Raw genomic sequence first — 144,179 nt, forward strand, 5'->3', positions numbered from 1 at the left:
GAGACCATATCTCAGCTTAGTTTACACCATGATGGTGATTTCTCAACTCTTAACTTAAAACAAATACATCATGGCAGAGCATCATCGGAGCCTTCCTGTGCCACATTGTCATGTCAGTTTGAATCAATCAAAAAAAGACATCTTAAAATCCTCACACTGGAAACTGTACCTGCTCTCAACCACTACTTTCAAGAACTTCTGGTCTGCCCTGCAAGTGGTTAAGGACCAGATGTGGCTCAGAATTGGGCTGTATCCATCCAGAGAGTGTGTAACGTTTCTATTCACTTTACTAGAGTTTAGGGGGTGGGGTGAATTTGATGTCATCATGGTGGGTTTGACTGGAGTTGTGGGATAGAGCTGATTTTTACTACTCTTAAATCACTGAGGTGCTTACTGCTGCATGAAAAACCACAGCAAACCAGCTTCCTAAAACTCAGATCAAAGCCACTATTCTGACCTACTGCCAGTAAATGCTGCCATCTGCCACTTACAAATTACAATGCTTGTTACTACTCAAGCCCTTTCTTATGAACTAAATAGAAAACCAAATGCATCATGGGAGCATGCCTTGGCCATAAAAGAATCACATCACTGTGGGGTCTGTTCTGTTGCATTGATGCTCAAATGTTAATTATATATATAGACCATATATATATAATTACCACCCAGCTTGCACTCAGGTAGCTTTACTGGCTTCCCCACGACACATGGTGCTTTCCCCGCAAATGGCACTTGGTCAAGTCAGCTCTTCTCTTGGTCAACTAGTGGTTAGCTTTAAGCTTTATTAGCCTCTTTTCCATATTTTCCCAAATTAGCTGTTAAGTAAGACTTTTGCTAATGGGTGGGATCGACATACATTTTCAGTACAAAAATATAATGAGACTGTTACAGAAGAGTTTAAGGTTTTAGTTTTGGTTACATTTACAGAATGTGAACTCTCATTCAGGTAAATACAGTTTATCCTTGTAGGACCCCACCAAAATCAAGTGTGCTGCTGGTGATGGACTGAACAAATCGATGGTACGAGATGTTGAGGAGAAATATGCAACCACTTTGTTCATCAAACTAGCTTACAAAGAATGATCCAAATTATTGTAACTTTTTTACTGTATTTATATTTACTCACATCTATTGCAATGATATATTTATTGCATCATCTATTGCAATGATATATATATATATTCTCCCAGCAAACATCACACACATTAGTCATTAGCTAGTCAGTGAATGAGTACCAGATTATAGACCTGATTAACTGTATAGTCCATTTCCACATGTGTAACATATGCAACAATTGTAAAATGTCTATTTTGAGACCATATCTCAGCTTAGTTTACACCATGATGGTGATTTCTCAACTCTTAACTTAAAACAAATACATCATGGCAGAGCATCATCGGAGCCTTCCTGTGCCACATTGTCATGTCAGTTTGAATCAATCAAAAAAAGACATCTTAAAATCCTCACACTGGAAACTGTACCTGCTCTCAACCACTACTTTCAAGAACTTCTGGTCTGCCCTGCAAGTGGTTAAGGACCAGATGTGGCTCAGAATTGGGCTGTATCCATCCAGAGAGTGTGTAACGTTTCTATTCACTTTACTAGAGTTTAGGGGGTGGGGTGAATTTGATGTCATCATGGTGGGTTTGACTGGAGTTGTGGGATAGAGCTGATTTTTACTACTCTTAAATCACTGAGGTGCTTACTGCTGCATGAAAAACCACAGCAAACCAGCTTCCTAAAACTCAGATCAAAGCCACTATTCTGACCTACTGCCAGTAAATGCTGCCATCTGCCACTTACAAATTACAATGCTTGTTACTACTCAAGCCCTTTCTTATGAACTAAATAGAAAACCAAATGCATCATGGGAGCATGCCTTGGCCATAAAAGAATCACATCACTGTGGGGTCTGTTCTGTTGCATTGATGCTCAAATGTTAATTATATATATAGACCATATATATATAATTACCACCCAGCTTGCACTCAGGTAGCTTTACTGGCTTCCCCACGACACATGGTGCTTTCCCCGCAAATGGCACTTGGTCAAGTCAGCTCTTCTCTTGGTCAACTAGTGGTTAGCTTTAAGCTTTATTAGCCTCTTTTCCATATTTTCCCAAATTAGCTGTTAAGTAAGACTTTTGCTAATGGGTGGGATCGACATACATTTTCAGTACAAAAATATAATGAGACTTTTACAGAAGAGTTTAAGGTTTTAGTTTTGGTTGCATTTACAGAATGTGAACTCTCATTCAGGTAAATACAGTTTATCCTTGTAGGACCCCACCAAAATCAAGTGTGCTGCTGGTGATGGACTGAACAAATCGATGGTACGAGATGTTGAGGAGAAATATGCAACCACTTTGTTCATCAAACTAGCTTACAAAGAATGATACTTTATAATACTTTACTTTATGATAACTTTTTTACTGTATTTATATTTACTCACAGCTATTGCGATGATATATTTATTGCATCATCTATTGCAATGATATATATATATATTCTCCCAGCAAACATCACACACATTAACAGGATAAATGACCTAAAACATTTGCACAGCACTCTAAATAAATAAATAAATAAAATACTGCTTTTTTATTGCTTTTTTAATTCTTATTTATATTGTGTATATAGTGTAAATTATTATATCTACATTTTTGTAACTGAGTGTCTTGCTATCCCTTTCTGCTGTGACACTGAGAATTTCCCCACTGCGGGACTAATAAAGGACTATCTTATCTTATCTTATAAATAAAATAAAATATATTTTAATAAAATGTATTTTGCACTGTAATAACATGTTTATTAACACTAATAATAGTACACGCCACTAATTTGCAATATATAGGTTGGGAAAATAATCAGACATTATTAGGCATACAGTGCCTATAAGAAATATTTACGCCCCTGTATGTTTCCCCCTTTTATTGCTTTTAAAAATGAGTCATGGTCAAAATAACTACATTCCTGACAAGAATTTACATAAAAGCTCTTTAAAGTAAATGAATTAATTAAATAATTAAACAGTGAAAACTGATCTTGTGGGCTTGTACTCCCAAGCACAGCCTGAAGTTCAGTACAGAGCTCGGCCTGGGCGACTCGGCCTGTGTTGCCGTAGTTACCGCATAACTAGGCAGTTCCAGCGTGGCCGTTATTGACGGCGCCGCCCGCAGGCCGCCTGCAGCAGCGCGCTGCTCTGTGGATCAGGGGCGGGGCGAGGCGCGCTGTGGGCGGGGCGACACCAAGCACTGCACCGCAGCAGCATCTGCTAAGCCGCGGAGCCTAGCCGTGCGGTTTTGACAGGAACGTGGTACGCAGGCTATTTCGGGAACCTTGGCTGAAAACCCCCTCTCGTAATACAGTAAGTCGGGAGAAAATTACGCAGTTTGTCTCTGTCGCTCGTTTCGTGACCGTAATTTGTGGCTTTCCGCGCTCGGGCCTCTGTCAGTGTTTACTGTCTAAGCCGTAGCCGTAGCTATCTGCGGTCCAGTCAGTCAGCGAGACGGCTAGCAACGGTGACAGGGCTGTCGGCGAGGCCTGCCACAGTGATGATCCGCTATTAGTGGGCCAGCATGGCTACGCGACCTCTTCTACAGACTGTTATTGAGAGCAGGGCTTTTAAATATGGACGTTATAAAGTGTCCCAGACAACAATGAGGGGGAAAGCACGGTGTGCTGGAGGCCCGGAGCGACTGTGGAGGCTCGCCGCTTTAACGTTACTAGAATAAACCCAAGGGGCTGTCCTCTCCTCTCAGTGGTGTAATTACTGGCTGAGCCGCTCATAAATAAAATATGGCACATTCTTCTGTAGCCTGTTGTGGCTATTCGGGTTTCGACACTTGCATGGAGACGGAGTTTTCTCAGTCTTGCTGTTCATGCGCGCAAGAAGCGTAGGCCACCCGGCATGCAGGAGGGCTGGTCGTGTAACGCCGCAGTTTCTTAAAACTTGGGTAAACATAAACTCAGTATTCTGCTCACACGTGTACCAGAATACCTGTGGAAATATTATATTCAGACTATTCAGAGAGATTGATTTATGAGAGACTGCTACGCTCTGCTACCTGGATGTTGACAAGGTGTCAAAGCCAGGCATTAGATCATTTACAATAAATGCAACAGAGGCACAACCAGGGAGTTACTTAGCTATGAGGCAGATGATGATATTATATTTGTCAGAATCACGTAGAGAAAGGTGTCTTTATGGCCAAAGTGGCTGAGGGAAAGTCACCCACCCTGAAGCTACACAAGTTTGGATCACACTGTAAAGAAATGCTAAATAAATGATGGTAAAAATTCAGGGAGAACAAACTTTTGAGTAGAAATTATTAGCTCAATAAAATATATTTCTGGGGATAAAAAAAAAATCACTTTCTGATTATTAATTTTTTTTTTTTTATCTCAAAAGCAAACAAAGCTGTAGAATTGACCAAGAGCTGAATGTAGCCGACAGGCCGGATGGACCAGATGTGTGTGCTCGATAGCTTCTTTGAGGCACAGAATAAACTCAGTCTAATCTGGAAGGATTAACTTCTGAGGACTGAAAGTTAAAGAAATGTGATTGCTTTCTCTGCCTCGTCCCCCTCTGTGGTGACACCCTGGACACTGCTTTAGTTGCCTGTATAACCAGGTTTTCAGAGTCGAAGCCGTGATGCTCTGCAGCACTGCACCATTTCATGCCTTAGATTCAGTTTGACAGTTAATGTTAATCAATTGAGTCATTTGTCAGGGAAACACTCATCTGTGCAGTGCTGCAGCACCACCTTCTTTACTTCACTGGTTAAAACACTGTGTAAAATGCTCAGGTGTGATCATTTTGGTTTTACTACACTGTTCTCTCTATATATCCTGTGTCCCATGTAGGGAATGGCAGTGAATGTATACTCCACGTCTGTAACCAACGAGAACCTGAGCCGACATGATATGCTGGCATGGGTTAATGACTCTCTACAGCTCTGCTACACCAAAATAGAACAGTTATGTTCAGGTGGGTCCGTCTTAATCTCCAAAACGTCTTACTCTATTCAAATTCACTTTTCTAGTCTATGAACACCATGAACTCCAGGAGAAGGTGTGTTGTTCAAGAGCCTGGAATGCCAGTAATGCCTTAGAACCAATGAGAAATAACCTTGATTCATGTTTCTGAATGTTTCACAGGCAGCCTTGTATTAACTCACATTCCTATGTTTGTTTGCATATAGGGGCAGCATATTGTCAGTTCATGGACATGCTATTCCCGGGATGTATTTTTCTAAAGAAGGTGAAGTTCCAGGCAAAGCTGGAACATGAGTATATACACAACTTCAAAGTTCTCCAGGCAGCATTCAAGAGGATGAGCGTTGATAAAGTTAGTTTTTTTTAAACAGTTTTTAATATCTTCATTGTCAAAAAAGCATCTGCATTTCTGTTTTTATTTTTAAACATCACTTGAACACAGCAGCCACTATTTAAATTGTCTGAATGTTTTATTCTGAACCAGTAGAAACACTCCTAAAGTGCTTGGAATAAAATCTCTTAATAATAACTTGCATTAAAAGGTAAAAAATGCTGCCATCTTCAGTGCTATTCAGTTATAATTTGGAGATACTTGTTTTTGGACAGTGAGAATCTAGTGTTTGGGAGTGTCCTGATTCACAAAATACTGAATTCCATTCAATATTCAACATGATTTGTTGTTCAATATGATACATTAAATAAAATATGTTTGTTAGAGCATAAATATTATAAAAGTATGATATATCACACAAGTTCTCTACAAGCTAATGTGTCAGCTCTGATCTATCACACATACCACTTATTCTTGTGTGTCAGGTCTATGAGCTGTCCAGAGTCTATGCCCTTTTTTCAGTAGCATGCTTCTAAAGATATTAAATTCCACAATCAAATTCAGTTATTTACATCAACCTCTCAATAAAAGTATGCAAGTGCTGTATATATGGGGCAACTTGTCAGCAGTGGTGAGTGATGATATGATTGATAAACAGTAGGGCTGCACAATGTATCGTTTCAGCATCACCATTGCAATGCGGGCATGCACAATAGTCCCATCACAGGGCGTGAAAGTTCACATCACAGAAGGTTCAGTGTCATGTAAGGCCAATTAAATTAAATGTTACAACTTTCTTGCTGGTTGATGCAAAAAAAAATCAATAAAAGGTTTTCATTTTCCATGACATACCCATCAGAGTCAGATAATATCTGGCCAGTTTCATTTATTTTACTCCAATCTTGGACACACAGAGTGCATTATTAATACATGCCATGTTGGATAATTGACTTGGTGATGTTTTTTTTAATACAGCAGTATATATTGCATAAAAGAAAACTATGGCAATGTCAAGTTTTTCCAATATAGTGTAGCCCTAATAAACAAAGTGCATGTTATGCTGGTTGGTCACTGAAAAACTGAGAATTTCCTATGTTTTGTTGATGGTTAAAGGTCTGTTGCGTTCATTTGCTTGTGTAATCGTATTAAACTATCCGTTTATAATAATCAGGGTAATGCTGTTGATCCTTTCAGTGTGAATCATTTCTCTCCGTTTCTCCTCTCGCCAATCAGATAATCCCAGTGGAAAAGCTTGTGAAGGGGAAGTTCCAGGACAACTTTGAATTCGTCCAGTGGTTTAAGAAGTTCTTTGATGCCAACTACGATGGCAAAGAGTATGATCCCCTTCAAGCTAGACAGGGCCAAGACATGGCTCCTCCCCCGAATCCAGGTGAACACTTTTCCCACAAACCCAAGAGAACTGGTCCAGGTAACCCCCATCATTCTACTGCACTTCTGCTGCATCCATTGCTGAGCTTCTACTGGTCAATTGCTCTGCAAGCAGCTGGTTTGTGCACGGTCTTCTGAATGATCGCTCCATGCTCAAGCTTCCATAACAGTGGACAATGAGTTTTCACGTGGATTTGCATTGTGTGGTGAAACATTCAGCTCAGTGTCATTAAGAAAAAACCAAGAAACAGAGATCTGACTGTTTCCCATGCTAACAAGAGAGCACAATGGTGATGTTTTGGACAAATTGGGAAAAAAACATTCCATACGGGCTGAACTCCATGTACTCTCATGCACTGCAAGAATTTTTGTAGGCTTACTCTCAAATGGTCTTCCCATAACTCTAAATTTGACATTGTTTTGATACTGGGAAGCTATTCTGGGGAGGTCATGGAATGAAAATAATGCAGATAATAATGATTACTCATGTTAAAAATGTTAACCTGCAAATTAACAACCGCTGATGAATGAGACTTACTGGGATGTCATTGGGCTGGATTGAGAATGTACCTACAATTCAGTCTCATATAACATCTTTTCATGTTGACGTGACTTTGGTTAAGTCCTGAAAAGATTAACATCATTGTTTTTAATGAGCTTCTGTTGTCCTGAGCATAACCAAAGTTACGGCAGTGACAGAGTGCCCATGCAACAGCTTTAGCCTAAAATGCTGATAGCTTAGCTTAGGTATCATGTTGTGTTTTTACATATTTTAAGTATGTACGTGTGTTTTCCGATAGCGCTACATCAGCTTACTGCATGAAATATTTTTTTTTCCTCATGATACTAAAAGCTTAGCTTGTACTATGGCTAAACTTTGAAGTCCTTCCAATTTCAGGGCCCCAGAGGACGTCGCCGACAGTACCCAAAAACATGCCCACTCCACAGAGGGTGACTACTACCATCAGGAAGAACCCCAGTTTGACACGGAATGGGGGAGGGGACGCAGAGATCATGGAGCTTAATCAACAGGTAGAGTCCCTGGGAGGGTAAGGAAGTCTTACTCTACCTTGAAATTATTTACAGGGGTGGTGTGCAGTGCTTTTATTTTGTTTTTGAAATTCTCATTTACAGTATGAATCTGATTTAATTTTGCTTGTTTTTGTTTAGTTGCATCTCTCAGCAAGTTCTGCTGTCTATTTGCTGTGCTTGAAAAGACAAACGAACTTCCAGATAATCGTTATGATGTCCTCATTAAAGATCTAGAACAATTTAAGAGGAAAAAAAGCTATTACAATGCATTGACCTACTTTTATTGACCTATATTCCACTGAAGAGATCTGCACAAGTGGTAACATACGCTGTTCTTTTTCTTTTTTCTCTTCTATGAAGTTAATGGAACTGAAGTTGACTGTAGACGGACTGGAGAAGGAAAGAGATTTCTACTTCAGCAAACTTCGAGACATTGAGTTGATCTGCCAGGAACACGAGAGTGAGAACAACCCCATCCTCACCAGGATAATTGACATTCTTTATGCCACAGAGGTACACATGGCTATTCCTCATCTCAGTGTATATTAGATCATGCAGATAAGTTGGTTCTGATCGACATTGGCTGTATGAGCATGTGTTAAGTCCATGGACTTCTACATGTGCATTATGGAAAGACCTGAAATGAAAAACTACTGTGCAAAAGGTTTAGACCATCTAAACAAAATAGATTTGAAGTGTGTTTATGCAAAGTTGATGTTTAATTTGCATTAAGATTAAATCACATTAAAAGAAAGAAGTTATTATATTTTGTTGTTATGATAAATTACATCACAGTACTCTCTTTTGAGCATATTGCGGATATTGTCAGCACCTAAAGAACCGTGAACAGTTGCATATTCTATTAAGTGCAGTGGAAATGTTAAGTAAAATAACTTTACTTTTTGTTATTTTACATGGTTTTAATATTATGACCTTAAACAGAAGTAGTGTTGATATGTATCATGAACATTTCTTCATGTATCATGATATTGCAATTTTGCTATGTTGACCACCCCTAATTTTAGTGCTTAATCATTTCTAAACCTTTCCTTAAGCTCAATATAACCTAATACAATTTACAAAAAATAATGTTTACATATAAATATATGTTTATAATAAATAATATTTAATTTCAAATTAATTTACATTAAAGTAAAATTAAAAACAGATTTCCTGTTGCTCACATATGCTTACACTGCATATCCAAATGTTTGTGGCTCTCAGAGTAAAACACTTTTACTGCTGTTTGAAACTTTTGATTTTGGAGGAAGCAATGAACGAGCAGGTGTCCTAATACTTCCCCACTACAGGTGTCTAAATAGTGTATGTGGAGGGATGCACAATGGCTGCTAATTAGGACCAATAATTTTGTGTTTTATTTTTACCTTGCACCAGCATGCATATGATCAGAAGTGCTGAGAAATTCCTTTCTGCACTGTGAATGCCCTTCGGTGAAATAAACATTTTGGAAGTTTGTTTAGATGCTTTTTAGAAATCAGATCTTCAACTGTGCGGCCTTTAGCTCAGTGGTCTCCAACCCTGCTCCTGGAAAGCTGCCTTCTTGTAGACTTTGAATCCAACCCTAATCCACACCACCTAATCCAAGTAATTACTGCCCTATTATTGTGGCCACAATAAGGTTAACAGTTATCGTATTGGCCCAAAGATTTCTATGTCACTGTGATTCTGATCAAAGTAGTTTCGAACTCATTTTATTAATGTTTATGAATTGACATCAGAAAATACGGATATCAGCATTGTTCTAGAATTCCCATACTGGTGCATCCAAGCTTATTTGTATGTATTTAAATGTCAAACAGTGTTTTTACAAGCTAAAACACACTGCTCAGTTAAACAGCTTTAAGGCGATTCTTGGCTGGCCTATAAAAAATCCTTGGCTGGATTTTTGCACAGTACTGTATTAAAAACCAAAAATGATCTGATTTGAAAAGGGATGAATTTGCTATAATGAACACTTTTTCTCTTCACATTACGCAGGAGGGATTTGCAGCACCAGAAGATGACGACATAGACGAGCAGGCCCACTTGGACCAGGATGAATACTGAGCGCTACACCCACTCTCCCTTCCCTCCCATGCCCTGTTCTCCTATCCCTTTCCCTCTCTCCTTTTCTCCACTTTGAACTACTCCTCCCATTGCACGCTGTTGATATCTCCTCCATTACCTCTGTATCTATGGATGCCCCATATGTACTATGTATCTGTTTGTCTTCTCCTACTACAGTTCATACACTACATCTCAAAGGCTCATTACCAGCTCCCTGCCCCCCCACCCTCCCGAGAATAGCGATAACAGTAATATAGCCTATCCGCCTCAGCATGTTTCACATTACGACATGGAGAATGAACACAAACAAGGCATCGGAGACTAAGGGTAGCACAATGGACTTAAAGTAGTACGCATTATGGCGAGACAGCAGTTTTGAAGGTGAAAAGAAAGGTTTTTGCATGGAATGCAGTTATTTGCCTTAGATCTCCTGCGTAGATTGTCTTGGCTAAGTACTGGCGCCATTCAGCTTTTAGAGTAGCATATTGGTTTCACATTCTTCCATGTGGTCTCCTTTCTTTCGCCTCAGAATGTCTCGCTTACTCGTTTCAGGTGCAGTGACTGAGGAATAGTCAGTGACTGCAAACAGAAAAGTCCAAAAAATTAATAACGGTTCTTCCAGACATGTTTTAGTAGTCCTCAAACTTTTATATCTACAAGAAGGCCATTCAGCAAAAAGTTACCGACAGGTCAGCACAACTACTGTGTATTTCATCAATACAGATATTCTACATTTGGATTTGATACAGAGATACAGAGGGTACTTTGGGCCTTTTTTCAGAAAAAAAGCAATGAAAGGAATTATTGAAGAAAGGCGTAAGGGGCATTTAAAAGTGAGAAGGAAATACTGAAGATAACCAGTCTAATAGTTCCTGGTTAGTTCCTGCATATCTATTGGGAGCATGTGAATGTTATACATTGATAGTGAATGAGTGCTATATTTGCATTTTATTTAATAGAGGTCCGTTTCAGCTCGATTGATTGTAGCTCATGATTTTCATTGCCGCTCACATAGTTTCAATTGAAATCTACTGGTGGGATGAAGAAGTGGTATTTGATACTAATCAATCAGACTGGTGACACTACTACTGATCGAATGCTATTTAATTGAGGTTTTGCTGCTAATTTTACCACTTTTCTGTTTCACTTTAATATTTAATTTATTCTGCTATTAAATAGCATGGGCTATGTTTTGTCGTGGTAATTATACATGAAGTGAGGGCATGTTAGAAAAAAAAAAAAAAAGAGGCCGAGATGTGATGGAAAAGGAACGGTGGCTCTCCGAAGCATTGTGCTGCCTTTACAGTCTTTTACACCCATCTGCATAGAGACTCTCTCACTCTCATACTTGTTTTGTCTCAATTAAAAAAAAAACATGGCCATAATAGTGTTTGCATAAATTGTTTTGCGTTTTATTGAGTAAATAAACAGTTGTAAAAAATGCTCCCATGTCTGTGGTTCTGTTACAGATACAAGAAACATGAGACCTGTATTATACCTGTTAAAGGAGACACATCCTACATTTTTGGATTTATTGGGTTAACGTACCAAACTAGTCCTGATTCATTTTGCATGGTTACTTTCTTACCACTCTTTACCCTTTAAACTGCTTTTTATAACTGTGCCTTTTATCTTATAGGACAGATACATGGAAGTGATCTGTGTTCTGATTGGCTGCCTAGTTCTGCACACCTCATGACTCCTCATAACTAACATGAATGAGTGTAGAGTGTAGGAACTACTGCAGGGTGAATAAGTCATTTTGGAGCATTTCTATTGGTCCATTTATGGAATTGTGATACAGTGTTCAGGACAACTGACATTTATATGATATTTATACAAAATGTGAAAACACAAGGGATTTGCATGACAATGGCGATACACATATGTTGTTGTGAAATCACAAAAACAAAGATTTCCAAAACAGGACATCTGTGCAGCTCAGTTTCTTTAAAAGACCATGGACAGTGCAGTGATCTTCACATCGTCTAACCTCTGCACTGTTTACACTGAACCTTTATTTTAAACTGGTGTGGAAAATATGGTTTTTAGTGACACTGGTCTTTTTACAATCTTGAGCAGAAGGTCAGGCTGGCAGTGAGACTGAGGCTGCCATTGTCGTACTGTGATGCAGAATCTGAAGTATTCCTTGCATGTTCTGTATCTCCTCATAAGACAAAGCACCTCTGCTAGTTCAAGGTTTTATGCTACAGATTCTGGAAAAATAATAGCTGGTCTGTCTATAGAATATTTATAAAGACTGTTTTAAATAAAATATGTATTCATTCAAGCAATTCAATTGTTCCACTAATAGGAATGATCACCTTCTTCAGTCTGTCAAAATCCAGGGCATTAAAGCTGCACAGGAGCTGAAGCTGCAGAGCTGCAGTGCACCCCAGTCTGCCGATAGGTGGTGCTGTAGGATCACGCACTGGAAATCCCAGTTTGAGGTCGCTCCACTGAGCACAGGTGAACCAGTTTAAGGGATCACACAGGCTGATGTTATAATCCTGCTGCGTTGTAGTGGACTAGATGTTTTAACGTGTTTTTGTCTCGTGTTAAAACAACACTGGGAGCTGATTTCGATTTAAATTGAGGCAGAGAAATTCAGTAAGCTTACCCAGTACATCAAAAAATATTTGTTTTATCTTTCAGCAGTTTGGGCTGGCTCTAAAAGAGAAAATAAAAATAATAAATATGGGAAATAAGATTACTTAAATTATAAGCCTTGGTTTTAAGAGTGGTCGCAACGTGTAAGTTAATTGATTGTATTTGGCGCATGCGCTCTACTAAACATCGCCGATTGACGTGAGCGACAGTCCGATAAGAGCCTCCCTGCGGCGCTTTCTGTAGTTTAGACTAGCTAAGATGGCATAAAGTTAAAGCAAATAGTGTGTAATAAGGCTGGTTCTGTATGTTGTTCCAGTATTAAAGTCTACAGTAGGTAGCTATCAGTGTTTGTGGAGCTTTTAACGCTAATTGCCAGGATATTAGCTAGCCAGCACTAGCTAGCTAACGAACCTAGCTAGCTAGCTGAGTTAGCGCTAGTTATCTAGCTAGCGTCGCTGAACTGCCTTTGTTGACAGATTTTCTGCAAATATGAGCACTATTACTTCTTGTGGGGCTACAAGCTTTTCAGTGAAATGTTTCTTATAGTTTTCCTCGTTAATCAACAAGTTAGTTGCTTAAATACCTGTGAGTTAAACTAGCTGGGATAGCTAAATGTTCAGCTTGGGCTGACCGTTGGTGCAAAACGGCCTGAAATCCAGACCTTCTAAACTAGCTATCTAATTCTTAACGCTCATATTTCTGTGAAATAATACATTTTCTGGGGGTGTCTGAGATAACTGTTTAGATGTTTATCTAGTTAGCTTGACGTTTAGGATGTTTTTTTTCAGTTCCCACAGAGATCTTTCTCAAACCATGACCCACTGTCGCCAGCACCGTAACCGTGTAGCACTAGCTGTTGACCGTTTTGCTCCGCCATCACCACCAGGTGTTGTTCTACAGAGGCGCCACTTCCACCATGCTCTTGGGTCTGTAGAAGTCTAAGCTTTGTCTCTGAATTCAATCAGGAGCCTATGATTTCACTCTGGTCTGCATTTTGTAGAAGAGACAGCACTGAAGTGGCACAACATGCAGTGTCCGATGAGATCGTTCAAATTGCTGAAGATGGTGAGAGTCCATGTTTGTGTAATGACCACTGCTTAAAATAAAGACCTCTAAAAATGAGGTGTCGTTAGAAATATTATTTAGAAAAGAAGGCTGGAAATGCAATCCACAAGTACGACCCTGTGGTTAAAATGATTCAGTAGTGAATTGACTTGTCAAAACGACAAAATTTACCACTGTAAACTCGAACACTGCAACACGGCAGATTTGCTGTAGTTCTCTATTTAAGTAAAGACATGCAATTACTAATAAAGCTTTAATGTACCTCTAACATAAATGTGTTTTTATGATAAACATTCTTACAGGCCCAGTTGTTAACCATGGGAGCACAAACTCAGAAGAACAGATATACCACACTGATGAACCGTACCTGGTCAAACGGCCTCGAAAGTGTCGCATGAGAGATCAGGTACTACCGAACATAGATCGAACTCGCATTTCAGGATGTACTGGCTAGGTGTTGCTCTTAGTCTGATCTAGAATGAGTAGCCAAGATCTCATTCATGATTGATTATTATATATTTTATTTATTTATTTTAAATCAGTTTGGAGACGTTGTCCCAATCAAACGCAAGACAAAGTCCCAACCAACTATCACAAGGTTCCTGCCTTTGAAGTGGGATGTTGTGGAAGGATATAACACAATTACCCTCAACATCAGAAGTTTCAAACTTGGAACACTGAACATGAATTTTAGAGGAACGGCCACTGTGAGTGAGTCTTGTTACTGCTATTTTGATTATACTTTAAGTGTTTGTTTAACTGATAAGATTAATGTAGATATGCATTAATGACCAATTGTTTGTGTGTGTGTTTTTCTGTTCCAGTTTTCAGTGGATTACATTGAAATTCCTGACAAAGGTAAGACCCGCATTATGGGTAAATGGCACAGAGCCATTCTCCCAACCCTCAAGTCTTGTCGTTCGCATCACTTCCGATGAAACAATTCAGACATTTTAAGCATAAAAAAAAGCCAGTTGAAGATGTACAAATTAGTGTTTTTAGCAACTACTTTTCAGTGCATGCTTGCAACATGCAGGGCATGCTGTATATAACAGAAGGATTCGTACATTTATTAGTTCTTGGTAGAGACCTTTTGACGGCCATCTTTCAGCTGTACACGGCTGTAGCCCTAACAGCTCATTTATTTAGTGCTGCAGTCACTGTCCCAACCACCAAACCACTGCTAACAATGAGGTTGTAGTGCCAAATGCACATATGTTCCTTCTACATCACTTAAGTGATTAAATAGTTTATTCTGTTTCCATTTTTTCTTTGTCCAGTATTTTAGTACGCATTACCATTTTTCTTTTTATTAAGTGAAAGATTCTTATTGTAATTGGTATACTTGTTGATCATAATTTGTGTAATCTCTTTAAATATGTATCTGCCTATTTAATATTACTTACAATTGCCTTGTGTAGCTCTCTAACCATTTCTAATTCCTTATTTCAAAAGCTCGAATTGTGGCATCTGAAATCATCAGCTGTGAATGGTGTACAGAGCATGAACTGCCAGCTCTGTTTCTAGAGACTACTGCTGCAGAATGGCTTTGTCTAGGAGACCTTAACCTTGGTATGTCCACAAATGCAGGTGTTTAGTGCAACTGCAAGAGTCAAATGTGTTTATTTATTTTTGATTATTTTGCCAATTCTCACACACTAGTTAGGACTCCCCATATTGCACAATGATATTGGGAGGATGAAGAATAGTCTGTGCTTCCTGTATAATGCTTTTTTGGAGCTGCCTCTAAGCCATTGTAATTGAATAGATGCTTGATTAATGGGTTGAAAGGGATATTTGCCCTACCCACTCTGAAAGAGTGAGGTCAGTTATGCAGAGTTTACACTACACAATTTGTGCCCTGATTTTCTGCTCTGCGACAGGTTTTGGGAGCTCGATGTTTGCGTGGGGCTCAAATTTGCTCTAGATCGCTATGTGTGAATTGGCAACTGGCTAGCTGAGCTAAAAAAAATAAAATATATATAGATATATATAGCATGCTGAATATCTGGTCCTGTTAGTCAAAGTCCTGTAGTGTGAAAAGTGTAATGACTGGCAGTAAGTGTGGTGTCGTGTGTGCGTGCGATGCATAATACCTATGTTTTCATTGCGAAAATGTGTATTTATTTACTTCCAGCTCCCTTTTCTTTTCCCTGCTGGCCTCACATCCCAACCCGTTTTTTCAGCGCACAAACGAATTTAACCGCTTGCCTTTTGCAGATATCCACATCCGTGTTATCACATCACACGGTATAACATCGTCCTTCTCGCGTGTGTTTTCGTGACAATGTACTTTTCTGATTTTTCCAGGAATGGTTGAGTAATGTGTGACCTGCTGTTGTTGAACAGTCACGTAGTGTGCAAACCACAACACCTTAAACATTCACTTTTACGAGAGATCAAGTTGTGCAGTTTGAACAGTACAGCAATCTGACGACAAGTTGTGTATTGTGGCTGCAAATGTGTAGAAAGCCCTTCCTATGATTGAACTCTGTCAGAACGCACTCCAAAGTCAGATGCACAGCCATGCAACCTCAATAGGTGAGCGTTGGCAGTGTCACAGGTTGTCTGCCCAGCTAGAGCCGCACTGGTCAACTTTATGTACTGTTAAGGGCCTATGAACAACAGCCCAGTTATGAATTGGTGGTTTCATAACTGAACTTGGTGCTGTCAGGAGTGAATTGGCCCAAGTGGCTGAATGGAAGAAAGCTATGCTCCAAAGTCGATGAAAGCTCTCAGAGAAGAATGGAGGTTAACAGCAAAGAGAGGACCAACTCCATATTTATACCTATAGTTTTCAAATAAGCTGTTTACCGAGCACATATATGGATGTGTTAGTGTTGACACACTTTATGTATTGTATGTTTTAAGATTATAGCTGTGAATACCAATGTAGTAGCTTCCACATTGCCGTAGGACTTTTAGGGCTATTATCCACAAATCCATGAGAAACAATGTGATCCTTTCTCATTTTAGGTCAAAAAGAAAAATACATCGTCATCATCTTTGAGAGCGAACCAACAATGCTGGAAAAGGCAGTCCTAGAAGAGATCTTCGCAGAGATTGGCAGACGTAATAACATAAGCAACTTTTCAGCCATTTTAACATTTAGTGAAGCCAGTGACCGATTAATGGCATGTAAGCAGTCTCACAAAAATGAGGTGGGTTGCAATGGTAGTATAAATCTTTGAGTTTTTGCTTTTTATTTATTTTTTTATTTTTTTATTCATTAATGTCGCTTATTGAGTGTTAACCTGTCCTTACTTTCCAGGAAGTTCTTTTACTGGATGAGGTGGATGAGAATCCTTCGAGACAGTTTATTTCTGAAGTTACCATCACAAATAGAAAAGAGGAGAAAGAAGTAAGAAGTAAATTAGTAAAAAAAGGATATTATATTAAAACAGATTAAAGCCATATAAATGTATATTTTTGGATTTCAGCAGATCAGCAGATTCTTTTCCACCAGTACACAAAGTGACACAACAACACTCAGTCTTTCGGACAGTGACGACCATAATAACGAAGATCACTTGGACTGCTCTTCTTTAAATACTGTGAAGTCAGTGGGTTTTAGCTGATAGTAACTTTTCATGTTGCTGGCAACACCTGTAAAGAGAAACTATTGTTTTCCAGACTGGTTGTTTATCCACCTCCTCCAGCTAAAGGGGGCTTTTCCATTACTCAGGAAGACCTCAGTTGCCTTGATGAGGGAGAATTCCTTAATGATGTGATAGTGGATTTCTATTTGAAGTAAGTGCCATCTGTAGTCTTGGGCTTCTTGTGCCTACTTGCACATCTCAAGATGTTTTTGTTGTGTTGCAATGTGTTTGCATTTCAGATACTTAGTCTGTGAGAAGTTGGAGAAGAAGGATTCAAGTAGATGCCATGTGTTTAGCTCCTTCTTCTATAAGAGTCTCAGTCAGGAAGGTATTTTGGACACCACAGGTTCATCGTAAGTATGTGGAGCCTTAACTTGACAAGAATTCCTTATGACTTGTTACTCCCTACCTGAACCTTTTTTCCATGCTCTCAGTAGCCTTCAGGAGAGGAGGCATAACCGAGTGAAAACATGGACCAGGCATTTGGATCTTTTTGAGAAGGACTTCATTTTTGTTCCAATTAACCAGTCGTGAGTTCTATTTTTCTTTCATGTTTTCTTTATTCTTTCTTCCATACACATTGCCTTCCATATTCTCTATTTTAAGTGACCCACTAACACTCCAGCCATGGTCTCCTCCAAGCAACTGTCTAAAGATCTGAAAATTAATCAGTGCTCACAAGTCAGAAAGGATGGCTGTATATGACTGCCAAGAACCAGCATGAAAGTTAAGCAAAGTCAAGAGGGTGGTGCACTGTTCAACATACACACAGAGCAACTGTACATTATGATTTGCTGAAAATATTTTTACGTTTGGTCAACTACAGAGACTGTGTTTATTATTTATAATATTCTCTGTTCAAATCATAATGACAGTAATTTGGCCAAGGGTGCCCATTTTTTCGCCCAAGACTGTGGGTTTGGAGGTTTAGGCTGAAGACCTCATAACTTCATTCTGCTTGCAAATACCCTCTCAAAACATGGATTATATGGATCAGGCATGGTTGTTGGGAAGAAGCCCTGCACAAATTCAAATTGTTCCTGCCTCAACACATCTCATCCAACCCATAAGGTAATTATGCTGTTGGATAAGGTGTGAAACATGTAATGCCTGAAGCTGCAAAGAAGTGGGTTCCCAGGACTGGAGTTTAGAACCCCTGTTGTAGGAGGCAGATTTGCAACTGCTGGGCTAATTGTTGCTGTCAGCATAAACGCTCGTTTTTCCTCCCAGGGCTCACTGGTACTTGGCTGTCATCTGCTTCCCAGGCCACGTTTCGCTGTGCTCCACCATGGATCCTTTTGAAAACGAGGAGCGCATCTCCAGCCCGTCTCATCCTAATCCCATGTCACTCTTCTATAGACGGACAGAATCTGAGCAGCTCTCCAGATGGAGTGTATCCATAGGTAAATTTGGCAAAAATGGTTTTATAATTTGATACAGATTTTGAAGATAAAAATAAATAAATATACCCTGACTTTCCGGAGAATAAGAAAGCAGGAGGACTGTGTTCAAATAGAAGCTTGTTTGTGACCATAGTTTTTACAAGGTATTGCTGCTTAGATGGGTCTAGACACCGTTGCTCCCTGCTGTCCAGTCTTTACATGAGAGACTATGTTTTACAGGTGAGCTGGATAAAGGTTTTTGCTTTGTTTCAAATGATGACTCGGATGATGAAATTCAGGCAAGTTTATTTATTTTTTATTTTTTTGGAAACAGATTGTCTGGAAGAGATTAATAAGAACATTTTAAATAATTTTTTTTAGTGTGATTGCAGCATCAGCAGAAATGCCTTCAATATTTCTTCAGAACAGTAAGTATGTTAAGCATTTTAGAAGTGTTTTCTCTTTAATACGTTTATGGGGACGTGAAAGTGATGACGGAACCCAATCCTTACCTGTGTACCATTTTATATATAAAAGGATATATGTCCTGAACTGGCTTAAATCTGCTATTTTGTCATGTTGTAGACCTTTATAGCATATTATTTAATTTCCTTATGTGCAGTCATGATAAAGATCATTGATCACCATGAACAGTGTTTTGTGTTTATAGGCCTTGCATTCTCATTATGGACTCACTCGGCTGCTATTCCAAACCAACGGTGGTGAAAATACTTCAAGAGTAAGTCTTTTTTTTGCAAGTGTAGCGGGTAACTTTAACTGGCATATTGAAATCATTTGCTGTCTGTGTCTCTGCTACTCTTGTCTGTATATATTATGAATTCAAGGTACTTGGAGATGGAATGGTGGGTAAAAAAGGGCACCTGGCAGAGTTTTGGGAAAGGAGCTATGAATGGCTACACTCTGCAGGTCCCACAGCAGGATAATCACACTGATTGTGGGGTCTACCTTCTACAGTATGTTGAGAGCCTCATCATGGTAAGTCTGAAATGTGTTTTAATCCAGTTAGTCCTCAGTGAGAACCCTGCTAGTGATCTATGGTGTAAAAATGTTTGGTTTGTTTGTTTAAATCATGACACAGAATAATGCTCTAGTTTCAATCAAAGTAATTCGATTGAATGTGTCATTTATGCTTGAATTTTAGTTGATGGGAGAATTTGTGCTGATATTTCCAGAACCCACCACAACTTATACATCCTGCAGTGGATCTGAGTGAGTGGTTTCCTCAAAAGCTGGTGAAGAAGAAGCGGGAGAAAATCAAAAAGCTCATTTCCCAACTCCACCGTCAGCAACAGCTTGATTTAGGAGACAGATTGCCTCCTACAGGTCGTTGACTGTTAATGCAGTGTTCAGCCTTTTTCATTTTTTAAAATGAAAATCAAATAAGCATTATGACCAAATCGTGTTTTGCTTATTCATTTTTGATGAGAAATTACTGTTTTGTGAGATGATCTAAATGATCAAAGTATTTAATTTAATTTAATTTAATTAAAATGTTCACGCTCCTCTGTTTCCCCTTCCATGTTTAATCCATTGTTGTTGTTTTTTCTTATCGTGCTTTGCAAGAGAATGCTTTGGAGATAATAAGACCAAGTGGACCATGCACTTACTGAGTCTGTCTTTAATCAATTATTTGTCCAGGTCCCTGTAGCATTGCCCATCTGCTCTGTAAGTAGATCAACATATGGAATGTGCTGTAACTTAAGCCTAATGCTTTGGTCAGGAATAGCAGTCTCTAGCAGGCCAAATTTTGGTAATGCAGTGATGCAGGTTTTTGAAGAGTGTAGTTTGAAATGTTTAAAATGTTTTGGTGGTTGTGGTTAATAGAGGTTCTCAACCTCTGGGACGTGTCTCAAGCCAGCCATTTGACATCTGCTGTGAGGTGATGAATTATAAATGCTCCTGTGTTGGAATATGTAGAACCATTCAGGCAGAAATTTTGGTGGATTTCACAAGAAAATAGACTCACAAGAAAAAACTTAAAGGCTGTTTCAACTATGTATTACTTGACATATCAACCTTAACTTTTCAGTTCAAAGTATTTTGGGATAGTTCTGTTGGTCCATTCATTATAAATTGACATACTGTATAATGTAAAATAATAATGAAAATGTGATGTACTTACAAATACACGGTTATCACAGCTCTAAAACGGTGTTAAGTCATTAGCGGTCACGTAATTGGGGCCGGGGTCATTTGTAAATGGAGTGGGTTTTATTATTATGTATATTTATATATTTTTGATAGGTAATGCAGTGCATAAATACATGTGTGGTAAACCTGTTGTCCTCAGGGCCACACCTATTATTGATCAACTATATTTAAGAGTGAAATGAGAGTTGTGAGGTGGGCCAAGTTTGTGCTTCATAACAACACAGCCTGACACAAATACACAGAAGTGTTTTGGCACGGCCGATCATGAAACCAAGCTACAATGTAAACATTTTGTTGACCATTTTGGTCATCCCACCTTTGCGCAGAAACCTAATACACCTGAAAATGCCAGCCTATATCAGGTGTCCTAATTAGATTTACAAACGGAGTTGGCTTTCAATAGGGTGTAAGGTTTCTTCTTCAGGAATACTTTTAAAAGTTTTAAATTGCAAGCCTTTTAAAAATGAATGAGACTCAAATTTGCATTTGCGGCACACAAATGTACAAACACGGTACTGATTCCAGCTTTATCCTTTTTTCTTTTCAGTCAGTGGATCAATGCATTACTAAAGATGTTAATTAAAGCTGATAGTCTTGCATCATAGATTACAGCCTTTAGATGATAGTGGATTGATGTGTGTTTCTAGAAATTTATATTTTTCTTCGATTTGAGACTGGGGACTGCTGTCCAGTGGTGGTCTACTCGTCCACAGCTACAGTGAGTAGAAGTGTTCATGCAGTTCACTGTAGACACTGTAGTCTGTAGTTCAGTCGACAGCTGCTGGAGCAGCTCTATTATCGCTGACGTCACCGGCACTTCTCTGTACTCCAGTCCAAAGCCGGAGCAGCGAGAGGAAGAGAGCCTGCGGAGAGCCTGCGGAGAGCCGCACACCGCCTAGAACCGCACACCCGCACCAGTCTGCTGAAGGACGGACTCGCACGGTGAGTAGGTCCCGTGTACGCGTGGTTGTCTCGTCTGTTCTTGTAGCCCAACTTGAGAGTCTACAGGCTAGCTAACGCTGCAGTGGCTTAAGCTCTCGGCTGTGTGAGCCCGGACTAACAGTGTAACTGTTGCCTGTGTGCTGGATTCATACCGGGGGTTTACAGTTGTACAGCTGGCCTTTCTACAGCGCGCTTTTTACGCGGCCTGTTGGACCTGGTCGAGTTGTGAAAGCCTTTGGAAACTTTAGCGGGTTCGTGTTTTAATAGGAGAAGCAGTGGAAGAGGGGCGAGCTGGAGCTGGAGCTGGGTCCTGGAGCAGGCGCCTACCTAAAAACACGAGCGCTCCGCGGAGCAGTGCAGGAGGGCTGCAGCGGGATGTAGCTGCGGAAACTGGCCCCGTGGTCGCTGTGCTGAACCGTGGGAGTCAGTAGTGCTCCGACATTAGACTGGTCCTGGCTCCAGACTAGTGGAAACTCGCTGGTCGCTAAAGGAATAAATGCAGTCAGCAAGACGCCGGACTCTAACGTCTGACAGACGTTAAATTATAGTTGAAAATACAACTCTGGTTAACGTCGAAACCCAACGTTTTGCAGACGTTGACTTTTAGAGGACAGTGAAAATCTGGTTGACGTCAAAACCCAACATTGTATAGACGTTAAATATTAGTAGAAAATGAAAAACTGGGTATACTTCAAAACCCAACTGTGTATAGATGTTAAATATATTAATAGAAAATGAAAATTGGCTTTACTTTAAAACCCAACATTGTATAGACGTTGAATATTAGTAGAAAATGAAAAACTGGGTTTACTTCAAACCCCAACTTTGTATCGACGTTAAAGTTTAGTAGACAAAGAAAATTGGCTTTACTTTAAAACCCAACATTGTATAGACGTTGAATATTAGTAGAAAATTAAAATTGGGTTTACTTCAAAGCCCAACTTTGTATAGACGGTGAATTTTAGGTCACAGTGAAAGTCTGATTCATGTCAAAAACCAACATTTGGCTGGTGTTTAGTTTAGCCTGGAAATCAACCACCCAAAACCACCATTGGGTTGACGTCAAGCTGCAACATTAGCCAGATGTTGAATTTTGGTTACTTAAAGTAGTTAAAGGAATAAATGCAGTCAGCAAGACGCTGGACTCTAACATCTGACAGACATTAAATTATAGTTAAAAATGAAATTCTGGTTAACATCGAAACCCAACGTTGTGCAGATGTTGTACTTTAGTTGACAGTGAAAATCTGGTTGACTTCAAAACCCAACATTTTAGAGACGTTTATTTGTTTTTTAAATAAAAAATAGTGTTGACATCAAAAAACATTTTGGAGATGTTGAATATTAGTAGAAAACGATAATTGGGTTTACTTCAAACCCAACATTGTATAGACGTTGAATATTAGGTTACAGTGAAAATCTGGTTCATGTCAAAATCCAACATTTTGCAGGTGTTTAGTTTTGCCTGGAAAAATCACATATCCACCCAAAACCAGCACTGGATTGACGTCAAGCTGCAACGTTAGACAGACGTTGAATTTGGGTCCCTTAAAATGACCATGTACATATCAATGTTTAACAACGTTAGAATTGCACACTGCGCATATGAACTTTGTGATGTTTAGCAGAAATTGAGTTTCTGGTCACAATTCCTCCGAGTTAAGTGCTGGCATTGTGGAAATATCAACGTCAGCCATCATCACTATTCTACGTCATTTCCATGTTGGCACTAGACGTTGTCCTGATGTTGCAACCTACATTCAACCAGATAACAATGTTGGTGGCCTGCTGGGTGCTAATGTTGACTGCAGTCCGAAAACAAAAGTATTGTGTCTGTAAGTGGCACTCCAGGACGAGCGGCCATGCTCGCTAAACTGACTGCATTTACATTGTGCAAGTGCTGGTAGTGTGTGTAGTGTAGTTCTTATAGACTACACACAGTTCTGTATAGCTGCTTTCACATATCACATCTGAGTCTAGCAAACTGTGGCTAAAGTCGCTGAAGCCGTTTACGTTTGTCTGCTAGGGAGGCATTAAATGGTGCTGAAAGTTGTATGGACTCGGCATCCTGTTAGTCGGGTCTACGTCTCACAATGCATTTCCCATCTCTCCCTCCCGGCTGTGTAGGGAGCAGGAAATAAGGGGGGTGTGTGTGTGTGTGTGTGTGTGTGTGTGTGTGTGTGTGTGTGGTGGAGGGGCTAGAGGCTTTATATGTGTTACAGGAAACTCCCTTCTGCCCTTTGACCCCAGGCTGTTTCCATGGGTAACCACTGGTACTGTCTCCGTCGCTGAACGCTCAGGTTGTTTTCCAGTTCCTGATGACCACGAGTCTCTGGCCACGAACCTTAACTGGACACTGGTGGACATCTCACCTCAGTTTGGATTAGGAGATGCTTACAGGATTTATTTGCTTAAGCATAAGTAACCCATATGTGACTCCAGGGTCCTCTGCACAAAGCCAGCGTGAGCTGTCGGACATGACTTCGGCTGTTTAGTGACTGGTTCTTTAGTTGTGATTGTAGGGCTGGATGATATTGATAAAATTCAATGATTTTTTTTTTTTCTCCAAATAAATCAGGGTAGCAGTTGAAGTTGATATATTTAGTTATTGAAAAAAACTACTGTTCAGAAAGAACATTTTTATTAATCTGATTTAGTTAAGTACACAATTAAGTACATTAGCTCTCGCATTAAGCACATTATTGCTAGTTACAATGAAATTCAGTAGTATTGGATGAGTAGGAGTGTTAGTATTGTATATTGGATTTTAGTAGTGTTGCACCGATACTGTATTGGTATCAACGCTGATACTAGCACCTACCGCATTGTATCGGCAGTAGAGAGCACTGATACCATGAAGCTTACTGATATCCTACTAATTTTTTGTGTGCATACATTATGAAACCGTTTAAACAACCAGTAAAAGACAGTCATAAATAGTCATTACCTACTAGCAGAGCTTTTAACTCTTTTTAAACTTTTTGTTTCCATGGGGTCTTTTGGTTCTGAAGCTGTTAGGATTATGCTTCCCTACTTCCCTACTTACGTATTACTGCACATTGGCGTAGGGGTGGCTTATTATGTCTTATTTGGGATAATATATAAAAAAGTGTAAAAAAGTCTATAAAAAGTGGAACACTACAAATATCAGGATTTATAGCCATGTATCGAGTATTGAAGTAAAAAAAACACGAGCTGGTCTCACTACTCCAGTATGGGCAGATACTTGAAATCTGGTATTGGAAAGGAAAAAGTGGTATCAGTACATCCCTAGTTTTTAGCTTTCAATATAAGCCTGGGAAGCACTTTAATTTTTGAGTTTATTCATTTTAATACATCCCTCCAACCGTTTCCTCTTTTCCTCAGAATCAGGAAGGAAAAGCACTTTTCCTATCAGGCTATTTTAGGCTAATGTATTAGTTTGTGGCATCTTGTACTTTAATGCACAATGCTCTAATAAACTGAACATAGAAAATGGAAAATTCAATGAAGGCAGTTTTTAAAAATTTGTTCTGTATCTAAAAATGTCAGATAATTCATTACACCATTCATAACAACCATATGCTACCACAGACTATGTATTTTGGCTAGCACCATGAGATTGCTTCACTTTCTTAGTAAGAGTCCAGGACTAATAACCTTGTTCCCCTTCATCTCTGTTTAAAACATAAAATTTGACTGAAAATGTGTGATGCAGTAGTGTTGTTTCTAAATGATCCGCAATCCTAATGTTGTGGCTACAAGCTCTTACGGTGGGACAAAATCTTCAGCTCACTGAGTAAGAGGGGTGTATTATAGCTCAGACAGAGGCTGAATATAGAGCTGAAAGTTAGTCTTAATCACTCAGTCAGTGGCCAGCTCCAGCTCCCCTTGACCTTGACTTCAGTGTAATTACCCAGTAGTAGTTAGTACCCAGGGTTAGGGTATTGCTGTCTCTTCATACCAGTCAGAGTGTACATTAAACAGTGACACTCCCTTTAATCGACTTATTGAAGATGAACCTTAATCTAGGTTTCTGTGGAACAAACAACATGATGTTGTTCTTTTCTCAGACATTTCAGACAGAACTATTATATTTAAAGCGACAGTCTGTAAGTCTTTGGGATTTAGAGACCTCTTTGGTGAGAATGTGTAGGTGAAGAGTACATTGTGGTCTCCTTCCAGGGTGGAGGAATCTAAACATTGCATGTTTACATTTAATCAGTTTCTGTGGGTGAATGAGCAGATGAAGACTGAGGCTGTGCATGTGTTGTAAGTACGTAAAGACGTGACGTGGCCAGGAAAACTCCCACAAAAACCTACCAGACCAATCTTTTTAAAAAATGAACGTATTAGACTTTTGCAGGGATGGTTGCACAGCACACTGATATCATTTATTACACTATTTTCACCCTTCCCCCTCAGAAAGCCTACTGCTTTCTATTCAAAATAAAAAAAAATCTTAAGGACTGCTGCTTTAAACTAATGTAATAGGCCTTGAGGACAGCCACCCACTGCCACCTATAATTTACCTCAGCTATGTGGTTAAGTACAGTGGCTGTCCTTCACTACTACAACACTCAGTCATCCTATTAATCACAGTTCTTATTTTGAGAGCAGATGAATAGGTTAACCACTGTGCTCGTTTAAGGAAATATGATTAAGTAATGTAATCTTGCATATTTGATAACCTTCCTGGTTGTAGTTCACTTTCATTTGAACTTGTTTGTGAAATGAAAGCATTATGGGTAGCTCTAGTAAACTCAATCCACATTTCCAGAAATGAAACGTGCTGCTTATTAGCACATATAAAGGCTAGGCTGTCTGTCTTTCCAACAGTTGTATCTTGGCATATAGAATTATGGTGGTTTAGTTGGTTTTCACCCTACCAGCTTAAAAAGGAGATTCACTCCAACTTGTTTCAGAAATTCAAGTTAGCCAGATTCAAAACATCAAATGCAAAATACAAAAAATGTATGTCTTGCCATATTTTAAGCTATAATTCCTCCACTATAACAAACATAATGATATTTTATTGTTGCAGTAAATTGACTGTGTGGAAATAGACTTCACTATGTACAAAGCGGGCAGAAATGCAAAAGCTAGCAAAGCTCATCTCTTCATGATGCACCACAGTCTATTCTTAGCTTGAGACCAAGACAGAACATTGCATGAGGACTTTCAACAGTGACTAAGCATAGGAACTGATTCTGGCTTCTGCTGGAAGGGTAATCCTCTTTCGCTGGATGGTAGGTGAGCTTTGAACCTGACTTGTCTTGAGAGTTCTGTCAAACACCTGCTTACATAGAGGGCTAATCCTAGAACCCACGTGTAATTGTCTAATTCATTGAATGCGCACATCTGATATTTTATATGTAGTGCAGTGCAGAGTTGTGAGGGTTTTTTCCTTAACCTGACTCTTCACTGTGGCTCTGTAGGTGTATTCAAGCTAGTGCAATTACCATGACTCAATATGAAAATAATACCACTGTTTAAGAGAGGCTGGGCTGTTTAGACATGTGTGATTCAGTATGGTGTGGTGTTTATGCCCAGTACTATTAAATGTGGTGTATATGTGTAAGTGAATCACATGTGTCAGTGAGCTAAATATCTCATAGCTCAATAATAGGATGTGGGACTGCTTCAGGGTCAACCATAAACCTTTTCAGGGTGACAGTGGTGTGCATATTCGTATTTATTTATTTATTTATTTATTTATTTAGTCTTTTTACCAATTATTTTGTCCCAGAAACTAACTAGAAGCACCCCAATCAAATTATGCCTCAAATGCTGACAAGAAACATTGAGTAGTGCATGCTTTCTACCACAAGCTTTCTTTAAAGCATAGAACAGCTCAACATGCTTGGAGGAGAACGCTAATTCTCAGTTAGTACATCAGCGAACAGACACCCACACGGGCTAGCATCACTCCAAGTGATACAGAAAAAGTGGTGGGTATCCTACACACTCAGAGAGACAAGGCCAGTTATTCTAGCATGGACGCCTGACTGTAGATGGTTGTTGAATCAGTAGGGATTAAATTTGGAGTCTCTCTGTGATTGGGCTAACACTTCGACAGTTGCTCCACCCAGGAGCCCTGTGTACATCATATTAAGGCATACTTGTCTTAACAGTCAAGGTTATAAAAACAGCAAAAACAGGCCTTGAGGGCAATTTCATAGTGTACATATTTTGTACTCTTACTGTTAAAATGTGCCACAGGGGACCACAAAAGTCACATGAAAATGCAACACTGCAGGATTGTAGACCATTTCGTCTCTGTTGTTGTTATTTATCAGTTAATAAGGTTTGGATACGGCTTTTTTGCACTCCTTAAGGTAAAAATACTAATTTCTATAACTTCTTTTACTTTTTCAACCTGAACTTTTGATTATTCACACAAGTATATTTTCATTAAATCAGAAACTGCCAGTTTTTTTTATTTTTCAGTTTTTTTTTTGTTTTTTTGTTTTTTGGATACCTCAGTGTTTTGCTGAGGTATCCACTGGAAACCTTTTATGGTATTCCATTCCAAACCTTTTTGTCATTGCGAATTCTGCAAAAACGCAAGTGAGGCTCTGGCACCGGGCACAGATACAGTTCATGCTGAGCAGACAATGAGGTTATTTAGCACGCTGGGTGAAGCGGTGCCTGAAAAATTGATAATTGCACCATGAGAATCTCTAAGGACTTGGCCAGAGCTAGCAGCACCAACAATTAGACGGATGTGTACCAAGGGAACAGTTGTCCTGCATTGAATTGGGAGCATTGATCAACCTGGCTTTGGTTGCTCACCACACATCTGGGACAGGGAGCATCTCACTCCCCTGTGCCTAATGGATTATTACTGCAGGGGATTGTTTAGAAAAAGGCCTTTTAATTGCGTTCCCAGCAATAACGGCCCAAATTGTGCAGCCTGTAGTGCCTCGTCAAGTAGAGTTTGCAACACAGTGTTCGAAATTACAAACCTTTTTGACCCTGCTGTACCAGAACGCTCTGCAGATGTGGCCGAGAGTTCTGGTTTGCTGTTCAGAGGAATATTACTTTATTACTGGTGTTCTTGGTCCTCATGTGTTCTCTGTTTTGGTTTTATTACACCTGTGTACTTGGATGAATAGGGATGAATCTCTTTGTATCAGTGCAATTGCATTTATGCTTATTCCATTGGCTGTGTGGATCATATGTGTAACATTTTACGCAACACACAAACATGGTCATTTACTGTCTTTTGTCTACTCTGTGATTTGTAGAGCTGCTTTGTAGCTGCGGTGTGCGATGGATGATGGGAAGCCTGTGTGGGCGCCCCACCCGACTGATGGGTTCCAACTGGGCATGATAGTGGACATCGGGGCTGACACACTCACTATTGAACCGCTCAATCACAGGGGCAAGGTATGTCACCATGGAGGACCCTGCAGAAAGACCTGACTCTTCTTCTTCATATATGTTCATCAATATACATCTAATAGAGCATTAAATGTCATTTGAATGTAGTTGTTTAAGCTTTATTACAGATTGTTTCACTTCATATTCTGTATACTGTATTGATTTGGTTTACGGTGTATAGTAGCAAGGTTTGGGCACAGCTGGCTCATAGTTCTGTTACTGTGAACCAACGGAGTACAAGATGACCTGATTTTCCTTTTGAAGATCAGTTCATAACAGATTTTTTTTTTTACCAGGGCTTCCCAAATGTGCCGAACTGTATTTATGGGGCATCGTGAGATTGTGATGACCACACTGTTCACATATGGCTTTATCGCATTTCATTTAAGGAAGTCTCCAGTTATCTAAAAGCATAATAAGCCAAATGTGCGAACCCATGTATGTAAAGCAGGCTTGTGCTGTCGAAGGGTGTCGCTTGCAGAGGTGGTTAATAAGTAATGACTCCTACCTGTCGCAGGTGTGCTGATCATGTTACGCTCAGGTCGAGTTCATTAGAAGAATAAGCCACCTGGGTTTTACACACTCCTAAGAGAAACAGCAGGTTGTGAAGGCGTGTTTCAGTTGAAAAGTCAGCATGATATTTTCACTGACAAGAAAATACAGACACACAGTCCTCCCTCTTAGCTACTCCTAAAAATGGAATGAAGCAGTTTAAAGACCCTTCACAGTTACACATCTCTACAAACATGGTTCTTTTTGGAAGCAGATGTGGTTTTTCTATTGCATTACTCAAAGAATCTTTTGAATTATGACATTTTCTGGTTCTTAATTTGTAATTTGGAGATTTTGGGACTGGGATGATGGACTAGAGGACCTTAAAACCGAATACTACGATGAGAGAAGGTTACCTGTTGTTTTTGGAAAAAGAGCAGTCAGCCGCCTCCACTCCTGACCTCTATAAATAATGTACTGTTGTGATGAATGGCCACAGGTTGCTTGTGGAACATTGCGGAGTTGCTTGGAATCTGCACTCCACATTAATTAGCTTCTCACACGTTCATGGTTGTTGGACATGGGGCTTATTATGTGGAGATTAAACCATTGAATTTCCAAACAAAACATGTTTTTACATTTTCCTTAAAAATTAGGTTGTATGCAGTTGGCTGGTCCTCATTTGCATAAGCACTGCTGTTGTACAGCACTTTGTTGTTGTCATGCAAAAACCTTGTATCTACAAAATACAAGGCATTTTAGGAGAAACAGGGGAAAAATGTAACTATCAATGGAAGATTTTATTCCAAGAGAGAGAGACACATTTTGGAGCATTTCTATTGGTCCATTAACCATGCAATTTGGAACAACTGCCAGATTCAGACTGTGAGAAAAGTGGAAGTTGAAAAACTGCACAAACGGAAATACAAGTTTTGTAGTGTTGAATATTATTTGCTTGTTCAGTGTCTTAAAACGTAAGATGTTACTGATTGTCTTGATGGTTCCTGAGAATGTTTACAGAAATTGAAGTTGCTTTATTTGGATTTCCAGACATTTCTGGCTTCCATCAACCAAGTCTTCCCAGCTGAGGATGATGTCAACAAACATGTGGAGGACAACTGTAAGGTTCTTACTGATGCATCTGGGCTTCATAAAATAAGCATTTAATATACGTGAATCAAATGTGTCAAATTTCTTTTTATAGGTTCTCTTATGTACTTGAATGAAGCCACCCTTCTCAACAACGTCCGTGTGCGCTACAGCAAAGATCTAATCTATGTAAGTAAAATGTACTGTAAGTAAGGTTACTATTCCTTTAGAAGATCTAGATGATCTAGACGAATGAGCTTTATTGTCTATTGTAAACACACAGCAGTATTTAAGGGGAGTGGTACATGAGAGTGGCTAGAACGTAAACGCATCTGTGTGAATGGGCTGAGCCTCAGTCGACTGCTTTAACATGTACTGAATAAACATTTGCCTTGTTAAAATGGCAGCAAAGCTTTCTTGGGTGAAGAAGCCTGAGAGCTCTCGTTTAAAGACTGCCCACAGGTGAGGAGCTGATGGGCATGTTATTGCAGAAGGGGTTGGGCTCATTAGAATAGCTTCCCAGGGACGACAGGCCTGCTGTCAGTGTGCAGTCATCAGTGTGAGCTTGGAGCCTGCCGGTGGAGTGTGTTATGTTGAGTGCTGAGGCCCTGCCCTTCTGTGGCTGCCCCGTCTCAGATGACCTGGCTAATCCTGCCCAGACGCTATCGGGTTGCCCAGCGCTCTTAATTAGGTCCTGCGAGGTAGTGCTAAGCAGTGCAGCGTGGCTAACCCTGCAGCCTCAGGCCCAGAACAGCAGCAGGTGGAGAAGGGGGCTCATAACTACCACAGGTGGCTCTAATGGGCTTCTAAGGGAAGCTTTCCCAGCGACCACTAGAGGCTCCTCTACATTCCACAGTTGCATCATTAAGGCTTTAACAGGGCATAAAATGTCAGCTAGTCATTAGCTGTTCTTCCTCACCCCTACACTAAACTCAGTTTCCAGTAAACTCACTTCTCTTGCCACTCCTCACCAAGTTCTCTTTCTGTCTTCCAGACGTTTGTAGCCAACATCCTGATTGCTGTGAATCCCTACTATGACATCCCCAAACTCTACGCCCCTGAGACCATTAAAAGCTACCAGGGCCGGTCTTTAGGAACCCTCCCACCTCATGTTTATGCTATTGGTGAGTAGACAAGCTCAATAAAAAGGCACATTTTAAATGGTAAATTCTGTCATTGAAGCTTATTCTCACTCCTTATCATTCCATCTCTCAGCTGACAAGGCATATCGGGACATGAAAGTGCTGAAGATGAGCCAGTCTATCATTGTGTCTGGTGAATCCGGTGCTGGAAAAACAGAAAACACAAAGTTTGTACTCAGGTCAGAACGCTCAGTTTGTCCTTGTGTTTAAAATCGCACTATTGTAAGAATACTCTGGTAGTCGAAACAAAGCTGTGGTAAGATTATTAAGAAAAATCCAGCTGACTGAGGTCCTCCATATCTGTCCTTGTTGTACCAAACGAGAACAACACCACTACTCTTTTAAAGGTCACCGTGCTGCTTGGATGATGCCGTTTATGGTGTAATCATTTTGCAGTGGTGTTTTGTCTCTGCTTTCCAGATATTTAACCACCTCATATGGGACAGGCCAGGACATTGATGAGAGAATTGTTGAGGGTATGTTTAACGCTTCCTAAGACCTTTCTTAACTTCAGCCTCATCTGTATCCATTTTAAGCAAACGCTAGATTCATAACTCTCATATTGTATGTCTGATTGCAGCCAATCCACTACTCGAAGCCTTTGGGAACGCAAAGACCGTCAGAAACAACAACAGTAGCCGCTTTGGAAAATTTGTGGAAATTCATTTTAATGATAAGGTAAAAGTCATGTCTGGTTTATACACTGATCAGCCATAATATTCACACCACTGACAGTGCCATATACAGTGCCCTCTGTCAGGGAAGGGGGATATATAAGGCAACAAGTGAGCAGTCAGTTCTTGAAGTTGATGTGTCAAAAGCAGGAAAAATGAATACAGATACAATTAATTTTCCAATGGCTGAATTGGGGTGTTTCTGGTAGGCAGTGGTCAGTACCTAGCAAAAGCAAAGTGGTCCAAGAAAGGACAACTGCTGAATCGGTGACAGGGTCATTGGCACCTAAGACTAATTGAAGCAATCCAAGGATGCTAGCATCTTGGTGCCAGGTGCCACAGAATTGTACTGAATGGTCAGATGTGATGTCAGAAGGGTGAACCCATTCAGTATTAGGCAGGTGATATTTGGGTTTGTGATCATGTTCGGATCAGTTGGTTTTGGGCTGATATCAGAAAATGCTGAATCAGAAATCAGAGGGGGGTGGGGGTGAATTCAGTCCAGTTATGATACAAATATAACCTGTGTGTGATGTCCTTTCAGAAAGTCATTGTTAAATGAAAAGTAGCCAGTAAAGCTTGATTTGTAACCTTTTTATAAGTTTGGCTCCACCAGCAGGATTTGCTGTGGCTGATCTCTGATCAGTACAATCCCACCCATGGGATTCAAACATTCTCTGCAACAGTCAGCTTTAAGTCGACTGGCCCATCTAGTCTAGTCCCCCAGCATACATAGCCAAAAGATGTCAAATCCTGTCATCTGTGTAATCGCCATCTGCCATCAAATTTACAACGTGCTTATTTTGAACCCTGTAAACAAACATGGCAAATGTGGATTCTCCACATTATCTCTACGTCATCTGTAGAACAAAGTTGTTTACCGGTTGTTTTTCAAACAGACAGCCAGAACTCACTTGCAAAGGGTTAAAGAAGAGATCCTGGATCAGTGTGATCAGCATTGCTCCTTTATTACTACTGTGAACTGTATGAATATTACCTGTAACTGAAGTGTATGGTGTATGTATGTGTGTGTGTGATGCAGAATGCAGTGGTGGGAGGATTTGTCTCTCACTATCTGTTGGAGAAGTCTCGCATCTGCATGCAGGGCACAGATGAGCGCAATTATCACATCTTCTACCGGCTCTGCGCCGGTGCCTCCGAAGACATCAGGAACATGCTGCACCTGAACTCCCCGGACAGCTTCCGGGTCAGTTTACTGCTCCCTGCTCTCTCTCCCTCTTGTCTCTTTTGTCTCTCTCTGAGTAAAATGAAGTTTGAAATACAAAACATTTGGACAGGCCTGCTTGAAGGCTCTATTCAGCTGGGATAATTGGACTCCTTTGAGTTGGGGGGCCCACTGTTTGTCTGTATACAGTGATTAAGATTCTTTACTACAGAAAACAAACTGGTTCAGAGGACAATTCAAGCTCTAGAACAAGCACTGCAGAGCAGGGTGGTCACGTTTGTATATTTTGGGTCATTGTAATAGTGTTTGTGTGAGATTAATAACCTCCACATCTCTGATGTAAATGAACATGTCAGTTTTGTTTCCAGCACTAAATGTTGATACATAATTCAGCTGACAGTGAGATAAGTGCTAATCTTACAATGAACCCTGTTTATGGGATTAATTGGAACAGTATGAGTATAGCGCTAGAACATATGGTAAAATGACCTAAACGCAGTTCATTCAGTAGCTTTCTATGTTGTTTGTATCAGAGAAACTTTACAACTTCAACACGTCATAGTAAAAAGCATTGTGTCAAACAAGGAGAATTAGATTTTCACCAAAAACAGAACAGTTGATAACAAAAAAACTAAATTGACATTCTAAAAAATGAACAATTTTGAATTTGGGGACGTCTCTCATTGTTTTCATTGTGAGGCTTTGTAACATTTTTATAACAGTAATGTAAATGTAAATGTTGGGATTTCTTCACACTACTCGGTAATAAACTAAATATTTTTTAAAGCTGGTTTATGGTACAACACCAGAGTAAATTTAGGCAAAATATCTAAACAATTGTCTAAATCTTTTTATGGCCAAAATCATGTTTAAGTTTGCTTACTACTTATGTCAGTTTTACATTTGATCTCATATTAGTTTGTGATCCACTCTCCCCTGTATGTGATCATGTTCTGTATTGTAGGATTGTATTGTGGATATTTTGTATCCATGAAAACCTCTTTGTAAACATGTTTGAAGCTCATAGAGTGCAGGTCCTTATTTTTAGACCCTTGTTTCATTGTTGGTTGAGCTTTCACCCCCAACTCTCTGTCTTAGTTCTTATGCTGTATCATCAGATGCCAGTAGTACCACTAGATGGCATATTTGGGTCGTTCCTGTTCTTTATGTCTCTGAGTTCAGCCTGCTGTACTTAAATGTATTCAGTTAAAACCACACGACCTGAAGATCCAGGTTTAATGATTTTGATCGGCTGTGCTCATCAAAATCTGAAGTACTTATTCTGTAAAATGAATTTGCGAAACTTGAATGTAATCACAAATGCTTCATCCAGTATGAAACTCGTCTGACTTTGCCTTGTGAAATATTTCAGAGTTTGCTGATTGAAATCTCTCTGTGTTTTTATGTAGTATTTGAACCGAGGCTGCACCAAATACTTTGCCAGCAAGGACTCGGATAAGCAGATCATGCAAAACCGGAAGAGTTCTGAGGTATGAAGTGTTTGTAAACTTATCTCATGTCCATATCGTTAGGGATTTAGCTAGATAAGTTCATAAAGGGAGGTCTATAGATGCAAAAATGTACTATGACTGAACAATGGTTAAAATCTAAAATCCAAATTAAAGGAATAGTTTGGCAAATAATCAAATGAACATGATTAATTACTTATCCCACATACAGTCCATCAACCAAAACAGATTGAGTATCTGAAGATTGCATCTTTAGCTTAGAATCGGAGAAGCTAGGCTAACGTTGCTAACAAACACTGGACTTAGATGATCACCAATCTCATTGCTGTAGATGATTGGCCAAAATGTATCTCAACTCACTCCCAGATCTCTATTTGCTTTGCACAGACAAATCGATATGGTTTAGTGTACGGAGGCACAGTTTTTCAACGCTGACGATATCTTCAGAAAGTGATATATTGAAATCATAATAAATTACACCATAACATGTCAAAATATGCTTTCTGAATATATGTACTCCTCTACTAGGACATTTTATAATACAGGAACACATGTTTGCTCGAAATTTACAGAATAAATCAAATTGTTTTCCTCAAACAGAATCAATAACACTCTCATTTACCTCAGGATTTTGATAAATTGTGTAATTGTGAAATCCCAGCAGTGGTGAGTTATGGTTACATTTGAACCCCTCTCAGTGGAATTAGGCACTTATTGTTATCAGGGGCCATTAATATAAATCATCTTGCCTTCTCCCCACATAGATCATGGGAACTTAATTAGCACTAGTCTCTGCAGGGCTTACATTAACCACCCAGCTGCTTTTCTGGCATTTGGGACATGATTTATTTTCCTGTTGTTGGCTACATGCAGTCAGGTTCATAAGTATTTGGACAGTGACACAGTGTTTGGTCATTTTTCCGTGGAGAAATTAAGAAATCAAGATGTTAATAAAGTGCAGACTTTCCGGTGTAGTTCAAGTAGATTAACAAAAATATTATCTTAACCGGTTAAGAATTATAGGCATATTTTACATAGTCGCTGGCAAAGGGTCGCTGGCTAGTTTTTATAGCCTCAAAAGAAATTGCACAATTGACTGATAAGCTGTTTCATGGCCAGGTGTGACTCGTTCCCTCGTTATTTAATGACAAATTAAGGAGATAAAAGGTCTGGAGTTGATTCCAGGTATTGAATTTGCATTTGGTATCCATTAATAGAAAACTCTTCATTTACGGTCCAAAGAAATGTGGGTGCAAGGGAAAGAGACCATCATTTGGCTGAAGAAAAAAAAACAACCAAATTAACTTTAGAGAGCTTAAACTTTAAGAGTAATCTAATCAACAATTTGTTACATTAAAAAAGGAGTGAACTGGCGAGCTCAGCAGCCATAAGTAGATGAAAAGCACAATTCTTTCCTTAATGGAAAGTTAAGCCAAGAACAGTCATGAGACGATAGCTGTATCATTGTCAATCTTCATGAATTTTAATACAGTGTGTTATTTTAAGATGCCAGCAACTGGTAACACTCCAGAACAGAAAGATCAGATAGGAGATAAATTGATGGAACACATCTACAAAAAATGTCTGCTCAAACAAGATTCTTTGGACAGATGAAATCAAAATTAACAGGAGCATGAAGAAGGAAAAGAAGGGTTCATGATCTGAAGCTTACCACATCATTAGTCAAACATGGTGGAGGCACTGTTACAGAATGAATTGCTGCACGAAGAATGTATTGAACGTATGCTCAGATTCAAGCTAATTCTGTAAAACTGATAGGATGACACTGTACAGATGGACAATGGCCCAAAACATACTTGCAAACTGCAGGAAGAAAAGCCCACGAATGGGCAGTAACTGATGGCAGCTGTAGTAAAAAACTTGACAAAGTATCTCAAGCAAAAATGCAATATTTGATGATTTGATGTCCATGGGTTTCAGACTGCAGGCAGCCACTGACTGCAGAAGATTTACATTCAAATAGGGCTGGGTAGTTCATTGAAAATTATTCAGAACCTCTGCCAGTTATTTTTCTGTCCCCTTGACAATATCTGTAGTGTTGATTCCGCCCTGTCCAGTCTGCAACATGAAAGCAACATGGAGGAGAGCTCTGAGCCTGCTGAACAACTCGAGCAGCTTATATAATGATTCTTTAATTGTAATTGAGGCAAAAATGTTTAATTAATCGTAAAATTGGTCTGAGGTCATATTGCCCAGAATGACATCCCAGTATTAAAAAAATCTCCTTTTATGTACAATAGTTTGTTTGTCTAATTAATTCTAAGCCTGTGAACAGTGCAGGACTAAATGGTTGTAATTACTAAACGGTTAATGTAATATCTTTGTTAAACCTCTTGAATTAAAAAAGTCTGCACTTTAGTCATACCTTGATTGCTTCATTATAAATCAGCAATGCATTGTAAAAAATGACAAAAAATGCCACTGTCCATATACTTCAAAATCTATAAAATATTCGAAAATCATCACATTCTGCTGCCAACTCAAAACATTAGTTTGATTAACTTATTTAAAATTCACTTTTTAAAAACCAAGACTTGCTGAGGGAATTTTGCTTGCAAATTCAGTTCAGTACTGCTGTAGAATACGAGTCATTAACCAACATGTCAGTGGAGTGCAATTAACTTGGCTAGTAAAATATGTCAATAATGTATACTCTATCCATATGGGGCTTCTGTGTGGCACAGTTGTCCAATAAGGCTGTGTTCCCTCTCCACAATGCCAAAGCCAATCATAGCCAGAACTCTGAGAGCACAGCAGGCCCTACTTCTCTCCAAGTGGAGTGGATGGCTAAGTCTCTCTGACCCAATATCAGGTCAATATTTAACCAATGGAGAGTCTCCCCCAAGTGTGATCAGCTGCTTTACCACACTGCTTGAAATGATGAAAACATACAGAGATGTTGGCTCTCTCTCTCTCTCTCTCTCTCACTCACTCACTCACTCACTCACACACTCACACACACACTGCCAGACAGGCTTTGGGTTGGCATTGCCCATGACTAGCAGTAGGGAAGAGTAAACTGAAAAGTATGATCATGCAAACTCCCAACATGTGATTTCTTTCAACTTTTGCTTGTGCTAAGAACAGTACCTTAGAACGGCCCACAGACTCTTAATTGTGTGTGAATTGCAATGGGACAGTAATATTTGCTGTGCTTGTAACTGAATGTTGTATATCTCCATGTTCTTCTTGAAATCCAGGATAAAAAGGTGATGTTTTGTAATTTGTTACTTTTCCGGACACTAGTCCTGATTACATGTGTGCGATTCTGTTTCTTTCCATGCATGGGTTTGCTGTGGTGGAGATGCATGCCTACAGACACTTGGGTTTGGTACTCCGAGGCCCCATTCACACCTGGTATTAATATAGGAGTCCTGGGTGATCCAGTCACGACTGATTGCCAAAACACACAGATATTCATGTTGAATGCGTACTCTGCCATTGCTCTGCCATTGCCCTTTTTTTTTTTTTTTTTTTTTTTTTTTTTTTACATAATTTCCGCTGGAGGAGGGGCATGGTGCATAATAATAATAATAATAAATTCATAGAGCTGAGGCACCTAGTTACGCTCGCCCATTAGCCTTTATTCATTAGTTAGTTTGTTATTGTAGCGTGTTCAGCTTAACTGGTGGTTTCGTGGTTATTACGTATCTTCCTACTGGACCAGTGACAAGGTTGACATGGGTGGTGCTTTGGTGGTGCTACTCCACATAATGTGGCCGCCCTCGTAGTTTGAGTGATCTCATTACAATGCGTTTACACCTGTACTTTGTGCTGACCACTTATGATTGACGGATCACCCGGGAGTCATGTTAATACCAGGCGTGAACAGCACCTGAAACATTGAGAGTCTTGAGAATGTCTTTCTTTGACACGTCAGGTTTTAGTTTTAGTGCTTTGACAACTCTTCAAACTATCAAGGCCTTTATTTAGATCTATTAGCAGGCAAAACACAGAACTCTGCAGTGCTGTGGCCTCCCAGTGAAGCAGTCTGACACTATCAGCTGCAACAGAATGGTTTGTTGCTTTAATAAACAACAGATTTGAGTCTTTATACCTTCCTTGGATGAAGAATGTCCATGAGGGAATTCTTCTGATTTTCCAATTTTCTTTCCAGCTTCTTTCCTGAGTCCTGAGATTGTAGTTAAAGGGGAATTCTATTGATTTGACCAATTTTCTGCATATTTTTATTTTCTGTTCTGTTCTGGGCTGGGTTTCCCAAAAGCATTTTGGCATGAAAATCATTCATAGATGGTCGACTGAGTTAAGGTGATCTTGACACCAAAATGCTTTTGGGAAGCTGGAACTAGAGTGATTATAGTTGAGAAAAAAAAAGTTTGGCCTAAAATAAATTCATGAATTAATGTATTTATTAGTAAAAAAAACAATCATATAAAACCTTTTTAGACCCTAAAGGTTCACTGGTCATTTTGGATAGTAAATAAAATGTATATGCATGGTTCCCAACACCACCAATGTAAAGAAATACACTATATGTCCAAATCTTTGTGCACACCCCTGCTCATGTATTGCTGACACAGATGAGCAAATGCTCACACACTGCTTGTTTAGTCACTGTAGAGAAGTATTGTCTGCTCCAGAGAGTCTTATTCTATTCTTATTCTAGTCTTATTCTATTATAAGACTCTCTGGAGCAGATAAACATGAACCTTATGCCAGATGTGGCTGATGGGCGTGAGCGTTTGGCTGCGGAGCAGTGGAACTGTGTTATTTTGGAAGAAACAATGAATCAACAGGTGTGCCAATATATTAGCAAATGACTCGCGGTGAGTCTCTCTACAGTGCTCCAATTCACATCACCGCAACCCTGACCAGGAAGAAGTAGAGAAGAAAATTGAAGGTTGAATTATGCAAAAGCTTTTTGGAAAATCTCTGCAATTCCCCTTTAATATTGCATTGTTGGTGCCGTTCACAGGAAGCGTAATGTATGAGAGACTGGAATACTGTTTTTTTTTTTTTTTTTTTTTACTGTTTTGATTGATTGTGTGTGCTTTTACTGTAGCATGTTAAAGTAGGAGCTCTGAAAGACCCACTGCTGGATGACCTTGGGGACTTTAACAGAATGTGCGGGGCCATGAAGAAGATTGGCCTGGATGACACTGAGAAGCTTAATCTCTTCCGAGTGGTGGCTGGAGTTCTGCATCTCGGCAACATAGACTTTGAAGAGACTGGGAGCACCTCTGGTAAAGGCTTCCTTTTTCCTTTCTTTTTCTGCTTTCTATGTGCCGTGAACTTGTTGACGACAGGCTGGTTGGACAGTTGTTTTATTTCTGTGGCTGCTAAATATATTCTTAAAACTGTGTGTGTGTGTGTGTGTATATATATATATATATATATATATATAAAAAATTGGGTGTAATATGCAAGGGAAAGTGCATTTTCTCTGCTTATTCAAGACTCCTACACAACCAAGATTTGGATTTTTGAAAAAAAAAAAAAAACATCACTAGCAATGCCCCCAACATCAGGACGATGAAGACTAGCAATTGTCCTTCAACATATGTGAAACCAGCCACTGTTGCTGCCGATGTAGCATTGCTAGGCAGCCGGCGCGCTCAAGTGTGGCTCCCCAGCTCCGATACAACAGCTAACAGAGGAGTGAGGTGGGGAGGAAATACCATCAACCCACCCCTGAGAGAGCAAGACCTATTGTGCGCTCTCAGACTCCGGCTGCTGATGGCAAGCAACATGACCTGAGATTTGAACCAGCAATCCTCTGATCATAGTGGCTGCACCACTATGTCTACTGGAGAATAGCCCCAATTATTTGGGGTATTATTGGCATTTCAGTAGTATAAGTCTAGTGAATCACATGGTAAGCAGTAAACAGTCAGGGCTTCAAATATCAATTGTAAAAACTTTGTGGACTGTGTTACTGCACTGTTACTTTGCGTGTCAAGATTCCGATTATAATGTCTAGAAAAAAAGCAATTAACCAAGAAATGCAGATAGACCATTATATCTCTTAAAAATGTGGGCCTTACCTTTAGACGAGACATCAAATTGTTACAGGATATTCTCTAATCAAGCCATACAATGATTCCTGATATGCACGGATATCTAAGTAAATGTCAGAGAATACTGTAAAAAACGGTAAGGCTTGACCTGATGAATATACACAATATACATAAGTCTCGAAACATAGTGCTTTGAAATGTTGTATACGGAAACGCATCTGAAACTTTAAGGATACCACTGGATACCATTGAGAACAGTTTCCTACGCCATTAAAAGGCTCCGAAGAGGTCTGACAGACTTTTAAATCCTTTAAATCCCTACTGCCCCCCCCCCCCCCAGAATCTAATGCTTTGTATGTCTGAAGTTTAACACAAAACAAGTGGTGCCATTATCTAGGGTAATAACATCATGTATTATTAGACAGATTCTGTATTATATCGCCTAATATTGTTTTTCCGTTGTCTTCCTAAATCTAATCTGCATTTCGCCATAAATATTTAAGCAAACTGCCTCAATAATGAATGTGATGATGAGGATAAATCATCCTGCAACCCAGAATGATCTTACATCAAAAAGTCAGGAGGACATATTCCTCATCACCCTCCGGAAACCTGTTAATATATACAAATCTAACTGTTTGACTAAATTATAGAGGACAGATTGAAATGTGAAGGACAGGCTGTGCCTCAGGCAGTTAGTTTTGTCCCATGAAAGGTGCACGGCTTTCCTCGTTCAGCTAATCACCTCAGGCTTTTCACCATTCCTTGCTTCCTTACACATGCACACACACCTTCACACACTACGTCCCATACTTGGCTCACACCTTACCTCAACAGGCCTCATTAGTGAGCTGTGTAACTGTGTTTTCTGTTATTTTCCCTCATCTCCAGAGAAAAGTAGAACCCCATTTACCTATCAGACTTGCTGCATTTCTTTACCCACTGCTGAGCTTCTCTCTTGAGGCCTCATCCTGTTTTTCACTTGCTTGTAAGAAAGCAGATGAATGTTATGTAAGTGTTGCACTTGCCTTAAAGGCATCGTTGGCGGATATGTTTTCAGAGAAATGGTAGCATTCAGAGAAATAGAGAGTATCCGTCATCCTAATGGACCGCCAGTGTAATTGGGTGTAATATGCAAGGAAAAGTGCATTTTCTCTGCTTATTCGGGACTCATTTAGTCATAAATACTGGTAGGTAGATCATTTGTTTGCATTGAAGGCCATACTATTTTTGTGCTATCTGGCAGGTGGCTGTGTTCTGAAGAACCAGTCAAGTGAGACTCTACAGTACTGTGCGGAGCTCCTGGGTCTGGACCAGGAGGACCTGAGAGTCAGCCTCACCACCAGGGTTATGCTCACCACTGCAGGGGGCGCCAAAGGCACAGTCATCAAGTAAGTAATCCTTACACACAAGACTTCACCAGCCAGACCTTGTCCACTTCACACATTAAACAAACGACAGACGAATGGAGCGAAAATGCATCATACATGTATGTTCCATGGGTCATTAAGGAAAGAAGGCCTGATCTGACCTCAAGAATGCTACTGTCTTTCCAGGTGCACTTTTGTTCAATTTTACTGTGTTTCAACATTTACCTAAGTATTGCAGCAGTTTTTAGTAATGTCTTATCTTCTTATTTGACATTGAGTCCTGATGTCCCCCTTTTAAGATTTATAAATGCAGGATTAAAAAACAAACTGGAATTTCTTAAATTGCCTAAAACTTCTGTCATATTGACATTTGTCATCCATCTGGCCCCTATGGCCCATTTTCTGAAAACTGGAAATGGTCACCCTATCCACATCATAAATTGTGCTCTTGTCTAATTGGGCTTATGGATTTTATTTATGTCTTGTAATATTCTTAAGCAAACTACCACTAGAGGCCAGGCATGGCATGTTTTTCCAGGACTCCACGTGGGGCACAATCACTAGACTGTTGCTATTTAAAAAGCTGACAGTCATAAATGAATGCATAATATAGTCTGTGTGTATTAATTAAACTGTATGTCAAGTTTTTTCAATGGCTTTTCATCGAGTCCTGTATTAAAAGCTTAAAGCAACACTATGTAACATTTTTATCTTTAAATATCAACTTCAAAATCATTGTCATGCTCCCCTGACCTGTAATAAGGAGACTATGGTCTATCACATTGCCACATTGGGGCTTGGCATGCTGCTAATGCTGTAGGTAACTTTGAGGAAACAGGCAAGAAAGCGCTTACAAGAACTACGCAGTGAGTCATATTTGTGTATAATCCTGTAGTATTACTCTACCACCTCACTCTACATTCTTCTTTCAGTAGCAATTCTGTATCTTTTAAGTCCATAATTGCATGCAAGTGTGTCCTCCTTGAGGGCTGGCTCAAAATGTGCCCTCCACTTCCCAGCTATAGGCGGAGCCCAGAAGCAAGAAATACCAGTTCTCGCATAACGCTGCTTTAACTACTTGTTCTATGGTTACCAATTCAAAGCTCACGAAGAAACCCATCTGTTGCAAAAAGCAAAGAACATTGATTAATATTTGGTCCGTTTAGATGTTTTTGGTCCTTGTTGCGTTCCTACTTCAATCAAACCGCACCAGAGTTTGTTTGGAGAACACATCTATACATTTGAAGAAAAAGCAGCAAACTCATGTGTTACACATACCAACGAAGATCTTCAGAGAAGAAGCATCAGTTGGTCCGTTTAGATGTTTTTGGTCCTAGTTGCGTTCCTACTTCAGTCAAACCACCAGAGTTTGATTGGAGAAGACAGCTACAAATTTAAAAAGCAGCAAACTCACGTGTGGCACATACCAAAGAAGATCTTCAGAGAAGAAGCTTCAGTTGGTCTATTTAGATGTTTTTGGCCCATGCTGCCTTCTTACTTTAATCAAACTGCATCCAAGTTTATTTGGAGGCAGACCAAGACGCTACCACGCTACGCTACCGGAATTATTGTCTGCTTTTAAATAGAACCAGATCTATCAACTCTGATCTTGATGTCAAGAACAGGAACCAACCATTGCATATTTGTATGAGACTGAACACAAATGCTTTGTCTAGACACCATACTATACACATTGCTCCTCTTAATTGTATTCTAATACAGCGATTCCTAGCCCTGCTGGTAGTGATTTTATCAACATGTAAATGCCAAACATTAGGTTTACGAATTCTGTAGAAATTACTACATAAACAAAAGTTATGTTAAGTAACTTTCTGGGAAGTGCCTACTCATTGTTTCATGCACATTGATGCTCACTGCACTGCAAAGTTGATCTGGGCAGCCTCTTGTTCCTAGAGCTCTACTTACACTGCAGTCACCCAGCGGCTGATCCAGGAACAGGCTCCCTGGCTTTTCTTAAGTGTCTATTTGCATTAAGGCGCTTCTAATGACAAGCAGTGGTGTTCTGTATCCTGCGATGGGAGCCCTGCACCGATCCTAACAGGCTCCTGCGTAGTGTCTGCAGCATTCATCATAGTCTCTCTCTTCCCCTGTGATGTGAATGTCCTCTAGCAATACCTTTCATCAATTTGGCTCATCCCGATCTTCATCTCCTTATTGAATCCTCACGCTGGATTCGTACTGACAGCCAGTGCTGAAAATAGCTAATCTCAGCCTCTTTGCGGCAGAGATATGGTCACTTTAATGAAACCTGGCACAGGCCAAATTGGCTAAGGGACTATAATAGTGTAGTTGGCATTGAAAGCTTTCTGTTATACTTAAGCAGGCATATTTTTATTGATTGCATAAGAGTGGATGCTCTAAGAGAACCTGTATCTGTCCCTCTGCAGCTTCAGTAGTAGGATCCAGGGCCTGTTCTAGCCTGGCCCAGTACAACTCCACTACAACTTTCTAGGGCCATTGTCCACAGTCCCCATCGTTTGAGAACAATAGTGAGGCTACCCTTTTCCCCCACTTACTTGCAACACACAGCCCATGAACCAATTAAAGCCTAGGTGTATTATTCAGTTATTAATCCTAATGCAGAAGCCAATGTAAATTATTTAGCAACCGTTTGCTTTGGCCTATCTTGTGGTGTCCCACAGGGTTCTATTTTAGGGCCTATGAAACGGATGTTACTCATAATAGTAATGTCGTTATGGAAGTGTGGGAGAGGTGTGGGCTTCTAGGCAGGGTCTAGGTGGTCAACCCACAGTCCAATTATAGCAAGAGCGGTGTGTATTTAAGTTGCTGAAGGGAAGTGGAAGTTGCTTGGAACAGAGAACACTCTATTATGTTTTCTTCAGATAGGCTTTCGATTCAGTGTTGTTTGAATGATGGGGCAAAGCTCAGTGGATTAATATTTAACCAAGCACAGATGCTGGACTGGGTGTATTTGTGGCAGATGTATAATGCATGCGTGTCTTTGGGGAGTCACCTGGGGTCTTTTTAGATGCTGCAAGAAGGCCCGTATCCAGGCTTCACAGCACCACAGCACAATTCCTTATTTGATTGCGGCCAAGCGCGGGCAGTATGTTGTGTTCCGTATCATATTCTGTGGAGACTAGTGGAGGCAATTTTCGAGCAGCACTGAAGCGACAATGCCAGTTCACACCGTGAAATGCCATGAATGCCACCACTTTGCAGCCCGCTGAAGCTATTATTTTTCCCCTTTCTCTTAAGTTCTATGTTTCTTTCATATAACGTGGTGCTGCATGTGATGAAGTGAGACACTGCCCCTCATGACACCAAGAATGCATTGAACTTAAATGCGTTCCTAACTGTAAGGTAACTTGCAAGCTGGCGACAACTAGTGTGCTGAAATATGTCCATTCATCCTCTACTAAAGTGTCATTGAGTCATGAAGAGGAATTCTGTTAAATCTGAAATTCTCTATATATAGAGAATTAGATATAAAAATATATAGTAATAGATGTGGATCTATTACTCCACATTACAAGTGGTGGAGGCTATATTTGATTGTGGCTTAAATGTGATGATGCGTCTTTGTTTACATAAATAAAAAAAAAAAGTCCTTTACTTTTTATAATAACAATAAAACAAATCAAACAAATCGAAGAGGAAGTGCAAACTTATAGACCCCGTTTACACCTGATTACTTCGCGATCTGGATTGTATCCTGATTAGATTTAAGCCACATGCATTTCCACTCCCTAGTCAAATGCATCTCCAGTTAGTCAGACTGAAATCCGATTGCTATGAGGGATGAAATTTGCAATCTTTCTCTTCCTGTATTGTGCTAAAGATGACTGCTGTCTCTAAATGAGCAATTTTACATGCCATCGTCTTCCATGATTATCTTCCTCACAGACATTGATCACATGCTTGGCGACGCACTGGTTGTTGAATGTGTCTTCATTAGACAGATGTGTTTACACTGATATAACACGTGGCTCAATTGCGTCTTGGACGACCTACTGAAGTGGTTTGAGCGATCGGATTTGTGTCTGTTTTGAATGAGTCTCAGGTGCGGTTACACCTGTACTTTTATGTGGTATCCAGATATACTCCTGCGACTCAAGACACATGAAGTGACCAGGTGTAAAAGGGGTCAAAGTGGTGCCAAATTCTGAACCTACCGTCTGTGTACCTTATCAGAAATTAATATACATCAGGCCAGGCCAAGTTTCTGCAGTCTTCAACTGTCCAGTTTTGGAGAGCCTGAGGCCTCTGCATCCTCAGCTTTTTGTTCTTGGCTGATAGAATTGGAACTCGGCTAGGGCTGCACCTAACGATCATTTGTTATAGATTAATCTAACAACTATTTTTCAATTAGTTGATACATCTAACCAGTAACTTATTATTATTATTATTATTATTATTATTATTATTATTATACTTTATTAATTATTATAAATGGGTTTTGTGTGTGTGCTTGATTTAAAACAATTTAACCTTAATAATAAAAAAAATTTATCTTTAATCATCTTCTCTTAAAACACACACAGTATTTACTTTAGGGCATTATTCTGCAACAAAATACTTCAGTTTTAACACGTAACATCTGCCTCATATCATAGCAACCTATTACCTGAGATAGAGCATTAATTAAAAGATAAGATAATCCCTAATTAGTCCCACAGTGGGGAAATGAACAGTGTCACAGCAGCAAACAATATTATCATATTATTTACAGAAATTGCAAAAATTACATAGCGTGTTGACACATGCTGTCGTTCTAAGATGGCAGTTGACAAACATAAGCCATCTCAACTTTGCAAAGCTTACAGAGCACCCCTCTGTCCCAAATACTCCCACATTTTAGATTTTAGCCTTTGGGCCAGTGGTTTTTAAGCCGCAGCTTGCTCTCCAGAGAAATTAATTAAGCGTCCCAAACTACACACTTCAAAACTTTATTTACTACATTACTGAACGTATTTCTAATGGTGATGCACTTTTAGTGAGATAGTGTGATGTTTAGGACATAACCACTGTTTTCAGTGGGCGTGGCCATCTGTGCGTATTTTGCTCCAGCTGCATTTGCCTCAGTGCTTGTCTTGTGATTATTTGGTCATATAAGCAATTCTGCGTAACTCATCTTTTGCCTGTACCAAATACCTACATTCTGTGTTCTGTTCCTACGTTTTGGGTTCATTTTGGTGTGCACCAGGGTTCACAAGGTAGTTCAAATGGCAGTAATAAGTCTATACATCTAAAAGTTAACAACCACTGTTTGCAGATGCAGATGCTTCAGGGATTTATTTTACAGCTTGTCCAACTTGGATTAATGGAATGCAGACAGTCAGAATCAAACTGCAGGGCTTCACATAGCAGAATGATAAGGCTAAGGGAACAAGATCAGCCAGTGGAGAATTCGTATGGCAGTTGACACTGGTCTCAGAGGTGGTGACCATGAGCTGAAGATCAGACCCTTGAGTATTTTCTCACAGTGGCTGGTCACTGTCTGAAACATTGTATCCTTGCTTTGCCATCCAGTGTCTATTGCTATGCAGTAGTTCTAACTTTAGGCAACTCACTTGGGAGGCAGGTGCTGTTTTTATCAGCGATGTCCTAAGAACAACCTCATAGCTCCATTTTCTTTGTCTTTTTTAATCTGAAAACTGACACCTTGCCTACATGTCGTCCAAGGGTTTTAGAACCTCTCAGGAAAGATTGACATTTTGGAAACAGAGATTTCTTAGGGCTGATATATGCAGTGCTTCATATCCCTAGGGTTTGCTCTAGGAAATCACCAGACCATTTGGGTTTCATTGGGATTGTTCTTCATAGAAATAGAAGATAAGAACTGGAAACCCCTTAAACTCCACTTTTTCTGATAACCTCTTTAAGTATATGAATAATTTAACCAAACCAGTTCTGGAAGGTGAGATAAGATTGTCAGGAATAGTACACAATTTCAGCACAAGGTCTCAAGCTCCTTGATTCAAAATAACGGTCAAAGGAAGTCACTTTATTTTTTGCCCTGCCCTTCCTGAATTGAGTTTTGCCCAGTGGTGGTGCTGGAATCCCGTTGAGGGGCGTGGGCTGACAGCATTTAGAATGGATGGATGGAATAAAGCTGAATGGACGTTTATTGATGAGGTTGCATTAGCAGAAGCTCTGGCCTAGTTTTTGACTCCTCCTGGCCCACTTTGTTGTTCTCCAGGGTGCCTCTTAAGGTGGAGCAGGCCAACAATGCACGTGATGCCCTGGCCAAGGCCGTTTATAGCCGCCTCTTCGATCATGTGGTCACACGGGTCAACCAGTGCTTCCCCTTCGAGACTTCCTCCAACTTCATTGGAGTGCTGGACATCGCTGGTTTTGGTGAGTATGAGTGTAGGGGGTAATATTAATTTATTTTAAGGGCAGATTTATCTATTTGAATGATAATTTAATAATTTAAGGCTGATATTGTGTACCTTACTGTTCATTACTGTTCATTTGTTTAGCTATTTGTTTTAACATGAATGGAATTACCATTATTTATTATTACCTTTTGTTCTAATTGAACCCCTTAAATTCTGTATTAACTCTTGATGCTATTTTTTTGGTAATAGAAATATGTAATAAAAATGTCCATAGGAAGCCATAGGCTCTTTAAAAAATGTATACAATAGAAAATATTGCACTTATTACAGGCTGAGAATAAAATAGATGCTTGTCCAGTTTGGCAGTATTTGGGTTCCTAACGAAAGCAATGCTAAGAGCTACTGGATGTTAAAAGGGTTGCACATTATCTGTGCAGATTATAGTTATCATGATGAATTATTCAGTAATGTTAGAGGCTAGCCGTTTCATAATTATGGGTTAATAGCCCGTCTGGGTCCCACCTCGGCTGCTTGGACCACATCTCAAAGGAAAGAAAATTACATTACTATCCAAAAGTAGATTTTAGAATTCAGAATTCAGCTCCATGCCTGGTTTGTGCTACTTGAAGCTGTCTGAACAAAATTTTGGGAAGGATTTTTACTTTTCATCGCCCATTCACGTTCAGATGAAGCACAAGGTCCCCAGCTCTGCTACACCAGCTAACATGCCAACCAACATCACTTAAGAGTGATGAGGGGAAAGAGTGCTGTCTATACAACCAGAGAGAGCCCGGCTAATTATGCTAATCTTTTGGACTCCGACCGCTAAGGGCAAAACAGCGTGGCTAGGGTTTAGAAAGTTGCGACCTCAAGGCCACAGTGGAAGCGCAGTAGGGACTTTTGATATTTATTTATTTATTTATTTATTTACATTTTCTACCCAACTTGGAAAGCTAATTGCCCAATCCCTGTACATGTGAACTCCTCATATCACTGGCAATAGCCCTAACATTTGGAGGGTGAAGACTGGCACGTGTCTCCTCCGACAGAGGTAAAGCCACCCACTGTCTCTTTTCGACCTGCTGCTGTTGCAGCATCTCTAGGCAGCCTGCATGCTCTGAGAAAAGCAAGGCCCCCCAGCTCAGATACAACAGCTAACAGACGCCTGTGCTGACCAACATCACGCTAGAAGCGGGGAGGTGGGGAATAAGTGCTTTCAACTTACTCCTGAGGAAGCAAGGCCAATTGTGCTCTCCTGGGCTTCGGCTGCTAATGGCAAGCAGCATGACCCAGGTTTCTGTCCTCAGATCATAGCGTCAGCACCTCAGTGCTCCCCCTTACTTTCTTTATCTGATTTTTCCATGTCACACTCATAAAGATATTTGGATATAATTGTATATAAATGATCATTTAAATGTAAATAGTAAATAGTAACATAACTTACATTATTCATCTATAATAGACGACAGGTTATACCTGTACTTTCTTTTAAGCTCTGTTTCCTCAATGGAAAAATACTGAGAATGTGCTGTGCAGTGAAAAGTCTGAAACTTGTACATATGCCTTTTTTTTAGTTTCTTCCTTCCTTTATTCATTGTTATGTTTTATGTGAGGGTTACAGGTGATACTTATTCCCTTTGGCAAATAGCTCAAACATTGTGAATTATTAAATGCTTCATTTGTTTTGTGTCTAGAATATTTTGAGCACAACAGCTATGAGCAGTTCTGCATCAACTACTGTAATGAGAAGCTGCAGCAGTTTTTTAACGAGCGCATACTGAAAGAGGTGAGTGGTCAGTTACTTCATATCTACAATGTTCTCAACCGATGAAATGACCATACTGCTCAGATAAAATCCATGCTTATTTCCATAATTGTAGTATTTGCTAGATAGATTGATAAATTGTTTTAGTTTCAGATGAATTGAATTTGTCATCACTACTGATGTGTGTTTTTGTGATTTTGAAGGAACAAGAGCTATATCAGAAAGAAGGCTTGGGAGTGAATGAAGTTCATTATGTTGATAACCAAGATTGCATAGGTCAGTATCACATACTCCTCACTTTCTTTCCTTTTTTCAGAATTGTCCACATTAAATAATTGGAATAATAAGAAATAATATACTTCATATGCAATGTGTCTTTTGTGCACCCAGTGTCAAGCTAAGAGATTTGTTTTTGTTGCTTTTTCTTAACCCAACCCAGTTTAATGATAACCATTTAACAGCAAAAAGTGGCCTTTTTATTATTATTATTATTTTTGTACTGTTTAGTATTGTTTAGTTTTAGTATTGTATTGTTTTACATTTACTTCCATTGAATGTTAAGTTCCCTTTTCCGTTTTTCATAAACTGACGCCTTCTGCAAATGTTTGGGCACCCCTGGGCAATTTACATGTGTAAATAATTTCACAATCTCTCTAGCCCATGCCTAACATTAATCATGGTGCCAATACGTTCATGTTTATCTGCTCCAGAGAGTCCTGTTATTAGCAGTACTTCTCTACAGGGACTAGACAAGCTGTGTGTTCATTTGCACATCTTGGTCAGTAGCTGAATGCATTTATTAGAAGGGATGTCCACCCCTTGGACACACAGTGTATGTGCTTAGCTTATTAAATGATAAATAATCTTATTTCAAATTATAATTTTGCTTTATTAATTATAAAAAAAAGTACTTTAGTAAACATAATTGTAGTTTGCTATATATACATGGCTTCTGCATCCTTTTTTTGGGCCCTCAGCCCACCACAAGCATTGTACAAGTGTAGGGGGGCCTTATTTATTTATTTATTTATTTATTTAAATAAGTTATGGAGAGTAGATAACTGTAGTATCCACTAGAGTTGGCATTCCATATAACCTTATACTTGGGCATATGGTCAGTGCTTGAGTAATCACATGAGCTAATTGGATTTCCAGCCTGGTTTACTGTACGTACACATTGCCAGAATCTTGGTTGCAAGGAAACAGCAAGATACTGAAACAACAGTGCAGTGCGGACATGCATCTACAGGTCGGCTACAGTTTTGGTTTCTGTGGCAGGTGCAGAAGCCAGCTGATGAATCTCAACTACAACCTTCGTAAATGCTTTTGACAGAGCATGCAAATTGTACAAGTGGCATAATATTATGTCCAGTCACCCTTCTGTCAGCTTTTCAGCTGTGTATATATAATACAGCTGTGTCCCCGCTACCTGCTCCCAGTCCAGCAACACTGAGCACAGCGGTTACAGGCACTTTCCATTCAGCAGCTCAGGCCATGCTAATGCTGCCATTAATAATGGAGCACAGTGCACCTCCTAGTGAATTGCAAATGGACACACAGGGCCTCTCCTCTATTTCCCCTCATCAATCACCTCTCATTTAAGCACAGGTGTCTGCTCATGCAAATACATGACTGGGCCAGCGTCTGATCCTTGGTCACCCGCACACATCTCCGATGAATAATGCACCCAACGGATGCCCTCGCACTGATTACCAAACATAGCCTGGTGCTCCCCGGCTTTGCCTTCGCTCCATTAAACTTTTTTTGGGGGGCCGACACGTGCTGGATAATAGCGCATGGGCAGGGTCACGGTATGCTAATGCAGCATGCCCCTCCGTTGGCTGCCGCTGCTGTTGGTGGCTTTTTCCATTGCTCGCTAGATTTCCTAATGCCGTATTTTGCTCTGCAGACCTGATTGAGGCGAAGCTGGTGGGGATTCTGGACATCCTGGATGAGGAGAACCGCCTGCCGCAGCCCAGCGACCAGCACTTTGCAGAAGCCGTTCACAGCAAGCACAAAGATCACTTCCGCCTGACGGTTAGCTTTGGCCCCTAGCATTCGTTTTCTTGCTCAGCCTAAGGAAAATGTCTTGTGGTCAGTGCCTGAGGCAAAATCTGGTACTAGTAAAAGAATGCATGTACACTGTATGTAGGACTACATAGTGTAGATATCCTCAGGGCCTGATTTGATGGGATTACAATCAGTAAAAAAAAAATGTAAAAAGATATGGGTAGATGATTCTCTACATGACTTCAGTGTCAGCTAGCCGCCTGCTAGTTCGAAAAAGCCATGTGTCAGGAGGCATGTGTCAGTCCTCACCCTTCCAGTATTAGGAGCATTACAAGTGATAGGGGGTGAGTACTAACAAGTGGTTACATTAAAAATAATAATAATAATAAAGCTCTAAATGTAATAAAAGGTGCTCTAAAAGTACCACTTTTAAACCATGTCTGTAATAGAGAGTGTGAGGAACCTTTAATTGGGTAAAGAACCTAAAGATTCTTCTTCACACTCACACTCTCTGTTACAAATTCTGTTGTATTTCTGTATAAAACCAAAAGTGGTTCTTCTATGGCACTTCTCACAGAACCCCTTTGGAAGCACCTTTACGTTTAATTGTGTATTTTAGTGAGTATAGTAACTTTCTTCCACTGCTATTTAAACCCACATTGCCCCCATTGACCACTGAATATCCTATATTGGCTTCTTAAAAGCATATAGCACTGACTCTGGAAGTTTAATGCTGCCTGATTTTTTTTTCTTTAAGATTCCCAGGAAATCCAAGCTAGCAATCCACAGGAATGTAAGGGACGATGAGGGATTCATCATTAGGCACTTTGCTGGAGCTGTGTGCTATGAAACGGTATGCACCGACTGCCTGATGGCCTTTTACCATATATGAACATACAGCTCCGGAAAAAATAAAGAGACCACCCTACGTTACCAGTTTCTCTGATTTTACTATTTATAGGCAATGTGTTTAGGGAAATTAACATTTGCACTGTATTTCATAAACCACTCAGTGAACAACTTTGAGAGCATTCAGAAATCACTATGGTGAAATACATAGTGACTTGACTGCCAATCACAGCTTTCATGTCTTGGCAGGCTCTCCACTAGTCTTTTCACATTGCTGTTGGCTGACTTTATGCCATTCATAGTTTGCAAATTCAGGTGACTCAGCTTTGTTTGATGAAATGCCGGGAATAAAATGGCTGTCCTACACGTAGAGATGCAAATTTAAGAAAAATAATTAAGTGGTCTCTTATTTTTTTCCGAAGCTGTACGATCCAGGAATGATCCAGAATTACTTGACATTAGGGTTGTCCCGTTCAAGGTTTTTTTACCTCGATACGAGTCTCATAATGCTCACTATCAGCCAAAAGCCGTCCAATCTTTGTGTTTTTATTCAACAATACATCCCCACAACTCAATATACAATATTAAACACCAGTAAAATCACTATTTTTATGTCTATAATCAGACATTCTTAACTGATTTACTGTTTGATTGCAACTTTTTAGATGTCTGTTTTGAACTCTGTAGTGTTTAATATCTTACAATCCAGTCTGACTGACCTGCCTGACCATTCAGCTTCCAGTCAAATTGTGTAGTGTGTGCACTAGCATTAACCACCTCCTCAGTTCTGAATGTACTGTTCAGAGCTAGTTTAGAACCAAAGAAAGGAGCTTGGTTCTCTTGCTGGTAGAACATAGCACAATGGCTTTGATTCTAACCAGGCGTAATTGAGGAATAAAGACGAGATGGAATAACGTTATATTTTATCCAAATGTAGATAATGGAATAACATACCCTTTGTCGTTGCACGATTCCGACCAAACTGGGTGGTTTTGGTGACGTGGACAAAAACGGAGGAGTTTATATCTTCCTTTTCTGACGATTAACTAACAAACTCTTTTAACTGCTGCTCTTTATGCCATTTATTGTTTGCTGCTTCTCCATTCCACCTTAAATAATGCGGCAGTTATGTTCTATTGTTGAAATGTAACTGTGCCACTATTTGGGGTGGAAACGATGAGTTAGAATTAGAAGCCAGCTTTAGCTTTTGTTTTGGCTGCTAACTGGTATGAGAAGGTCGTCTGCAGCAGCTGAGGATCATGGCTCTTAATGGCACCAAGAGGACGGCAGAAGGCACTTTGCTACAGCAAACCTGAGGATCAGAAGTGGATTGGAACCTTAAAAGCCAATACCCGATCCATTAAAACAGACACTGGATCGTATCGGGACATCCCTACTTGACATATTATCCAATTGACTGTATAAATGGTATCCAATTAAGTTCTAAATTGTATTCCCTCTCCAAAGTCAGCCTTTCAGAGGGCCGAAGACAACAGCAAAGATATGCTTGGTTTCATTCAAGTCAGTTGTTTAGAAACGGCAACCACTCTAGACGAGTGGTTCTAACTTTTGTGATTGATCATTTCGTAGCAGGTTAAACATGCCTTCTTTGACTCCCTTGAAAGTTTAGCACAGATTTAGGAAAGATGAACTGATCAAACACTTCTGCAGCTCTGTATGAACGGATTTGTGTGCTCAATTATGCCAGTGATGATTGTTGTTGTGACGTCAGCTATTTATAATGGCCATTTTATCAAAAACATGTTCATTACGCATGGTTTGGGTTGACCGTGTGTTCAGTGTTCGGCAGTCAGTGTTTGTGTCCGTCCGATTTCCTCTGTCTTTGTTTTGAAATGTGCCAACGTTATATCGGATGATGTCTCCCTAAAGACTCTTCTGAAGGTCCTCCTTTCGCTATTTGTTCGTTGCCTTCTAGCTTTTGCCGGCTTACATGCTGACAGAAATATGATGAGGTGTGCCGTGTATGTGTGTGAGATTGAGACGTGCTTTTCTGTGCCCTCTGGTGATTGTGTATGTGTGTGAGCAGACCCAGTTTGTGGAGAAGAATAATGATGCCCTCCACATGTCCTTGGAGAGCCTTGTGTGCGAGTCGAAGGACAGGTTTGTCCGGGATCTCTTTGAGAACAACTCCAACTCTAAGGACTCCAAGCAGAAGGCTGGCAAACTCAGCTTCATCAGCGTGGGAAACAAGTTCAAGGTGAATTCTTGCTTGCTGTTCTGAGGTGACGAGAAGATTAAATCTACCCTAATGTATGAAGAAATTACTGCTTTTCAAAACTTAAGAACATTCAGTGCTCCTCCAGGGAGAGTTGAGAATTTTTCTCAAACTTTTGATGACGTTTTGATGGAGCTAGTTTTACTTTAAAGAGCTTTTTTCCCCCGCCTTATTTTAATGATAGATTTTCTAAGCTGCTGCAGGATGCTCTGAACTTGACTTTTTCTGACTTGATGTTCTAATTCTTGCCCTTCTTGCTATTCTCCTTTCTATTCCCCTTCTTTCTCAGACCTTCTCCTGTCTTCTGACCCCACCCTTGAGAAAAGGATTTTCTTGTTTGTCTTAAATATATGTAGCCTGGCAGAAACATAGAGGAAATTGGAAAGAGATTAAAGCTTTTAAATGGGTAAGGCTGGTCTGAGACATTCAGAACCAGTGGAAATGGGTAAATTGCCATGTCTCACTCTGCCACTGCATAAACATTGTAAATCTGTGTGCAGCCACGTACCGCCACCCCCACCCCTCACTATGTTTTTCTGCTCTTGATCCACTTAGTCCTCCGTGTCTGGATGTGAGAGTGTGTACCATGACGGCAGGATTGTTTTCAGAAAAGGTTGTTTTTCCTCGTTGGCGGCCTTCAAAACTGCAGAGAAAGCCGGAGCAAATCGCCAATCCGCTGCACTGCATTTAGACTTCATTTATTCAGCCTCATGTCTAAAGAGATTCTGTAAGGAATCCTCACATAGAATCCGCTATATGTCCAAATGTTTATGGACACCCCTTCTGATGAATGCATTCAGCTACTTTAAGTTGCACCCATAGCTGACACAGACGGGCAAATGCAAACACATACAGACAGCTAGAGAAGTACTGCCGAAAAATAGAACAGGATTCTCTAGAGGAGAACATAAACCTATTGGCACCCCATGGCTAATGCCAGGCCTAAGCTAGATGGGTATAAAGCCCCCCAGCATTGAGCTGCAGATCAGATCTTCACAGCAATGCTCCAAAATCAAGTAGACAGTCTGACCTGGACAGTAGAGACAGTTATATCAACAAAAGCAGGATAGGATATTTTTTTTTTTTTTTTTTTAACCCTTCATTTTGGAAGAAATACTTTTGTTCATGTAGTGTATGTTGAGAAGGGAATTCTTAATCAACATTTATCATAAATGTGAGAATTTGAAACAGTCGCCTCATAATGGATGTTCTCATCCTAGCTCTCATTCATGGTAATGGCATGTCCTGTTTATGCTGTTTAACACAGTAGTGAGATGTTCACATGCATCCTGACTGGCACATCGCATGCCTCTCACTTGCTTTTCATGTTTGCTCTGGTGTATGAGTCAGTTTATTTGGTATCTTACCATGATATCCATGAAATCTTTCTTTTTTTTATTGTATTCTTTTACAGACCCAACTGAATCTCCTTCTAGAAAAGCTTCGCAGCACAGTGAGTATTTTGTGTTTTTTTTTTTTTTTTTATTTATTATTTTTTTAAATTATGGCGTTTAATTAATTCCTTCATTTCTGCATTTGCCCATTTTATCTGTATTAAACTTTTTTTATATGTATTAAGCGTTTTGTGAGAACATTGTGTAATAGAGACATATAAGTATGAAGAATCTATACATTGATAATGAACCTTTAAATGCAGAGAAAGTTATAAACGTGCTTCCTGGAACCAAAAGTGCCTTTTTATTGACATCCTAAAGAACCATTTGTAGAGCGTAGCTTCCTGGTACAAATTTGGCCAAAAGCTTTTTCTTCACAACTCTGTTGGTCAAGCAGCCAAACCCCAGTGTCCAGAAACACTATTTTACACACAATTTCAAAATTGTTTCAGATGAGCGTGCTTCAAATGGCACTTTGAGTAATACTATGGAAAAATAGAGAACCATGGGCCTCGTTCACCAGTTTGTTCCTAAAAAAAAAAAAGCCCTGATGAAAAGTCCAGGTCAGATCGATGATGTGTTGTTAAACTGCGGAATTGTTCACAGCTCTGCTCTTAAAACAATGGTTCCCATTGTCCACATAAACTGAACAAATCCCCAACAAGAAAACAGTGGTGACACTTTGTGAAAGACAAACTTTCTTCGTAAGAAGGGTTGGTGATTTTAAGAAAAAAAAAAAAAAGATCCTTGAAAATAAAGATGACACTTTTGGTTCCATAAAGAACCATGTTTGTAAAAGAGAAGTGTCAGTATGAAGAACCTGTACACTGATAATGAACCTTTACACTCTCACATCTCACTTGATTCTTGGAACAAAAGTGGTTCTTTGATGACAATTCTCCAAGAACCATTTCTAAAGTGTAGCTTCCTGATACATATATGGCCAAAGATCTAAATCCATCCAACAGCTTAAATTCATCTATACCCTTTTTTTGATAGACAACTCTGTTGGTCATGCAGCCAAACCAGAGTGTTCAGCTGTGCTGAACAGGCAGGAGAAACCTAGCCTAACTCTCAATTCAGGGGTGGGAAATCTTGGCCTAAAGGGCCAGATTCCTGAAGCACAGCGATTCAACTCAGTATTCAGAGGTGTGTTAGAGCAGGAAAGAAATCAGCAAACCGTGCTGGACTCTGGGCCTTGGTTCCCCACCCCTGTGCTAATTTATAGCTTAATTGGTTTTTGATCTATAACCCATGTTTTTTTTTTGTTCTGTGTGTGTGTCTCTGAAGGGCTCCAGCTTCATCCGCTGTGTGAAGCCCAATCTGAAGATGGTGAGCCACCAGTTTGAGGGAGCGCAGATTCTGTCCCAGCTGCAGTGTTCTGGTACGAGTGCTCTTGAGTATACAGACAAACACAAACACTGAGCACTGGAGCACTGTGTCCCTGGGCTTTGAGGGAGCCATTTGCTTTGATTTGTTTCCAGCTTGATTTTTGCTTATGCTCAATACTTCCTTCATACTGCCAGGAGAGCTTCAAATATTTCCATTTTAAAATGCACCACCAATGCACAACGCTCATCAATCTTGAGGTCTGTTTTTCGCAATGTACAAATTGCCCACTGAGCGGACGCATTAAATGTGAGCTCCACTGAATTTTTTTCATTATTGTCCCAAGGTGGTCTTAGCCTGCAAGGGCTTTGCTAATGGGCTCTTTTCACGTCATGTTCTGTGTTTTCCGTGTGGCAAAACGATCAGCCTTTTTTAGCAGGCAGTAATGGCTTGTGAGCTCAAGACCTGCACAATGTGAAGTCCAGTTACACTAACTAACCGTTCTGAAAATGAGAACATGATGGTGAAGCTTGCAGCAAAAGAAACAGAGCTACTTGCTCCACAAAAAATCCAGTACATGGAACAAACATCCCTGTGAATAACACATTTAGACCAGTCAAAACTCTTTTTTACAAATCTTTTTCATTAAATTTTATTCCATTAATTAAAAAAGATGATTTCATGAACTTTTTCTGTGCTCCTATTAGTGGTATTCTTATATAAATTATTTGTCCAAATGTTTGTGAACACTCCTTCTAATGAATGCATTTAGTTACTGTACACACAGATGTGCAGATGCACACACACAGCTTGTCTAATCCCTCTAGAGAAGTACTGTTTATAGAATAGGACTCCCTGCAGCAGATAAACATGAACCTATTGGCACCATGCCTAATGCCAGGCGTGGGCTAGAGGGATATAAAGCCCCCAGCATTGAGCTGTGGAGCAGTAGAAATGTGTTCTCTGGAATGATGGATGATTCTCTATCCAAAACTTCTGGGATGTAGTGGGGTGATCCTTCAATATCCTGACCTCAGTAACGCTCTTGTTGCTGGATGCAATCAAATCCTAGTAGAATGCCCCTCCTGGACAGTTGAGACAGTTACTGCAACAAAGACAAGATGTGCTCTTTGTAATACGCTTGATCTTAGGAGAAACAACAACTTAGCAGGTGTCCCAATACTTTTGTCCATATAGCGTATGTGAGGTCCAATATATACTAACTGTTCTGAAAATGAGAACCTGATGGTCCCTGTCCTCTTTCATTTGGTGAAGCTAGCAGCTGAAGAAATGGAACTCGCTCCATAGAAATCCAGTAGGTGAAGCAAGCATTCCTGTGAAGAACACAGTTGGATCCTTCTGAAATACTGTTTCCAGCCTCTTGGTTGATTTTCCAGTAACACAAGTTTTTTTCTATGCTGTGTTTATTCATTCCATCCATTCATCATATCTCTTTTCATTTCTCTTTTAGGGATGGTTTCAGTGCTGGATCTGATGCAGGGGGGCTTCCCCTCTCGAGCTCCTTTCCATGAACTTTATAACATGTATAAGCAGTACATGCCTGATAAGCTCACTAGACTCGACCCTCGTCTCTTCTGCAAGGTACGCATTACTGTTAATGCAACCTATATATATATTTTTTTCTGTTCAGCCTACACTTTTAAAAAAGGAGTTTGCTTGTGTGTTGCCATAGAAGAACCACTTTTGGTTCCATGAAGAACCATTGGAGTACTGAGTGTGCAAAAGCGGGGGGCAAAAGCCCCCCTTTGGAATCATAGTCAGTCAGTAGGTTGTAACCTTAGTCAACTGCTGTAATCAGTGCAGGTTTCAGTGGTTATGAAGTCTTGTTGACTCAATAATAAGATATCATTTCAGAGTATTAAACATTTTTCATCCATCCTCTCTGCAGTTGATGCAGTACTACTCCTTGCTATTGTTGCATGCTCTCTCTCTCTCTCTCTCTCAGGTCCATGGTAAGCTACAAAAACCTTTTCTTAATATTTAATATAACAGTTCTTTCCTGTCACAGCCTGTTACAGACATAGTTTCTTATGGAATCAAATGTGATTCTTCTATGGCATTGCTCAAAATGCACTTTGTAGTGTTTGTATGTGTTTAACTCAATTTTCCGCCACACTTTTAGATAGCCAGTTACTCCACCCATTCATTAGTACTCTCCCCCTATGACATAAAATGCTCCCGATACTGAGAGCATGACACAGGATGAGCAACCAGCCACTTTACAAACTGTTGTTGATGCTACGTGACAAGGCAACCAACCAAAGGCAAGGCAACCATCGACTAGCAGACGTTTGTGCTGGTCAGCATCACAACGAATTGATGTGAGGAGAGAAAGAGAGCCATCTACTCACTCAGAGAGAGCAAGGCCAGTTGTGCTCTCTCAGGCTCCAGCTGCTGATGGCAGGCAGCATGCCCCGAGATTTAAACCAGTGTTCCATAGCGGCAATGCCTTGGTCTGCTGGAGCACGTGGAGCCCGGTAGCACCTTGGTTTTAAAGACTGTATACCTGATCTTTTTTTTCCCCTTGTTTTGGGTCTCTACTATAGGCATTGTTTAAAGCCCTGGGCCTCAATGACCACGATTACAAGTTTGGACTGACCAGGGTGTTCTTCCGACCTGGAAAGGTAAGGAACGTCTCCATGGAAATTTCAGGAGGCCTAAGGAATTTTATCACTCTCACTAGGAGCTCCTCAGCAAGTTGCTATTTCAGTCACCTTGGCTAAAATGTGAGAGTAAGGAGTCGAACATACCTGCTGTGTCCACCCTAGTTTGCAGAGTTTGACCAGATCATGAGGTCTGACCCAGAGCATCTAGCAGAGCTGGTCAAGCAAGTCAACAAATGGCTGGTGTGTAGTCGCTGGAAGAAGGTCCAGTGGTGTGGACTGTCCGTCATTAAACGTGAGTTCCCCTTTTCACTGCTTTCCCCCTGGGAGACGGTGCAGTATGACTGCAGAATTGTCTTCAATCCCGCCGTGTCATCTCTGTCATTCATGTCTCTTTTTATATTTATTGCTCATCTCTTGCTTGCAGGAGCTCAGGGAACTCCCAACAGGGCTTGTGGAAAGGCAAAATGCTTAGCATCTCCCCCCCCTAATTGTGCTTGTAAATGAGAAAATGTCTTCTCTCTGTCCATACCCCCTTCTCCCGCAGTGAAGAACAAAATGACGTACAGGGCCAGTGCCTGCATTAAGATTCAGAAGACGGTTCGCATGTGGTTATGCAAGAGGAGACACAAGCCCCGGTGGGTAGCTCATCAGAAACATCAGTTTTTATTCTGTCAAAAGTTGATTTCCATCAGTCCAACATGCAAGAGATCATCCATGCCTGTATGTGTATTTTACATATCCCTCAAAGCTGTTTTTTTCACTCTCCAGGCACTCCATTGTGCAAATGCAATGGCAAGCAAATGTTTGAGCACCCCTGTTAAAAAAAAATTCTGAACTGACCTCCTAAAAGCATACAGTTGAAGGATCACCACTCTTAGCAGTATTTCAGTGTAAATCAGTGTACCATTTTTGAGTGAAAAAAGGAACATTTGGGAATGTTAAGGTTCAGATACACCAATTCAACTTTCAGAGAGAACTGCTTGTAGGATTTGTTAGAAAGACACAATAAGATTTGTCAGACTGAAGTGGTGTTGCACTATTCTACTGTGCAGTGATACCTGCACAAATATGACCTTTATGGTAGGATCACCCCAAGAGAACCTTTCCTGTCTCCTGATCCTAAAAACAATTCTGTAGTTTTCAAAGGAACACGTAATCAAGTTAAAATAGGCTAAAATAAAGGTTTTTGGGCAACAATGGGCAACTGTTAAGCTTGGGGGTGGATCAGTCATGCTCTGGGCTTGCCAAATGTACACACTGACAATGCAGGGTGCCCAAACGTTTGCTCTAGGTGTTTTCCCTTTTTGTTTTGTATTTTGTAACTTTAAAGCATGGCAAAATATTACAAAATGATTTATCTTAATCTGGCCATCTTTTACTCTTTTAGGTATTCACAGTAGCAGAAATGTTGAGCAGAGGGCCCAAACTTTTGCATGCCACTGTATACATATGTCCTACATACACTGTTTTCTTTTGTAAAATTTTTATTATTATATAAGTGTGTGTGTGTGTTTGGGGGCATGTTGTTGGCATTACACATCTACTTACCAATGTTTTATTTTTAACATATATTTAATATTCTATTAAATCAGTGGTATGAAGGAAAGGGAAAAGTGTAGAGGTAGAGTAGGTGTTGTCCTAAAGCCTGTGGACTGTTTTTTTTGTGTTGTAGCATTGATGGCCTGGTGAAGGTACGGAACCTGAAGAAGAGAATGGAGAAGTTTAATGAGGCTGTAAGCGGTTTGAAAGAGGGCAAGCAGGAGATGAGCAAGCAGATCCAGGAGTTGGCTGCCTCCATCGACGCCCTGCTGGCCAAGATTAAGGTGAAGCCCCCAGCTAATTAAGTACCATGTTTTATAACTTTTTTTTATTGATACACGCTTTGGAAAACACTACAGCGAGTGCTCATTGCATCCGTGAACTCCTCTAATCTGCTCTGTGTGACGTGTTGTATTTTATGCACTTGGAAACACTGTACTAGGTTGCCATTTGTAATGAGTGTAATACGAGTCATCCCACAGCCTAGTAAAGAAAAACTAAAGCTGCCATGCATGGGCTGTAGTCTCTGCTGCCTGTTGGAGTCTCTACTGCCCTCTCTTCAGTTGCCTCACAATTAAAGGCATTGTGTTTCAACCGGGGCTGTGGCTGGATTTAAATAATACATTTAATGAAGTGTACTGTGTTTTTTTTTTTTTGGGTAGTTAATCCTGATTAACCACATTGATCTATTTTTTTAAACACAAAACAACATTTTAAATTGCAGTATATGTTGTATTGCTGTAGGGGTGAACACAATAGGATTCCTCAGAATGTATTTCTTATAGAAGGTGCAAAAGAATGTATTTTAAGAGGTTCTTTGACATGTAAACAGTAAGTATGTGACTTTGGTTGAGGTGAAACTGTTCAGATGTTGCATGCCGAGTTGAGTTACTCTTCTGTGTACACTAGGAAAGGAACAGCTGCAGTCACAAGGCTGTGTAGCAACCCATATTCCAATAACTAGAAGAGTCTGGTGGTGATGTGTTGCTCTCCAGCATCAACAACACCATGTTTTTCTGTCAACATTGCATTTTACAGTTCTGCCAGCTTTGACTAAAGCTTTCACTAATGGTCTGGGTATATGTGCCTGTTTTTCAGCCTAGGTTATGTTTAGGTTATACTGAATTTTCTTTTTAAGGAGGACATTGATGTCTGTAGCTTATGGTATGTCAGTTCCTTTTACTGAACTCTCATTATTCGACTATAGCAAGGAAAATCCAGTTTGACATTCTACTGTTCCTAAAATCTGTTTCTGAATGAGAAGGCTATAATCATGGATTCTGTCATAGCAAAATACAGAGAACAGCTTCAGCCCAAATTTTGCTACAAATATTCAAAATAATTAGTGCAAAAAAAGAGCCGTTAATAATGTAAAGCCTTTGCACTTTAGCTTTATATTAACTTTGAACATTCTAATCTCAAGTCCTTTTTCCAATCATCTATGTGTTGAATCAGCCTTAAAGCAGCATTATGTGAGAATTAGTATTTCTTGCTTCTGGCCTCCACCTGTTGTCAGGAAGTGTCATTTGCCCTTTGAGCTACCCCTAAAGGACACGCTTTACACGCACATTTCTGGACAAGCTGAGAGACAGAATCGTCACTGAAAGTAAAGAAGGAATAAGCAGGCGTTGTCCTGCCTGCTTCTTCAAAGTTACATAGTGCAGTTTCTGGCGTGCCAAGCCCGGAGCAGCAACGATAGAGATGCTATTCTCTGGAATAATATGCCTGTAATGTGTAATTAGCCTTGCTGCGTTAAGGGGTTGATATAAAAAAGGTACACTGTACTAATCAGGTGTTTAGGGGGTAGCTAATGCTAATTTATGTACACAACTATTAATTATGTCTCATTGGTTAATTGGCTAATCAAGTTCCACTTTGTTTGTCTTTGTAAGAAGCAATTTCTTCTTTTATTTGGCCAAAAAAACAACTAAAGCCATATTGCTTCCAGTGATTTCTAAGGTGCTGCAATCTGTGTGAATAACTATGCAAAGCATATGAACTTTATACATCATTAGTGTTTTAAAAAACTTGATTTTCAAATGTTGTTGATAAATCATTGCAAAACACCACGGAAATCAGGTCCTCGCTACATACAACAAATACAGTTCCCATCATTGTGCTGCTGCATCACTCCATTAGTAGCCTTCACCCATTCCATGCCCTCTGAGCCCTTCATCATGGTAAGCTACAGCACTGTCTGTCTACGCCATGTCTCTACCTCTCTCTCGTTGGGGACACCGCCTTCACGTGTCAGGCCGAATGTGTGCTGTTGTCAGTGAGCTCCGGAGACTGCGCCCTCCTCACCGCCATGCTGATAAATGAGTGGCACCAGAGCTGAACCCTTTCCACCTGATCGCCTCCTTCCTTCGTCTAAATGAGCGACGTCCACCTCCCATCACACACCCCCCCCTCCCCCCTCCCAGCGATCTGCTCGACAGCCTCTGAGCTCCCCTGCACTCTGCTGGCGTTCTGCCAGATGGTACTGAGGTGATGCTCTGGTTTAATGAGGACCTGCAGGATATGAAAACAAGCGAGGTTTGTCTGTCCCGGCATTACCGCTCCCTTCCACTTGATGAGGGCTGCCGGCTCACCGCAGTGTAACTTCCATTTGATTTGCCTCCCAAAAGTTGCTCAAAGTGATGCCCCGCTGCTCCTCTTTAGATGAGTTTCCGTAGCAAGTGCAGAGATTGAGAGATTTTTAACCGTAATGCACAAGAACCCACCCCAATCAACTAACTCCTACACTGTCCTTTCTTTCTCTTCTTTTCCTTTCCTCGTTCTTTCTTTGTCTTTCTCTCTCAGGCGACGGTGATGAGTCGCAAGGAGATAGAGCAGGAGTATGAGGGCCTGGTGAAGAAATCAGAGCAACTGCTCTCCTCGATGCAGAAGAAGAAGCAGGAGGAGGAGGAGATGGAGCGGCTGAAGCGCATCCAAGAGGAAATGGAGAAGGAGAGGAAGAGGCATGAGGAAGAGGAGCAGCTCCGCAAGCAGGAGGAAGAGGACCGCCGCATGTACGTCACACCTTAATCTGTTAATAGAGGGAATCGATGAAGACTTGCCATCTTTGTCAAGTGGTTCTGAAAGTGTATAGAAAACCTTCTGTATCCAAAAAGTTTCAATAGAAAGGGAAAGATTTTATTCCAGTTATTTTGGAGCATTTCTATTGGTTTATTCGTCATTTAAATTGTGCTACAATGCAGGGCTTTTCTCATAAGAAAACAAGAGCTGTGTCTGAAACTTTATCCACTGTCCCCTATATGTGAAAATCTAGATATATACTATATAGAGCATATTAGTCACAAACAGTCTAAATGTCGGTTTAGTGAACGTAATTTGTACACTACATTAGTGCATTATGGCATTGTTACAGCATACTGAAAATTTGGCACCATGTCATTGCAACCCCAAAGTAGTGCACTCTATAGTGAATAGGACAATGCATTTTTGTGACAGTGCCTATACCTACACTATATGTACAAATGTTTCTACACCCTTTCTAATGAATACATTCAGCTACTTTGCACCCATAAGTTGTACACCCATTGCTGAAGCAGATCTACTAAAGCACACACAGCTTTGTCTAGTCTCTGTAGAGAAGTATTGCCAACAGAATAGGACTCTCTGGAGCAACATGAACTTATTGGCACCATGCCTAATGCCAGGTGTGGGCTACAGGGGTATAACCCCCCCCCCCCCCCCAGCACTAAGCTGTGTTCTCTGGAATGATGGTGCTCCATCCAGTACTTTTGGGATGAGTTTGGGATGAGGTGGGGTGGTGATCATCCAACATCCTGACTTCTGACTAATGCTCTTGTCACTGAATGCAATCAAAGCTCTACAGCAATGCTCCAAAATCTAGTAGAAAGGCTTTTTTAATGGACAGTAGAGACAGTTACTCCAACAAAAGCAGAATAAGCTCTTTTTTAATACCCTGGATTTCAGAATGGACAGTAATTGATGTGTTTCAATACTTGCCCATTTGTTTTTTAATGTGCCATTACTTTTGCGCATGGCACATTTTAAGGATTCATTTTTTCAGTTAAATTGAGCTACTAAACTGTAATAGTTCTTTATAATGTGCAGAAGTGTGTCTCTGTAGAAAATGCTATTTTACTTACCCCTACATTTGATGAAGGATGCCCGAACCTTTGCATTAGACTGTATGTACACATTTGCTCTACTGTCAAAGTCAGGCAGAGCTTTGCGAATGATGTGGGCCAAGTTAGCAATTGAGTATTGATTAGAGTTTAGCTGGGCAGGGGCAAGGTCGAAGATGCGTCCAACTCTTGGCAATTTCAGCTCATTTGTAAAACACTCATACTGTTTCCACTGTGTTGATTTCATTTTATTTTTAATTTAATGCTCCAGTAACAAGAGGCGTCCGGGCTTTGTCTCTGTGGCAACAGAGTCCGCCTGTGTCATGATTTCTGTTGTTATCGGGCAGAACTGATCTATAGAAATAGTTTCTCTCTCTGTGTGTGTGTGTGTGTGTGTGTGTGTGTGTGTGTGTGTGTGTGTGTGTGTGTGTGTGTGTGTGTGTGTGTGTGTGTGTGTGTGTGTGTGTGTGTGCTTTTACTTCCCATCTGCATAAGATTATCAACAGTGCACTTCTGCTGTCTCCTACTAGGAAAGCAGAGATGGAGCAGAAGAGGAAGCAGGAAGAAGAGGAGAGGAAGAAGGTGGAAGAGGAAGAGCGAATCCTGCAGGTGTGTTTAAGTCTGTGTGGGTGTGTAGGCGCACACATTCATGTACCATGGTATCGATTTCTGTCCACTGTGGTCCCCTTTGCCAATCACCCTCACTCTGGTAGTTCAGAGCAGGCTATTGCCGCTGTGCACTTCAGTAATAATCGTATGTCGTATTGAGCCGTCACAGCAGCGTGGCTGCGGACTCATCAGTGCCTGCGCTCCTCGTGGATGCGAAAGTCCTTCTCTTTCTTCTGGCTCCCGTGGCTTTTGGCTCAAGGGATTGATGGATTGCCCTGCTGAGCTACGTTGTGCCCGAGAAGTCACCAGTTTACCAGTGTCACCAGTTCAGATCTTAATGTACATTAATAAAACAACATTTTTCATGTTTTAGTTGGTCCAGTGGTTATGATGTGCGCACAGTGTAAAGGGCCTTTTTTTTTAAATGGTGTCAAAGTTCTGCTTTGAGGAGTTCGATTGAGAGTGTGTGCCTTTGTTTTGGGTGAAAAATGACCAGATGCAGTGTTGGAAGCTTATTTACAACCCTGTTAGTCAGCAAAAGAAATTGTCAGCAGTCAGCCTAGCTTTTAGCCTTCTCAGGGTCTGGAGGCATCCTTGCACTAGATAACCACATCGATCGGCCTATTGTTTTCTTTTGGACTCTCCAAAGGTGTCTTTGCACTGGATAACAGCATTGGAGTAAGCCTCCACGGGCTTAGCATTAGTTTTTAGCCGTTTTAGCCTTACCTCCACATTGTCCTGAAGTAGTGGTTGCATTTAGGCGCAAAAGGCTTTCACTAATGGGCCAGGTTTCACTAATGGCCCCTTTAATAGGAATGCATACATGTTATTCATACATGATATATATTTATATATATATGGTTATTACAGTAAGTCTGGGTAAGTCTCTTGCCTATTGCAGATTGATTAATGGCTTACTTTATTATGAAATGGTGTTCAGGAAGGATGTTATGATATATATATGATATATATAGCTTACTTTTAATGCTTAATGCTCTTAATGCTGTTCCATTGCTTGTTTCCTTGCTAATACATTCTGCACCCTTTGACACCAGGCCATGGTCAGTTTCTGGTCAGTCTAGACGCAGAATCACAGACTGGCCGCATTAGCTCTGTTATAACCTCAATAATTTGTCTAATCGGACCTTAGCACACAGCAGGGGCATAATAGCTTAAGGTCTTGGCAGCAGGCAACAGCGCTGGTTCTGCTGCAGATGGGCTCCAGAGAGTCTGGAGTGGGGCCTCCCTAATCTCCCTCTCCTCAGGCGCTCCAGGCTTTGTGGGAAGATTCAGGGAATGCTTTAGGCTGCTTTAAAGAGAAGTACACATCTCCTCACATCAGAATGGTGCTTTAAGAGAGCAGAATTGCATCACTCTTGTTACAGCACCTAATATATCTGAAATGGTAACACTAACAAGAGAAGGGGTGAAAAGTTCTTGACATAAAAGTCCCATAGAATTGATTTATTGAGGATTTAAAGTTGATGCGTAAATAGAAAGTATGTGGCCGTGGTTGGGGTGAAAAATTGCTTAGGTGCGATTTGTCAACCCTAATATTTTGCCTAAGAATAAAATAGCTGATTTTCCTTTTATGATTGGCTCATGGGGAAAAAGAGCTAACAGCAAAGCATAGCATAGCTTACAGCAATAACAACAACTAAAAATTATTCCAGAGTCTTACCAGATAGTGTTGCTGTCCTGTGAATGTCCAGCCGATCAGTTGGATTAGCTTTTAGCCTTTTTCAACAATTCAAAGACTTCTGTGTGCTTGATAACGGCATCTTAGCTTGCTATAGTGGAGGTAGCGTTAGCTTTTAGTTTTTTCCAGGATTACCATATCAGCGATTTCTCCAGTTGGCCTAGCCTTAGCTTTTAGCCTTTTAGGCCTCTCTTCCGTATTCTACTGATGTAGACATTGTGTTTAGCCTCAAAATGCTTTCCCTAGTGTGCTGGGTGTATGTAGACTTAATGAGCATATATATAAAATGAGCCAAAATATCAGTAACGGTTTACGGGTTTCAAAATTGACCTGTTTTATGGATTTTTATTTATATGGGTGTTGCTTTTGAATGTGTTTGAAGTTCACTAAATCTTACTTCTGTATACAGAACTTTCAGTATTCAACTACACCAATGAAAAGGCAGTTTTTTAATTCTTAAATTTCTTTTCTCTGGTATATTGTGTGTTTCTTTATTTGTTGTGCAGGCAGAGCTGGATATTCAGCTGGCTCTGGAGCGGGAGGAGGAGACTCAGAGACAGGCCATTCTGGAGCAGGAAAGAAGAGACAGAGAGCTGGCCCTGAGAATCGCACAGAGCGAGGCTGAACTCATCCCGGATGATGCCCAGCTGGACCCCAGCCTGCGCAGGTATAATCACAATCACACACACACACACACACACACACACACACTCTGCGACATGTTCCTCTGGCCGCTGCAGGTAGCATCAGATGACAACAACAACAAACAAAAAAAAACATTCTCCCACTCCAATCTGCTCAGGTGCACCCATCTACAAAGTATACATATCACAGATGCTCTGTGATTTCCATATGAATAGAGCCTGCAGTCCTGCTGCTATTGTGAAATAACAAATACAGCCAAACTGCAGCCAAGTAAACAGCTTTGTGTTATGAAACTGGCTCTGAGAGTCACACAAAACCTTTGACCCAGCCCAGGAGAGCCTAGCGCTGGTTTAGTGGCCACTTCTATTATTCCATTCACAGTGAGTAAAAGTGAACAAAAGGACTCCCATCTTCATTCTGCTGTTAAAGCACCAATATTTAGCGTTTTACTTTAAACTGACAGCTTTTAATGCATGTTGATGCTCCGCTGACCTGTAATAAAAAGAATAGTATCTTTATCATTGCTACTCTGGACTCGACACGCTGGTAACTGCAGTATGTAACTTTGGTCAAGGGGCTGAAAAATGCCCATAAACAATGCAAAAAGGTGTGTAACCCGAGTCATATTTATGTAAAATCCTATAATACTACTCTGCAGCCTCAGTCCACATGCTTCTTTCACTTTCTGTGATGATTCCATATCGCTCAGCTTGTCCAGAAATGCATGTGTAAAGCGTGTCCTTTAACAGTGGCTCAAAGTGTGAATTTCAATTCCAGACTACAGGGGGAGCCCAGGAGCAAGAAATACCCCTTCTTGCATAACGTTGCTTTAAGGGAATTAGGAAAACCCATGTTCAGAGACGAGACTCTGGCGTCTTGATTTTTGAACCATTTTTTCTACTCTCTTCTTTTTGCAGCTCTGGTACCTCAAGCATTGCTTTTCCCACAGAGTCATTGAAGTAAGATACAGAACACCAGCCCCTCCACCCCCACTCCCACCCCGTCCCTGATCCCCACTCACTTTAACAAAGCTTATCCACTAGTCCTCTCCTTAATCTCTTAATCACCAAACTAGATAGAGGGTTACATTACTAATGCAAAGCCTTCATAAACAATGGACTAATTCTTAGTTTGATCTTAACCTGAATACTTCATTTAGTCATGAATCAATCCCTTGCTGTGTTCGACTGAGCTTTTGAAGACTCCCGGGGGGGACAGATAAAATGTTTTATCAATTGTTTACCCACAAATGGACATTTCCAGCAAAAGCAATTAGGCTTAGGCTTGTTTTGACTGATTGATGCTATAGTGCAACGGTGTGCTAAATGAGCTATGATTGGCTACGTTAAAGGAGAAGTTTAGAATCCCGCTTTGCATTGTGTCACTGCTCATATAAACTCAGCTACATTTCTCCAGCCATTTCTGATTTAGTTGTGGTTGGATGTTTACATTCTGCAATCATAGATTTCATGGCATCATGGCAATATTGGGCTTTAGGCTTTCAGGGATTTCTTTGAACTGTTCGTTTTCTGGGAGTTTGGGAGTTCTCTTACATATGTTTCAAAATGTATTTTTGTCTTTTAACTTGCCAAGGTCTCTTAACTTCCTGTTATTGATCATGATTGACTACAGCTGGTAGTGTACAATGGCAGTACAATGCAGATCTGGGGAGGATGATCGTAAATTAACACAGGTCAGGAATGTCTCTTGGAGCCATAAACAACTGCAGATTCCAAGAATGAACATCAGTTCAAACAACTGTATGTATGTACTAGTTATTGGGTGGTGTGGCCACTTTGCCAGGTAAGTGTATATTTGTACACATGGTCAGGAAGAACTCAAGAACCACCAAAGTACAGATTTACCATATAGTGAAAGCTGCTGAAACACCAGTGCCACTATCTACAGTCAAGCACATTGACAAAGAAAAAGCCTCCTAAATGTTTTATGGTCAGATAAGATACATATTGAGTTATCTGGCCATAATAAGGCATTCAACCTGTACCTGTAACTGTTATGCATGGTGGTGGTAGCATTATGCTCTGGGGATATTTTGCTGCCAGTGGAACTGATTCATTGTACAGAGTGAACTGACTAATGAAAAAGCTCTTCTCCATAACCTTAAAATATCAAACTATCAGCAAGATGTGTTAATGGAATAGATATGGGATGCATACAGGAGCCTAACATTAAGCTTTTGGAATTTCGTTCACAAAGTTCTGACCTTGATGCTATCAAACATATGTCAGGTCCATACCAGGAAACCCACACAAGTGGTCAAATATAAGCTTGTTGATGGCTACCTAAAATGCCGGTCAAGGTGCAACTTTCTACGGTGGTATTAAAGCAAATATTAGCTGTGCTGTATCCATATTTGTTACACTATATGTATGATTTTGACCCTGAGTTCAGAAAATGGAATATGTGACCGAATTCTTCTTTTTTTTCCATTATAGATGCGTATTGTTCAAAAATTTTGCCCCAGAACAGTTCAAAGAAATCATTGAAAGGCCAATATTGCCATGGCCTACAGGTCCACGAGGAAGGTGTGAACTTCCATCCACAACTGTATATTATCTTATTTTTGATGAGGTTTCAGCCTGTTCCTCATCTATGAGCTGCCTGTCCAGAGATTGAAGTTTTCACAAGCTCCTCGTCATGAATCCAAACAATTAGATGTGTTTGTGTTTGTGTGTTCCTGGCTGACACCTGTCCGGGTGGGTTAATCAGCAGGGCTGCCTGGTTTGATGACTTGTTGTGAGAGGATGTTGGTAAGCAGCTTCTCGTAGCTGTCAAGAGTCACCAGAGTGCCACCTTACGAGTCACTGTGTTCAGCCATGCAGGAACTTCTCTAATGCGCGCGCGCACAAACAGAGTAACACTGGATCGAACACCTATGACTAGATTTAGTCACTTCTGCTGTTTCTGAATGACGTTGTTGGCCTGATGATCTGTGTAAATGGTGCCATTAATCTGCAGCAATTTCTGTCGGGTAGAACGTGGAGGTGTGTGACCATATCTTGTCCTAAATCGTAAGCCTGCGACATGCATGACATGAAACCACTCATCTTAACCTATTAAAGCCAAGTGTATCACATTTGATACATTTGTGAGATCTCAGCAACATCCATGTGATTGTATAAAGAAATAATATAATATAGAAATAATAAGAATAATATTTAATAATTTTATATATTATTTATAGAATATAATAATAATAATAATAATAATATTAGAATAAAATGACTAATAATTAATGGCATAAATCAGAAAATGAAATGGTGAATTATCCATGCAGTTTTAGTTTAAGCTTAACATCAGCATGAGCTGGCCTCTGGGTCGCAAGTTCGAATCTCCAGCCAGTTGTGTCTTTACGGCACAGTCTACCAAATCTCGAGGTGAATATATGGTGCTCTCTCCTCTCATCGCTCTTAAGCAATTTTGGCCAGCACAGGCATCTTTTAGCTGGTGCGGCGGAGCCGGGGACCCGGTGTTTTCCTTCAAGCGTGTAGGCTATGCGGCGATGCCGCATCTGCAGCAGAGACGGTGGCTGGCTTGACACATTGATGAGATACACCTCTAATCTTTACCAAAAGTTAGTGAATTATTAATTTGCTGCTGGTAAAACAGCACAAGTTAAATGGAATCAATCTATTAATCTGACGTACATTCATAAAGCCATTATTTCCTTAGTATTTACACATAATGCTGGATAGTTAGTGCAAAAATACCACTGCAAAATCAGCACGTACTGTGTACTCACTGTGCGCTTACTTGTAACTAAACAACCAGCATTCACCACCTGCCCATCTGTCCCCTTTGACTTTTCCTGATCCTCATGGCTGGACTCAGTTACCTTGTTTGCTGCGTAGTTGCATGCAGCTGTACCGTTGGAATAGCCAGATTTAGTAAACCCAATAGGATTATGTCCAGAGTGCCGGAGGAGGCAGGGACTACACTCGTCAGTGTAGCTGTTAGTGCTATAGAATCTGTAAGGGAGAGTGCCTCCCGTTAAGAAGAGGCAAATCCAGACTTTGATTGACTTTGAGCCGCTGGAGGCTGCTAGGAGTGTCATGATCCTCAGCCTACTGCGTGATCGCAGGTGCATACACGTGCAGCCCTGTTCCCTTCGCCTGTTCACCTCCCGCTGCCATTCTCGCTTCCAGAGCTGACTTCTCACTGCCTCACCGTTCCCTAGGCCTGCCCTGATTTTCTCAGCACCGTGCTGATTTGGTCTGCCGTCAAGTATGACGGTATGCCATGGCTTAGTCATTAGTTTCGAAGTGAGCGCTGTTCACCCCGAGCCTAATGAATCAGGCCAATTAGCTTTGCCGATTCTGTTTTCCAGAAAGATGTGGCTCCTGCGTGGCACTTTCACGTTGATTGCTTAGATCAAAGTCTAACACTGTCTTTAAAACAAGGGAAAGGAAACTTTCTTTGAAGGTGCGGTGTGCCCGTTGTCACCGTGTAAGTGGGCTTGGTTGTCGCCAACAGGGGTCCGCAGGTGCAAGCCAGCAAGGCGGCTGCAGGGATGAAGAAGTACGACCTGAGCAAGTGGAAATATGCTGAGCTGCGAGATGCCATCAACACCTCCTGTGGTAAGAGCAAGGTCGCCCTCTGACCACTCCTCTCACACCTTGATGCCTCCAGAATGTTCTTTTAAATAATATATGGGGCAGCCTGGAGTGCTCTGCGCTGTACTTCCCAACCTTCAAAAGTGAAGTTCTACAGGAAATATGTGATGACTGTGGAAGCCTTCAAGCAACACTGCCAATATTGATTTGGAAGACCTTGTTTTTTGGGTATAAAAAATAAAACAAGTATTTATGAAGTGCCTGATCTACTTCATTATTTTCTTTACCTTTGGGAACAATTGCCTTACCTGCACCATCAGTTTATTTTATGTAAGTCAGATATTGTCTTTTGTAGATATTGAGCTGCTGGCAGCGTGCAGAGAAGAGTTTCACCGCCGCCTGAAGGTCTACCATGCCTGGAAGTCAAAGAACAAGAAACGCAACACTGAAACTGAGCAGAGAGCCCCTAAATCAGTCACCGACTATGGTAAGACACCCAGTGGGTGCAGTGTTCTCAGAACACATATTTTGCTGTCTATACCAGGGCCAGATTTCAACACCGTTTGGTGTGTTCTCTGCTCTAATACAACCCCTCGGACTGGTAAATAACTATTGATTCGAGTCAGGTGTGTTTGAGCAGAAAAGTCACCAGACCACACTACATGTCCAAATGTTTGTGGACACCCCTTCTAATGAATACATTTAGCCACTTTAACTTGCACCCATTGCTGACACAGATGTGCAAATGCACACACACGCTTTTCTAGTCACTGTAGAAGAGTACTGCCAATGGAATATAACTCTCTGAACCTATTGGCACCATGCTTTGAGCTGTGGAGCAGTGGAACTGTGCTCTCAGGAATGATGGTGCTCCATCCAGTAAATTTGGGATGCGTTGAGGATGAGCTGGAGTAGAGATCATCCAGTATCCTGACCTCACTAATGTTCTTGTCGCTGAATGCAATCAAATCCTTACAGCAATGCTCCAAAATCTAGTAGAAAACCCAGGTTTTGGAAGAAACAATGAATGAATGAGCAGGTGTCCCAATACTTTAGTCCATATAGTGCATGTAGGAACTCTGCCTTCTAGGTGAGTTTTCCCCCTCCCTGATCTATACCCTAATTAACACAACTCTATAGACATGGAAGATCTGATCCATCATCCGTTCATTTAGCTAGAGCTGTTTTCCAGAGCAACGTATATTTGAATCATGCCGCACAGGCAGGTGAATGTAGTGTTAGGAGGTATGGCCAAGATCTCTTATAGGTGCAGTGTGGTGTATGCCAACCACTGGCTCTTTAGGAGTATCAGATTGCATTCAGAGCTTCTTAGGGTTTCCCTTTGCAAGAGTAAAAGGTATTTCTTGAACTTGAGCAATAAAGTTCAAGCTGCATATTACTCCATACTACATGCTGATGGTGAAGCAGTGTGTGTGCGCAGGTGTTACTGGCACTCATCAGAGGCGAACCAGCTTGTTCTCTTATTTTCACCGGTTTTGACGAGCCTTCCAGCATCCAATCACAGCCAGCCCCTGATTAAAGTTGCCTTAGTGATGTGTGTATGCACACAGCTAGAGGCACTTCCATAGCAAACTGGTGTTTCCAGGGAAAGGCATGCTGCCGCGTCTGTTTGCCTGAAAAAATAAAAGTTTTCTTTTAAAGTGAAACGGGAAAGTTCACGTGCGGCACTAACAGCTTTCCTAGAGACGCATGCCCTTTGTTGTATCCACCAAGGTTCATATCTTCATGTTCTTTTAGACTATGGGGAGAGTTCTTTAGATGTGCCTCACTTCAAACGCCATCAGTTGGGATGTCTCTAATGTAATGTCTGTCACTGAAAGGATCAGGTGTTGGCTTGCCTCAGTCATAACAGTGTTTCAGAGAGAAAATGGCTTTCCTCCCGAACCTTTCTGAGAATAAGCTCCCAGAAAGATTTGATTTGAATCTGTTTTTATTTCCAACCCTGATCAATATGCATGGTCTTCTTTTACACAAATTACATTGGTAAAAATAGAGAGATCAGAACCAGTACAGTGTTTCATGTATAGTAGACTAATTTATTGGTGATGTGGCTCCAGCCCAGCAGAACCCAACTCCCGCGGTGCCCGCCCGGCATCAAGAGATTGCTATGAATCGGCAGCAGCGCTACTTCCGCATCCCCTTCATCCGGCCTGCAGACCAGTATAAAGACCCCCAGAACAAGAAGAAGGGCTGGTGGTATGCCCATTTCGATGGCCCGTGGATCGCCAGGCAGATGGAGCTGCACCCGGACAAGCAGCCCATTCTACTGGTAGCAGGTAACTCACACCTTGGTTGCTAGCGACTGAGCTAAAGACCTCACTGAAGTATTTTCTTCATTATTTGGAATTGGCCATAAAATATCTTGACCATTTGTACAGTGTTTCTGCTGGTGTTTCATATTGATTGTGAACATGGTGTTATGCTTGCTCTGTGCTCAGGCAAGGATGATATGGAGATGTGCGAGCTAAGTCTTGAGGAAACGGGGCTGACGAGGAAGCGTGGGGCGGAGATTCTGCCGCGCCAGTTTGAGGAGATTTGGGAGCGCTGCGGAGGGATTCAGTATCTGAGGAACGCCATTGAGAGCAAACAGGCCCGGCCCACGTACGCCACTGCCATGCTCCAGAACCTTCTCAAGTGAGGAGCACATTCTGTGTCTCCCGGTCAGTCCTTAGTGTCTCTGGACAGGTAGATAATGCAATAGTGCACTATGGGTTAAACAAAGGGATGAGAGATCTCTCTGGCACAGTGGGTGTCTAAGACATGCTCATATTTCAGTAAGGGATTCTGATCTACTGTAGATGTTTTTCTTTTTTTTTTTTTCACGAGCGGGTGATTTCTGTCACTTATTGTTTGTTTTGGGTTGATATTCATTTTTGCTGTGGTAATTTGCATTTTCACATAAATATGAGGTTTGCCCGAGGACTCCGATGTAATGCCTTAATTTTTTCCTCTATCATTTTAAGGGTTATTCCGTAAGACACTCATTTTGAGTTTATTTTGCTTTGGGTATTTACATCATTCATTATTCAGTGCCTCCCATTGTTGTTAAAGGATTGGGGGGCCATTTGGTATTGCTTAGTGCTCTGCACTTGAATTACAATTGTGGTTGGAAGTTTACATACACACATCATAAACATCAGTGTCATTTTCTGGAGCTGAGTGAGTGTACTATATCCATATTTAATAGAAAATAAATAGGGGGTGTCTAAAGTCATGAAGTCAACACTGGGCTGCTAATATTTGGTTGAATGTCCCATATCAAGTTGATCTCTGACCAGACACTTTGTAACCATCAACAAGCTTCTGGCAGAATTCTGGTTGGAACAAAGTTACGCTCTTATTAGAGTCCAATCTGTTGGTTTCCTGGCACAGACCCAACTTTTAAACAATTTTTAAGATCAGGACTTTTGGGAATGTTCAGTAGCTTCATCCATTCCACAACCACCTTAAATGTGTGTTTGGGATCACTATCCTGTTGGCCCAGACTATCCAGGTTTATCTAGCTGATGATTTCAGGTTATACTAAAGAATTCTGAGGTAGTCCTCCTTTTACATTTCTCCATCCATTTTAGTCCTAAACAAACCTAAATGTTTCTACCACCACCATGCTTAACAGCTGGTGCAGCGTTTTTGTGGATACATGCGTTACATTTACTTCTTTATGCCTTTGTCTCTTCTGGCCATAAAACATTCGTTCAGAAAGCATTTTCTTTGTCTAGGTGATCAGCTGCAGTTGAACTTTAGTCAAGCTTGAGGGTGTTTTTTTGGAACAGGAGCTTCTATCTTGGGCAGACCTGCTTGACTACAAACATTAACACTTGTGTACCAGAAGCTTTTAGTTCAGTTCATTGCAGCCCTGTGCTTTTGTGGTTCTTGGGCTGTTCCTGACCATCCAAACTAATTTCTTCTCAGCTTGGGGATTCCTTCAGACCTTGATGAAGTCTCTCCACTTCACGATGTCTTTTACTTACATTTGGAACAACCTAAAGTTGAGCATGTCCATGATGAGTGTATGTAGACCTCTGACCATAACCCTCTATTGTGCTTGTTAATATTTCAGCCCTGATGAGACCCTGAAATACTGCCATGTTGGTGATAAAATATCTGAAGATGAGCAATTGTTTATTTCCCTCCATCTTTACTGAGTCATGACTGCCCTTGGACCGGTGTAACTGCTAGACATGCTGTCTCTGGAGATTCCGGAAAACCACATTCATTAATGTCTTACAGTTCTTACAGTTCTTGTCTTACATGGTGCATTTGTTTTGTCAGCACTTTTTTACTTTTAAAACAGTTCCTGCTAAAACTCCAGTCCTTGGGACCAGAACTAGCAATAGTTTTCATCTCAAATTCATGCGACGAGTCCCCACAAAATGACCTGGACCCAGGACTGGAGTTGAAAGCCACTGCTGTAGTGCAAATATGTGAGTGGCAGTGATGCCCAAACAAAGTTTGTGATGTCTGTTCTTAGCAGACCTATTATTATTCGCCTCTCTTATATATTTGCTGCAGAAATGAATAAACATCTTAGGTCGCAGCAGTAATCACACCAGCAGTAAAGGCACACCTTGAGCATCGTATTTACGGTTTAAATCTCAGAGCTCCTTAATGTTATATTGTGTTATACATATAGCCACTTAAAATGCACGGCATACACAGTGTAGGCCCACACTGCCATGTAATGAATTTTCACACAGGCAGTCTGAGATTTATAACTTTTCACATAGTCATTCCCAAACGCCCCCCGAACATTGTCTTATTTCCCCACACATACAGTCAGAGCTGAATAACTTATTTCACATAGTTGATCTAGTGGTTCTGTTGGATTACAATAAATATCTTCCATACCAAGCTTGTGTATTTGACAGCTGCTTGTTTGTGACAATGCAGTGATTCTAAAGCCCCCACTTTCAAGGTACACGTAATACAAGAAATCCTTAGAGAGCTTTAACACAAAAACCTTTGCTGTGAGAGCTTTTGTTTTCTTTTTTTATTTTGTTCTGTTCATTGTAAAAGTGAATAAAAAAATCAATCCTCACCCCCTTTGTGTATTGGCCTGGGTTTCAAAACAAGTGATTGCCGAGAAACAATTTCTATGCAAAATCCAAGTTTCCATTTTTTATACACGGTTATTAGTTATCCTAACATCTTTATCAGAATATTAGGCCTAAATACTGTCTGAATACTTTATTTTTTAAATAACAACCATAAAAACAAACAGCTTATTTTACATTCAGTTTCTTTTTTTGGGAGACTGAAGAGAGGTTAGAGTAGGGTCGCAGTAATATGAACTATATTCTACGATACCACCAAATGTATCCATTTTTAAATAAATACCTCATTGTGAGGGATACAAAAAAAATCCCTTTTGCAAAGGGATCGAAATGTCCAACCCATTCCAAAGTCTCTGACCATGCTTCCAAACAAGTCTGCTCGCCATTGGCATGCTGTTGATGGAGTCCATTTGCCCCTTCATTTGACAGCATGGCTGATCTTAGGAAGCGTCGTTGCTACCATGTTCCAGACATCTACAAAAACAGCAACAGAGTTGAATATAGTTTGCTTAGAAGACCACTGAAGACCTTTGGTGCCAAGCTGAGTTCAGAAATGGTCGTCATCAAGTCACCATCATAAAACGGTCACTTCAAACCCTTCGCTGTCAGGTCCCCTCAGAAGACATGAGGTCCTGTGTTCATTAGACACCCTCCATGTCTGAAAAAGAAAAGGGTTGAAAATAGCATTTCAATCATGCTGTTCTTTTCTTCATTATATAAACTATACATACCAAAGTATCCAGACACTCCTTTTAGTGAGTGAGTTCAGCTACTTTACAGGGCACCCATTACTGGCACAGGCATTCAGTTGCACATGCACAGCATGTTTAAGCACCATAGAAAAGCACTGTAACAGGATGCTCTGGAGCAGCCATGCATGAGTCTAAAGACACCATGCCCAATGCCATCCGGTAGATAGAGAGGTATAAAGCTCTCCAGCACTGCGCTGTGCAGCAGTGCAACTGACTTCTCTAAAGTGCTGGAGCTTGAGTTGCATTTTTGATCTATAACAAATCATCCATTATTGGTACCTGACCTCACTAATGCTCTTCTTGCCAAACGCAATTAAATCCTCACAGCAATGTTCAAAAAGCTAGTTTGAGGCCTTTGCAGAAGGCAAAACCATGATTTTAAAAGCAACTCTGCAGGAGCAAGTGTCTACAAACCTTGTGTATGTCAGATGTCTCAATCATATGGCAAAAAAATATTGCAAACACTGGAGACCAAGAAAAGACTTGGGAAACAGATTACCATCCACTCTTATGTAACAAAGAGGTAAAATGGTACCCACTTACAGCCAGCAGGGCATTAGGTAAAGCTGGGAAAGCGAGGGCAACCTACCATGACCGCTCTGCTTTTATTGAGAAGTAGTAAACAGAATCTGTTGCTAGGTGAACATACAGCAATATTTGCAGCAAATCCTAAAGCACATTTTTTCATAACACGATGGGAAAAAAGTATTAATGTGACCTGCAAAAACACTGGGCATTACTTAATTAGCAGTTCTGTGCTTTTCTGCTCACCACAATTGTACAAGGTGGTTATCTTGAGTTACTGTAGCCTTTCTGTCAGCCCCAACCAGTCTAGCCATTGTCTATTGAGCTTTCTCATCAACAAACCGTTTTTACTCACTGGATGTTTTTCAGTATTTACACCATTCTGAGTAAACTGTAATGACTGTTGTACTGAAAATCCCAAGAGATCACCAGTACGAGATATAGTCAACATTACCAGAAGCTGCTGGCCTGTATCTGAGTGATTTTATGCTCTGCACTGCTGATTAGATAATTGCTTTTTAATGAGTGAGTGTTCAGGTGTTCTTAATAACACCTTAATAAAAACACCTTAATAACACAGTCATAAAAACATGGTTTTATTATTCTGGCCACATGTTCCTCAAAGGTTGCTAGCTTTCCAGGCCTATTTAACAGTATTAGGTTCCTATGGAAAAAAACTGAAGTTCATTTATATTATTTTCTGGCCAGTTTAGGAATGTTGTGTTTGGGTAGAGCAGAATTGGTTCAGCTTGAAGCAAACCAATTCATTTTTTTAATATATTGTGTTTTAAATTTCCTGAAGTAAATGTGCATGTTGTCTGGCAGTTACCCTGGTAATAATATGTATATGTGCAGTCCTTTCCAAGATCATGACTGGAGATTGTGGTGTTCTAACCGCAGAAAGCTGTGCACGTACCTCATGATGGGGTATACAGTGGTGGAAATCAACCATTTCTGGCACTAACTTTTCTGACCTTCTTGTGTAGAGTTGTCTGGGGACCTGTAAAAAGAGACACAGGCTACTGTGAATTGAAGATGAATAAACAAAGAGATCAGCAAGGAAACGATTGAACTGGCTGAGCTGAGACAAGGACGCAGGCATTTAGCACTAGTGTTAGTGTTGGTCCAGAGAGGCATTATTATGTTAGAGAAGCAACATGCTGCAAAAGAAATGCTGATTATCATTAGTCACGACAAATGAAAGGAAAAACCCATGCAGTGCCATCTGTTTGAATGTCGTCTGTTGAGAGGTGTTTTAAATATCTGACCTTTCTTTAAAAAACAGGACCAGGACAAAGTGAAGTCTTTCACTGGACTGAAACACAGACAGTGTATCACAGTTTATGTAATGGGTTTAATGGTAGAAAGTACTAACATTAAGCAAAACATAAATATTTATTTCATGTCTTTTCTGTATCCTCCTAGACATGTTTGTCTAGTAGGCTTTCGGCTCACTTTAAAACAGTTAGCTCTACCCTGTTGTTATCCTCTAATGGCACCTTTTATCCTAATTTAATTTGATATTTTCTTTCTTTTTAAATAAATCAAATGTTTTCATTCTAAACTTTTAAGTATGCTTTTGTCCAATTGTATAAGTCTTCTGTCCTTTTGTTTAAATTCCATGTTTTAAATGTTTAATGTCAGAAATAAATGTATTAATTTAATGTATTATTTTATTTTTATTTAATAATAATTTAATAAAGTATAGGTTCTCCTAAACTTTATCAACTTCTTGAAGGTTTTACAAAGTTTGCTGGTACAGATATCCCAAGAACTGATTAAATTTACGGCATTTAGCTGACGCCCTTATCCAGGGCGACTTCCCAGGGTTACTCGTATTACAGAGGTGGACCAATGTAGTGTTAGGAGTCTTGCCCAAGAACTCTTATTGGTATAGCGCCCAGACCAGTGGTAGGTAGTGATGTTATCTGTTGCACCACAGCAACCACACAGCTAAGAGGTTGATATTACTTTAAAGTATGATTTTAGTCAGTTTTCTTGCTCTTTCTCACAGAGTGACTTTGAATTATTATTATTATTATTATATATGATTTTTTTCTATATATTTCTGTATTATTATTAGTGCATGTTTTTTTTTTTTTAGGTTAATAGAGATTCACTTGAGGGCAAGTAATTTTTATTCCCTTTTCCTTTAATTTAGTTTTATTACAGTCATATTTGCAATTATGTCAAAATAGACCAGAATTGCCCTTAGATCAGCCCTTAGCTAGTATTAGTATAGTGTTCCTAATAAAATGCTTTGTAAGTGTATCTAGCATAGCTTTAATATTAGAAAAGACCATACTGTGCTTGAGTTAAAGAATTTGGCTTTGTTTTGGTTTCACATGGATTAGTGCAGCTCATGAGAGGTTAGAAATGGGTTAGTTGTGAGATCCAGTTCGGAAAAGCCTTCGAGCCATACACTTTACCTCAAAACTCAGGTGTATGTTTTCGACTGACTTAAATGTGCCATGGTCAGAGAGCTGAGATGACCCAGAGTCAGTGCTTAAAGGATAGCTGATGCTCGACACGTGAGTCAAGATACCTTCGTCATTCTCAAAAACAGGATTCACTCTCATCGTACCCTCAAAGGGGAGGGAGGAGTGTGAATGCCTATAATTTAAAGGAGATGAGGTTTTTAACACCAGGATATTTTAACCCCCAACATAAATGACGATTGAAGAAGAGCCATCGGTCTAAAAAAAACAATGATAAAGAAACAGAGAAAAATAAAGAAAAGAACTTACACTAGTGTCACAGTCTTTCTCGTCCGTATACATTTCTTATTGATGAAAACCAAGATGCCTATCACAGCACAAACCACTGTGAGACTTCCAACCAGGCACGCTACGAAAAGGAGTGGGTCGACTGGTACAGACACCAGTTCATTGCAGCGTTCTCCGTGATAATGCCAGAATTTACTCACAGGACACCTAAAACAATTAAGAGAGAAGACATGTCGAGCAAGTCTGCCAACATACAGTTGGATGTAAAAGTTTGGCCACCTTTTTGTTGATTTTCTAAGAAAGAATAAGTAAGCAAATCCTTCATATCAGAACATTATGACCACCTACCTAATTGTGGGAATAAACAGCCTAGGCTCAGATGACACTAGCGAGACCTGTGGAATGGACTGTATTAGGTGACTGTAGGTAGGTTGACTGGTCCACACTGGTGCGTCAATTGCTTTCTGGCATTAATGGCCTGTGGGACAGCTCTGTTATGCTGTTGGGAGGCACTCGATAAGTGCATTCTTGGTATACCTTGCTATGCCTCCAGAACATCCCATAAAGTTAGCGCTTTCTGACATGCTACAATAATTCTAATACAGTGTTAAGCAATGAGCTATAACAATTATGGTGAGTTGTACAGAGCAATCAATGCTCCACTGTGAACCAGTTGACCTCTATAATGATATAGACCTTCCATCACTTTATACAGTTCATGCCACCACACCTCGCTAGGGGCATTCAAACCAAGGGTGGTAATTCTCACAGCTGGGTAGGTCATAATATTCTGATATGACTGTATATTAAAGCCATATTTAAGTGTGTTTTCAAAAGAGGATTGGTTAACTTGGATCAACCGTATATGCACCTGAACTTTTGCAAATGACAACAGCAACTCAGCAAGCCACATTTGCTGCGTACAGTATAGACTCAGAGTGAGGTAAGTGCATGAATGTAAATAATATAAAATATAATAATAATGACAATAATAAATAAATATATATATATATATATATATATATATATATATATATATATATATATATGCTGTATATCAGTTGTTAACAGTGGTGCTGTTCACTGTGTCTAATTATCATAATAAACAGACCAATAGAAACGTTTCAATGACCTGGAATATAATAAGTCTTTTTTTCCCTTCTCCATCTCTGCAGTTCATCAGAAAACACCTAATTAGAATTTGGAGGTACCTGCAGGTGGCTCCATGCCCTGGTATGATCTCACATATTCCCCCATTCAAGCAGTAGTCAGGTTGGAGGTTACAGATGCTTTCGCAGGGCAGGTCGTCCTCTGTGCTGTAGCCGGGATCACATAAACACTCCGCTTCGGCCGTCAGTGTATTCACCACACAGCGTGAGAACTCGTTGCAGTCCAGGTACTTGCATGGATCATCATCATCAACTTGGGAAATCGAAGAAGGTGGATGAGAATGAATGTTCTGATCCTCTAATCTCATTACACATTATTGTAACTATGTCTGATTTCATTAATGCAGAGATCTGCCATCTCCTTACCTGCTGCCACGTCCACTGACTCGGGGTCGATTTCTATGTCTAGTCTTTTGGATGCTGCATTACAAAAGTCTTCAAGAACACAGTGCACAGCTTCTGTGACGTTATATGGGACCGGTTTGGCTAATTTCATCTTGCTGTTTACCACAACACTACCATTTTTGAAGTTAAGAATCTGCAGCTCCTTAAAGCCAGTCAGATTGGACTGCAGGTATGGAAGAAGCTGAAGAAGTGAAGGGAAAACATGAGTCAGTACAATGTTCTAGTTTCCTTGATGCACTGAATGTAAATCTTGATCAATTCATTGTTAAACCTCTACTCAAAACACTTCATTTGGATACATTTTGGAGACTCGTGTTTCCTTCAGTTTGTAGTGGAGTGAACTGTCCCACACAACACCCACAATGTATTGTAAGGGTTGTTAAATATAATTTTATAAGGATATTTTAAAAGGTTTAAATACACAGGTAACAGTATGTTTCTGGAATGTCCCCTGAGCATTTTGTCTTTATGGTGTGGAACATCCTGTATGAGTGTTTTCTGTAGTAGACTAGCGCTACAGATAGCACCATTTTTCAGATGTTCAAGAATGACAAGAATGTCTAAAAGGGAGGTAAACCGTGCAGATTATCTGTGATAATGTACACTATTGTCAACGTATTGCCTACTGCAAGCTGCAGCTTTCCTCTGGATTAAAACTTGCACTTGGTGGCTAATTACAAATTAAGCTAACTACTTCACGTGACACCTGCCTTCATCCTTTTGCGCTACCCTGATGTGTTGTAGAACAGTAATATAAACCCTGTCTCTCCCCGAAACAGAAGCAGCTTTGGTCCAACTTATTTGACCAACTTATTTGACCAACTTATAATTTTATGGGCTAATTAGAACTAAGATAATATAACATAAACATGAACAGAAAGAGAACCAGTAGTGCATAAATGATGGACAGTGTTTTAAGACTGGCCTGTAGATGATGTGGGATCTTAAAACAGGACTTTTGGACATGATTGCATTCCTGTATTTTAGGCTCCATCTACATGTACATAGGCCCTCATCTACATCCATCCTAAAATGTAAAATGTAAAAAAGCACAAGTGAGCACTTGTCCTAGGTAAAAACGTCTCAAATTAAAAAACAAATCTACCATAGGATCTTTTTTAACATTGCCGGTGTCTCGCCACACACTCCTGATCAGACAGTTGAGTAAGAGTTTTGTAGTTTTTTCCAAATGTGAGCACAGTATGTCATGTCATAGTCTAATGGCATAACCCTGGAGAGTGTTTCAAAAACCTTGTTGTTCAGTCACCCAAACCACTGTTTTTATGTGTAGAGCAGACCATAGTTCAGAGAAAATATCCAGGGTGTGGACAGGGCCTTAGTCTCAGAGTGCACCTAAATGGGAGGGGTTTGGTTTCTGAATATGTCCCTTTTTTCCACTGCTCATTTTTTAATGTCTGAATATGATACTAAATTGCATGTAATGATATCTAGGTTTCCATTGCTGGTAAAACTTGCACAATGAAGCCAGTTTTTAACGTTATTATGAGTTGTGAGCAGCTCTAACGTTGATGAGGAGACTAATAGCGCAATATCAGTTTAATATCAGTTTAATAACAATTCAAATGATAGCATTACTATATGTTTATTATATTGTAACATAATTCTGTCTGAATATGAAGTATATTCTCAAGGTAAGGTTTTTTATTTTTGTCTGCACATTTGTAGCATAACATTTCACAACGTTAATACTGTGCATGAAACAGTAGTCCTATGATGTGTGTACTGGTATGAGCATTCGGTCCTCTTAATGTTGAAACGAAACCTACACCACCGGGGTAATGCTCACAGGATGATCACTTACTGTACTGTTGGTTGAAATGACTGATGAAAACACGCTTGCCTGGCAAAACCATTGTGGATGACTTTCATGCTTTTGCCCCTGCACAGAGTGCTTGATTAGTACGCGCAGGATGGCTCTGCTCTGGCCTTGCCGTTTTACGTTCGATTAGTTTGCTGTGCTCTTGTACATCCAGTGGCATAGGTTACATTTCTCACTGGACATTGACACATTGCTAATACTAACTGACCTATCATATGCTTACTATTTTATGCTACAGCATTTAGGATATATTACATTTATATCCCAATAAATATTTACTCAATGTGTATTACATTAAAACTAAGTGAGAACTGGCATTTCTTGCTCCTGGGCTAATGGTGCTACCAAAGGTTCTTTGAACAATGCCATAAAAGAACCAATTTTTGTTCTATAAAGAACCATTTTTGTAATATAGATGTGACCCTTAAATTGATAAACAACATTTGCATCAAGAGAAAGTTTGTGGGGTCTTCAAACTCTTTATGGAATTCTTTATGAAACCGAAAGTGGCTCTTCTATCGCTCAAAGAACCATTTGTAGCACCATTATTTTAATAGTGTGTCTAATTCATGTTTTAAGCCACCACTAATGACACACTTTTTACATGCATTTCTGGACAAGCTGAGATATACAGGACTGTCACTGAAAGTGGACTGATGTGGTAGAGTAATATAGAGGATGTTACATTAATATAACTCAAGTTACACACTTTGCTCCATGTACTTCTTACAAGCATTGTTTTCCCACTTCACCAGAGTTACATTGTGCAGTTACCAGTGGAATAATGATGGTAGGCGCCATTCTCCCTATTATGGATCTGTTGAGCATAATGATTTTAAAGCTGATATTTTATGGTAAAATGCTGCATAGTTTTGCTTTAAACAGTATAAACTACTACTATTACAGAGTATAAACTATTACAACCTTCCTTTGGCCATAACTATTCACACTTTACAGCTTCTTTTATTAAGGTAATTTTAGTCATCCTTTAATAAAACAGTTCAGTAGAAAGTTGAACATCAAGCCTTTTCCTTTTGCGGGAGTTCAGCAATGTCTTACTTTCTCACTTTATCACAGTAAACCTGCTCAGTTTCTAAACATCCTTGTCATTTTCAAATACTCAAAAGTGTAGGTGGCAAAGTTTACAACAGTAATTGAACATGAAAGACCACTTGGGAAATTAGTTAGTACATTAAGCTACATCTTTTATGTGCAAGCGCCGTTCACCTGGCCACTTTGTGTGACTAGTAACTGGATTGTATCCAAACAAGATTATATACTTGGTAGTCAAACGTTAGTCAGACTGAAATCCGATTGCTGTGTGGGACTGAATATGCAAATGTGCTTGTTGTGCGACAGTTATTACTGCTGTTTGGGTTGTACTGGGAAGAGTTTTGGATGTGAAATGTGTCTTGAAGAGATGGGTGCGTTTACACTTATATAATATAACATGTGGCTCAAATGCATCTCAGTGTGTGGCTTGGCCTTGTCCAGATATAACCCTGATACTCAGGACGCAGAAAGTGACCAGGTGTAAATGGGGTCAGTGATGGTTTCAGGTTTGTTAATTGATAATGCTACACAGACCATATTAAGAACGGAACACTGAATCAATGCAAAGTATCTATTCAACGATTCAGATTTTAAGAGGTTGAACAGAGAATGGAATAATTGTGGGTTTACAGAAGAAGAGAAACGAACGAATGAAAGAAAGAAGAAAAAATTAAACATTTACACTTATAGATCATTCTTTCTGTAAAATGTAATTAATCATTATGAACCATCAATCAAAACCAAGATACTTTAAAAAAGAAGGTCTCCTATATATCAGGAAACTGCAATTTTATTAGGAGGTTTAGCTGATCTACCCATCTAGATCAGTCTCTCACCTCCAGTGCAGCACAGGTGGAACTCTTCCGTATAGAGCACCTCATGCTTCAACATCTATTAGACAGTAGAATACTTAAAACACCCTTAAGGCAAGCCGTGAGCAGTCTCAAAGTCTCAGAAAACACTCTACTACAGGTCTTTCCTTATTTTATTGACGGAGCCACGTGACACTTTGCTGTCTACCACAAATATGAACTCTGTTACTGACATTACGCTTGTATCTACTGGTTGATTTTGGAATGCCTTGCCAATGCAGACCTGTTCTGTACCTTCTGAGTGTAATATTAATAATAATAACACATTCACCTCAGCCCTTGACTTTCATAAAAGTGTAAAAGCGTTTATTCTCCATGTCCAGTCACAATGGTTGCTACTCAGACCAGTAGAGACAGGAGTAAAGCAAGAGCCTATCAGGGGCTACAGGTCTGAATTCAGTTGTTGCCCAAAAGTTTACATTCACTCATCATGGACATGAAGGTCATGGTAATACTGGTGCTTTCAGTGCTTTCTTTGAACTGCTTTTTCTCCAGGGGGCAGAAGAGAAAGATGGTACAAGAGAAAGAAGTCACTGCTTCAGAGTTAACACATGCGACAGTTTGCAGCTGACCACATGGACAATGAAAAAAGCCTTCTGGAGGACATTTCAATGGTCAGATATGACAAAAGTGTTTGGATGATACAATTGGGTGCACCAACAGGACAGTGACCTCAAACAATCAGCAAAGCCATACAATGCAGGGCTCCGCGATATTGGAAAAAATGACATTGCAATAGTTTTTATTTTCTGCAATATATACTGAAATATTAAAAAATACCTTCCACAATGTTGCACATGCTGTGATGTGACTATGCGCACACCCACATTGCAATGGCAATGCTGCAGTGATATCTTGTGCAGCCCTAATCACAGGTGGCGCTGAAATGGATAAAGCAGGCTAACAATAAGCTTCTGAAATGGCCTTTCCTAAGTCCTGACCTCGACCCTTTCGAAAACATGTGAAAAGTTGGGTCTGTGCCAAGAAACCAGCAATATTATCTGAACTCCACTTCACTCAAACTCTGCAATGGTCAAAAAGTGGTCAAATATCCAACCAGACTTCAGTCTGAAGGATCTGGTGCAACTTGCTAAGGGGTAATTATAAAGGCCATTAATTATTAGGTGTGCTTTATGGATATTGTGACCCAGTAATATGTATAATCTGTGTCCTGTGTTGTTTTCAGAAAAATGTAAGATGCACGTCCAGAAACTAGGTGCTTGTTGTACACTCATTCTCATATCATGTCCACAATGAATGTATGTAAACTTGCAACCACAACTGTAAGTGCAAATATAGGTTTATGCTAATATTAGCATAGTCAATGTATCCAATTCTAATGAGAACTACTATAGTGTTGAATTATAAATGGGCTATGGTGTTGAAGACTTTAAGTGCTGAATTCTGGAAGGAAACTTTCTACTTTTCTACTAATAAGAAAATGACTCTGAAAAGCCCATTTATAAAGCAGCATCTACCTCAATGGTCATTCAGCTTTGTAACTTACCAGTGCCGATCAACTTCTGACCACTTCTAAATTTTCCAGTTTACATAATCAACATTAATTTCCACACATCAGTAGTATCTAAAACGTAATACTATGTCTTGGGCAACCAATTATAATTGGAAATGGAGTTTCTGCCTTTATAATAGGGCGTTAAATGAGCTGGATATGATTGCTTCTAGTGTTACAATGCTCACCTAGTGCCATATTATTTAATATAGTCCATATCATTATGCCTGGATCTATAAAATCATTACAACTGCTGACTAATAGAAGGTAGACATGATAACAGTTCATCCAGACTCAATCAGAACAATAAGGTCTTACACTCTACTTGCAGTGATTACATGTTTGCTGCCTTACGACTTTAAGACTTGCGTTTTCTTCGTCTGTGGCATGCATGCTGTTTGTCCGGAGCAGCATTATGCAAAGCCTCTTATGCAGTCATTCAGCAGTGAGGCATAGTGTTTAGTCACCTGATTACACACCACCTCAGTCCTGCCACGCTAAGAGTACTTCAGCACAAGAAAGCCTTTTCATGATGATTCACAAAAGGCTCACTCTGCTGCATGGCCAGCATTGAGCTTAAGCTTCATAGACACTCTATCAAATCACTGATGCAGTTTATCCATATAATGAAGCAGAACTTGGACTAGTACAAGCCATTCACCAGACACTACACTCAAACACCCACCATCAACTCTGGCCTCGTACACAGTTTAAGCAGTATTAGGCAATTTGTAAAGGTTTGAAGAATTCTCTTGATGTTCTTCACACTTACACATCTCATAGGTCACTAATTATGGTTCTTCTAGGTCACCACTTAAAGAACCCTGTGAACCTTTATTGTTAATTTAGTTTTTCAACAAATTTACTTCTTCATTACAATAGACACACTGAATCATATATCCACACACTCTTTCACACACTTTAATCTGTTATATGCGAAAACAACAGTGGCCAGACAAGTAAACGAGATTCCCTGTTGTCAAGTTTTGACTTCCTCCATGGCTTCCTCATTTTGCTCTACACTACTACAGAACAACACACCCCTTTCCACGATTTCCCCAGAAACCCTAAAATGCCAACTCTTGAGCAATTACCACATAAGGCAGTGTGTGTATACAAAACAAAAAGAAAAAAGAAAAGCAATGATGTGATCATGGGGAGACATCATTCAGAACATGTGAAATGTCTTCATGTTGGAGAACACAGGTGGCTGACTAAAATCTTGTAAATTGCTTGTTAGCTTGGATTAATGCCAGCGCTGGGTGGTATGACCAAAAGGGTCTCACTCTATTTTTTTTTTTAGGATATTGGCAGTTTTACAATACATCATGGTATATTCATTTATTCATATATTACTTATTTATGCCAGTAAAGTGGAATTTGAAAATGGAAACTGCCAAATGAATTGCCTTCTTTTTCAAATGAAATCCTATTAAAACCAGTAGGTCTGCCTTTACAGGTTAACAGGTTAACAGTACAGGCTATTTACAAAAGTGTAAATATTTTTTATTGTGTAAAACAGGACTGAATAATAAACAGGTACACCTGCCATTGTTGCTTTCTTTAAGACCTCTTTTTTTTTGTTTGTGAACTGAACAGAAAGCCTCTAGTTTCTCAACATTAATGTTAGCTTATTCAGAAAGTGCTTGGCACCCCACAAGTAAGTGTGTATGTGTGTATCAAGTCAGAAAGAAAGAGAGAGAGAGATGTTAAGCAGACAGCAAGTTAAAGATCCTGTTAAAGATTTTGTAAATTACTGTGTGATTGTAGCTGAAGTGTCTTACAGACTTTGCTGGATGACGACCTCTCCCAAATATGTCTTATAGGACTTACAACATCTCTCCTCCATAATCAAGAGCAGAAGCAAGTGGGTTTACTATGCATCAGACAGATGTGAAAACGGCCCAGGGGTCCTTCAGTAGCGGTTGTGTGCAAGTTTACTGTCGCTATCAACACTACACTAAGCATTTGAGCTGTTTGTGTTGTGTCTAAATAATGTAGCACTAAGTTTCATTCTGCACTTTTTTGTAGCATAGCGGTATTACGATATGTAAGAAATGTGGACCGCAGGACGAATTGTAAATGGTATTAACCGCCATACTGCCCAGCACTAATGCTAAACAAAAAATTCAGTTAGACCTTAGTCTGAACTGAGTTCAAGAAGTTAGTGTTAGTAAGTGTTAGGAATCAAATCTGAGATGCATCCGAAGAAAGATTAATGTAAGACAGTTCATCTATGAATGTACCGGTATTGAGGCTAATGTCCGCTGTTCCCTCTCAGCCTGTTTACTGGAAGCCTCTGGGTTTGGCAAGTTATTGGGTTCAGGGAATTGTCTCTAGTTGAAAAAAACAACCAACCAGCAGATTGATGAAAAACAATATGAATTTCATCTTTGCATTCATTGCTTTTGTACCTAGTCATGAATAGACCTTATGTCCAAATGTTTGCTCTATTCTAGCACCCACCACATCTGAGCCAAGCAATCAAGATTTGATTAACTGGCTTGGGTGTAAAAGGACATGGGGTAAGGCAAAAAATATCCACAGTTTGAAGGTCTTTGAAGACTGGTTTGGGAAAATGAATTTTAGAGTACCATTTACTACACATTTCAACTCTTCCTTAGTTAAAAAGAATACAAATTTTATTTAAAAATAATAAAAAATAATAAAAAACAAACTTTTGTAGAAAAATAAAGGAACCTATTTGTAATATCACATAAACACTCGTATCCCGCCAAAGCCTGTGCTAACAGTAGAGAAAGGACAATAAGGTATGTAGACAAAGATAACAAAAGATTAGGGTGAGTTTACCTACCAGTTCCAGAAAAGTGTTCTCCAAGGACTTATATTCCGAAGAGCTCTTGTTGAAAAGATCTTCTGAAAAGACCATGTTGGTCACTCGCAAACTAAAAAACACTACCAGATCTTTGGCATGACTGGCAGCGATGTCCGGAGCTGAGGACTGTGGGTGCTCGTCTAGCTCGAATTCTCCACCATAGTCTTGATTGTCACTGATGTCTGTTTCTTCCTCAGTCTGCTCTACATCCTCTTGCATGTTTATGTCATTATCAGGTATGCTCTCTGGTTGGTCAGGGGAATGGGTCTGGAGAAGTTGTCCCTCCTCATCCAGGATGCTCTCAGGAGTCACTGGTAAAGCTGAGGACACAGAGGGTATGTCTACAGGAGGAACAGGCTTGGGTGTGGTAAGTACTGGAGGAGGCTCTATTGGCGGTATGGTCTCTATAGTGCTAGGTAGTAATGGGAACTCTACTGACTCACTGGGTTCGCTTACACTAAGTACTTCAGGGCTGTCTAGGGGACTATTGAATTCAGGAGGTTCTGAGGATGGAGCTTCTGAAGGAATATCCATAGGTGCAATAGCATCACCCCTTATAGCTTTCTCTGTAGAGACCTCGGTGGGGGTAACATATGGCATAGCTGATGATGAAGCTTCAGATACAGTAACCATTGTGGCCTGAACTGAAGTAGTTACTACTTCAAAGTTCGGTGATCTAGCTGTGATGATAATTTCATTTCCAATATTTTGATGGGATTCCGATGTCTTCAAAGAGTAATCCAAAGTATTGTTCTTCTTGGGTCCTTCAAAACAAAAGCAGTATATATAGTTGACACTATATATTTAAGCAAGTAGGATTCTCCTGGCATTTGCTTTACACTAGACCTTTCCACTCTGCAAAAACAGCACTAACATTTGACCAAGGCAGCTCAAGCAAGACAGAAATTTGACAAAGAAATCTGTTTGAGTCAGGAAGACTGTAATTAGAAGAGCTGACATCAAAGGTAACAATATAGACAAAAGTATTGAGACACCTTCTCATTCATAGTTTTCCCTTAAATCAAAGGTATTTAAAAACATATATCCTGCTTTTGTTGGATTAACTGTCTCTACCATCCATGAAAGGCTTTCTGCTAGATTTTCGAACATTGCTGCAAGAATTTGATTGTATTCTCTTCCCAACTCCCTAAACCTTCTCCAAAAGCACTGGATGTAGCACCCATCATTCCAATGAACACCGTTCCACTTCTTCACAGCTCAATGCTGGGGGCTTTATACCCCTCTAGAATAGGACTCTCTAGAGTAGAAAAACATGAACCTGTTGGCACCATGCCTAAGGTGCCTTTGGCAGATTCATGCTTATCTGCTCCAGAGAGTCCTATTCTATTGGCAGTCCTTCTCTAAATAGACTAGACAATCTGTGTGTGCTTTTGCACATCTCTGTTAGGAATGCATGCAATGTTTTTTAAGATGAATGCATTCATTAGAAGGGGTGTCCACAAACATTTGGATATATAGTGTAGAATGGTATTAAGCAGTGACCAGAAGGTATGAAAGAAATACAAACTATCATAGATTTTGAATTCTTCACACTTGCCCCCACTGTCTTTTGAAGATGCTGGGCATTTTCTCCAGCAGCTTCATAAAAAGCCTCCTGAGGTGCTTTTCCAACAGACTTGATGAATACCTGCTTATGATGAATATGCTCCATAGGCAGTATAACCACCTGATGGAGGATGCAGCTCACTTGACTTTTCATTTTGGCAATAAATTCACGTCAACTTCTTAGAAAACAATTTCAATCATTCGAGCATAAGCCTTTATGTAACTCTATTTTTATAAATGCTGAAAAAAAAAGACTTTGGACAGTTAGTGTGTTTTTAACTTAATAGCGCCAATTGTGTTTTATATTCAGAGTAAATAAGCATTCCTGTTTGTATTACACTGTATTGGGAACATAAATAAGGCATTACCTTCAGCTATTTGAGTCTCCTCTGTGATCAGATTTCCCTCCTCAGGTTCCTCCAGCTGTGAGATTCCAGTTGTGTCAGGAAGGGGTTGCTCTGTAATGCCTGCTAATGTAGTCTCCGGAGGCATGCGTTTGAATATTTCCTGTGTGGTGCCCTCCACTGCCTCCTCATCCCTCCTCCCTGGTGTTCCATTAGAAGCTGCATCTCTTGTGGAGATGCCAGTGGGCATAATACTCTCTTCTGAGATGGCCACTGTAGGTTGTGTAATGATGTCCCCAGGTAAATACCTTATGTGGTCTTGCGGTCTCTCTGTAATGCACATAGAAATTATGGTATGCATTTGTATCCCACCTGAAGGCTTCTTCCTCTATCTTTCACTTTGTTTACCTGGTTCAAAGCTGAGGGAATGAAGGTCCAAAGGCAGGGACGTGTCCTCACTCAGGGCCTTTGCCACCATATCCTTCAGGGCTGCTTCCGTGCCAGATTCTGACTCAAACACCACAGCGTAGCGCACTGCCACACCTCTAGATCTCCTCAGTTATTTTGTTTATGAGAAGAGAGATTGAATGTAGATCAGTGATATTAATAGAGCACTGTGTAAATATTCATTTTTAGAGATATAAATAATCAGTTCTTGTAAAGAGAGAATTCTAGAAATAGCTTATAGACTAAAATGCCTACAATGGTTTATAATATTGCGTATTGCAAATACAGTTAATGGGTACTGATGTAGTCACTTTGCATATAGCCTAATTGGAGACCTTGGTGTATTTCCTGAACTATTTGTCCCTCAGCCTGCCCCGGTAAAAGAGCACTACCCATCCAAAAAGTCAATTTTCAAGTTCAGTGGAGTGTAATATCTGTATGAATCCTACAGTTCCAACTCACTGGAATCCCAGCAGTCGAATCTCCTTAAACCCAGGAAGTTTGCTGAAAATTTGCAGCATCTGCAGAGGGGTAAATGAACATCTTTCAGCACGTCTTGGGCCATATGTAGAAATGTGACTTTCTTACACTGTGTACTTTCTATTTGATGATGATGATAATAATAATAATAATAATAATAATAATAATAATTACTTGAAGAAACACTAAGTAGTTGTGCACCTAAAAAGCTAAAGTGTCTCTCATTTCCAGGCAGTTACTAGGCTGTTGCTATGAGGTTGCTATGGTTTTCCAGGTGGTTTCTGCAGTGTTGCTAAGTGAAAGCTTGACAGTGTGGTATCCCATGTAGTCACTATAGTACTATAGTAGTCACTATAGTACACACACACACACACACACACACACAGAGCTTGTCTATTCCCTGTAGAGAAGTACTGCTCAGGACTCTTTGATGCAGATCAAAATGAACCTATAGGCACCATGCAAAAAGCAGGCGCGGGCTAGAGGGATGTCAAGTCCAGCTGGGAAATTTCCTGTGGTAAATATTGTATTCTAGGTGATTGCTATGGTGTTGCCAGGTGAATTCTAGGCATAATAATACTTTCTGAGTGTCAGAATAAACTGATACATTTTTATTATTGATTGGTTCCAGATGGCTAAGAATTATACACTAGGTCAATAGCCTTCTTTTTGCAAATCTCATGAGAGCTTTTGAAGTTTCCCCATTCTTAACTGGCTTTACCATTTTTGACCCCTTTAACTGTAAGCTCCTTTCAAACTCCAAGCTCATTTCTGGTCCAGCAGTGCCATGCTCATGTAGTAAATCACCAGTGGTGATGATCAGTTCTGCACAAACTCTGCAGCATGTGCTTAGTGGAATTGTGGAGAATTCTAAATCTTGTGCCAAAGCTAAAGAAGCTTGTGATTACAGCTAAATGTCAAGCATTACTGGAAATTGATAAAGCCTGAATGCTGGGTACCTGCTAGTCAGCATCTCCCCAGAAGACAAATCTTATATGTTCAGCATACCGTACAAATGTGCAGTCTGTGGTAAAAAGGTTTAACCTCACCTGCTCATGAAGGTTTTGACTGACATCTTGATACTGTAAGTTGTCAGGATCTCTTAGTATGTCACTGTAACCTGGGTCCACCACAGTCACACTGAACTCTATTACGTGTTCCACCAGCTCTGCAAGGACAGTGGCTGCAGCTCCAGTCTTCAGGCAACAGAAAAACAGGCAACGTTCTCAGTCACAGTTCTTCAGTATATATTATATATACTCTGAAAACACTATTATGGAGTAATGTAAATAGAGTGGGATGCAAACATTTGGGTGGGCAGCCCTGATATTATTTTGTACAGCAAGATCTGACCTGATTAAAAGAAAGGCCTGATTTCCAATTTCTTTCAGTTTCAAGATAACAAAAAAGTCCCAAAGCAAATGTTTGGCCACCTTGCATGACCAGTAACACCCTTTTTGGCAAGTATCACAGCTTGTAAAAACTCTTTTTGTAGCAGCTACAAGTCTTTACATTATTGTTTGGGGGGTTTCCGTCTATTCTGCCTTATTTTGCATAAAGCTTCTATTTTTCATATTCAGGGCCGTCTTGCTTGCACTGTTCTTTTGAGATTTGACTGTTTATGATATTTTGGTTGGGGGACAGTGATTGCAAAATCATCAGCTTGCACCTCTTGGAGTAGTTCATCGTGAATTTTGAGGTGTAAAGTTTGCTTCCATCAAGCTCTAAGCATGATCAATCCCCCGCTATGCATAACTATTGGAGAGATTTTTCTGACCCTTTTTTCAAACATCAGTCCACAGGACTTGTTTCCAAAATGCAGCAGTGAAGGTTTTCTACTTCCCATGAAGGTCATATTTGTGCCGCATAATATTTATTGCTGCACAGTAGAACAGTGTACCACCACTCCAAAATGGAGGGCATGCTTTTCTAGCAAACCCACGAGAAGGTTTTCTTGGTCTTTCGGATCTCATGTAGCCCTTCACCTTTTCTGTAAACTGTCATTTTTAATGACATTCTAAGTGAGGTAACGGCAACTGAAATGCTTTATTTTCTTCTTATAGCCTTCTATAGCTTTGTGGGCATCAGTTATTTTAACTGTCACAGTGCTATGCAGCTGCCTGTATAGAGGAGCCAGTTCCTGATGACTGTTGGGACAAAGTTTGGAGAGTCAAAGTACCTATAAAGCTTTGAAAGTTGTATAACCTGGTCCTTCCTGCTATAACTGTAAATAAGCCATAGGTCTACCAAACCAATTAGGGGTTTAAATGAAATGTTTTCTAAAAGCTCAAATCTCTTGGGCTGCCCAAACTTTTGCATGGTGCTATTTCCTTTTTTTCACTTACCAAGTCTAATCCCATAACAAGCAGATCTCCAGAAGTCTTTGAACCTGCAGTGTTGGAAATTATTAGTTACCTAATTCACTGCTAATAGTGTTTTGCAATAATTAGCAAAGAAATCCTTAGATAAGTGATAAGAGCTTACATTTCTCGCCTGGTGTAGATGTGGCTAGGGCACTGGGTGGGGAGGGAGGAACAAACAACCATAAGATAGTAGCAAAAGTAGTAACATTTCCTCTTGTCTTAATGTTCACAGTTGGTCATGGTTGACTGTGTTTCTTTTCAGGACGTTTTTGTTTTGGATCAGTCACACTATATGGACAAACGTTTTGGGACACACCATGTTTCATTCAGTCCCATTGCCACAGGTGTATAAAAGCAAGCACCTCACCATGCAGTCTGCCTTTACAAACATATGTGACAGAATGGCTCTAAAGATCAACTGTAAGTGGTATTATTGAAAAGTGGAAGCATTTAGAAACCACAGCAACTTAGTGGCAAATCACATAAAGAGTGCTGAGGCTAATAGTGCATAAAAGCTGCCAACGCTCTGCTGACTCAATAACTGCAGATTTCCAGACATGCTGTTAAAGCTGCACAGGTGGACCAACTCCATATTAGAGCCTATGGAATTAGAATGGGATGTCATTCTAATTCAAGCCAATACTTTTGTCCACATAGTCTAGCATCAGTTTAAGTAGATCACTTCAGAGTCCAGTGTGGGTGATAGCCTTGTAGCTTTGCTTTACCAGGCTGCTCTGATAGGATCAGGAACTTGCAATCTCACCTGCTGACTGATGGCTGAAGCATGTGAACATGTAAATGTTGCCTGGATGCTTACCTCTCCAGTTTCTCTTGAGAACTCACTTGCTGGGAATGACATGAAGAAATCACACTGTAAGGCGAACATGTTTGTGTAGCTGCAGGGTCAATGTGTGACTATCATCTGTTATATGCATATTCTCACCTTGGCCACCATGTCAAGGTGTTCCTGGGTGCTGCTGAAGTTTCGGGCCAAGTCGTCCACACACAGTGAGTCCCTCTGGCAGGCATATACCCATTGCTGGTACTCCACAGTGTCAGGTACTCTGTCCAAAAAAATCTGGAAAGCTTCCCATACTGCTTCCTGGCAGACTATTTAGTGTCAAAGAAATCAGGCATTTAATAAATGGTTATCTGATTATCAACGTTGATAAATAGAGCAGATGGTGATATGCAATGTGCAGTGTTACCCATCTAATTAACGTTGTGTTTTTAATTTACTGTGTCAGGATCGTCAGTATGTAGAAACGTTGATCTCTCAGTTCTTTTGAAGTCACTTACATTCTTTTGAATGTTTGCCTAATAACCAGACAGGCATTATTCCACTATTTTGGGGGCATAAAATAAACTTCAATTGGACCTCCCTTTGTTTTTCTCAATAGTGCCTCGTTAACTTTGATCTAAGGAAACATCAAAGTAAACAACATTTTCTGAAAGGCAAACAAAGAGGCAAGGATTGTCTCGTTGACTACTTTTATCTCTCTTGGTTCTTAGTCCTCCTAGTCATTTTTTTCCTGATGCTGCCTCCTTTCCCAAAAGACTCCCAGATGATGACTAGGAAGTTAATTATGATTTATGAGAGGGCTGAATTTGGCCCTAACTTTCAGTTCTCAGTCCCTCATGGGGTGCAGTGTGAGATGTCCTACCTCTCAGTTTGTAGTAGGCTTTATGACTGGAGATGACCTCTGCCATGCTCTCCTGAGGACACACTTTGACTCCTGTGCTGAACAGCTCCGATCTCTTTGCTCGATGCCTGCTCTGGTCGACTGAGGCTCGTGCAGCGGTTATCTGCCTGACTGGTCGCGCTGCCTCTAGGAAATGCCTGTATCTGACGTTCCTGATCCCTGATAGATCGTCACTCCTGAGGTCTGCCAACAAGACAATGTGTGTGTGTGTGTTTTTATGGTTTTGAAGTAATCAGAGCAGTTTCCGGAAGCAGTTTAATTACACCAAAATACAGCAAAAAGCTGTTAAGTCTAGGCTTGGTATGTTGAACATTCATTTAATAGGATCAGGTCCTTTAAGAAGCACAGGCAGGCTGTTGTAACACAGATGTTAAGTACAATCATTAGGTCGATGAAATCTGTGATGAAGTTGTAGTGCTTTCAGACTGCATAGTACTGGAAGGTTTAGAGTTATGTTGAAGGATTCTGAGTTAGTCCGCATACCAGTTCATCTTGCAGTAAAGCAGCTCCAGAACATGTTGCTACCAACACCATGCTTAACAGTCAGTCCAGTATTTGCTTGAGGTCAAATGTCTTACTATTACTCCTCCAAACACATATCTGGTCACTGTGGCAAAAAAGAACAACATATTTTTCTCATCAGACCACACAGCTTCTTTCTCCTAGAGGGCTTTCCCTTTGTCTCTGTGGTCAGCGGCAAACTTCAGTCGAGCTGTCGAGCAGTTGATTTTGGAGTAGGGACTTCTTTCTTGGATGGCAGCTTCTTAGTCTAAGGCAATGTAAAACTTGCTTGACTGTAGACAGTGACACTCGTGTTCCTACAGTTTTCAGCTCATAGCAAGTCTGTGCCTTGAAGGTTCTTGGGTTCTTCCTAACCATCAAAAACAATTTCCTCTTAGCTGAAAATTATTGTTCTTCTTCCAGACCATGGCAAAGTGGCTACACCTCCCAGTAGTTTCTACTTACATACAATTTGCAGTTGTTCACAAGTAACTCTAAGAGTCTTTCAGCATCACTGAATCAATCATTTAAGTGTGTATTTAACCCATATTTAATTTAAATTAATTTAACCAAATATTAGGTGTGCTGTACCTGCAAATTTTAGACCCTGTTCGTTAATCTAATTAGATAATTAATAATTAAATTGAAAAACACAAAAAGAATTTACATTTGTTTATTAAATACTTTTAAAGATGTTTGTTGTAACTCATTCTGGCCCAGAAAAAAATGGTGAGACTGTATAAACGACCAACCACAACTGTATGTGTATGTAGTTTGTGTATGTGCTCACTGTCTGGACAATCAGATGTGTCTTCTGCTTTGTAAGCTGATTTAAAACCCGCCTGTTCTTACCTTAAACCTTAAGACAAATAGCTCACAAAAGTAATTACAGTTCCAGATTGCAATCCATGCCAATTCTATTATCTAATTCCTGCTGGCAAGATCTTGTTGAAGACGTGCTCTGGCACTGGCCTCTACATTAGTGTAAATGTCGGCTGATGCAGCCATCAAAAGATTAGCAAGATTAGCAAGACTGCAAAGGTAGTAAACCTTTATACTTTATTTATGCACTTTGGACTTACACAGTGCAACTCTCAAAAAAAGTTAGTACTAATAACAGCATTGCCTTTGTGATTTGTTCTCTTCCACATCAGTGAGTTCCATTACTCATCCACTTTTAGCTGCTTTTAACCGCTATTGTGACTAACATTTCTACCTCTTGCTTCTTTAAAAGGTAGATTAACCATAGAATTACTCTCCTCAAACGAGGTCACAGCTTATTCCCCTCGAATCCATCCTGTTTGAGGAACAAAATCAGTTCTTGGCCCTTTTATACCTTCACGTAATGCTGCTGTGTTGCCATGTTGTTATGCAAGCCTAGAGAGCATAGCACATTCAGCAGAACTGTGTTTTTAGGATTGTGTGACCAGGTGGCAAACTTCAGAGACGTTCTTAAGACATTAAGACCTGCTTAAAGGGAAGCTCACTCTTCTACTAGCATTAGTTTGAGTCCAGTTAAAGGCATAACAGTAACGTGAACAGAATCAGAACTGATTCTCCATGTATGGCCTACTGAATGTGAATGCCTTTTTTTAAACTAGCAAGCTAAACAATAATAAATAGAAATAAATAATGGAAAATACTGAAAAGCTAGTACTTTTTATTTTTATTACATTTGATACATTTTTTTAATCAAAGTGCCAGAGAATGTGGATGTGGGCACAGGGAGGTTTTGTACAACTGCATGTGACAAATAATGGGTTTGCCCATTGAGCTCTACTTCTTCTGCAATGCAAAACATTGTTATCATCAAACCTTGATGCCATCATCAAAGAATCTTTTCATTGTGTTCAAAATGTAATGCCCCAAAATGCCTCCCTAAACCCAGTCCATTTGCCCACACTTCAGTTCATCACCCTTCAATTTTTTTTAACATCATAGACCCTATAATAGAACTCTGTGGGACTGGTTCCAAATAATGCATAGTAGTTTCTGTGTTATGATTAATAACAGACTAATAAACAGAGTTCAAAGGGTAAAGAATGTTTTTTTTTCCTTCTACTACAAATTGTTCAATCAAGTAATCAAGTTTAATACAGTAATGACTAATGATATGATTGACCACCATAGCCTGCGCTAAACAACAATGACGGCTGATGGATCAAAATAATGCAACCCATTTGCTTTTCACTGTAAATTGCCCATTACTAGGAACAGCCTCTGTCATTCGTAGTCTTTGCGTGAGTCAGCTCTCATTTTCTGGCTTGCATCTGCACTCATGCGGTAAGAAATGTAGTCAGGTTTGAGCTTGTACCCTAATTGTTTGCATACAGTGAGGGCTATCAAAGCCATGCAATGGTCTCTTCAATGAACACTGACCAAGTGGGGAGGTGAATGACCACTCTCCTGGTCTCTACGATATTGGAGTGCGCATGTGCAGACATGAGGAGCAGTGATGCTAAATGGGCTGTGCTGTGAGGGCCTCACAGTGCAGCTACAAGCCAGAAAAGATTAGCGTCCCACACGGCCATAAACAGAATGCCTTTTGTTTCTGCTCTGCTAATGAAAGGAGCGCACAAACACAACAACCGAACCACACAGGCAAAAAAGAACTGGCTTGAGATGTACTAACGTAGGTCTGTGCTATTGTACAATAGGCTTCTGAGCATATTGTACCAGCCTTTGTACTGAATAGTAAAGGGGAGATGTTGGATGCATATAAAATGGAAACTCAATGTTAGTATTTTAGCCAGAGCCTGGCTGAATTTGGTTGTGGGTCCATTCTTTTAGGGTCTGCCTATCTATTCTTCTATAGCATTCGTCAAGCAAAATCATTTTGAAGCACAATTGACTTCAAATAGGGAAACAAGCATCAAAGACCTTATAAATGAGGAGACCGGGCACTGTTAGAAATATGAATGGAAGTTCTCGGAACGCGCGGCATGGTGTCGGTTTAAGGATAAAGTCCCGGCCTGTCAGGGCCTGGTCTTTTGATACTGAAAATAACTGCCCGGTGGTACGCAAAGATGTCCGCAGAGTGTAGGCAGACCTGCCTATGAGTACTTTGTTAGCATCTCTAGTATTACCACTTTGGGCTCAGCGTGCTTCTAACTACACTAACTTTGGAGAAGCAGGCAGGACAACGCTCACGATGAGCATAACTGTGTGTAAAATCCTGTAATATTATTCTACCATGTCAGTCTATGTGTTTCTTTCCCTTTAGATACAGGTTTTGTATCTCCCTGCTCGTCTAGAATCGTCACAAATTCCACTTCCTGACTGCAGGGGGAGCCCAGGAACATGGAATACCAATTGTCCCCTTTCTCTACCACAGACGGTTTATGGAGAGTCTGGCTACTTCCTATTTCCCCGTTGTATCAAAAAATGACTGTATAATGCAAGAAGGAGCCCACGAGCGAGTCCTCAATGAGTCCTCAATTTCTTTAAAGTTGGACAGTAGAATGATGCATTTTATTAAAAAAAAGCAAAGACCAATGGTATATTTCTATTTTTCTGCTGCAAATGGATTTTGAGCAACGCAGACGCTAGCATTACTGCTACTGCAGTGCTGACTAGCTGGCGAGCTGACGCTGGAGTTGTAAAGCTTTAAAAATGAGTGCATTTTTAGTGTGAAAATAATTAATCATATTTCTCAAATCCTCCACATTAGCGCATTCATTTTGGACTCGCCCAGGAGCGCCCCCTAGTGTCTGACAAACCTGGAAGACATTCTCAAGTGGTAATTCTCTTCTCTACATGTTCTCTGTCTTTACTTCCAAGAGTCCAAAACACTTTAAATAAGCTAAAAGCCAAACAAGCCAACTTTTAGTCATTATAACAAGCCAATTTTTATGTCTTAATACAGAAACGCTAACAACAACAAGTGTTACATCTGTACCATCATTTAAACCATTAGCAGATGTAGAAGAAGGTAGGTTATGAAAAAAGGGCTTAAAAATCAATAATATATCTTTCACAGACTGAGAACACTTTTCCTGGGCTTCAATTAAACTTCACGAAAGGATGCAGACAAATCTAGCAAACACCATTCTGTAAACAGCATTAGACCTCTCCCCTGAGTGCTGGCTAGCTTACCTTTGATTCTGGTGGCTTGGAGGGTAAACAAGAACAGGGTGAAGAATAGTCCTGTTTTTAATGGCATGATGCACTCCTTTAGTTCCTTTTGGATGCAAAGCCGGTCATTTGGGGAAGAAGGTGGAAGCGGTCTTCAGTGACTTATCTGAGGTCCACTGGGGGACGGCGTATGCTTCCACAGACGCTGTGTCCAGGTTTCCATAGAAAGGCCAGAGGGCTGACGAGTGCTCGGGAAAGGTGCAGATCTCTGGGTGAGGATTTCGATCCCTAAGGGCAGCTGTAGTGTGTCCTGGTACAGGCTGTAACCTGTGGCTGAGAGAGTGCGTGTGAATGTGGGCTTGGATGTGTACTTGGAGGATGGGTGTCACAGGAGTGAGAAGGTTAAAGATGCAGCCTCTCGACTAATCTGTTTACCACCCACCCGCGCCTAATCTCTCAGGGTCCACGTGGCTGACTATCTTCATCCTGTTAGTGGCTTTCTGGAGGAACATCTGCCAGCCCAAGTCTTCAACGCCCAAGCCTCTGCAGACCAGCCCTCTTTCTTTCTCTCCTTCTTTCTCAGTCCAGAGCTGCAGAGAGCTCCCCTTTAGACTGGCCTGTTGAGCATGGATTCCTCTGCCCCCTGCCAAACCTTTGCCGGCTTCCAAGAGGAGGTCCGCTGAGCCCTGTGCGTCATGGGAGGGACAGTGTGGTGTCTCTTTTCTGTTAGAGAGGCCAGTGTCTGACACCAGGAGTGTGTGACTGCTCCTTTTGTGGCGTATGGTGGCATTCACGCTTGCCACTGGTTAGAGGATTACTAGGCCACAGCTCTTGTTAGCATTTCATCCCCTTAAATAAGCTTTTGCGGCACAAATCCATTCAAGCACTTCCACAGAACTAGATTTCACACACTGAACCTTTCACTTCCAAAATAGAATAACCGAGGCCATTTATAGTAGTTGTGTGTTGTGTGTGCTGCCCAACAAATGTGAAATGTAATAGCTACATCAACGGTACGACTGAAATTCAGCTCTAAGGCAAATGTTTAGAAGGAACATAGGTAATACTGTGTACATATCAGCCAACATCAGGTTCACTTACAATACAATATACTTGGCTGGACAAGAATAGATCTTTAGAGCTATTTTTCACAGTTTAACAGTTGTGTAATTGCTGCCCTTTGTCTTTGTAGGGCAGCGCAGCCGAGCTGCTTAACTGATTTGTATTCATTTTGATGCAGCCTTATAATTATTTCATGAAATTGCTGTAAATGGATCCATTTTGCAAATTAGGTGATAGTTTTGCTATTTCCCTCACGTTACTGTTACCCAACTGCTGTGAAACATTGCATCATTTAGGAACTGAATTAGTGAGGTAATGTGATGAAAGGGATTTTATGGAGAATTCCTCTAATGTAAGCTTTTGTGACACTGGTCCCAAAATGAATCAGATATCAGATTTATGACAATATATAGATTTCCGCCGTAGTATCCAAAAATGACTGTGAAACGCCAGAGATAGCCCCAGAACCCTCAATGAATGGGGCTGAATGGAGCTAAACGGCTAAAAACTCAAAGTTAAAATAGTGTCTAACCACTTGTCCAGGATCTTCCTTTCATTTTGGAGAGTAGAATGATGTATTTCACCAAAAAAGCTAATACAACATACCTGTATATTTCCATATTTCTACAGCAAATGGATTTTGGGCAGTAGAGACTGATACTGAATGCTTACTGATTGGCAAGCTGATGCTGGAGCTGAAAAAATTGGTGCTGTTCTGTGTTGAGGAAATGTGTGGATTTTCAGCATAATTGTTTCCTGAAATCACAGTAAATGGATCCATTTTGCAAATTAGGTGATAGTTTTGCTATTTCTGTCACGGTATTGTCACCCAACTGCTGTGAAACATTGCATCATTTCGGAACTGAATTCTTAAGGGTAAAATGATGGAAAGGAATTTTATGAAAAATTCCTCTAATCTGACACTGGTCACATAAAGAATCTTTGTGTATATATATGGATTAAATACTATATTAGAATATATCGAATTCCTTTATATCCAACATATCACTGCTGTCATGCAAAAACCTTATATCTTAATTTTTGATGGTTTTGCATTTTTTGACATCTGATCTGATCTAATTGTTCTGGGTCAGTGGGCCAATAGAAATGCTCCAAATTGGAATTAATTTTTTTTCTTTCCATTTACTTGACCCAGTTGACCCAATTCAGTCAGGATTAGTTTTACCTGGGGAGGCAGGGTATGTCAAATGTAATTTTACTACAGGACGTCAAAATCCATGTAAAATCTATGACTGATTCACATGGGATAATGAATCTCGGCACATGAGATGGGAGTAGCTGCTCGATTTACACACTGCATCACTTCTAAAACAACGTAGTGATAACCAATCTTATAACCCACTTATGGTTATAATGAAATTTAGTTAATCACACGTATGTAGGCCATAGGCTATGCTACACAGTGACTTGCTTAAAGTTGCCAGAAGCGTCACACCTGTGGGGAGTCTTTTGGTTTGACTGAGGTTTGCCACAGACTTGTATCCACAGGATATTTACCCACACGTCAATTCGCAAGGGATTATTTCAACCTGAGGTTATTTATTTTTACTCATAGTTTTACAAAAGGTAAAAATCACAGATGCAGGAGCATGCAGTCTGCAAAAGAATGCCCAACACAGTGCATTTGAGCATTTCTATTGGTTCATTGATCATTTCTTGACACAATATAAAAAATAACTGTCAGGGTTATGACAGTTTTATATACTGATGTTTACTTACATGTTTACTACATATGTACATAAGCCCATTTCTTTGAGCAGCCTATTGGACACTTTAACTCCACCTGGTTTGTGATTTCACACAGCAAATCATAGCCAGCCATTAGAAGCAGAATGGTGTTGCACTGGTTCTTATTGCTCATTAGAGAGCATTCATTGCTGGAGTTAAAAGGTTTAGAAAACCCCCAAGGGAGCAGAGCTCTTGTTGAGCGTCCATCGCACAGAATCAATGAAAAGCCATGATCACATCAAGTGTACCAGCTCACCGGCAAATCCCTCTGGCCAGTACGGGATTGCCTGAATTCATCTGCCCAGTAGGAGGTTGAGTCGCGAACTGCATGACTCCCTGCCGGCTTAATTTACCCAGCAAAACTGGCAATCCCATTCGAACAAAAGCCCAAAATGCAGTGTCCATTGTGTCAGTGATGTATTTTTCTCCTGGCTGTGTTATGCGTTGACAAGACGGTCTGTGACAACTCAAGCACAGCTTATGCAGTAGGACGCATGCCATTTGCATTCAAAAGTCAGGAAAAAGCACTCCATTGACCTCCCAGTGTTTAGCTGTCGTTGGGATGTTTCTTGCTTTTTGAGGGGTAGAAAATAAAACCCTGTAAAATAAAAGTCATGCAAAGATGTTTGACCTCTTCACCTGTACTGATGACTTTAATCACTGGCCAATCAAAAGGGCCGGCTTCAATTAAGGCAGGTCGTAGGTGTGATTGTGCATCTGTCTAGAGTTATCACATCTCCCCAGAGAGCGCTCTCCTGTGTGTGTGTCTGAAAGGAGTGGGCTGAGGGAATGAGTTTTCACTCCTCTGTTTCTTGTAAATGGGCTTTACTAAAATCTGTTGATTTCCTTTTTAACTGGCCTGAAGCAGCTCAGGGTAGTCAGCTTTTTAGTTAAAATATTGATTGGTTTTAATATAGTGCTATATTACAAAAGTAATATAACCCAATAGATATATGTATAGGGAGAGCAAGTGACAAAGTTTTATAATGGGTGGATCAAAAGAAACTTTCACACTCACTTCCATAAAAAGGTTTTGTGTTTCTTATCCTGAAAAAAGTATATTTTTACAGTCTGGTAGTGTTCCATTAACACTGTGAGTTCATTTGACACAGTGTTGTGTCAAATATCAGTGTTGATTTAACACTGGTAAATTAGCTGTGTATATATATTGGAATTTACACACATTACACACCACACTGTACAGTTATGCAGATGTTCCACAGCAACTTATAAAGCTGTTTAGTCATAGTCAGAAGACCCAAAGCTAGTGGCAATGGACCCTGAATTCCTGAGCTCTGACACTATACACATTACACATGGTGGAACCATTTTATTATTATTCTTATATTAAAAACGGACAAACATTTAGATATATGTTTTTAATTGGACAAGAGTTAACATATTGCTTGCAGAATTTATCAAGACAAAAAACATTGAAGCTGTTTAACTACATGAAAATGCTTTTACTTTGTTCAGTTCAGGTTGAGAACAGTAATGATGCTCATGATATGGTACACATTTATGTTGTAGGCAGCATGTTGTAAACCCCTCTTTTCTATTTTAAGGCACTCCACCTTAAAATAGTGTCTGATATATTTACCAGAGAAGTGAAGAGATGAAGAAGACTTCTGGTGTAACTTTCTTAACATTTCTGCCAAATCCTTTCAGCTGTCGTGATTAGAGTCACCGACTGACAGGCTGATAGACAGCTCCACTGACAGGCTGGTTGAGCCTGACGTTCTTGTACAATTCCTGACATGTCCTCAGCTCCAGGGTACCCCTGTGGGCGATCTTTGGTACTACACAGCTTTGAGACGGTGTGTAAGGCTGTAAAGTCAACTGCTAATTGGATGTTTTGAAATATATCACTTCACCATTATGATTCTGGTCATCAGCAGGTCAGAATTACTGAGGCATTTTTGTGAATAAGAAAGTGATTAAAAAGCATTGTTCTATTTTTTTACACCCATTTCTTACTCGATCAAAACTGTGAAATATGTAGAATGTAATAAAATTTAAGCATATTTATTGTCAGCATATGTATATCAGGTGCCTGAAAAACAGCTCTGGTCCTTCTTCACAAAAAGAAACATGCTAAGCAGAAGTTAACATTGGAATAGTTTTTTTTAATCCAAAAATTGAGAAAGTTATCACAGGTGAACAGGATGAAGTTTATCACTGAATTAGCGACTTTCCAGGTCTGTAAAAGCACTCTGTTCTGTTTGCTTGACAGAAATAATGAATAAAGTAGATCAAGAACCCCTCCTAGAGTGACCGAAATGCCAGTAGTATGCGATCGAATTTCAGTCTGACTAACCGGAGTTACATTCGACCAAATGAATGTAGCTAAAATTTCATACTAGTCACCTGAAGTGACCAGATGTAAACGGGTTCAATCACTACACTTTAAAGAAAACCTTGCTCCACGTTGTCTTGGATCTAGTTACTGGGATATGGCCTTGTGACATCACACATCATTTCACAACAGACAGTGACATTTAAAAGAGCTAGCTGTTAAGTCATTACCTCACTCAGCAACAGAAGAAATATGTAAGCATTAGTTATTGTTACTGAAATTAACCTCCGATCCCTTTCATTGCTACTGTTCTTGCAAAGTGAAATACTGATCACTGCAGACTGCTCTGAAATCAGGCATCTGCTCGGAGAACGTGAAGCATAATTTAAACTGTCAGCTCACACAAAGCCTGACACGATGACACAGAAACAAAGAATTGAGTGGACTGAAAGCCCCCTCAGCGAGAGACAGCCCTGCAGACTGCTTAACGAGTTCAGTGTGAACATGGCTGCTCTGGCCAGTGAGGGCACTCCAAATGTGTGCCTGCGCTGAGGAGTCCAGACAAGTTCAGACTGCCCTAGGGAATCTGCCAAGACCCAGCAGACTGGTGGCTAAGAGGTCATGCTCTCAGTGCTGGAGAATTACACTCCTGAACGCAGACGCAGACTGCTAAAGGTCTCCTTGAGGAGTTCTGTAATTTACTATTTTTGCAAGCAAAGTGTCAGAGCTTACATGTGGAATCAGGCAGTGTGGAGCTGTACCTCGATACACTCTCAGCGTTCTCTCTCAGCTTTCTGGGATGCTGTTCCAACAGGCTTGAAGATGTTCCATCTATCTTCATCTCTGGTTCTTTCTGCTCAGGGTCACGGTGGGTCTTGAGCTTACCTGAAATCATTGGTGCTCAAGGCAGGAATCATTGGTACCAATTGGACAGGGCACCAGTCCATCACAGGGTACCACACACACCCAGTGGGCCATTTAGCATAGCCAGTTTACCTACCATGTGTTTCTGAGTGGTGGAAGGAAACTGGACTTCCCAGAGGAAACCCACACAACCCAAGTTAGGATTAAGCCCACAAGCCCAGGTCCCTGACACTGTCCAGCACACATACTACCTGCTTGGCCACTGTGCCATCCTTGAAGAGTTCATTATGCTAAATACTGTATATGCTACATTTGCTGAGCACCTGTGGGCCACTGGAGAACCACTTGGTGGAGGGTGTGTATGTGTGTGTGTGTTTTTTTGTGGACATAAATTCCATAAAATGCACCATTTGTGGCGGGTAGTGTATGAAATAAAACTTGGCCCAATGGAAGAATATGAACAGTAAACACTGAATCACGAATCGATCAGAAGACTTTAAATGTAAAACATGTCCCTGAAATGTGGTTTTCTGAACTCCTACAACCCAACTTAATATTCCAGATTATTTTCCAGCAGTCTGCTATTGATTCATACAGGCAGGAACATCTAGTAATTGAAATTCCAAACACAGATGAGTGTAACTAAGAATTCTGAAAATACACCAGCCAGAATTGATGCGGCCCTTCCTTGCAACTCAGCACTGAAAACACTTCTTCAGTCTCTGGCTTTAATTGTGCTATATTTCCCCAGGCACTGCATGCTTGGTGGAGCATGTGCCAAAAAAAGCTTACTGCATGCTTTAAATCTTTGAAAAATTGCAGAAGCGTTTGTAATTTATGAAAGTGCAATTTACAAAAGTTGCCAACCCATACAATGGATGACAGCTCCAAAGCGCTTATGCCTAGAGCATTCCCAGCCTTAAGCAATTCTCACCAGTTCTTAAGAAAAGAATACACATTGAGAAGACACATCACTATGATATAATATAACCAGAGCAGAAGATGCAATCAACTGTAACACAACAAATGTAGGAGATGGAGCTAATCAGCGAATGCAGACAATTATTCCCCTTGTCGAATCAGTGATGAGCTTGTTTCTGACATTCAACAGTTTTGGCAGATAGAACCCTGTAATTCATAGGCCTTCTTATGTCTATGGCAACATCCACAGCTCTTTTGACTGTGAATCCTTGGCCAAGAAGATCTACAGTTTGGATGTCTCAAACGAGTGGCAGCTGCCTTGATGAGTCAGTGTGAGAAAGCAGATGGCACCTGTAAACAAATTAGGTGTGAATGATGAGCTGAAGTTAGCAGTTCATCACAACATTGCCAAGATAACATCAGCTGACTAGTAGCTGATCAGGTAATGATAACTGTTAGCATCCCCTGCTCCAAAATAAAGCATTTTAAAAATGCTAGAATGAGCATCCTAAGCATGCTGGGGACTGTAGCTCAAGACGGGCCTTTGTGACTGGACCTCTTTGCATCTTTCACTAGACCCCTTGTATTAGTACTAATACTACATTAGTGCAGTCACACATGCCCAGCTATGGTTATGTTATCAATAGTGCTGTCGACATTATACTCCAAATTTTAACGTGTTAACAATTTTTAATTGCAAATTAATTATCTTACCAGATTTGGCACCAACTAGGTCACACTCTTTACAGAGTCTAGTGACGTATTAGGACTTTTATTTAGCGGTGTAAACACTGCTAGCACAGCTTCACTACTGTTGAGATTAGAGGGTAGATTACTTTTATTTATGCTAAAATGAATAAAAGCTCATAATGAACTCTCATTCTCTTATACCTCCCTCTTTCTCTCTCTCTCTCACATACACACACACAGCTGCTCCTCTTAGCTCACCTAATCCAGCCCAATGACTGATCATCCATTGATCTTGTAAAAAGTTGTTGCATTTTCTCTATTAAAGCTTCTGTGTCCGAGCTTCATCATACCACACATTTATTTGTTCTCCCGCCCAAGAATTAGCTAGCGTTTTAACCTTTAATCATGATTAATCACAGAATATTGTTGTAATTAACACGATTCTTCAAACTATCTTTGAACTTTTTAATCGACTGACGCCACTAGTTATGACCACATTTAGGTGCTAACAATATTGCGACATGACAATTTTTAAATTTAATTTTCCCCATTTAAGTTCATTTTCTATGGAGGAAAATGATGTAAAAGAAGATGTAATAAGTAGAGTGGTGTCTCTGACATTGCCTTTAGCAATTGTACATGTCCATGAGGAGACTGTGATTTGTATTACCAGCAGTGGTGTAAAAATACTTCCCGCAACTCTATCTAGACCCCAGATGCTTACATAATGCTACTTTAGATGCTACTAAGAAAAAATGAATTGCATCCTTAGAATCGAGGTTCTGTAATGTCCACTACACAAGTATGTACTTGCATATTGTTGACTAGACTACTGTGGTTTATTTGATCAACTACTGTAGCGCACATTTCAACTAAAATCAGAAACAACTGTGAAGCAAATCAAAATTTCATCAGAGTTGACGTATACTGGTGCCAGCAGCCGTAATCCTGTCCTGACATTTTTATTGAGTAATACAAAGTTATGACACAATTATATTTGAAGGCTGATGATTGGTGTAAATGTTACTAGGTATAGGTTGCTAACATTGCTGGTGTTTAATCACCATTGTTGATAATGTAGGATTAAGCTTGTTAGCAAGCAAATAAACAGGGAAAAGCAGAATGGACCGGAGGTAGGAATACTAGTTCATTGTCTCCACTGGCTGTTAGTCTTCTCATATGCCAAGTTTAGAGGTTCAGAGTAAAAATGATATAAATTTAATATAAATATTTCTAACTTGTTTGATAATCTGTAGTTTGGTCTTCAGAACACCCTCACAATGTCTTTTAATGCACAAAGGCTGACTGAAATATCAGTTCTAATTCTTCTTATAATCCATGTTCTTTATGGTCTGTTATTTTGAGAATCATATTTTGGTGTGAGATCTGGTTGTCCAGATGCAGTAAACATGCTCAGCGTGTCATCACCTTCATTTCTGCAGGTCTTGATTTTGCAAATAGGTCAAATATTGCCATCATTTATTGTATAGCAGATTGGGTTGGTTTTGCAGTTGCATGTTGTTGTTAATCCTTGAGTAGTCTCCTATATGCAGGTGTGTTGGAACCGTACAGGTAGCCTACATACCACGCGCTTCTTGTGTATACAATGAAATGTATTAATGCCGTCCCCCCTGTAATCATACTGTACATGATTGTATAAAAAGTAAGGCAATGAAGGAAACATCTGTGCCTTGTGAATGAGGTGTTTCAGTGGACAGTATTATACTGTATGTAAACATTTGATTTGGATGTTACTGAATGTATTTCTTTTGCTTTGCAGACACAAAATTGCCCTTTCACATTCCCATTTCCCATTCCCATTGATATGTGATCTACTGGAAGTTAGACTGAGCTATTGTTGTGGACCTGCTTGTCCCTGAGAGGTGGCCTTGGTTATGACAGCTCATCACACAGCACTGAGTCTGGAAGCGCTGTGCTGGCTGGGAGACGGAGCAGCGGGATTGGGAGGAGAATGAAACAAACTAGCGGTCTGGTGCTCTGATAACAGGTGATTAGCGCCAGAGGTGCCGACAAAGAGCCTGTCAGGAGCTGCAGAAGGTGCCGGACGAGTGGAGCAATTGAGTGTCCCCAACGGTACCTACAGCGCAAGAGGTTTCTGCATTATACTGAAGATGAAAACGTGACCTGCTAGTTTCTCAGAGCAAGAATGTGATTTTGCATTTGAAGTGGTACTGTTCACACTTGTCACCTTGAAGCAATGGTTAGAGTTACCTGAAAAGTATCAAGTATTTGAGTAAGCTGTGGTTCTACAAGGAACCAAGGTGGAACTTAGTACTTGAAGCATCTGTCAACACAGGAAATGAAGTTTGTTAGGCAATTTGTTTGCGTAGAAATGAAAAAGCATCCAGTGAGCGGCAGTTCTGCTGATGGAAACACTTTGTTGACGAAAAAGGTCAACGGGGAAGGGTCAACATGGTTGGAGCTGACAGAAAGCAGGCCTATCGCATTAAGGGGCAGTATCCCTCCATGTACACTGCCGAAGAAAAAAGAACAATATGAGGCTCTAACAAGCGTTTCAGTGTGAAATTTATTATGCAATTTATGACAATCTTGTAGACATGAGATTTCCACTTGTTGTCCATAATGACTTATGGATAGCCTGATGGATCTAAAAAATCAAAAGAAGAATCAAAACTGATGCAGATGTGCTTAGCATTGACGTGAGGAGGGAACATGCTAATGCTAATTCTGAATTTCACGGCCGAGACAACCGATAAAGACTCCAGCCTGGTCCTTTCTGGATGAATATGGCAGCTACCAAATGATCTTGAGGTTGAAAAACCCAACCAGACCACCCTGCGTCAATACCCTGTACTTTTAGGGTATTGATTGGTACTTTTGTACTTTGTATCTTCGTAATACCATCAATTAGAATGGCTTCAGTCAATGCAGCTTTTTTCATTCATGCAGGAAGTTAATCAATGCTCGGTGTCTCTACAGCCATTTAGGAGAATTCAGAGATTTCTCTTTTTTTTGTCATGAAGAACGCTTTTATGGACCACAGATGTGCTATGCATTATGTGCACAAGGCTCAGCTCGTGCATTCAGCGTTCGAGCGAGAGCTTACAAGAAAATGTACAAATGATTGGAAAGATAAGCTTTAATAAACCGAAAGTCAAGGCATCCCACTGTGAGTGCTGGAAAAAGAAACTTGCAAACCAGGGGATTCAAGTGTGACCTCTGCTGAAGAGGCTAATGCTACACACAGTGCTTCTCACCTCTAAAATGTGTGGATAACATGTGTGAAGATGATGCCCTCCCTCAAGGCGACTCATATATTTAAGATCTGAGGGTTATGATTTAAGGTTGAATGAGTTTAGATATTTGCAGTCTCGTTACCTGCATCAGGGGGGCCCAAACATTTAGTATAAAATAAATAAAATAAATATTTACTGAATTGCTAAAAATGTTTTACTAAAATGCAGAAATAAGATTTCAACAGGAAATAAGAATGTAATGACATAAACATTATTATTCATCCCTTACTCCCCAATAAGAGAGTATTGTTAAGTAATTTAGAGCATTTCTATTGGTCTATTCATCCAAAAGTATTTTACATACACAGTGTACAGGGCAGGTAAAAGGGTTCAAACGATGGAGAAAACAAAAAATAAAATAGGAGATTTGGAAATAGGAGATTTTTCATTGGACAGCAGCGAAATATGTATTTTAATAAAAAGTATTTTTTTGATGGAAAGGTCATGGAAAAGCCATCCACAAAATGTGCAAAATCAAGTCTCGGATGCAAAATTCATGTATAGTCGAGCAGTAATGTCATTAAGAGTAATTAACAAGGAGTGATTCAATTCATGTGGAGAAAGCCCTTGATTGGTAGGCTTTCAGTCATGTACACAGCATGAGAGAACACGGCTGGTTATTCTCTGTGGTACGGCGCAGCAGTAGACACCTTTGTGTTCACAGAGCAGTAGACAGGACACTGAACATGCACACAAGACATAAGGGAAGAACAGAGGAGCAATGGAGCCCACTGAGCCTGAGTGAACCAAGCCTGAAAAGATTGAATGTAGGAGGGAAGCCACTGGAGGGGAGAGGGCTTGGCTTCACATCTCTTCAGTGTCACATTTACTGGTGTATTGGTCCACTTGGCCCAGAGTCTTTATGGCCTGCAGTTCTTGGTTAACCTTCAGTAAAGTCATGTATAAATAAGCCAATGAAACAGAACAAGCAGCAAAATGTGTAGAGTTAGAAAGAGTAGACCTGGGTAATGCAGAGACTGGACCACAAGTTCTATAATAAATCTTAGTGTTTTATTTACTCTGAATAAATAATGGTAAATGAAGGTTAATGTAGCTTATGAATTCACAAACCAAAAAATAAATCTGCCAATCATATATTAAAACATTAATAATTGTCATAGTAATTCCATAGTCTATGGGGCCATTTATTCACATAAGGACCAGGATGAGCATCTTAAATATGAACAAATAAGTTTCTAACTCAGTTACTGATGAAGGAGTTTTTTCAGCTATTGTTTGATTATTTGATTATTTGATTAGGTTTTCAGCTATTTGAAATGTGCAGAGAAATTTAAGGTACAGTTATTTTGAAAATACAGAATACGATTAATCCATATTTGAAAAGGATGTTCTGTGTAGGCTGGCTGTTAGGTCAACGATGTACTATGGTAATTAATACAGTGCTTTAACTGTAACTGTATTAATAACAAAAACAACCAGAAAAAACACTTGGTTCCCACTTCCAAGCCATTGCTAGGCTGTTGCTACATGGTTTTCGAGTTGGTTGCTAGGGTATACCAGGTGTTTGCTCTGGCATTGCTACGTAGTTTCTAGGTGGTTCCTATGAGGTTACCAGACAGTTGCTGTGGTATCCCCGGTGGTTGTTAAATGAGTGCTATAAAGCTGCAATGTGGTTGCCATCAAATTGCTTAGTGGTTGCTAAGCACTTGCCATCTCTGGTGGTTGCTATAATGTTTCAGGTGGTTGTTAGCATGTTGCCAAGAGGTGGCTGTGGTATCCCATGTGACTGGTAGGCGGTTACTAATATATTTGTGTCAGCGAGACATAAGAAGGGTGCACAAACTTTTTCTACAGGACAAAAAAAATATCTGTTGCTTTGCAGAAATCATATGCCTGATCAAAAAGCTGTATGCAAGCCCAGATCACACAATCAGAACAAACAATCTGGAGTTGGAAACAATGTTGATATCAATGTTGATATCTCTCAGCTTCGTGAGGTGTTAGCTTCTAGAGCTCCTTTCCTTGACATCAAGCAAAAACAAAAATGCCACATAGATGCCGGTGCTTCTTGAATGAGTAATAAAAATTTCAGGAAAATAACAAATTCCGCCATAAACAAGACAAAACTGATAATGATGCTTAGCAGCATCACTTTCCAGGCCAAGTTACTCCACCATTGGTACGCCTCACCGATGTTTACACGGGTTTGATTTCACCCCTTATCCAAAGCCTTTTTTACTGTCTGTCTTTCTTTCTGTCATTAGCTTGTTACATTAGCTCTCTGTGTGTATGTTTGAGTCTGTCTAAGGACTGTGTGCATGCCCTGCAAATGAGTACATGTGCAGAGCTTGTGCATGAAAGCAGGGTCGTGAGGTAGGTAGGTAGACAGGCAGTTATATGCCGTCCTTTGATTCTCATTCAGACTGAACGAAATCCTGTGGCCTACTCTGCCTTTGACTAGTATAATTATAACACTTTTTTTTGGATCCTTTGGATACACTCATAGGGATTTTGTTTTCCTGCAGATTCTTTTCCTTCAACATTAAAGTGAGAAGAAGGACAGGTGCACCCCCGCACATGCCTGGAATAGACCAAAGGTATATTACGAAGCCTGTAGTTTTTAGTAGTATTCCCTCTTAGATCAGGCTGTTCTGGAATAAGCAGATGTATTGGGTGGTGGGATGCAGGGGGAAGTAAACAAGATCATCAAATGCATGAGAAACTCTGAGATGAGGCGCAGTCTGTTCCCCCTAATCTGGATAATCTGAAAGTGATAGAAAGTCAATTTTGAATTGGGTAGGTGCAGCTGGGGTTCAGTGGAGTAGATCTAGACTACTAGCTGTACTGTGCTCTTAGTCTTACTGACATTGCTTTAGACAACGCACATTCCCAGCATCCAGTAGAGTGAAGAGACAAGGCCTTGGTCCAAAGTTGCTGTGTATTTTAATGAGCTTTTCCACATCATTTCCATGTGTTAGTAATGAATTAAAAATCGCATATGGCCATGCGTTTTTTTAATGAATTGTTCCAAGGTTGAATGCATTTGGCCATCTCATTGCGACTAATTGCTTAATTGCCCATTGCAGTTATGAACCTGCATTATGCAAAGGACAAAGAGGATGAACCAATGAAGTTTAATAAAGTGTTATGAGATACAGTGTGGACACATATTTACAGCTTGCACAGTCGTGTAACACCTGGCTGTAAATTTTGAGGGACAAATTCATAAGTTTTAATACATTTATGACCTGAATGACTCCTTTTCCCAGCATAATTTTTCACTTTATCATAATGTGACAACAACCTAATCAAGCTTTACATAAACACACAAAGATTCATGTGGAAAGAAGGTACATTATTTCTGTTTTGTAATATGTAGTAATATGTTGGTAGAAGTTAAGTTATGGCTGCTATTCAGCATATCTTTTAATTGATCTCTAACACTCTGGGTAATGGGAATGATGGTAAATTCAATTTCTGCTGTTTTTTCATTGGGTGCTGAAAATGACTCGAGTACATCTAAATGTTATCCTACGCTTCAGCAACTCCTTTTATGTTTTTAAATGTTGTTAGCAATGTTGTTAACATCCCATGGTATCACAAGGATTGATTGTTTAACAGCTGAGAGGTTTGTTGCTCTTCCTCACTTAGGGTTCTGGAAATGACTCGAGGACATGTTATCTTAAGCTTTATGAACTTTTGGTTTTTGGAGGTTTTAAAATTAGGCTATCATGAGCATCCCAAGAATTGATTAACAGCTTACCCAGCTAACATGTCCATTTAACTGGACTGAGTATATGGGTGTTTTCCCGGCAAACATGTCCACGTGGGGCCTAAATGGGTTGCTCAACTGGGAACCACAAAGTTTTAGCCTCTGATCCACATTGGCACCACATATGGGTGCCCACCAGGGTCAGTGATGGAACCTGGATTGGTTAAACATGGGGCCCCATCTAGATTGTGCACTGCATCACCCATGTGAGATTTATTATTTATTTTATTTTGCCTTGTGTTTTTTTCATTTAAAAGTTTTTTCTTTTTTATTTAATGCTTTCATGCTTGTCTGTGTATTTTTCTGTTTATATAGAGCACTTTAAATTGCCACTGTGTATGAAAGGTGCCACACAAAAAAATGGCCTTGCTTAATGGGTACTAGGTTGGACAATGGATGCATTTATTGTGGGAATATCCATATATTCAATTTTAAATGGAAAAAAGACTTTCTCAAAATCACACACTACTGCCCATTTGAGCCCTTTGGTTTGTTTATTGATTTCAAGGTTGAATAATTTAACAGTTACAGATGGGTAAAGTCTGCTAAGCTTACACTTGAGGCAAAAAGGGTTTTATGTAGTACTGAAAAGGTTAGTCTTACACATAGTTTTACACATTCCTTGACTTTCTAAGTGAAAATAAGTGAATAAATCCTCTGCAGGAAACAAACTTCTGCACAATCTGCACATATTTTATTTTATTTAACATAATGAATCAAATATATTTAGCTGTTATTTGTTGTAGCTGTTACCATATTCAATTTGTTCATATTTTCATAGTAGCTTAATATGTTAAATTAAGCTACTAAACAGTATATGTGCTTGGGGATGTACAAAAGAGGGTTTTCTGTAGAGAGAACTTGTGTGTGAACTTATTTATAATTACTTAGAAAATCAAACACACTAGTTGTAGCCAGACCTTTGCCAGATCCCTTTACAAGCTTCTATATAGAACCATTTGCATCTGCTTTTCCATCAATTAAAAGAACCCTTTTACTTGATTCCTTGAGTTGCCATATTTCCATAAAGACCCATTGACCTTACTCAGGATCCCTAGAAGACCCCTTTTTATAGACTGTAGAGTAATTACAAACTGGAGCCTTCCAGGGTCAACATATTTACTCCTCGGCTGGAGGACTTGATGGACTTAACAGACGCGTACAACATTAATTTGACTGAGACAAAGACCACTGCGTTATGGTTACACTAAGGAAATCAAGTGTGTATAGACAAATACTTGATTAACATGTGCAGTGACTGCTGAATGACTCTTATTTATTTTCTGTCTAGGTTCTGTAGACTGGTGTGAATTATGACCAGTGCTCTGTGGTGCCTGCAACTGACCTCTGCACCTGAAACTGGTGGAATTTGTACATTGGTGGTTCTTGCATACATAAACATAATGAATGTTATTTTTGTATTTAGCACAAGTAATGGGGCAGTTAGTTAGTAATTGTCTAGATGTGTTTTGTTGCATTAGTAGAGCACAAGTGCCAGTAAAGCAGGTCAATTTGTGGTAGAAAAATGAGAATAACTCAGTCAGCAAAAACATTAAGTTTAGAGCACATTAGTGTGTAACAGTAGGGAATTAGTTAGTGATTACTTTCCGTTGTGAAATAAAAACACTGAACAGATCAAAAACAGACCGTAAAGAACAGAATACACCAGCATGCCTTCATAGAGATTACCACAAGATGCAGACCACCGTGAGTCTCAAGAACAAAAATACCAGGTTACAGTTTTGGTGTAAAGTAAATACAAGGCCTGTTGTTCTGGGGAAGGATAAAGTAGGCTATAACTTCCACCAGAGAAATGAAATGAGGGAAACATGATGAAAATAGGCAATTGATCATGATCTAAAATATATCACTCCATCTGTGCAACATGATGGCATGTATGGCTGCTGGTGGAAACCACTCACTTGTCTTTATTGATGACGTGACTCTATAGGGCTGCAGGATGAAGGTCAAAAACACCACTGATCATCACTTTCACTGACCCAAACAGGAAAGAGCCATATACGGCTGCACTGGAGTCTAGGAAAGCATTATCTGTGAAGATCCTCAGCATCTACAGGCATGGACTTCCAGCACTTATTGACTGTAAATGATTTTTGATCATGGGTTTTAACATATATATTTACAATGATGTCCAATTGTCCACCTCATAGCTGCTAAAGGACTGACTACGGTGGAGCTATCCCCATAGCTTCAAGCTTTCTGGGAAAGGGGGTTGCTAATTGGCTAAGACACCAAGATCTAACCTTATTTGTCATGGAAATGCTGTCTGTCTGATCGTGTTGTTTGATAAGACTCAGCCCACAATTTTGTTCAGCATGACATGTAAAACTGTTTATCTGGGCCTGGTTTCCTACCAGCATCTTATTGTTAAAATCATCTTAACCGGTAGAATCACCTTTGTGCTGAGATGATTTTGGGAGACCCTGGGCCCTATTTGTTTGAAAAAAAAGTAATATTAAAATAAATGCAAATAACAGATACATAATAATATTTCCAAAGCTCTCCCATAGAAAGAGCAGTATTTTGCATTAGATTTAATATCTAGTTTGTCGGATCAATCCTTTATCCATTAAATACAATAAATTAAAATCAGGTCAGCTGCCAAATCCGTGCAGTGTATAAATAAATAAATAAATAAATAAATAAATAAGACCTTTGGTATTTTCAGTAGACCATATGATTATATATATATATATATATATATATATATATATATATATATATATTACAAATTAATATCATTAGCACAACTATGAGTCCAACATGGGATTTTATCAAAACTGAACATGAATTTCATGAGTTTCTTGTATGCCCCCCTCCCCCCTTCTTGCTTCAGCGTCAGAATGCACCCAAGCTGACATGCACTCCACAAGCAGGAGATAAGACAAAGAAAGGGACCTTTTGCACAAAAGCATCAACATGATCACATCACGAATTTGCTTACGACTCAGCAGTGACCTTGAAGTAGAGCAGAAGCTTAAATATCTATTCTTCATTCTACTTGTTTACAAATCTGAATTATTTCCAGGTTTTAATGGAAACAAATCCTCAGATGTTCAGGGTGGCTACAGATCTGTCCATTAAATCAGTGATCGTCAGATTCAGTACCGATCACTGAGAACAGCTCCAGACAACACAGCCTCCTTAGAAGTCAGCATTTCATTTAGCTACTTCAGAATGTGGACTGTTCCTGAAACTACAGACATGCATGACAAACAGCATTTATTAATGGGGAAAATGTAATCACACCAGAGAATCTGCAGGATGGTTTACCTATGCCATTCATTCCTAGTCTGTCTCCCTAATGGGCAAAAAGATAGAGCTGGCCTGTTTGTACAGTAAGGCTGACCTCCAGATAACTCCTCATGAAAGCTGCTGAGTAAACAGCACTTGGCAAACAGTTGATTTGACCTTGATGTGGATGTTTCTCGGCTGTTTTCTACTCTATAAAGACGGGAACAGATATTATTTCATATGTGTTGAGAAATTGCAGAACAGAGAGATGTTGTTCGTCTGCTGATGCACCGCTAACTCAGCATTGAGTGCTTTATTAAGTTTTCAGTGTTCGCCAGTTTGCTTGACAGGAACTTAACAGCCATGTTTGCTTTGATATTTTATTGAAAGCAAAATAACGACAATGCAACACTGACACAATATTGCAACCATGTTTTGTAGGCTACCCTAACGCAGGAGGACACTCGACACCATGGAAGTTGCAGTACTCTTTTTTTTTCTCTTTAGACTTTAATCCTGCTTCAGGTGGCCCCATATTTTGTGGCTTTCAGGATGTGCAACATCTAAAGCTCACGAGCTTCTGAAAAGCCTTTTTGAAGTCGTCATTGGACATCGTGTAAATGATGGGGTTGATGAGTGAGTTGAGGTAGCCGAGCCATGTGAAAAAGTCAAAGAGCTCCGAGTGTAGAGGGCAGGACGGGCACAGGGGTCCCAGGAGTGTGTAAATGAAGAAGGGCAGCCAGCACACGATGTAAGCCCCCAGAATGATGCCCAGCGTTTTGGTGGCTTTCCTCTCGCGCGCCGCGGAGATGCGCTTCTTCTCCAGGAGGGAGTCGGACACGGTTATCTGCACGTGGCCGTCCGGGTACGCGGCACACTGCAAAGGGGCCGTGGAGGACGCGGAGCCCGGCGAGCTGGGTGCGAGGCGCGCCGCCGTCAGCCTCTTGCCCGCCGCTTTCTTGGGCGACTGCTTGAGGATGCGCCTCCGCGCCTCCACGTAGATCCTGCCGTAGAGCGCGACGAGCAGCAGCGTGGGCAGGTAGAAGGCGCCGAAGGTGGAGTAGATGGTGTAGAAGACGTGGTCCGAGTTGACGGCGCAGGTGGTCACCTCGCCCGCCTTCACCTGGCGCCAAAAGAACGGCGGCACCGAGATGGACACGGCGATGACCCAGGCTGTGGCCACCATGCCGCCGGCGCGCCTGATCGTGCGCCGCTTGGCGTAGCCCACTGCGTCCGTGATGGCCCAGTAGCGGTCCAGGGCGATGACGCACAGGTGCAGGATGGACGCCGTGCAACAGGTGATGTCCGACGACAGCCATACGTCGCACGCCACCTGGCCCAGCGACCAGCTGTGGCTGACCGTGTAGAGCGCGCTGATGGGCATCACCAGCACGGACACCAAAAGGTCGGTGACGGCCAGCGAGCCGATCAAAAAGTTGGCGGGCGTGTGGAGCTTCCTCGAGCGCGAAATGGTAGCGATGACGAACGCGTTGGACATCGCCGTGGCGAGTGTGAGGAGGCCGAGTGCGGAGGCGAGGGTCACCTGGAACGCGAGGCTCAGCTCCGCTTCGTCGTCCTTCTCGGGCGAGCGCGTGACGTTGGTGCCATTAGTCGAGGCGTTCATCGCAGCCTGGACATCGTTGCTCGCTAGAGTTGGTTTGAAGTGACCAATGCGCTCCATGACGCGCGACGAGGGGTCACCTCGCGTTCCCCACTTCTCATATCAGCGTGCGGAGCTCCCTTCTGGAATACCAAAGTGTTTCCTTCGCTTCATGGTCCGTCCTAGCTCAGAAAAAGAGTCAGACGCATCCCAGGTGAGTTTTCTCCAGAACACCCGGCTGCTCTGCGGTTCTTTTCAGAAGCAGGGACATTGTAATGAGTCATCCTGCTCTAATAAAGACGAGGGAGAAAGTCAGGCAAGGTTTGCCAGTGCGTAAAGGTGGAGGTCTTGCAGAACCAGGGCGATGGAACAACCGAAAAGTTGTGTGAACAGAGTGGTCCAGCATCCACACTCAGTGTTCCTCCAGGTCCACTGTCAGAAACATCAGTTTTACTCCAGCCGACAGGTTTCCATTGACTGCACTGCTGCGCGTCCTGCCTTTTTATAGCGGACTTGCATGGAAAACTGGCGACTTTCATTATCATAAACTCAGAGAGAGAGAGAGAGAGAGAGAGAGAAAGCAGCCAGCTTGCTGGGTCTTAGTGTCCCTCTGCGTCTCGACCCATCTATACCCCCCCAGAAAACGCCAGTAGATATGAGAGTTGCGGAATAGATAGAGTCGTGGGGGTTTCTCAGTATTGAATTATGGTCTTTATTTATTATAAGATTTTCATTACGTTAAGTTTCAGAACATCAGCAGCTATACCACTGGATGAATGGATGAGACAAGTCTCTGTTTGTACACAAGAATCAAACTCAAACTTAGCAAAGATTTTAAGCATTTTTTTTTTATTGCTTTTTCCTTCTTTTACAGTCTAAAAATAACAGAAATGGAAAAGTATCGTCGACTTTGACAAGTATTACAGCTCATGTCACACTTTTTATGGCCAGAAAACGTCTTTCAGTTCTTGTCTGACCCTTGACTTGGGTTGTCTTGCATGCATTGCTCTTTTGAGGTCTATCCAAATGACGTTAAGATCAGGGGACTGTGAGAGCCATGGCAAAACCTTCAGTTTGAGGAAGTACCATTGTAAACTCTGAGGTGTGCTGAAGATCATTAGCCTTCTGTAGAAGCCATGCTTCAGTTTTTTTAACAGGAGGTGAGATGTATGCATTCAGAATTTGCTGAATCCATTATTCCCTCTATCAGTGAAATGTTCACTGGCTGCAACACAAGCCCTAAGCATGTTGCAGGTGATCCACCCCTGAGCCAAACAGTTGGAGAGGTGTTCTTTTAATGGAATTCTACACTTTGCTTATTGTGGCCCAAAAAATGTTTGTAACCTCACCAGTCTACAGGACGTCTAAAATGCACCAGGCTTGGTTAGATGTTCCTATTAACTGCCATTAAATTAAATTATGAACTGAGGAAAAGGCAATTTCTCCCTCCTCCCCTTTCTATAGATCTCTCTCTCTCTCTCTCTCTCTCTCTCTCTCTCTATATATATATATATATATATATATATATATATATATATATATATATACACACACAACAAGGTACATTTGTTTCTTTTGGGATGGCTCTAATGTGGCTGAATGTGATACAAGAAGTGTTCTGTTATTTTTCTTTTCAAAGCTGTATTCCACCCTCCAACAAGCGTAATCTGTCTGAATCTGGCTGTTTCTGTTCCTCAGAAACATAATTTCTGTCTAGCTGTCAGCCCATTTAAGCTAGTGCAGTTTTACATTTCTTTATCTTGTTTTCCATTTTCCCTTTAATTTTTTTGCTTTCAGCTCCCTTGATGCAGTGCAGCATTGGAATATATTGTCAGAGGCTTTTGTTGAAATTTGTTCGGCATTTAACTGTATAACCAAACCACAATTCAACAAATTTGCCTTGGGATAGCCAGCGCATCAGCAGCTGTTGAGGTGAGTGATACAAATTTACTACTATTTGTTCTAGTATTTTGAAGGTTCATTGGCTTGCATGCCAGATGCTCATTACGAAAGAGCAAACCTGCTATACCTTGGCTAAAGCCATGAGATAGAAACCCAAAGATCTCATAAAACTATTGACTATAAAAGGCTTTGCTTCTCTGGTTAAGCAATGTCAATATATCCAATGTAAACCAGCCACAAAAGACTTTAAATGACTTTATAAATGAAAGATTTCTGTTATTTTATACACAGAAATACATTTTACAGTGTGCATTTAAATATTACAGACTATTTACTAAAGGCATTTTAAATGTTTATACAATATGCCAAGGCTGCTATGAACAAGAAGTATGGTAAATAACTTAAAAATTAATAAAATGGCAAATGCTATACTGTAATTGACATATTTGATCTCATTTTGAAATATCATTGCACCATTGCACTGCCACTATCATGGTTAATGTTGAATGATATTCCTATTGCTTTAAGCAAATAAACATGAAGCTGTAGAACCCTTTAACCAGACAGAGACCCACTTAAGCATCCAACTGGATCTTTGAGTTGTCATGGACCACTCAAACTAAATAACCACTTTAACTAAATAACCACTAAGGAAGTAAACAAATATTATTATAGTAGAGAATTTCCTCTGACTGAATAAAGCCATAAAGCCAAGCATATATTTCACAATGATTTGTGACATAATTTTTGACTTGTTAAAACCTTTATGAAATGCAGCCCTTTGTTATTGACTGTAATTGAGATATATTGAGGTACATGTAGAAAATATGTCTGATGGAGTAGATTCTATTCTACTATGATCATAACCTTTTTTTTGTGCATCATTTGGATATAGAAGACCTGACGTTAAGTTTGAAATATACTCCGAAATATATTTTTATATCGGTTATGATTTTTACAATTTTTCAACATTTGCTTAGCTACAATGTGTAAGTATGTGGAGACCTGAAGTTAAGTTAAATGTGATTCTTTAAAATCCTGCAGTGTGTACCAGGCTATGGTGTGACACCCAGTACTGTCCAGTTTGAATCTACATATGGACTCGATGCATATTCAATATGATCTTTACTGACCCTGGTGCACAGACAAGGACAGCCCATTTTTAAAACGAACACTTGTCCCCCTTACCTTAGCCATGTCACTCAGCCCATTTGTCAGTTATGGGCTGTCCTGAGTCAAGCCTGAGTCAGGTTTAGTTTGTGGTTAAAGGTGGGTCTGCTTGGACGTGTGTTAGGTGTCGTAGTGTTAACTGCCTATTGCCACAGACTCCAAATGTTGCGCTGAATGCAAATGAAGCTCGCCATCTGGGCTGAGTGAACAGTTCTCTCTTGAGAGTGCCATGCAGGTCAGCGAGCAAGCTAAGCAGTCCGAGTCAGTCTCCTTCCAGTCACAATACTGTACATCATAGTCACTTAGCACCCCCCCCCCCCCCCCCCCCCATCCTCCTTGCCCCATAGTGCTGTAGGCTATAAATCTTCCCCGGTGTAATTTGTTTGCCAAACTACTGCGGGGTGTAATGGCATGCTCAAAAGATTGAAATCACCACACAACCTGCAATCACTGGAACACCTACAGGGTCTGAAGGAACTCCATGCATAAAGCAATGAGGTTTGTCAAAAGAGAAAAGAATAGTGGCTCTACATCCGGCAGCGGCAGGGTCATGGAAGCAAAGAACTTCAAATTAAAATGCATAATTTAAGACTCAGCCAAACGCATATTAACAGTCCAGTGATTCAATGCTATTAGTTTGTTTGGCGGCAAATATAATAAAGATAAGTTGCTTTGTTTGTTTAAGAAACACGACTTTGTGTAAATATATATTAACCTGTCCACTTCATGTTAAGCTGTATGTAATGGTGTTTTTTGTCTATTTGAAGCACACTAGGCTGATTAGAAGGACTTGGTGAAGTCAAGGCATGTTCAATGTATTTGTATAGTGCTGTTTACAACCTGATGTTGTCACAAAGCTGCTTCACAAAAATCTGGTAATAAGACAAAAGAAAAGGTGTCACTTTGTTATGGTGATAGTGTATGATATTATAATTAATATTTAATTCAATTCAACTTTATTGTTGAAATACTGTTAAGCTAAGTCTCCGGTGCAGAATAGGTTGAACATTGTACCATAGTGCAAGGACAATAGACAAAACATGAGACAGGGTACATCGACCATAAGTACCTTTTTTTGAGCATCTTTCGGATATAGAAGACCTGACGTTACGTTTGAGATGTGCTCTGATTTTTATATCAGATATGATTTTCAACATTCGCTTAGCAACAATGTGTAAGTATGTGGAGACCTGAAGTTAAGTTAAATGTGATTCTTTAAAATCCTGCAGTGTGTACCAGGCTATGGTGTGACACCCAGTACTGTCCAGTTTGAATCTACATATGGACTCGATGCATATTCAATATGATCTTTACTGACCCTGGTGCACAGACAAGGACAGCCCATTTTTAAAACGAACACCTGTCCTCCTTACCTTAGCCATGTCACCCAGCCCATTTGTCAGTTATGGGCTGGGTGACATGTACAAAAATATACAAAATATGAGCAAATGTGTGCATGAAGACTGAGTGATTAAGGTCCACACTAAGTTACTACACTCACAGTAAAATGGAGTCAATATGTAGAGCAGTGATGTGCTGTGCATTTAAATAAGGAGTAAACCATGGAGTGCAGGAGTGTATGCTGAGGTAGACCAGTCTGGTTTTGCAATCAGCATTTCGTACGTACACAGAGTGTACAGTGCATGAGTGAGTATAGCAGCTGGTGTTCAGGTAAAGAGAACAGTACACAGCTTATGTACAGAGGGGAGTTCAGTTAAAGCGCAAGTGCATCCAGCAGAGGTGTCAAGTAGTAGTAGTAGAAATAGTAGTAGTACAAATACTTTGTTACCTTACTGAAGTACACATTTTGGTTATCTTTGGTTACTTTACTGGAGTAATTATTGGGATGGACAACTTTTTACTTCTACTCCTCACATTTTCACACAATTATCTGTACTTTCTACTTCTTACATTTTAAAAATAGCCTCGTTACTTCGGCTTTCCGGCTACATTCCGGCTTGTCATCGTTCAAAAATTTAAAATGATGATCATCCAGAAAGTGTGAATTTGAGTGTGGTGAGATGAGAAGTAAAAAAATATCATTCTGACACCCTATTGGTTTCTAAGTGATCCATCACACCTGCACATGTCACGTCACACTCCAGCAAACACATAGCTGACGTACATAGCCTAGTATGAAGATGTCTGTGGCAGAGACGTAAGAGAACTCGAGTGACATGTCCCAACTAAGCCCCACATTTACATTCCAACAAAGCTTATTCATAACATTCCTCTGAAGTTTGACTTTTCGCACCATTACAATCCTTATAGGCAACTACTCCTCATATTTTCTGCTCCATTAAACACGTTAATGCTCAGTAGTGCACATAGATGCTCCTTTAATATATTTGATATTAAGAAAATGCATTCATTTTCAATGGGCATGTATGCAGCTGAATCAGGTAGCCTAGTGCATTCCAACATTTTTCAACATTAACATTTTAATAACATTATAGTCATTATGGCGTTTAGAAAAATTTGTTTTTTGGGGAGGTGGGGTAGTGCACTATTGACCCCTGTGTCGCAGCCTAAGCTTTTGGCCTGTTTTCCTTACATTAGTTTTACTTTTATACTTGAAGTAGTTTTGAAACCAGTACTTTTACATGTTCACTTGAGTAAAAAGCTGAAGTTGATACTTCAACTTCTATAGAAGTATTTTAAACCCTAGTATCTTCACTTCCACCTGAGTAATGAATGTGAATACTTTTGACACATTTGGCATTCAGGGTAATATGCTTAGTAGTATTAATAATAATGTTGAATCAGGCTCATCATATACCCAAGTGTTGGTCTATCAGGTTGACACAGAGATATTGTCTAAAGGGATGGAATTTATGCAGATGTCAGAAATGGGGGATGCAGGGAATGTTCTGGAGCAGGTAGCAGGAGACCCAGAGGGCCAGTCTTCCATTAGCTTCAGGCCAGACAGTTGGGCAGTCATTTACTCAGAAAAGAGTAAAGAGATGTAAAGAATTTGAATTTATAGAGTACAGAGAATGTGAACATTGTCTAGCAAGTGCGGCTAGGGACTCCAGCAGATCAGACTATAACTGCCTAATTCAAAGGAGATAGCCAGAAGGTAACACAGACACGGGGGCACCCTGAAACACTGGTATCCATCTGTTCCACTGTCAGCAAACCTGAGTGATCATGTACAAGTGGTTATATTACCTTTCCGTATGTGCTTGAACCCATGGTTCTGCAACCTTTATCTAAAGGGTAACATTAATTACCAAAAGCTTATCAAAACAAGGTATTACATTGCAAGTTGCCCTCAGTTGTCAAATTTCAAGTTTCCTGCAAAACAAACCCTTATATTGATTTCTAATTGTCTAGACGTTGCCTCAGTGTATAGGATGTAATGTTAGCCATGTTCATACTGAAGTTGCCTGCAGTTAGTGTTGTCTAAAGGATTCACTTTGTTGAACTCGAAAGTACATTGAAGGTGATGCTGCCTTTGTCCAACTAGGGCTAAAACATGTCTCAGTGGTCCAACTATGCAGGCCCATAAATCCCCACCATCATTGCGAGTTAGTTTACCCAATAAACCACCCTATACCGAGAGATTCATAAATCATGGGACAATATTAATTCTGCAGGCTTAATGAGCACTGAAGCATGATGAATATGTCCTCTGCATAATATACAATTAAGTTTGTTCAGTTTGTCTTAATTGAGGCTGTTGTGCTGGTGTGGTGGATGAAGCCTAATAACTGCTAAATACTGAGCAGTCTGCTCTCTGATTCCTGTCGGGACAATGACTTTTAAAGATTTTTCTCCCCTCACTGAAGGCTGTTTTGCTCTAAAGCACTGAATGAGGCGGCTAGACAGGGAATCGTTTCTGACCGAAGATGTAATGTGACCCTACAGTAATAGTCATTAGGATATCTGAAATGTACAAATTGGATGTTGAGGAGGAGGTCTAAGCACCATGACCGTTTCAAATGGCCTTTAGCTGTCTGACCTGAACACTTTCCAGAGAACTTAATCAAGCAGCCAGGCTGTGTCAGAGCACCCGTGCGTGAATGTGTTTCTGATGCAGATTACTAAAATGGGCTGGACTTAAGGCCAAGCAGAACTCTAGGAGAGGAGAAGAAGGGCTCTCTGTGATACCTTGTATAGAAAGAAATGCTTATTTATGCAGTTTTTCATGATTTAGAACTATTAACATTTGCTACTCAGGCCATTAAAGATGAATGCAGTAGTTCCAGTGGTGTTAACATTCAGCCATTCCACTCAGAGGTACAAGGTGTAAAGTGCAGCCTACTTTGACTGCATGATGCTATGTCTGAAGAGGGTCAGGTTACTTTGTCTGAAGTGGCTGTTAACCAAAGGCCACACATTGACTCGAGTGACTTCCCAGTGCAAATAAAGCTCTATGAACCATGCGCCCATGCAAATAAGATGAGTGTCAAAGAGAGTTCCGAGGCAAGATGGCATTTGCAAGTTTTTCAAGTTGGCTGAACAGTTCATGTAAGTTGCTTTATTCATCTTTGCCTGGTTAGTCACATGCAGTGGTTATACTAATGAATGTAATACATAATATATGAGCTTAGCTCTTTCTTTATTTGTAAGATGCTTACAATTAAAATTCAGCACCACCCCTTATTAATTTAATTTCCATCAAAATGGCCATTAAGGATAATCTGTTTATATTTCAGTGCCAGGAAGCATACATTTCACAATAACAATATTTTTTAGTATTCAGTGAATCCACCCTTTACCTTTATTTCAGCTTTCAGGCTCACTTTGAGTTTTTCTGCAGGGAGATTTTCCCACAAAGTCAAAGTTCAGTCTTAGGGCTTTTTCACACATTTACACCTGAATACACAAATACATTTAGGACCGATTTTATGCTCGTTTGGGGGGAGGGGCTTATTATCACTAGTTTGCTTTCAAGCTGAAGAATTCCATATGAACCGTAGCTTAATCGTCCAATTTTTAACATTACTTTTCTGCACACGTTTTTGCAAAATGGTAGGACTTAGGTTCATCCATGTATTGCTTTTCATTATTTTTCTTGGATACAAATGTTGGCGATGAAGAGCATTGCTTTTCTGGCATTTTACAGTGCAGAAACGCCTGCAAACAAGGAGCTGTCCTTGTGGCAGCCATGGTGGTGGCCATGCATGCAATTCAAAGTCGATGCCACACAACCTAACACAACAATTAAAACCACACAACCCAACTTGTCTAAACATACTGAACTCACAAAGCAAGTAGACCTGGGTTGCTGTAGTGTGAAAATGCCCTTAGAAGCTGAAGCATTTTCTGCTTCTAATTATCCAAGTAATCCCAAACACATTCGATGACGATGAGGTCTGGACCTAGCAGCAACAATTTTATGTTTGAATGTTCTTCTTTTTTGTCTTTTTGATTTTCTTAGTAAGAGATTCTTAATCATCTCCACCTCCTTTCAGACACACCGCTGAGTTGTTCTCTCACAGTGGAGGATTGAACAGAAACACTTATACCTCAGATCTGGAGTAATGTGGAGGAATGAAGCTTGTTTTTCTTCTTCTGGTAGTCTAAGCTGGTCTTTGATGGTCAAGGTGAATGTAAAGCTGATTGTTCAGGCGTAAACATACCCTATGTTGGTTAGCCAGGTTGAGCTGCTTAGCTCTTGGCCAGAAAAGTTTAAAGTTTTCATTTTGGTGGAGTTTGGTGGAATAGCTGCTCATACTGTTGGACTTGTGTGGTCATGCTGGTTATGGTGGTCAACCAGCTTGGTCATACTGGTTGAGTAGCTTGATCAAGTTGGTCATGCTGATAGACCAACTAAACCATCTAAAAACATACAGTATCTTAAGCTGGTCCAGATATAAGTTGTTCAACCAACTTATAACCTTATAACCAACTTATATAACTTTTATTTTATTATTTTCCCATCAAAATATACTGAATCATCTTCACTGATTGAATGGTTTGACTGGAAATTACATAAATAAAGAGTGGTTTCTGATTCTTACACAGTATTAGGCCAGTGGTGTACCTAAAATAACGATAAAATCAATTTAACATTAACATTACTGTTTTAGTGGACCCTGACTTACATGTAAAATTCCACAAAATTCTAATAATGAAAAAATTATGCTTGTTCTGCAGACAGCCTGAAAAATCAGACATGGTTTGCCTAGATTTCAAAACAGCAAGATGCTTCCCAATCTTTATGTAATAAGCAGAAGCATTTATTTAGTTTATTTGCTTAGTTTTCACATGCCCTAGTTTTCACATGCACCCATAAAAGGGCTGATGCAGTTTTCTAGAGAACATCTCCCTCCACAGGGATCTCTGGGTTTGGAAAATAAACTGTCAATAAAAGTCTGATCTATCATGATCTAATCCCCTTCTGACTGAGAGTACTCTCCACAGAGTGAACGCAACTCCGTGGGACGAAAAAGCCTTAACTGAGTTAACTGATCAAATGGAATTCTGAACTGCTCTTCGCTCTAACATTGTTCAGAGAATGGAATTGAATTATAAAGGATTAGCTAACTCTCTCAGAATGATAGCATGGTTCCTGGCCTTGGATATTGACAGACTCTCTTCAGGTTAGATTATGCTGCTCTAAGGGTGGGTGATGTTATAATGAGGTATTTTTTTAGTTGAATAAATTACTTTACAGTGAGATATTTTAAGCATATTGTGGGTACATTGGTAGCATCATTAAAGGTCAAAGACTTTTAATCCCACAAAAATGAAGGCAAACTAGGCCGAAGCATATGGCTTCATAATTTCTACTACATTTATAGATATGATCTGTGCACATGTTATATTGTTCAACTGTTGCTTTATAGGGGTTGAGCACCTCAGGCATTATTTAGCCTATATGCAGTAGATTGTGACTCAAATAACAATAAATGTTATAGTTAGATATGTGACTCAAATAATAAAACTTTTAAACGGCAATCTGATAGCAACCCCAGGCCCAAATTTTGTAATTTACATCAGCTAACAGTTTTCAAGAGATAGGGCTAGAGTCCCAAAAAGAGTTGATTCCTCAATCCCAGGCATATGGGAATTAAAGGTTGACAGGAAAGCTGTAAACAATATATGTCTGTATGGAACTGCGTGTATTTGGATACAGTAAAATGTCAAATTTGGAACAAAAATGGCTTCAGTCAACAATCAAACAACACATCTTTCATAATAGACCATCAATCATAATAGAGCATGATGCACTTAGTCAATGTTAATTATTAATTATATAAATATACTGTTCAATTTGATCAGGGGTACCCAAGCTTTGCATATAACTGTATAATGTGATGCTATGGCATCATGCATGTCATGTATTAAATACTGTGAAAATGATTTGTTGTTATATTTTTGCAACATGAAGTGATTGTAGGTGGCCTTTTGTGATATAATATACCACTGGACACTATTTGAAACACAAGATTTGACGTGTAAGGTTCCTACAACAATACCAACATCACCAGCTACTTGCTTTGTTCTGGAAAGTATCCTGTTCAATAGTCACGATGCACAACGGTTATGACAAAACAAATCTAGGACTTGTATAGCATTAGTATTCATTTTATGTCCAACTTTCCATTCTGCTTCAAACGTGTGACAATTTCCGAGCAAATGACTGCCTTTAAAAAGGCGTATTTCACATTTACACCAAATAATCTACAACCGTGAAAAAAAGTCACTTCTGTGAGATTTATTTTGGGAGCCCTTGCGCACCATGGCCTTCATTATGATGCAAAGCAGCACATTTGTGTCTCAGCATTCGCATTCTGTGCCAGTCTGAGTTGAGTCCTCGCTCCACACCGTGCCCCGAGCCCAGCGCTCTGTCTGCTGTGTGGAGCCGATTGTCCTCCTTGACCACCCTGCAGGTCTCCAGCTTCAGAGGAAAAATCCCAGAGTCCCATAGGCCATTGAGCGTGCCCTGAGCCTATTCACCTCCCTCCGTCTGCGCCACTTTTCTCTTCTGAGAGCCGGGCTAAAAGAGAGAGAGCGCATATCATGTGGACCCAGGCAATGCGACTGGCTGGAACAGTTTGAATCAATGCCGCATGTTCTGTAGCAGGGCATCACAAAAAAAAAGTCTTGCACTCATGCACTTCCATGTATATGAACTGATTTCTGTGCTTCAGCAATGATTTAAATTGAAATATATATATATATATATATATATATATATATATATATATATATATATATATATATATATATATATATATATATATATAGTAAGTCTGAAAAGAAACAGGTAAACAGTTTGGAACTGCCAAGTCAAAGTCCTTATGCTGCATGACCCACTTTATGGTTAAGCTACAGTTCACAGACACCTATTATTTCAATAACCTTTTTAAAATTATCATATCTCTATATTGTCACTGTCCAATAAAAAAAACAAATTATGTATCTCCTAGACTTTTCAGGAGAAGGCAAAACTGGTCTTCATTTTGAATTAAGTCAATATAAAATAAGAGTTTGCTCAAGGTACTTTAGAGCATTTTCACACAGTGTATAGAGCAGCTGCAGGGTTCTAGCCAAGGAGAAAACTACAAACGGACAAAAAATTAGATACATGGTTTTCATTGGTCAGCAGCGATATATTTTAGATTTCATTTAGGTTATTTTATTTGACAAAGCTGTATCTTTTTGCTTATCTTATTTTATGTATTTTACCATATACTCTATTTTACTGTGAGCGGACAGTTAACAAAGCATTTTACTGCTAGTTTTACTGTGTATAACTATGTATGTGACAAATTTTTGAATAAAACTTAACTGAACTTAACCTGACAGTCTCCTGACATTCTCCTACAATCAGAAATCAAAGGTGGCTTATAATGGTAAGATTCAATGCAACAAACCACTGCCACCCTCATGCTTAACAGTTGGGATGAGGTTCTTTAATGTTTAATGCAGTGTTTGGTTTTCATTTCGACCAAAATGTTTTGGAATCATCTGTCCAAGAACTTTCTTTAAATAGGCTTCTGGCATCCATTGTTTTTGTCTAGAGAGTAGCTTGCTAACTTGCTAGCTAGTACCATCTTGGAGTGATTTGTGCTGGAGGATCACTCCTTGGGAGAGAAGCTGTGGTGCTGAACTTCTTTCATTTGTATGTCTCTGCCTCACAGTGGACTGGTGGAGGCCAAACTCTTTAGAAATTATTTTGTAACGTTTTGCAACCTGGTGAGATTTGATAACTCTTGTTCTAAGGTCTTTGAGAATCGCCTTTGTTTGAGGCTTGGCACAATTCCAGTTCCAGTTCCAAACTTATGGGGCGAAGGCCAGACATTCAGACATTTATAGTAAAGATCCAAGGGCTGGCTGAACTCTCACCTGATTGCCATTCTTCTCATGGAAACACGTCACTGCAATTACCCCTTAAAATAAACTCCTGCTTCTACAGGTTTAGATTGTTGTTGTGATAAAATGAGAATTGTCATTTGTGTCATTTTTTGTTTATTGTGGTTCTCGTAATCTAGTTGTGGGGATTTAGTAATCAAATTAGATCACATTTCAAGTCAGATTTATACTGAAATAAAAGAGAAGAAGCCTAGTAGCACATTGTATATCTGTATACATGTCACTGTACTCATCCTTAAAGACACAATGCATTATCTTTAACTGGACAAAATTGTTATAGTATAGTTCATATAGGTCATTCAATGACATTTAAACTTCACACTACTGTCACATCAATATATAACCTAATGTAACTTAAGCTTTTTGGCATGGGGCCTTTTTTTGGTAAATATAATTTGATAATAGCAGCTGCTTTCACCTTTAATGGTGTGTGGATACAGTATTTGATAACCAACACAAATGGTCAAAAATGACCATTTAAAATCTCGGGTACAGTACTGCACATAAGCACATTATTTAACAACCCTTTATCTCAGCAATAAGAGTGTTTTTTCACATTAGAAATGATGCAGACAAACATATAAACAGTAAAAAGTTACAGGACTCCCTTTTTAAAGAAAGTAGTTGATAGCTTTTGAGCTAGTTTGTAGAGGCTTGGTTCCAGATTCCTCCTGGATGCCCCCCCAGCCAACGCATGGATTTGTGAGACTGATAGCACACCATGCTCTTTTTGCTTATTTTTACTTTCATTATCTGTAGTTAAAACAATACATTTCCTTTCTGCTCTGAATATTACAGTTTGTTCTGGTCTGATTGTAAGAGCCAGCCTAAGGGGCAGTGACCTACATAACTAAAGCATCTCTGTATGGGTTATATGGATGCGTGAAAGTCAATTCATCCCTACGAGTGAACAGTGCAGCTTTCTGGAACAAAAATAGGCAGGTATCTAAATCACTTTGCTTTCACCTGAGTCTGGGCATTTCCATTATTAATTGCTAACCAAACAATGCTTGCCTGGACTATATACAAATATCATTGACCAAGAACATTATTTATTATATCTAAAAGATATTTGGGCTCAAGCTACTGGTTGTACATTTTGGATTTTGATAGAGTACATGGTCTGTGCTTCGACACGTGGGTGAGACGGGGCTGTTGGGAGCGCCTGATACTGGGTCAGTCACTCAGATCCAATTCCTCTGTGCTAAAACTGTCACTTCTGAAAGGCAGGACGTTTTAGATGTGAAATCTAATGATGGAGTTTGGGAGTTGATAGCACCCTGCTGGGCTCTTAGCTAATCTAGTTGCATGCAGAGAGAGAGCACAGTAGGGATAATATATGAATGCTTTGTAGTGTTCACTTGCCGTATACACTGAAGGTGCCAAAAATGGTTATTTGGAGCAAAACCGCAGCAGAACCACTTTTGGTTTTCTATAAAATGATTTTTCACATACAAAGGTTCTGTATCAGTTTATGTACCTACTTTTTATTAGATGTTTCTGATGAGTCCAAGTGGATAAGGTAAGGGAAATAATAAAATTAAAAAAAAAAAAATAATAAAAAATCTAATCAAAAATAAGGGGAACTCACAACAACCATGCAAGACCTGGTAGACCACCAATACTGCTCCCATCAGATAAACAGCAAACTCACTCTTGTTTCAGATTTTTCTGTTCATCCTTCCTCAGTGAGAAGAAAACTCAGAGCTGTGGGTCTGAAATGACATAGAGCTGATCAAAAAGCTCATATTGAGAAAAAGAAACAGTAAGAACATTTACAAATCAAACTGCTGGAGCTACTGATGTTCTCAAAACAATAAACTAAACACCCCAGAGAGTCCAGCTTTTAACATCATTGTATATGTTTGAAATTACTTGGATGGGGAGAACGTCCAGAACTTTGTGGGGAAGTTGTGGAGAAATCTCCTAAATTTCTGGGGCTCCGAGTGGCTCACTGGTCTCTCACTCATCTTCTCATTTACATTTATAGTATTTAGCTGACGCTCTTATCCAGAGCGACTTACAAGGTTACTCATATTACAGAGGTGGGCCAGTGGAGTGTTAGGAGTCTTGCCCCAGGACTCAAATTGGTGTAGCACCAATTTCCCAGACTGAGAAACGAACCCTGGTCTCCTACATGGTGTAATAGCTCCCTGACAGGTAGTGGTGTAATCTGTTGCGCCAATCATCCTACAGCAATGTTGGCCAGCACAGGTGTCTGGTAGCTGGTGCGGTGGACTCAGGGACCTGACAGTTTTCTTCAGGAGTGTTGGATGCCCAGTGATGCTGTGAAAAGAGGCAGTTGCTGGCTATGCATGTATCTGAGGAGAAATGTGTTGAGTCCCCATCCTTTTAGAGTTGGGAGCATTGCTATTGTTAAGCGGAGCTAGGAACAGGGGGGGTAATTGGTAGTCCCAAATTGGGAGAAAAGGGGCAAAAAACTTTATTAAAATAAAAACAAAAAAAATCTCCTGGATTTCTTTGGAAAACTAAAAGCGAGTCTCCTGAAAGGCTGGACTGTTATATTGACATTTTCTGCATAAGGGGTTGTCTTTAACACAGTATTGAGAGTCAGTAGTAAGCATAGTATGTCAGTGCCTTCTGTGGACAGCCTTGCTGTTCCTCAGGGTTCATTTTCTGGGTTCATATCACTAGAAGAAAGGTGGAGATTCATTCTGTTGGTTTTGGAGCAGCAGCCCAAGCAGAGGTGATTGATCATCCACATGAGTGATGTCTTAGGAGGACATGATAATTGTTTTCGTTGTTCCGGAGTTGGCAGTGCTGCTGGAGTCATTAAGAGAGAATGAGAGTCATCTCCTCCATCTGTTTTGGGTTACTGCCTTATCCTTTCTCTCCCTCACTCTCTCCCCCACCCCTCACTCTCTTTCCCCTCGAAGAATCCATTCTTTCATCATATGTTTATTCGGTGGGTCATCGTGGGACGGGTTTGTTTTGAAACTCTATTCACATTTGATGGAGATGCATCACCTCAGAGTTCTCGCTGGCTCACCAGCTGCTAATATCGTATGGTGTCTGACCCAGGTGTCTTGTGAAGTCTGCAAAGTAATTCGCCTTTATTCATCAGATTCCGGACAAGGGAAGAAGATGCAGGACCTCTCTTTGAGGACGGGCTTGCTAAGGTGTGAAGTAGCCAGTGTTATCAGACCACGGAGAGAGTTCTGACAGAGGACTGCTGTCTACGCTGTAGGATTTCTCGCACTGCCTTTTTCCATGGCCTCGAAAACAGGGCTCGGTTCCTGGAGATGATGCATTACTTGAGCGTGCTCAGATGAAAGCTTCCTTTTCTTATGTTACATTTTCCTCAAAGAAAAATATTTTGTGTGAGCATGCTGTGGCTAATGGCATGCATTACTGGTGCTGAAGTACGGCATGAGCTGGCAAGACCCGAGGTTCATTGATATTCTGTGGCTTTTTTCAGCCTGTCTGAACCATATGAAAATCCAGCTAGTGCGTAATCATGTTCATACACAGCTCTGAATACAAACAAACACAACACACAGCTCATACAGCTCGGTTACACTGGATGATGGTTTCCACTCCGAAACACACTGTTGTAAATGAGCTAATGGACAGCTAATGCATATGTGATCCAACAAACAGCCTAGATATCGGGTGTATTAAGTATATCCCATCTTGTCAAACACATCATTGTTGAAGTGCTTTTAATTCAGTATGTTTAATTCAGTCCCAGGATAATGACAAAACCAAGCAGAAATTTATGCTAACTGTCATTAGTGTAGTGCTTTCCTTTCCCTTCTACATGCTTGGTGCACCTGTGAATAATTGTGCACGTATTACCTGCAGGTGCTGAAAAATCTATAAACCTCCTGAATCTGAGCCATTGTGTGGTACCGCTGAGAGCACAGCTAGAAGAAGCCTAATGGTGAAAGGCTCTAATGGCCAGAGTGGAAGATTAGCTTGGAGCTAAATATTCTGCAATCCACTATAACATTACTCATAGTCTGGAAAGCAGTGGAAGGAAGTTTACCACTGTGTTCTCCAAACTTTGTAAGTTTTGGAGTGAGCCAGTAACTACTTCATTTAACGTTATTTCTGTTCTATTGGTACAAGTCCCCTGTTTAGATCTCGGTTAGATTTTACCCAGTTTAAGCTTCATGAGTTTAGACAGATTGTGGACTGGTGGAGGGCTGAAAGCAGAGTAATCCCAGTTGGAAAGAACTTTTTTTAGTCAAGATCTCCTCTTCACTGGAAACATTCTATGGCAGTGGTAGTTCAGCAGTTAGAGTACTATTCATGAAGGTTGATGAAGGTTGTGGGTTTGCTAATTTTTTTTTTGGAGGCCAAATTCTATCTTTGTCCAACAGAAATGGTGAATATGGCTGTCTGTTTTTAATCTCATTTATTTCTCATAGACATGGTTAAGTCTTATATGGGCAGCATTATATGAGAACGGAAATATCTTGCTCCTGGGCTCCCCCTCGCAATCAGCATGCTTAACACATATGTGTCTGGACAAGCTGAGAGATACAGAAACATCACGTGATGGTGAAAGAAGCATTTGGTCTGACACGGTTACTGTAAGTAATATTACAGTATCGTATGTGAATATGATTTGGTTAGGCAGCATTACGCAGCTATCGTGAGAGGTGTCCTGCCTGCTTCACCAAAGTGACATAGTGCAGTTAGCAGCGTTGTTATTTTAAGGTAAACATGCCACATAATGTTGCTTTAAGCAATCCTCTGCCTGCTTCTGAAATCCTGCTCCTGAGAAACAGCCTTTGTGTTTTCTCACATTGATATATTTAATAAATAATAAGGTGGCCTAACATTTGGTCAGAATAATCATATCCCAGAATCAGTTAAAAAAGAATAAGAAAAGTGTCATCATCATTATTTCCTAAAGGAGGTCTCGAGCTTTTCTTATTTGTGTCCAGAGCGCCCACAGTTAAATGCTGAGCTTATGTTTTCTCCTAAGAAAGGGTTTAAGAGAAAGATTTCAGAAGCCAGCTGAATAATATTGCGATCTGCGAAAGGTAATAAAAGATTTTTCCTTTGGGATACTCTGTGAACTCTGAGGAAAGAAATATTGACATCAAGATTTCTTCTTAGTATCATTAATATATCCTGCCTGTAATTTTCTCCTATTTCTGAAATTCAGCTCCTGAGAAACAAACCTTGGGTTTTCTTACTCATTTTTCATCGAAATATCTCACAGGTGACTTAATCTCTTTCTGGTCAGAATAATCTCACCTCACTCTCAGTTTAAGAATAAGATTCATATAAAACAAGCATGCTTTATGTCTCCTCAGACAAACATCCTTTGGGTTGGAATACCATGACTTTTGTATGCTTTGTTTTCAAATTGAAAGCCACAGGACCATGACATTGGAGACATCACGCTTAAATCATCCAAAAGCTTCAATTTTACATGTTTAACTCAATTAAAAGAACAAAATCACTGCCCCTTTAATTTAGCATGTCAATCAAACAGCATAATTATAGCTTCCCTTTCTTCATTTTGTGCATTTAATGAAAAGAGCAGGCAGTTGGGATCGACTTTAAGATGACAGAGCTGCCTGATTAGCCAGTGATCCTGACCTGGCTCAGTGCACCGTCCCTGTAAAGGTGCCCCTGGGTCAGGAGGAACGCAGTGGCTGTCATGCTTCACTAGACAAGGCTTCGTCCTCCCAGGGCTCTGGATCCATAGAGTGCATCCAGTTCTGCTTCTCTGCCTCTCTGGGTCTGAGTGAACACAATCTGAAGCGAGCACGAGGGGAGAAAAAAGAGATGTTAGCCAGCTGTAGGAGGAACACGTTCTCGCCAAACACTTTCCAATGCCCTAGGGACACACACGAATGTCTTTCTGGTATTCTTTTGCACTTGCACAGAGAGTACTAGCAGTATTACAAATGTCTCCGCCATAGGAACAAAAATGCACACTCCAATACTTTCACATCAGAGCTTGTTGTGTTATCAGTTGTGCTATCAGTCCCAGGGAATGCAGTGTTAAAAATTAAAATTGGTTGTGTGATGCTAAAATGGAGGAAGATTAAATGTCCAGCAACATTTGCATTAAAACAGCAGGATAGAACGACACAAAATATTGGGACAGCTGGTTAAACTGGTTGATCATTCTACCTCCAGACCAGCATAGCATATGTTTTCAAGTTAGATGGATTAGCTGAGCTGGCCTGCCAGCATGACCAACCTGAACAAGCTGGTTGTCAAGCTGGTTGTCAACTTGGCCATACTGGTTGAGTTCTTGAGCAAAGCTGACTGACTAGCTCGGTAGCCCAGCTAGATTTCAGTAACAAAGTATGTACAAACCCAGTCAGAGCCCAGGCCCACCTGGAACCCACCTAGCCCACGTTTCACCCATGGGCACCCCACATGAGCATGTTGGCTGGGTCATGGTTAATGAAAGGCTACTAATGTAGCATACTTTGTACATGTACATAAGTGTCCGCAAGATTAACCTAATTAGAAAGATGGTTTCTTGGGGCTTTACGTTTAAATTTAGGAATCGCATCAAGCAAAAACAAGCTTTGTTTATTACAGTTTCCTGCCTTGATCTCACGAGAAGCCATTTGACACCTAATTTTCAGTCATTTGTACCGCAAGGCCCCTTCACCACAAAGCGTCAACTGTGAGCCACTGGGGAAGTGGCCTGCCTGTGAACTCCTGCACACTCAGATAGAAACTGTATATTTGGTATGCAGGGCACAGAAGCACAGAGCTCATGAGTCACTTTAATGCACATTTAGAAGTTTATAATACCCCACATTGTAAAAGATGTAATTAGGTTGGCTTTAAAATTGTCATTCATACAGTAAGGTTAATGGACTTGTTACTATTGTGTTTACAACTCTGGTGCCTCCATGCTTCACCAACTGTAACCAAGTAATAGGAATGATGAAAAGTCCATTATTTGCATACAATTTAACTATATACATAAAACCTGAAGTCATCGTTAATTGAGCCGATGACAAACCTATGCGCTGGCTTCAATTGCCATCACTGAGATAATCTCCAATACCTCTTAATGCAGTTATTACTCTGCCGCCACTTTTTTTCTGTTCCATTTGGAACTTGATTCACTGATGCTGATGTTTGTTCATAAGTATCACCCTGTTCTTCGTTTCAGCTTCGGTTCCTTCGGTTTCCTCTGACAGCATTATGATGCAGTGCAGCGCAGAAACGCTGTAGGCTACACAAGAACTGCCCAGCTGGTTCATCATCATTAGACATTTTTTTTCTGTATTTTTCCAGCTGGAAGATGATGGTGGCGGCGCAATGGCTAGAGCCCCAGATCCAGCACTAACAGCCTTGGAGATCCAGGCAAGCGCTTAGACCTTCAGGCCGGTGCCCAGTGCCTGTGGCAGGTGTGAATGAGTCAAGCCAAGCCATGCTGTTCTAGTTAATGGGACTGAGCAAGACCCCTAAGCCCAAATGCTTCACGGGTGTCTTTCGCTTTGTGAATATGAGTGATTAGAGATGGGTATTGGCACAATGAAAGAATAAATAAGAATACAGGTGTAGAGATGAAGATGTCCTTCAAATGTTTAGTGTCACCCTGTGGAGGAAAGCACAAACTGCAGCCTAGATTTTAGATCTTCTCTACGATCCATTGATATAAATGAGGACACTGACAGCATGCATTTCAATACTTTGTCTGTTGTACTACAGCATAGAAAAGTATACTGTATGAACTAAAGTATTGGGACACCTGCTAATTCATTATTTCCTTTAAAATCAAGGGTATTAAAACCCTTGTATTAAAAAAAAGTGCCTGTCTCTGCTTTCTAGGGAAAGATTTCCAGATCAAGATGTTGGATGATCACTACCCCACCACCTCCCCAACTTCTCAACTCATCCAAAAAGTGTTGGATTGAGCACCACCATTCCAGAGAACACCTTTCCACTGGTCCACAGCTCAAGGCGGGGTGTGTGTGTGTGTGTGTGTGGGGGGGGTTATACCGCTCTAGCCCACACCTGGCATTAAGCATGGTGCCAACAGGTTCATGTTTTATTG

General features: G+C 40.2%; 6 protein-coding genes across 9 annotated transcripts; 4 read left to right on the forward strand and 2 right to left on the reverse strand.

The window, feature by feature from the left end:
- Positions 1-3,245: 3,245 nt before the first annotated feature.
- Positions 3,246-11,236, forward strand: mapre3a (microtubule-associated protein, RP/EB family, member 3a). Of its 2 annotated transcripts, none has more exons than XM_072689634.1 (7): positions 3,246-3,366; positions 4,866-4,989; positions 5,204-5,349; positions 6,562-6,757; positions 7,616-7,749; positions 8,110-8,262; positions 9,748-11,236. In XM_072689634.1, exons 2-7 carry the CDS (start codon positions 4,869-4,871, stop codon positions 9,814-9,816), a joined length of 819 nt encoding a protein of 272 aa, XP_072545735.1. In that variant the 5' UTR covers positions 3,246-3,366; positions 4,866-4,868; the 3' UTR covers positions 9,817-11,236. The 2 variants fall into 2 exon arrangements, with proteins under 2 accessions (XP_072545735.1, XP_072545736.1); XM_072689635.1 differs by having other exon boundaries at positions 6,562-6,718; positions 9,748-11,235.
- Positions 11,237-13,137: 1,901 nt separating this feature from the next.
- LOC140564802 (sentrin-specific protease 6-like) lies at positions 13,138-17,001 on the forward strand. The gene is made up of 8 exons (XM_072690455.1): positions 13,138-13,352; positions 13,427-13,491; positions 13,794-13,897; positions 14,034-14,198; positions 14,316-14,349; positions 14,947-15,063; positions 16,468-16,652; positions 16,763-17,001. The coding sequence occupies exons 1-8, from the start codon at positions 13,201-13,203 to the stop codon at positions 16,898-16,900; spliced, it is 960 nt and encodes a 319-aa protein (XP_072546556.1). The 5' UTR covers positions 13,138-13,200; the 3' UTR covers positions 16,901-17,001.
- A 77-nt stretch (positions 17,002-17,078) lies between these two features.
- Positions 17,079-19,930, forward strand: LOC140564803 (sentrin-specific protease 6-like). Its single transcript, XM_072690457.1, has 9 exons — positions 17,079-17,241; positions 17,330-17,443; positions 17,525-17,620; positions 18,321-18,493; positions 18,713-18,771; positions 18,854-18,900; positions 19,143-19,211; positions 19,318-19,468; positions 19,666-19,930. The coding sequence occupies exons 4-9, from the start codon at positions 18,379-18,381 to the stop codon at positions 19,822-19,824; spliced, it is 600 nt and encodes a 199-aa protein (XP_072546558.1). The 5' UTR covers positions 17,079-17,241; positions 17,330-17,443; positions 17,525-17,620; positions 18,321-18,378; the 3' UTR covers positions 19,825-19,930.
- A 1,558-nt stretch (positions 19,931-21,488) lies between these two features.
- Positions 21,489-79,130, forward strand: myo6b (myosin VIb). Of its 3 annotated transcripts, XM_072689638.1 has the most exons (33): positions 21,489-21,586; positions 28,816-28,957; positions 30,494-30,563; positions 30,648-30,721; positions 31,527-31,656; positions 31,748-31,853; positions 32,095-32,150; positions 32,255-32,352; positions 33,391-33,555; positions 34,944-35,024; positions 40,048-40,228; positions 42,249-42,393; positions 48,557-48,714; positions 50,393-50,484; positions 50,667-50,739; positions 52,373-52,500; positions 53,231-53,326; positions 55,370-55,540; positions 56,973-57,011; positions 58,243-58,336; positions 59,753-59,883; positions 60,849-60,926; positions 61,071-61,200; positions 61,453-61,543; positions 62,581-62,731; positions 65,250-65,458; positions 67,075-67,153; positions 69,359-69,519; positions 70,415-70,456; positions 73,992-74,095; positions 74,427-74,558; positions 76,150-76,368; positions 76,531-79,130. In XM_072689638.1, exons 2-33 carry the CDS (start codon positions 28,841-28,843, stop codon positions 76,728-76,730), a joined length of 3,801 nt encoding a protein of 1,266 aa, XP_072545739.1. In that variant the 5' UTR covers positions 21,489-21,586; positions 28,816-28,840; the 3' UTR covers positions 76,731-79,130. The 3 variants fall into 3 exon arrangements, with proteins under 3 accessions (XP_072545739.1, XP_072545737.1, XP_072545738.1); XM_072689636.1 differs by lacking the exon at positions 70,415-70,456; XM_072689637.1 differs by lacking the exons at positions 56,973-57,011; positions 58,243-58,336; positions 59,753-59,883; ... (10 more) ...; positions 76,150-76,368; positions 76,531-79,130 and adding an exon at positions 55,848-56,931.
- Positions 79,131-79,619: 489 nt separating this feature from the next.
- On the reverse strand, positions 79,620-104,403 carry impg1b (interphotoreceptor matrix proteoglycan 1b). The gene is made up of 18 exons (XM_072690458.1): positions 104,337-104,403; positions 99,702-99,923; positions 98,981-99,147; positions 98,855-98,883; positions 98,159-98,190; positions 98,020-98,063; positions 96,724-96,870; positions 95,657-95,715; positions 95,156-95,298; positions 94,772-95,077; positions 92,817-93,601; positions 92,248-92,337; positions 84,685-84,904; positions 84,361-84,571; positions 83,171-83,356; positions 82,853-83,036; positions 81,340-81,423; positions 79,620-79,804 (listed from the first exon to the last, which is right to left on the reverse strand). The coding sequence occupies exons 1-18, from the start codon at positions 104,401-104,403 to the stop codon at positions 79,721-79,723; spliced, it is 3,060 nt and encodes a 1,019-aa protein (XP_072546559.1). The 3' UTR covers positions 79,620-79,720.
- An 18,195-nt stretch (positions 104,404-122,598) lies between these two features.
- Positions 122,599-124,224, reverse strand: htr1b (5-hydroxytryptamine (serotonin) receptor 1B). Its single transcript, XM_072690459.1, has one exon. It carries the CDS (start codon positions 123,842-123,844, stop codon positions 122,711-122,713), a length of 1,134 nt encoding a protein of 377 aa, XP_072546560.1. The 5' UTR covers positions 123,845-124,224; the 3' UTR covers positions 122,599-122,710.
- Between the last annotated feature and the right edge of the window lie 19,955 nt (positions 124,225-144,179).

Source organism: Salminus brasiliensis, chromosome 10 (assembly GCF_030463535.1).
Source record: "Salminus brasiliensis chromosome 10, fSalBra1.hap2, whole genome shotgun sequence".
Taxonomy (NCBI): Eukaryota; Metazoa; Chordata; class Actinopteri; order Characiformes; family Bryconidae; genus Salminus; species Salminus brasiliensis.

Coding starts and splice junctions, on each gene's coding strand:
- mapre3a (XM_072689634.1), top strand. CDS start 4,869: ATGGCAGTGAATGTATACTCCACGTCTGTAACCAACGAGAACCTGAGC. Junction 5,350..6,561: donor AGAGGATGAGCGTTGATAAA/GTTAGTTTTTTT, acceptor CTCGCCAATCAG/ATAATCCCAGTGGAAAAGCT. Junction 6,758..7,615: donor ACCCAAGAGAACTGGTCCAG/GTAACCCCCATC, acceptor TTCCAATTTCAG/GGCCCCAGAGGACGTCGCCG.
- LOC140564802 (XM_072690455.1), top strand. CDS start 13,201: ATGTTTTTTTTCAGTTCCCACAGAGATCTTTCTCAAACCATGACCCAC. Junction 13,492..13,793: donor CGTTCAAATTGCTGAAGATG/GTGAGAGTCCAT, acceptor ACATTCTTACAG/GCCCAGTTGTTAACCATGGG. Junction 15,064..16,467: donor TCTAGGAGACCTTAACCTTG/GTATGTCCACAA, acceptor TTCTCATTTTAG/GTCAAAAAGAAAAATACATC.
- LOC140564803 (XM_072690457.1), top strand. CDS start 18,379: ATGGATCCTTTTGAAAACGAGGAGCGCATCTCCAGCCCGTCTCATCCT. Junction 18,494..18,712: donor CAGATGGAGTGTATCCATAG/GTAAATTTGGCA, acceptor TATGTTTTACAG/GTGAGCTGGATAAAGGTTTT. Junction 19,469..19,665: donor ATGTTGAGAGCCTCATCATG/GTAAGTCTGAAA, acceptor TGATATTTCCAG/AACCCACCACAACTTATACA.
- myo6b (XM_072689638.1), top strand. CDS start 28,841: ATGGATGATGGGAAGCCTGTGTGGGCGCCCCACCCGACTGATGGGTTC. Junction 32,353..33,390: donor AAATTCATTTTAATGATAAG/GTAAAAGTCATG, acceptor TGTGTGATGCAG/AATGCAGTGGTGGGAGGATT. Junction 48,715..50,392: donor GCTGGACATCGCTGGTTTTG/GTGAGTATGAGT, acceptor TTTTGTGTCTAG/AATATTTTGAGCACAACAGC.
- impg1b (XM_072690458.1), bottom strand. CDS start 104,403: ATGCCATTAAAAACAGGACTATTCTTCACCCTGTTCTTGTTTACCCTC. Junction 95,299..95,656: donor ATTCGACTGCTGGGATTCCA/GTGAGTTGGAAC, acceptor ATAACTGAGGAG/ATCTAGAGGTGTGGCAGTGC. Junction 92,338..92,816: donor AGAACACTTTTCTGGAACTG/GTAGGTAAACTC, acceptor TTTTTCAACTAG/AGACAATTCCCTGAACCCAA.
- htr1b (XM_072690459.1), bottom strand. CDS start 123,844: ATGGAGCGCATTGGTCACTTCAAACCAACTCTAGCGAGCAACGATGTC.